This window comes from Anomaloglossus baeobatrachus, chromosome 10, assembly GCF_048569485.1.
Source record: "Anomaloglossus baeobatrachus isolate aAnoBae1 chromosome 10, aAnoBae1.hap1, whole genome shotgun sequence".
NCBI lineage: Eukaryota > Metazoa > Chordata > Amphibia > Anura > Aromobatidae > Anomaloglossus > Anomaloglossus baeobatrachus.
The window spans coordinates 139251877-139396055 of NC_134362.1; the positions used below are offsets into that span (position 1 = coordinate 139251877).

At 48.6% G+C, this 144179-nt stretch overlaps 1 protein-coding gene across 1 annotated transcript; it reads right to left on the minus strand.

Annotated features, from left to right (window-relative positions):
* Positions 1 to 4020: 4020 nt before the first annotated feature.
* LOC142254375 (phospholipase A2-like) lies at positions 4021 to 118466 on the minus strand. The gene is made up of 5 exons (XM_075325420.1): positions 118344 to 118466; positions 72307 to 72457; positions 19117 to 19276; positions 8570 to 8697; positions 4021 to 4212 (listed from the first exon to the last, which is right to left on the minus strand). Exons 1-5 carry the CDS (start codon positions 118464 to 118466, stop codon positions 4091 to 4093), a joined length of 684 nt encoding a protein of 227 aa, XP_075181535.1. The 3' UTR covers positions 4021 to 4090.
* Positions 118467 to 144179: the final 25713 nt, after the last annotated feature.

Sequence of the window (144179 nt, forward strand, 5' to 3'; positions counted from 1 at the left end):
GAAGGGGGGTAGTATGTACAAGGGGATTAGGAAGTTCGTGACGTCATCCACGGTGCGTGGTAATGTGCGGTGCGTGGTAATGTGAGGCACCACCGCTGCTGTTGGGGAGCCCGGTGACGATGGTGTAGCAGCAGGATGTTTAACCCCTCCGTGGGTAGGGGGTTTGTGTCCCGGGGCCCGTTGGATGGTTGGTGCTTGGGGTGCCGTTTGGGATACGAAAATGGTTTTTTAGTGTACTCACTCAGTCCAGGAATAACAACACCGACAGCTTGTAAACCAGAGTTCTGACCACCACTGCAGCTTGTAGGGAGCATGCTTGGGTCCGTGCCCTTGGGGTTGCTGCTAGCCTGTGGCCTTTTCCTTGGCACTTTTGTCTCTATTTGGACCCTCAAGTGTAAATCTCTTCGGGTCCCGCTCACCCGTATGGCTAATGGAGTGAGCTTGCTCTCAGGGTTCACGCGTAGGATTTCTTTGGACTGTATTAGGAAAGTCCTATCCCATCGGTGCGCTAGTACCCCAATTTTGGAGCGAGTTGGGGATGAATTCACCCCCGTCGGGTAAAGTACCGGAATGCGTGAATCCACTTTCCGGCCTAGGGTCCACGTAACCCGTTGTGCCCTGGCCCCTGCCCGGTGATAGCTCAAGGCTGCCGGCTGCCCTCCTCGTCAGTCCGTGCCCCTTAACACAATCCCCTTCGACCGGGGTTCCAGCTCCTACCAGGCCCAGACCAACGTCTGCCACCTAGTAGCTACAGGAGCCCTGCTCCAGGCCGGTGACCTCTCCGTCTCAGAGAGTCACCTCTGCCTCCTTCTCCTTCCTCTGCTGGCTCACTTCTCCTTTCTGCGCCACTGTCACCTTCTCCCTTTCCCCTACCAACCCCCCCAAATGGGCGGCCCTATTCCCTTCAGGCCCCCCAATGGTGTGTTCAGTGGGTACAGTGCAAAGTGTTCCTAGGATTTTGATTGGCTAAGCTGTTAGCAACACCAAAGGACCAGGACCCGTAACCAAGGAGGAGTGGATACTGTGCAGAAGGACAGATTGCACAATACCCTGTGAAGATCTGATAGGCCAAGCTGTCACACATGACTACAGAATTACTGTATATGGAAAGCAATGGTGCTCAAGAACCTGCAAAAGTCAATCGAATAACAAATGTTATGTGCTTGTTACCCCAGCACTTCGATGCTTGATCAAGTATCGAGCAGTGGTGAACACACTCGTTCAGGGGTGTAACTACCACGGTCGTAGGGGTCGCCGTTGCGACCGGGCCTGGCAAGTTAAGAGCCCATGGCCTGCTCGACAAATCAGCAGCCAGCTCATTTCTGTGAGAGAGGAGCTGCACTAATCTATCGCAGACCACGTGGCCGCTATATGACCCGCTGCCGCCGCTGACACCGGGCCCCCCTGCCCGGTGTCAGCGGCGGCACCAGGGCCCCTTTCCTCGTCATCGTGCACAGCAATGATATTGCATAGAGTGGCCGGCACCATTCCATGCATCATCATTCTCCCCCTGTGCTTGTGCGGTGACATCACTGCTGTGCGACTGCTGTGCTGAGGCATGCAGTGCGCAGGGCGGGAGGACGATGACCGGATAAGTGGGGGAACATGGACAGAGGTGAGGATAGATCAGCGGGGGAACGAGGAGAGGTGAGTACTTGTTGTTTTTTTTTTTTAATTTAAATTAGTGAGTACACAGTGGCCAGATGCCTGGGGGGGCTGCATTATACATGGAGGCCTGGGGAGGCTGGCTGCATTATTATACATAGCGGCCTGGGGAGGCCGGCTGCATTGCTATACATGGAGGCCAGCTGTATTATTATACATGGAGGCCTGGGGAGGCTGGCTGCATTATTATACATGGAGGCCTGGGGAGGCTGGCTGCACTATTATACATGGAGGCCTTGGGAGGCTGGCTGCATTATTATACATGGAGGCCTGGGAAGTTTGGCTGCATTATACATGGAATTCTATTTATACATAGAGGCCTGGGGGTGCTGCATTATACATGGAGGTCTAGGGGGCTGCATTATATATGGAGGTCTATTGGGCTACATAATAAATATGAAGAACACCTTATACATGGACTATAGGGGTGTATTATACATGGAGGTCTATGGGGCTGCATTATACATGGAGGTCTATAGGGCTGCATTATACATGGAGGTCTATGGGGATGCATTATACAACATGAAGGACACTTTATACATGGACTAGGGGTGCATTATACATGGAGGAGTATGGGGCTACATAATACAAAATGAAGGTTTATGCGGTTGCGTTAATACATATAGCACTATGGGGGCTACATTATAATATATGGAGGACTATGGAGCCTATCTTATACATGGACTATGGGGGTGCATTAGAAAACATGGAGGACTATGTGGTGCAGTATAATATAAGGAGTACTATGTGGTGAATTATAATACATGGAGAACTATAAGAAATTCATTATAATAATTGGAGGGTTATGAGGGCTACTTTATACATGGAGAACTATGGGGTGCATTATAATATATGGAGGACTATGGGGTGAATTATAATATATGGAGAACTATGGGGTGAATTATAATACATGGAGAATTATGGTAAATGCATTATAATACATGGAGGTCTATGGAAGTGCATTCTAATATATGAAGGGTTATGTGGGACCCTTTATACTATATGGAAGGCTATGTGGGGGCCATTATAGTATTTGGAGAACTATATACAAGGGGGACAAATATACAAGCAGGGAAAGGGAACGTTTTGTGCTGAGGGAAAAAGGCTCTTTCCCTCAGCACCCGGCTTTCCCATGCTCTGGTATACATCTTCTCTCAGCACACAGCTTTCCCATGCTCTGATATGGGAAAGCTGGGTGCTGAGGGAAAGATGTATAGCAGAGCATGGGGAAGCTGGGTGCCGAAGACAAGATGGATATCAGAACATAGGAAAGCTGGGTGCCAATAGAGGGATTTCAGATCATGGGAAACCTGGGTGCTGAGAGTAAAGAGGGCTTTGCACGCTACGATATCGTTAATGTTTGATCGTCGGGGTCACATTATTAGTGACGCACATCCGGCGTCATTAACAATATCGCAGCGTGTAACACTTACCAGCGACCTTAGGCGACCTCAAAAATGGTGAAAATCGTTCACCATGGAGAGGTTGTCCCAAACTCAAAAATCAGTAAGGGTTGTTTAGCGTTGTGATTCATCGCTCATGCGGCAGCACACATCGCTATGTGTGACACCGCATGAGCGAGGAACATCTCCTTACCTGCCGCCGGCCCAAATGTGGAAGGAAGAGGTGGGCGGGATGTTTACATCACGCTCAGCTCCGCCCCTCCGCTTTGATTGGCCGGCCGCTGTGTGACAGTGACGTTGCGGTGACGTCGCTGTGATGCCGAATGTCCCTCCCCCTTGAAGGAGGGATTGTTCGGCAGTCACAGCGACGCCGCTGACCAGGTAAGTATGTGTGACGCTGCGTAGCGATAATGTTCGCTGTGGCAGCGATCACAAACAATCGCATGCGCGACGGGGGTGGGTACTTACACGGTCGCTATCGCTACAAATTGCTAGCGATATCGCTACCGTGTAAAGCCCCCTTAAGAGTCAAGTGTCAGCGTCTTTATCCCGTAGCCCGAGTGTCAGTGTCAATATCCTGTACCCCTAGTGTCAGTGTATGTGGAGAGGGGTGGGGCCAAGGGCTGAACTTTGCACCTGGGCCCATCAAACTCTAGTTACGCCACTGCACTCGCTCATCACTAGTGGCTACCCGTCAGCACCACTCCCAGCTTCCTGATCACAATCGTGGGTGCAGGTCATCGTCAGTGAACACACTGACACACATGTCTAATTAGTCAAACTTGGGGTAAGGAAAAAAAATCCTATAATCAATTGCTGAGCTGCATCTTGTTGGATCAAATCAAAATTTTTCTTTTCAATGTGCAATAAATAAACTAAAGCATAATTCTTAATGCAGCAAACAAAGCATGACGGCGTGAAACAACATTTATCATTTATTAGAAATGAGGCAGTGGCACACAGATGGCTGCTATGACAAATGATAAATGCGGTACAGGCTTAGCACTTTATTTCATAGAAAGTTAGCGTATGCAGATCTCCTTATCCAGGTTCTTGTATGCTTCATTATAGGAGGCCTTAGAAAAGCAGAGAGCGGCGTTTCTGTCACATTCACATATGTGCATCTCACAAGGGTTATTATTACCTATACAGTATGGAAAAACACAACATCAAATTATTATTAACATGTATACATTACATAACTGCATCAATTATAAAGTCAATTATGCACCTGGACTTCACTAAATATATGAGAGAGAAGAATGATACTTCCATAGTTGACAACTGTACTGGTATTTTGCAAAACCTCTGGGCAGAAATAGATGGAGTTTATATAAATTCTGCCCAAAGTGGATGTTACAGTGTGAACTAAGACGTTACTGGTATGGATGTTGGCTCCTGCAGGGTCTGAGACATGGCTCATAAAGCCCGAAAAAGGTTGACTACTATTTACTTAACAATATTTGTAACTGGTAAAGACTGAAGATGGAGTCTCTTTTAAATACACATGCATTTTAATTGAAGAATTTTTATTGCTGCGATTCTTCTAGAAAGGTGGTTTTCACATAGGTCTTCATTAGGAGGATGGTGCAGTCAGATACTCTTCTTAACAAATTGCACGCATCTTAATGAATCATGAGTGTCTGAAGAAGGGCATGAGCTCTCCACAAATGTTACTCCATGAATTTGGTAGAGCTGGGCAAAACAGGCATGAAAACGCCAAATACATTTTTGTAACATTTCAAAGCTTTTAATACCAGTTTTTTTTTGCATAAAAGATTAAAATAGACTTAAAATAAATTATAAGGGCTGTAACATGACAGAGGGATTGCACCACAAAGCTGATGTAAGCCTGGATGTCCACTCTGGTACTTGTAGTGACATAAAGGCTTATTAGGGCATTCCAGGGACAGGTTTTATGGATAGATGGATTGCCAAATGTGCCTAGCTATCCACATACTTCCGCCCATAGGTGTGTCGCATATTGTTAAAATAGTGTCTGTTTGTTTGACACATGGTCAGTGTATGGAGGTTTTGTGATACCTCCAGAAGGAATCCCTGAGAAAGAGGGAATTCACTGTTCCTGATCAGGAATAGATTGTATGCTGGGTTTGTGCTCTTTTTGATACCAGAAAAGGGCTTATGTTATGTTGCTGGAGTGCAATTTTAACAAACTTATTGGACTTTTAAAGCAACAGTGTTCCTGTTTGCTATCTCTACTGTAGAAGCTAGCTAAAATGAGTTATTCCCCACATTGCTAACATATTGGAAACATAAAATATCCTCATGTATTTGAACAAATTATGTTTCACTGTTCTACTAAATATTGGATGAAATACAACTCTGATGGGGTTATATTATGCCTCTGTTATTCCTTAGGGACTGTGTACTTATATTACCATGCTCCATTAGATGTTTGATTATGCAGCATCATCTCTGGGGTAAAACGGCGCAGTCATTCTTAAGGCCGCTTTACACGCAACAACATCGCTAACAAGATGTCGTTGGGGTCACGGAATTCGTGACACACATCCGGCCTCGTTAGCGACGCCATTGCGTGTAAAACGCACGAACGACCGTTAACGATCAAAATTACTTACCTAATTGTTAATCGTTGACACGTCGTTCCTTTCCCGATTATCATTGCTGTTGCAGGACGCAGGTTGTTCGTCGTTCCTGCGGCAGCACACATCGCTATGTGTGACACCACAGGAACGAGGAACATAACCTTACCTGCGGCCCCCCTGCAATAACGAAGGAAGGAGATGGGCGGGATGTTCGGCCCGCTCATCTCCACCCCTCCGCTTCTATTGGGCGGCTGATTAGTGATGTCATTGTGACGCCGATCGAACCGCCACCTTAGAAAGGAGGCGGCTCGCCGGCCACAGCGACGTCGCTAGGCAGGTAATTATAGTGTGACGGGTGTTAGCGATTTTGTGCGCCACGAGCAGCGATTTGCCCATGACGCACAACCGACGATGGCGGGTACTCTCGCTAGCGATATCGCTGCGTGTAAAGTGCCCTTTAGAGTGAAAATGTCTTTGTAGTATGGAGATGCAGGGACTGAGTGTACAATGCTCTGCCTTGTGCGTTAGGTCTTAAGGACGCTTTACACGCAACGACATCGCTAGCGAGATGTCGTTGGGGTCACGGAATTCGTGATGCACATCCGACCTCGTTAGCGACATCGTGAGTGTGAAATGCACGAATGACCGTTAACGATCAAAATTACTTACCTAATCGTTGATTGTTGATGTGTCGTACCTTTCCATTTATCGTTGCTGTTGCAGGACGCAGGTTGTTCGTCATTCCTGCGGCAACACACATTGCTAAGTGTGACACCGCAGGAACGAGGAACATCACCTTACTTGCGGCCGCCCGCAATGAGGAAGGAAGGAGGTGGGCGGGATGTTTGTCCCGCTCATGTCCGCCCGTCCGCTTATATTGGGAGGCCGCTTAGTGACGCCGCTGTAACGTCGCACAAACCGCCCCCTTAGAAAGGAGGCGGTTCGCCGGCCACAGCAACGTTGCTAGGCAGGTATATATGTGTGATTTGCCCATGACGCACAACTGACGGGGGCAGGTACTCTCACTAGCGATATCGATAGCGATATCGCTGTGTGTAAAGTGCCCTTAAGTCTCTAGTAATACCACGTTTGGCCATAAACATTATTAGCTATCTTTGAGATAATTCATCAATATGTGATCAATAAATCTGCAAAACAAATGGGCTGCATATCTGCCAGATTAACCATGTACAAGGTTTAAAATTGTAACCAACCCGATTTTTGGCAGATTTTGCCTTTTTGTCACCAAAATCTGCATTAGTTAGTGTGGATTAGTTGTGCAAATGCTCCTGTAGCTTCAGACAGGATCACTATTCTACTTTGAGCTTAATCTCTCAGTGTTCATTATTACTTCTCTATGGCATAATTTCGCATTCTTCTGTATTGGGACCTCACTGCTTTATTCTTATTTTCTATCATATATGCTTTATACCTCAATGCAACAAAATTATAGATATTTTTCCTATGTTTTGGTGTATATGGTGACTTATTTTGTGTTCTGTTAATCTGATGTTATGCTATCATAGTGCTCATTATTCCTGTACTATAATATCACTGTGCCTATTATCTCTGTGTTATACCTTTAATGTACAAATATCCTCTTCAGAAAGGAAGCAGTCAGGAACTCTAGTGCCCCCTATGGAAGTAGCAATGCTAAGAGGCTTTTTACATATTTAAATTCCCAGATTGTTTGACTTATAAGTCTCCTTACACGAACTTTGTAATCTAAGAAAAACACTGATGGCACATCCTATCTTTCTAATGTGAACAGGTGCAAACTGAATATGACGCATAGTAACAAAAAGGAGACAGTTGCACTCTGTAGTGCTAAGATATGTGGAACAATGAATATGGTAATATAGACATTTATTACTGCTATGAAAAAACATGTAAAAATTGAGATACTTAGCACACCAAATTGGCCAGATTTTATGTGAGTCCAACAGCCAGCAACAAGGCGACCTCATTTTTGTTGGGTCCCTATCAAACAAATGCCTCTATTTCAGTTAAAAACCTACATTTTATGGGTGGAGGGGAACCTGCAAATGGAAAATTAAAATTACCTGAGGCTAAAGAGCAGCAGTGCTCAATAAGAATGCATAACCTTGTAATTGAAGAAAAAGACTGATGGCACTTCCTAACTTTCTAATGTGAACAGGTTCAAACTGAGCATGAAAATAGTAACAAAAAAGACAATTGCACCATGTAGTGCTAAGATATGTGGAACAATGAAAATGGGAATATAGACGTGCATTATTGCTATGAAAAAACAGTTGGTGGCTGTTGGGCTCACATAAAATCTGGCCAATTTTGTGTGCTAAGTATCTCAATTTTGACATGTTTGTTCATAGCAGTAATGCATGTCTATATTCCTGTATTCATTGTTATACATATCTTACACTGCAGTGTGCAACTGTCTCCTTTTGTTCTTTTTGGTTTTCATTTCAAGGAGAAACCTTATCCTTTAGATCATTTAACTTCAATATGGAAGCTAAATCACTTTTGTAACATTATCACTACTGTGACATTGTGTGATACTGTATCCATTATCTCCATACTGAGCATCACTGTGAATACTATCCTTGGCCTTGCAGTGTGATATTGTCGTTTATTACTCCTATAACTGTGGAATTCCTGTGGGCTTTATGCCCATGCATTAGGGAAAGAAAAACAATTGCACATTTTCTTTAGTGTTGAAGCTGGTCATGATGGGGTTATACATTTTTTCTAGCACCCAATGATTATTTGTTACGCCTTTATTTTCATTCTATTGTAAACAAATTATTAGCATCATCTAGGCTATAATATTGCATATTATTTTACCAGCAGAGACAGAACTACAAAAATATTGCTCCAATCTATCGATATTATGTCTAGAATAGATGCCTCCATAAGAATTGGAACTTTTTCGGCACTTGGGAGTATGATACTTACTTTTACAGGTCACGGTGTTATCAACACAGCTGTATGCATAAACCTCAGTGTAAGGGTTGTCAAATATGATATCACAGGTTTGAATTGACTTGTATTGTGAATAGCAGTCATCATGAATCTGACAGCATCTGTGTGAAAGAACAAGCACAAGTCAGCATCACTTGTCCACATATTCCTACATCACTAACTGGACCTCCTGTGTTCACCTTTGTGATATTATCGTTATAAGAACAGAAATATGAAAATAATAGAAGTGCTGGACAGTCTACATGCTGACAGTGACAAGAGCAGGGCCCATAGACCACTGGTGGACACAGACAGAAAAGGGCCCCTGTGCAAGAGGAATAAATGGACCCTTTTCAGCCCACAAGCTCATAAAATTGCAAAATTCCACCTGCTTTGCAGGTAGAAATGGGTCTCCTAACTTCTTGGGCCACTGTGTGGCCGCCAGGTTGCACCAATGGTATTTATGCCCCTGCAGCAGACACCATCTACTCATGAGGTCCTGCATTTTATCAAAGAAAATAGCACAACATGCTGCACTATTGTGTTCAGCATATGTGGCCAGATCTGTGACGACTCAATCAACAGTGAATCTAATGCAAATGGGATCAGAACCTAATCCAGCCCTTTTTTGCCACTACTACCTCTTGTGGTAGGGTATTCCACAGTCTTGCTGCTTTAACTTTAAAGACCCTTTCCTATTTAGCTTTCTTCTGCCCACAGTGGATCACCACAACACCATACCATGCACGCCTGATTTTGGTTTGCAATATATTCCTCCTGTTGGTAGCTGTTCAGACTCAGTTACCTCACCCCTTTCCACAGGCAATGCTAATTAAGCACCATTCTTGGATCTAGTCCGCCTTTATCAATGGTTGCTGGGAATGGACACTGGGAGGATCAGTTCTGATATAGTCCTGGTATGTGTAGGGCTTGCTCCACATGCTGGGACCTGGGCTGGTCTCTATCCACAAGTGCCTTTTTGCAACATAGAAGCGGTTATATACAGGTTACAGGTATGTGTGCTCTATTATGGTTCTGCTTTTAACTTTATCTAGGAGGCCGCATGGCACATGAAATACAGAATGTAGAGTAGGACCCCCCTATTGAGATTTGCCGTGACGTTGGCAGGGGTGGCTCAAAAAATTGATCAATTATTTGCTAAAAATCTCATTTTTTTATCATAGTACAGTTGGAATAAATTTGTGAATTTTCACTTTTTATTTGATGCATGCCAATTTCAGATCGTGCTGGTTCCCTTTTTTTCCACAGTGGATCTTGTATTCTAGAGGTAGCCTTACAAGTGATTTGTAGAAGTGTACCAATATATTATGATCACGGGATCTAATCTCTCTTTTTATACACCTTAAAATCTTGTTTGCTTTAGCAGCTGCTGCTTTACCTTGAGTGCTGCTGCTCAGCTCACTAGTAGAGATGAGCGAACCGGCCGTGGTTCAGCTCGAGTTCGGTTCGCCGGACGGAGGTCTCGTTCGAGTTCGGTTCGGCGAACCACTCGAACCGCATAGGAAACAATGGGAGGCAATCACAAAAACATAAAAACACCTAAAAAACACCCTCAAAGGTGTCCAAAAGGTGACACACAACTCACAACACAACACAAACACATGGGAAAGTGACAAGAACAAATTCTCATGCGAAAACAAAACAGTGTTACGAGGAAAAAGAGGAGGAGACAAAGATATGAGTATATGCAAGGGAACATCGATGCCATTACTGTGCAACTTGAGCCTTGCTCATTTTAGGCTTCCAATCTGGATAAATTGCCTGAGCTCTCAACCTACGCCTTGGGGATCTTGTCGTGTCCTGCAGCCAGCGTTCTCTCGGAACCTGTCTTCAGTGCTGCTGGGTCTCTGCTGACAGATAAGCACACGCGTCTGTCCACTGACAATGTGGACATGGCTCTCAGAGGACTTTTCTTCCCCTGGGTCATCCAGGGGAGGTGAAAGGCACGCGTATTTTTGAGAGTGCTTCATGCAAAGCATCTTTTTCTTTTTCAAAAGGGGGGTCAACTGATGACAGTCAAGTGGGGTGTGTGTGGCCCAATTAGTGGCAACAAGGGAGACTGTGGTTGGAGTCCCCTCGCAGTGTTTCTCAAAGAACCAAGATGAACAAGTCATGGCTTTCAGAGGACTTTTCTTCCCCTGGGTCATCCAGGGGAGGCGAAAGGCACGCGTATTTTTGAGAGTGCTTCATGCAAAGCATCTTTATCATTTTGAAGAGGGGGATCAACTGATGCCAGTCAAATGGGGTGTGTGTGGCCCAATTAGTGGCAACGAGGGAGACTGTGGTTGGAGTCCCCTTGCTGTGTTTCTCAAAGAACCAAGATGAACAAGTCATGGCTCTCAGAGGACTTTTCTTCCCCTGGGTCATCCAGGGGAGGCGAAAGGCACGCGTATTTTTGAGAGTGCGTCATGCAAAGCATCTTTTTCATTTTCAAAAGGGGGGTCAACTGATGACAGTCAAGTGGGGTGTGTGTGGCCCAATTAGTGGCAACAAGAGAGACTGTGGTTGGAGTCCCCTCACTGTTTTTTACATTATTTTTGAAGTGCATGACATGCCTATGAGGTTTAGTTTCAGCATCTCAAGCTTGTTGGCTACAGAAAAGCTGCCTTTACACCCTTTTGTCACCGAGGATTTTCGAGACCTTATGCCCATTGCAGTGCCCCAAGAGCCAATGGCCATTTGCCACTCCTTCTCCAAGAATGGGGTGCCCGCGCTAACACAGCAGGTCGCACAGAACATCACCGCTTCCTTGAGAAACTCTGTGTGTGACAGGGTGCATTTCACCACAGATACTTGGAACAGTAAGCATGGACAGGGGCGTTACATGTCGCTGACTGGGCACTGGGTAACTATGGTGATAGATGGAGAAGTGTCTGCTGTACAAGTTTTTCCGTCCCCACGAGTTGTGTGTTTCAATCCTTCCTCTGTATGTACAAGTTCCCCCACTGCTTCTGCCTCATCAACCTCATGTTGTTGCTGCACCTCAGCCCAAACCCTGTGTGATCAGGCCACCCTTCCTTGTAACTGCGCCCAAGGAATCCCACACACCTCCTTACTATGCTGGCAGCAGAGCTCAAGGCCATCAGGCGGTCAAATGTTTACTTTGAAATGTAGGGGAAATGTGAGACACCGCTGAGGAGTTGTGGACGGTTAGCTCTGTAGAGTGAGACCGAGTTTCATCAATGGTTGTCTCCACTCAACCAGCAGCCAGGGAATGCCAGGTGCGACAATGATGCTAAACAGTCTGCGGCCCTTCTTCAGGGCAATGTGACACACGTGCCTTGTATGGCTCACGTGTTGAATCCGAATCTCCAGAAATATTTAAAACACTATCCCGGCCTATATGTCCTTCTGTCGAGGGCACGGTGTAATGCCTGCCTGGATCGACAAGCTCAGACGGGCTGTAAAGGATAGGCTAGAGGGAACCCACTCACCAAGCTAGACCCCCAGAACCCTGAAACCCTTTAACCCCTATACAGTGATTTTGAATGACACAGGGCCCAAGTTGATCAATACCTGTGGAAGGCTGCAGTTCCAGAGAATAGTAGTCATGCAGGGTCAAAACATTAATTGAGGAAGAGGAACAAAATGGGAGGGACAGAACTTAATCAGAAAACAAGTAGAGGTGAAATGCAAATTGGCCAACGAGGTACCTAAACAGCAAGCAGGAAAAGTAGTCAGGTAACAAGCACACAAACTCATAAAACTAAACTGGGGGTAACAGTAACCAGAGGTTCATAGCTATGTCTGGCAGTGGTCTTCAGACAGCAGGGGCCTAAAAAAGGGTGTTGTGTCTTCCCATTGGTTGTAGCTGAATGATGGTACTTCATCTGTGAGATACCCACCACCTGCATTCAGCCATTGGTTCTGCATATGTCAAGGTAACGCAGCCCAGTGGGTGAGCATAACCTGCGTCCACCTGCGCCGCTGGCGTCAACTCCTCTCCCATCAACAGCACTATGCACGAAAGGAACACGTTGTCACCTTGAGACAGGAATACAAATTGACGTAGCGGACTCCGGTGGTGACTTAACAGCCGTGTGCGGCAATGATGCAAACATGACAGCGTGCCTTTGTCAGGGCAATGTGACACACGTGACTTGTATGGCTCACGTGTTTAATCTGATTCTCCAGCAATTTTTAAAACAACATCCCGGCCTACATGGCCTTGTACAGCGGGCACGCTCGCTATGTGCTCACTTCCATCGTTCACACCCAGTAGCTCAACAACTTTCATCGCTCCTGAAGTCTTAAGGTCTGGCGGTTAAACGTCTGAAATGCGATGTTCTGACACGCAGGAATTTGAATCTGCACATGTTGCAGCATCTGTGGCAGCACCACAGAGCCCTGCTGAAATACGTTATGATGTATACCCTGGGATAACTTGATCCAGAGGTGGTGCAGATCACGCTGCTGGAGTGGTGTCAGATCAAGGACATATGCACCTTTCTACACAGTTTACAAATGTTGACGCAGATGTTTAACACTGGCAATGACATTCTCAGCGTGACAATTTTGGTCATCTACATGATGGAGCACACTGTAAGCATTATTCGGAGTCAGGTGTTGGTCCAAGAGGAAGGGAGGAAGTACTGGAGAAGTCCTATGCGGAAGGCATAACAAGATCTACAAGGTCCAGACGGTCAGCGGCACCTTGGCGGCAGTCATGGTACGGTGGGGGAGAGGGATTATCAAGGGCGCATAGTATCAGCAAAACAGTTGAAGAAGGTGCAGGAGCCCAGGAAGAAATGGAGGACGAACTGGCGATGGGTATGGAAGACTCACCAGATTAGTGAGAGCTTGTTCACATTTCGGTTGTGCGAGGTTGTGGGGAGAGGGCAGAGGAAGGAGGCACGATTCTCACCTCTGCGCCACCAACACACCAAGGACTTGGTCCTCCTGGATGCTCAAGACACATGAGCGCCTTCTTGCTGCACTACCTACAACATGACCCTCGGATTGTACGAATTCCAAGTCATGCTGACTACTGGGTTGCCACACTGTTAGATCCCCGGTACAACACAAAATTTTGCGAAATAACTCCTGCCATAGAAAGGGACGCACGTATGCAGGAGTATCAGCAGAAGGTGGTACGCAATCTTACATCTGCTTTTCCACTAAACACCAGTGGTGCACAGAGTGAATCTCAACGCTTTTTCATCGATAGGAGGAAATGGTCTTACTTGTCTACATCTGAGGGAGCGAGGGCTGGCTGCTGTGCTGAGACGGCGTTGAGTACGGTGTCCCTGCAGAGTTGCATTTTTGGTCATATACAAACTGAGTTGAAAAAGGACAGATGCTGGTGGAAAGGGGAACAGGTGTGTTGGAAAGGGTAAAAAAGTTTGTGTCCGTGGGTTTGGTGGTTAAGCAACATTAACATTTGCTGAAGAAACAACATCTGGTATGGTGGGACTGGCAGATTTGGATAAGCTGGTATATACTATGTTACCGCTATAGAAAAAAATATTAAGAAGAAAAGAAAGAGAAAGGTAGAGATCACAATCGCCATTCGGTGTCCACCGTGCTCACAGATGGCAAAGGAGAGGTTGGCAACTGGAAGGTTAGGTGGAGGATATAGAGCAGGTTGACTCTGAAACAAATAGTAGCCTGAACCGAGTTAGACGCCACTCGGATCTGGAGACTGGGAGCCCTGTTAGCGTGACAGGGTCCACACGACCACCCAGCCCCGGAACTCCCTGTTAACAACACAGGGGCCATTGGTTACGCTGTCCGTGTGCGTAGGGGACACACCTGTGGACAGTAGGCGCATCAGCAGCAGCAGGCCCATTTATGCCACTGGGCTGAACTAGCAGGACTGGTAGGACAGGAGCTGTTCTTAAACGTTCTGCGTTACCAACTGTGGTGGCGGCCTGCATCGATGACCTATCCCTGCCTACCTCTGGCCTAAAGCCGCAATGGGTTCAACACATGGAGGTGTGCTCTTTCGGAGCATAATAGAAGACTGGGCACCTTCTTTTTGGCTCCAGCCCCTTTTATAACCTGGGTCCGCCCCAAACCAGGGTGGACCACAATGCACCTCCTGGAGACAAAAGCAGAGTGACACGTCATGAGTGGCATAACTAGCGTCCTATTGTGAACCGCCACGTGAATGATGACCTCATGGCTGCCACAACCAAAACACCTCAACGGTCATCGTCTGACCAACAACAAAGAGGTGACACGTCATAGGGGCAGACCTCTGCAAGCCTGTTGGGAGTGGCCTGGCAAATTGTCAGGACACCTGATGCCCTGTGGTCTATATGGGCCCCCCACATCAGGAGCAGGGCCAAAGAGTTCATTACCGGACCTAGCCTCTGATGCAGTAAGTGCCTGAGCATGCTCAGTAGCATGAAATACAGTTTCTGAAAAAAAGACTATCCGCTTCAGCATGCTGTCTAGGCACAACACAGGACTTAGACCCAGCACGGAGTGCAAGTACCTGTGCAAAGAGGCTTTTCTCAGTCAGTGTGAAGCCCCACAGGTGTTGTGTTATTGCATTACCTTCAGGGACTCCACGTGGAGGAAGAGTCTGGTCACACTTAGGTTGCTTCTTTATATGTATTTTCGTGACGCCACTCTCGTTATTGCGGTCAGTGTGGACCGCCACTGCAGTGTAAGGGGACACCTGGGGCTGATGTTGGGTGCAGTTAGTTTTAGTGGCCTCCCGAGAGTGAGTCAAGTCCCAGGGCCCTGTGTAAGTGTGTTGAGCCGCAGGTCGAAGAATGACTCAGGCACAGTCCAAACGAGCATGCGCTGTAGCCCAAAATTAAGACTTTGCCTCAGGAATGACACAGTCAGGCAGAGCATACTCAGTTGGCGAAACACTGGAGTTAGGCTGCGGCAGGGGTAAATCGGCACACAGGAAGGAGCAACCGCGGAAACACTTCGTTCAATTGTGAGGGGAGTCATTTTGGAGTTTGGTGAGGAGTACCGTAACGCCAGTGAGCAGCATCCTGTGCCACAGACCAACATTCTTCCGGTGCTGTCTATACTGTTAACCATGATAGGAGCGTAAAGTCTGTATTTATGGCAACTGGACATCACAGTACCCGGGTACGGTAGGCTGTGCCCAGACAGTAATGCGTGCACGCAACACTTTGTTTTATTATGAAAACACATATCTATTCTGGGTAGGACAACTATATAGACAATCACACTAGCTGCCTCTGCACTGTCAAATTGTCACGTACAGTTTAAATCATAGAGGGACAGCGACACATGTTTGCATTGAATGTTGCTTTTCAAGATTTACATGACTGTGTTGCAGAGCTGTGTGGTTTGCATTCACACTGTTATCATCTGCCTTATCTGTGAGGCTTCAGCAAACAAGAAGCTCTTGTGATGCGCCACTAGTAAGTTGTCTACGCGCACACACACACACACACACACACACACACACACAATTACTGCTGCTACGCAGAGGGCTTAGCAAGCAGTAGGCAACTGAATAGAGATTGTTCTATTATTTCAATTTAATGCATGGTTCTTATTGTTTGTTTTGGGAAAGTGAAACAATCATTTATGAACCCAACTGCAAACAGTGCTTTTCATGTTGCGTGGTTTTGCTGCATACTGTGGATCCCACCAAAGACAAGACTTAAAATGAAGCATAAGTCGCAAAGGGAATTTCACTGTGCTACAATGCGGCCTAGCGGGGCTGTGCAACCACCGCCTGCCCCATCACGTGCATCTGCATGCTCTTCATCCTCTGTGACTGTGGGGACAGCAGTCACACATGCTTTTTAGCACTGAACTTCCACCCCGTTATCCGTAAGCGGGAGTGTGATTGCCAGGTCGTCACTTGTTTTTTAACTGCAAACAGATGGTATTGTTGAGCTGTCAGACATCGAGAGAACCACCATTGGATGAAAGAAACATTATATCCACGCCTGCACCTTCATGAAAGATTGGCTGCACTGCCTGCAGTTAATTATTGCGTTCCACAAATGGAAAGGAGTGTAGAATGCACATGTATTGCACCTTGCTTGGCAGCAAAGGAACAATAACTTAGTATTCCAAACAATTTTATGATGGCAGAAAAAGAGTCAGCTCTTTGGGCAAATAAAATAGCATGGAAAAAGTGGGCAGGTGGGTACAGTGGCCGTGTTCTGTGGGTACCAGGACAGTAAAGGAAGCGTCACTTTCTATCCCTCCTAATGATGAAATGCAGCAAGGAATTCCCTGAGTTTGCTATAAAAATAGCGTAGCTAAATGAGCAGGAGGGTGTAATGCAGAGGTGCTAGAAATAGCTTGGCACCAGTGGGGCACAAATGGAGTACACAAAGTTCAAATGGAGAGGTAAATAGGAAGAAAACTTCAGCTCACCTGCTGCCCAGACTGTTCAGCCTAGCGGGTGCCTAGGATCCTTCGGTTTATCCAAACCGGTAACAGGCAACGTGGAGTGAAAAGAAAAGGGTGATCCGGCACAAAATCTCCTTTGGTAAAAACATCCAAAATTTATTGAAACATCATTAAAAATAGCGTGAAGACCAAGTATCCACTCAGATGGAAAGCATGGAGGTCATGATAACTTTACGCGTTTCGGACAGTTATAAAAGCAAAAAAAGTCCTTAATCATAAGTGTCCTATGATTAAGGACTTTTTTTGCTTTTATAACTGTCCGAAACGCGTAAAGTTATCATGGGGCAGGAGGGTACAGTGGCAGGGTTGTGGGTCTGTGTAGAGGAAAGGAAGCCTCACTTTATATCCCTCCTAATGGGGAAATGCAGCAAGGAAGTCCCTGACCTTAGCTACACAGACGCTGTTATCTTCTGTAGCTGTTAAAATCTGTTTCCACGGACCTGACTGTCACCTATGGCTCTGAGCCTGCTGTTTTTAGCCCTTATAAGGGCTAAAAGAAACTTCTATCCCTATTCTGTATAGCACTGTGTGTAGAGCGTACACAGCAGTATTGGAGACAGGAGCTGCACCTGCGGTGACTGACACCCAGACGCAGAAGGCAGATAATGGCGTCCAGACGGGCAGATGACCGTATTTAGAATGCAGGGATATGTGACATGGACATCCTATCACACATGCCGTTGCTTCTCTGGCTAAAAGTCCACTTAGCTGTGTGTGTGTCTGGGATTGGCTGACATGCTGGCCCGCGCCATTACACGCGCGCGCGCTTAGGGAAGGAAGACAAGGAAAAAAAAATGGCGATCGCCATTATCCCAGCAGCAGTGATCTGAATGCGCTGTTCCCGCACACTATACGCTGAAATTTCATAATAGTGTGAGTCACAGAGTGACTTACACTATTACAGCGGAAAGCCAGCTAGTAATTAGCTTGGCTTTTTGCTGCTAGAACTGTTCTCGAACGTAACTAGAACTATCGAGCTTTAGCAAAAAGCTCAAGTTCTAGTTCGATTTAGAACAGCCCCCAAAATCACTTGAACCGCGAACTGGAGAACCACGAACCACGAACCGCGCTCAACTCTACTCACTAGTATCTAGAATACCCAAGTCCTTCTCCTGTTCTATAGTCCTGAGTTTACTTCGATTTAATGCATATACAGCAATACAATTACTCCATCCTAGGTGCATTGCCTTACATTTATCAACATTAAATCGAATTTGCCAAGTATCTGCCCATTCTGACATCTTATCCAGATCATTTTGTAATATTGTACTATCAAGGTCCCCTTTTAATATCCTACATAGTTTGGTGTCATCAGCAAACATTTATACTTTACGATCCGTCCACAAGGTCATTAATAAAGAGATTAAAATAAAACTGGTCCTAGCACAGATCCCTGCGGCACCCCACTGCTGACTATAGCCCTTTTAGAGAATGTACAATTTACGATGACACTTTGTTTCCTATGTCTTAGCCTATGTCTCTATCTGCTTATAGTTTCCCCTAGTCCCTGCTTCTGGAGCTTCATTATAAGGCTGTTATGTAGTACACTATCAGTGTATTCACAAATTTGCTTTGATAACATTGTTTTTACATATAGCAATAACAGGGCATTTGAACAAGTACACAACTCAGGAAATCGAGAGCCCTAATTAGGAGAGCTGGTCTGGAAACTGCCAGTTCAAGGGGTCAGGGAATTGAGATTGTGTAGGAGTGATAAGAGCCCTGTGAAGAACTAAGAAGAAGGAGCAGCTAGCTGTAATAAAGAAGTCAATGAACTAGAGAAGCTGACTGGAATGTTAAGAGTTAACCCCTCTCCAGTAATGTAATTGCTGTGCACACTTGGCCAGGGTCCGGTGGCCGAGCTCCTTGGAAACAAGCTGTACACTAAATAAAATGAAAGCGCTCACAGCAGGAGAACGATAACTGATAGATAAGGCAAGTCAATTGCAAACTTGCCTATTTTCATGCTATCTATCTAATGCAATTTAATAACAGTAGAATACTGTTTTAAGACTTCCAATTCTCTAACATTCTACATAAGTCACCTGCAGCTATATATATTAGTGGTTCTGTTACAGATTTTGCATTGGGCCACATGAACGTATAGGTATGCAATTATGTTAAAAACCTTTCATTTAACATTTGTCCAAAGAACCTACTTGTCAAGCTCATCTACTGGTGTACCGGAGCCTCCAATTCCACAGTAGCATCCATAGAGATTGTATTCACCCAGTGGACGGCTATTAGGTATGATGCATTTTATTATTTTTCTAAACTGCAGGAGATTCCTAGACTGAGGTCGACATGAAACTAAAGTCACTGTAAAAAAAAAAGATATATACATATATATATATTGTTAGTGTGGCAACAACAACATGCATTCTGATATTGTAAACATCATAGAAACTATAGATTAGGGCACATTACATATTGACTTGCTGACAATTTAAAAATGGAATCCTAACACCCAAATCTGTATATGGATAAATATATACTATTTGTGATTGTGATTGTATATAGATGATTATATTGCTCATTATTTCTCCTATGACTATGAGTTATATAATGATTAATGAGAAATGGTAATTTGATCATCATTTATTTCATATTAGAAAATGATCCTGATATGTATGGCAGGGTCAGCTGCATTGGAAAAATCTTTTCTTTTCTCAGATTTCTCTACTTTTTGGGAGAATCTGGCAGCAAGAATTTCATTCTCCTGCTGATCATCGCACTACAATGAAAAATTCCCATTCTGTTCTGATAAATGAAGAAAAATGCACTGAACGTGTAACTCTTATTTTAGAAGACTTTGTCTGCTTTCCTCCTCCTCCCCTCTGCCCCTGCCCCTTCCATGGAACTTCATGAGCACCAACTGTCAGCTCCTAACTAATTGGAAATGCTCTATCCACTGAAGACAAAATTTACCTGTAAATAAAGAATATTGAGAATGATTCATCATTATATTACAAAGTATTTAAAGAAATTGTTCATGTAAATAAGATCAAAGATTAAAAAAAATTAACTTTTTTTTCTGTTCCACGATAACTTACCAGCTAGAAGCAGAGAAAGAAATACCCAGGGTCTCATGATAGCATATGAGCAATGAACAATGGGACACATCAATCTTATATCAGGTGATGAACTTGGCACAAGGCTATGGAATAATGTGCGTACTGTGTCCTTGACTATGGGTTTAGTTGGCAAACCTTGTCATAAACAGCTGGGGTAAACAGAAAAATCGTTAAATTTGTTCTGAATGAATCAACATTTATTGTGCACTCAGTCGCCACCTCGGTAGCTGAACCCTAAATATTCTGCATATTGTGCATAGAGATGAGCGAACCTCTCAAGGTTCGATTTGTTTCGTGTTTGCTCAGTTCCCCTATGTTCGTAGTTTGATGAACGTATCCAAACGCCATTGAATTCAACGGGAGGCAAAAACAAAAACATAGTCAACACCTTTAGGGGGGCCCAAAAGCTGCCAAAACAGCTCAAACCATTGTAAGGTGGAACAACACTGTTGTGGCATAGCCATTAGCTTTCTAGACTATTAACATAAAAAATGTTGAGGTTAATAAGTGACAGGTGTAGGCATGTTGCTCTAAGACCCCTGCCACTATATACAACACACAACTTGGAGACCCAACTTGGTGTCTCCACATTTCCAAAAATTAAGGGCAGATACCAGGACAGTGTCATCCATTGTCCCAGAGTACCCATAGTGTCTTCACGCAGCAGTCAGAGATGGGCCATGCACAAGCCAGGGTGCGGACCAGCATTCACAGCTTTCAAATTAAGTTAAAATGAAGAGGTAGATGGGTGAGTTACCGGTGTAGGCCTGCTGTGCTGGGAGCCTTCATACCTCATGCAACAGCTAAAAATGCTTTTCTGCTCAGCCACAATCAGGCGGAAGCAATATTAGCTTCATAGACTGTTAGTGATAGACACATTTAAACAGATCAGTTGTCAGATCAGGACTAGTGGTGACATTCAGAGACAGATATCATGGAACTACATTTCTCATATATTTCTGCTGAACACTTAAGGAGCCACACTTCTGGAGACAAGCACAGACCTTAGGAAATTAAACATGAGTGTGAAATACCGAGGTTTATTTTGGAATGGTGAATAGGTGTGGTGTTCTATTTGTATGTGGTGTAGGTGCTAATGTTGCTGTAAGCTCTAGTGAGTAGTGATGAGCGAGCATGCTTGTTACTACTCGGTACTCGCACGAGTATCACTGTACTCGGGCTACTCGGCGGGGACCGAGTAATCTCGCGATACTCGTGCTGTACTCGTGATCTTCATCCCTGCATGTTGGCGCTCTTTTGAGAGCCAGCCCTCATGCAGGGATTGGCTGGCAGACCACTGCAATGCCACAGCCCTGTTAGTTGTGGAATTGGAGTGATTGGCCGCCCCGCACAGCGTGACCGAGCCTTTATACCGGCGGGCGCGCTGTGCTCTGCTCACAGCCATCCAGACAGTCAGTGCAGGGAGAGGGTCGCTGCTTCAGGGAAAGGTTTGCGGCCCTGTATAGTTAGTTCCGGAGCAGGGCTGCAAACAGTGTGACCAGAAGTCCTTCTCAGGACTATTCTAGTTGTATACAGGCAGGCAGGGTATAGCCAGGTCGGAGTACAGTAGCAGAGTCCTTCTCAGGACTATTGTTGCTCTATACAGGCAGGGTATAGCCAGGTCGGAATACAGGCTAGTGACCAGAAGAGTCCTTGTCAGGACTATTGTAGCAGTATACAGGCAGGCAGGCAGGCAGGGTATATAGCCATTCCTAGTGGTGACCGTATACCAGCCTTCATCATATCTGGGGCTGGTGTACACAGTCTAAAACAGTCCAGATAGTGTCAGACTTCTCAGTAATTGTCGCTCCTAAAAACCTGTTAGGTTCTTATTGCGTCCGTGCTTGCATTTAAAAACCGCACGTCTGTGCCTGTCGGTGGCAGCGTACAGGTGCACTTGTGTGCGTTTTTCACAAACTATTATATAACGCACAAGTCTAGTGAATAATACACGTCAGTCAGCAGTGGCTGATAGTGTCAGACTTCTCAGTAATTGTCGCTCCTAAAAACCTGTTAGGTTCTTAGTGCGTCCGTGCTTGCATTTAAAAACCGCACGTGTGTGCCTGTCGGTGGCAGCGTACAGGTGCACTTGTGTGCGTTTTTTACAAACTATTATATAACGCACAAGTCTAGTGAATAATACACGTCAGTCAGCAGTGTCTGATAGTGTCAGACTTCTCAGTAATTGTCGCTCCTAAAAACCTGTTAGGTTCTTAGTGCGTCCGTGCTTGCATTTAAAAACCGCACGTGTGTGCCTGTCGGTGGCAGCGTACAGGTGAACTTGTGTGCGTTTTTACCAAACTATTATATAACGCACAAGTGTATAGTGTATAATACACGTCAGTCAGCAGTACCTGATAGTGTCAGACTTCTCATTAATTGTCGCTCCTAAAAACCTGTTAGGTTCTTATTGCGTCCATGCTTGCATTTAAAAACCGCACGTGTGTGCCTGTCGGTGGCAGCGTACAGGTGAACTTGTGTGCGTTTTTCACAAACTATTATATAACGCACAAGTGTAGTGTATAATACACGTCAGTCAGCAGTGTTTGATAGTGTCAGACTTCTCAGTAATTGTCGCTCCTAAAAACCTGTTAGGTTCTTAGTGCGTCTGTGCTTGCATTTAAAAACTGCACGTGTGTGCCTGTCGGTGGCAGCATACAGGTGCACTTGTGTGCGTTTTTCACAAACTATTATATAACGCACAAGTGTAGTGTATAATACACGTCAGTCAGCAGTGGCTGATAGTGTCAGACCTCTCATTAATTGTCGCTCCTAAAAACCTGTTAGGTTCTTATTGCGTCCGTGCTTGCATTTAAAAACCGCACGTGTGTGCCTGTCGGTGGCAGCGTACGGCTCCATATTGTCCCTGGATAGAGATGTGCATGAGGGCCTCAAAACATTGTTCTCATTGCAAAGGAGCGGGTCTCCTGTCGTTGTAATGCCCATTCTGAAAGAATGGGCGAAAAAATTTACCACTGGGGGTATACCTGAAACAACGGCCTAACTATTGTAACGGTCATCATGATGGCACATGAGGAGAAGGAGGAGCAGTCCAGCGATTAGCCAAAGTCCAGAAGTGTGTTAACATGGGTGAGTGGAGGTACATGGCAAAATCCCGTTACAAACTTTAAATTCCGCTGTCATTTGCTGGTGGTGTGGTGAAGTCTGGCCCAATCCAACCCTTGTTCATCTTGATCAGAGTCAGCCTGTCAGCATTTACAGTTGACAGGCAGGTGCGTTTATCTGTAATGATTCCACCTGCGGCACTAAAAACACGCTCTGACAAAACGCTAGCGGCAGGGCAGGCCAGGACTTCCAAGGCGTAGAGAGCCAATTCATGCCACGTGTCCAGCTTGGATACCCATTAATTGTAAGGCACAGAGGAATGTCGGAGTACAGTTGTTTGATCTGCAAGGTACTCCTTGAGCATCTGGGCAAACTTAGGATTTCTTGTGGCACTACCCCTCACCTCAGGGGCTGTGGTATGTGAGGGGCTGAGAAAACTGTCCCACATCTTAAAGACTGTTCCCCTACCTCTGGCGGATTGGACTTGTGCCCCTCTCGGCTGTACGCCTTGGTTGTTCACTGATTCCTGACCTATGCCGCTAGCGTTTTGTGAGGGGAATGCTTTGCCTACTTCCGTGACTATGGCCTTCTGGAACTGCTGCATTTTTCCTGACCTCTCCGCCTCGGGAATAAGAGACATAAAGTTCTCCTTTTAGCGTGGGTCTAACAGTGTTACCAACCAGTAATGATTGTCGGCCAAGATGTTCTTAACGCGAGGGTCACGAGACAGGCAGCTTACCATAAAGTCAGCCATGTGTGCCAGACTCTTAACAGCCATCACTTCAGTATCCTGACCAACACGATGACTGAACATGCTGTCCTCCTCCTCCTCCTCCTCCTCCTCCTCATCATCTACCCTGTCCTCTGGCCAGCCACGCTGAACCGAGGATATGACTGCATGTCATATCCTCAATTTGGCCAGAGAGTTGCTCCATGTCTTCATCCTCCTCCTCGTCATAGTCCTCCACTGCACGTTGTGATGAGACGAGGCTGCGCTGTGTGTTATCACCCACACCCACTACTGTTTCTTGCTCAAACTCATCGCGCTCCGCCTGCAATGCATCATGGTTGTTTTTTGAGCAGAGACCATTTTAGAAGGCAGATAAGCGGTATGGTGATGCTAATAATGTCGTCATCGCCGCTCACCATCTTGGTGGAGTCCTCAAAGTTTTGGCGGATGGTACATAGGTCGGACATCCATCTCCACTCCTCAGGTGTTATGTGTGGAGTTTGACCCATTTCCCGATGGCTTAGGTGATGCAGGTACTCAACAACTGCCCTCTTCTGCTCACATATCCTGACCAACATGTGCAGAGTTGAATTCCAACGCGTGGGGACATCACACACCAGTCTGTGAGCCGGAAGATGCAAACGGCGCTGAAAGCCGGCAAGGCCGGCTGAAGCAGTAGGTGACTTTCGAAAATGTGCAGACAGGCGGCGAACTTTTACCAGCAGATCAGACAGCTCTGGTTATGACTTTAGAAACCGCTGAACCACGAGGTTGAGCACATGGGCCACGCATGGAACATGTGTCAGCTGGCCTCGCCTCAAAGCCGCCACCAGGTTCCGGCCATTGTCACACACGACCTTTCCTGGCTTTAGGTTCAGAGGTGTGAGCCAGTGATCTGCCTGCTGTTTTAGAGCTCTCCACACCTCTTCTGCATTGTGGGGTTTGTCACCTATGCAGATTAGCTTCAGTACAGCCTGTTGCCGCTTCGCCGAGGCAGTGCTGCAGTGCTTCTGTGTCGCCCTGGACAAGCCAGGGGCCACAGAGCACAACACTTACACACCCCACACTCCCTGCAGGCATATCATAGTCAAAACACAAAATCCTTGTTGCCTTCCCCAGGGGCTGTTGTCCACACCAGGGGGTGGAGCCAGGCGGTTGGTCTCCACCCACCAAGGAGGAGGGAAAACACAGGCAGTGAGAGTTAAGCTAAGGAAGTGGAAGGAGGAAAGTAGTAGAGAGGAGAAAAGTGACAGCAAAGAGCCTGAAGTTGGTCCGGGTGTGTGGCCCGGACAGGACAGCAAGGTTGGCAGGATGTGGTGACCGTCTGCAGTGGAGGCCGATTGGAGTCTGCCGTAAGGACCGTGGACGGGTGGTGACCCGGCCGTACCGGACCGGTATGCAAAGAGAAGCCAGCACCATTGGCAGGGGCCTTTCGGATCCCGGCAAGGCTTGGTGTCGCCGTGAATTTGCCAAATCCATTAGTGAAGGGGACCTCAGGGTTTCCAAACAGCCAAGTCACGATAGAAGGCAACCGTCCAACCGTGAAGGGGAGACACCGCCACCGCCAAGGGCAACCGTCTCCCAGGGCCAGCGCCTGTGGGCAAAAGGGGCTCCTCCGGCCCATATCCAGGTCGGGGAGCGGGATACCGGTGGGAAACCATCACTACCAACACTGAACTTAGGTGCAGGGAGAGACAGTCATCACTAACCTGCAGGGAGGAACAACGGCAGCCGTCCGAGGGACCCGTCCATCCAGCCACTTGTTTTACCGTGAACTGTGTCATCATCATTGGGCTGAGTGAGTACCTCCGTGCCGTGTGGCACAGCGCTGTCCCTGCGACCCTGCACCTCATCAGGCCCCGCAACCCGCCTGTCATCCATCTCTACCCCATCACCGGGCCCCGTGACAACCAACCCCCCTACCCACGGAGGGGAGAAATAACAAGAAAGCTGCTCCCTGTCACAGGCTCCCGGGATCCCCGTCCAGAGCAGCGGTGGTGTCCACACAATCACCACAACCGTGGGTGGCGTCACGGACAATATCCCCAAAACCCAAACGACCCCTTTTCACTCTGGGCGATGAGCGATGAGCGCCGCTCGAGTCCCCGGGATCCGGCCATCGCTCGAGCCACCGAGCAGCAGCAGTCGTAGAGCAGCGGCAGCCGGACCCGAGCAGTGGGAGAGCGCAGCGTCCCCTCCTCCGCCCGCGACACTTCCAGCTTGGGACTGGTGTGGAGGGTAAAGTGGAAGAGGATGCGCAGGAGGAGGAGGAGGCTGAGGAGCATGACATTCCGGAGCTGTAGAGTGTGGGTGAAACCCTGACTGAGGTAGGGCCTGCAAAACTTGGTGTGTGAAGGACGTGTTCCGTCCCTCGCTCAGACTGGGTCCCAGCTTCCACAATATTAACCCAGTGTGACGTCAACGAGATGTAGCGGCCTTGCCCACATGCACTTGTCCACGTGTCTGTGGTTAGGTGGACTTTGGCTGAAACAGCGTTGTTCAGGGCACGTGTGATGTTTTGTGACACGTGGTTATGCAATGCGGGGACGGCACACCGGGAGAAATAGTGGCGGCTGGGGACCGAGTAACGTGGGACAGCTGCCATCATCAGGTCGCGGAATGCTTCTGTCTCAACCAGCCTAAAAGGCAACATTTCCAGCGCAAGCAGTCGCGAAATGTTAGAATTTAGAAGTGTGGCATGTGGGGCGTTGGTGTATTTGCGCCTGCGTTCAAAGGTTAGCTGAATGGATAACTGAACGCTGCGCTGGGACAAGGACGTGCTTGATGATGGTGTTATTTCTGCGTGGGCAACTGCAGGTGCAGGGCCGGAGGAGGCTTGTTCGCGGGCAGCATGGACAGGGGATTGGCTCGCATGCACAACAAGCGAAGACGTAGCAGTGACATCAGCAAGCACTGCTCCTCGACTCTGTTGTACATCCCACAAAGTCGGGTGCTTGGCTGACATGTGCCTAATCATGCTGGTGGTGGTCAGGCTGCTAGTTTTGGTACCCCTGCTGATGCTGGCACGGCAGGTGTTGCAAATGGCCTTTTTAGAATCATCTGGAGCCAACTTAAAAAACTGCCAGACTCGGGAAGACCTAACATTTGTACAGGCACCTTGTGTCGTGTTGTTCCGGGGAACAGTTGCCTGACGTCTGCCTGGGGCCACCTGCTTCTTACTGCCTGTTGGGATGCTATGCCTCCCTCCCCCTGTGCACTGCTGTCCTCGCTCTGCATATCCTCCTGCCAGGTTGGGTCAGTTACTGGATTATCCACCACGTTGTCTTCCTCTTCCGCACCCTGCTCCTCCTGACTTCCTGACAATTGTGTCTCATCATCGTCCACCCCTTGTTGAGACACGTTGCCAACTTCGTGAGAACGTGGCTGCTCAAATATTTGGGCATCTGTACATACAATCTCGTCATGGCCCACTTCAACAGGAGCTGGCGAGAGGCCAGAATGTGTGAATGGAAACGTGAAAGAACAGCTCTTCCGAGTGTCCAAGTGTGGGATCAGTAATGTCCGTGGACGTGTATTCGACCTGGTGGTAGGAAGGAGGATCAGGTTCTGAAATGTGCGGTGCAGTATCACGGCTACTGACACTTGACCTTGTGGAAGACAGAGTGTTTGTGGTGGTGCCAATCTGACTGGAAGCATTATCTGCTATCCAACTAACAACCTGTTGACACTGGTCTTGGTTCAAGAGCGGTGTACTGCTGCGGTCCCCAAGAATTTGGGACAGGACGTGCGAGCGACTAGATGTGGCCCTTTGTTGTGGCGAAATTAGAGCTTGCACACGACCTCGGTCTCTGCCTGCACCACCATCACGTCCACTTCCTTGTTCGTTGACAATGCCCTTGCGCATTTTGCAATGCTGTGCTGACGTGTATTCACTAGACTTGTGCGTTATATAATTGTGCTTCTTACTGCCTGTTGGGATGCTACGCCTCCCTCCCCCTGTGCACTGCTTTCCTCGCTCTGCATATCCTCCTGCCAGGTTGGGTCAGTTACTGGATCATCCACCACGTTGTCTTCCTCTTCCGCACCCTGCTCCTCCTGACTTCCTGACAATTGTGTCTCATCATCGTCCACCCCTTGTTGAGACACGTTGCCAACTTCGTGAGAACGTGGCTGCTCAAATATTTGGGCATCTGTACATACAATCTCGTCATGGCCCACTTCAACAGGAGCTGGCGAGAGGCCAGAATGTGTGAATGGAAACGTGAACGAACAGCTCTTCCGAGTGTCCAAGTGTGGGATCAGTAATGTCCGTGGACGTGTACTCGGCCTGGTGGTAGGAAGGAGGATCAGGTTCTGAAATGTGCGGTGCAGTATCACGGCTACTGACACTTGACCGTGTGGAAGACAGAGTGTTTGTGGTGGTGCCAATCTGACTGGAAGCATTATCCGCTATCCAACTAACAACCTGTTGACACTGGTCTTGGTTCAAGAGCGGTGTACTGCTGCGGTCCCCAAGAATTTGGGACAGGACGTGCGAGCGACTAGATGTGGCCCTTTGTTGTGGCGAAATTAGAGCTTGCACACGACCTCGGTCTCTGCCTGCACCACCATCACGTCTACTTCCTTGTTCGTTGACAACGCCCTTGCGCATTTTGCAATGCTGTGCTGATGTGTATTCACTAGACTTGTGCGTTATATCCAAGTTTTTGCAAAACGCACACAAGTGCAGCGGAAAGCTGCCACCAACAGGCACACACGTGCGGTTTTTAAATGCAAGCACGGAGGCACTAAGAACCTAACAGGTCTCTATCCAGGGACAACGTGGAGCCTCCCAATTTTTGGCTGCCCTGCCTAAGGGCTATACTACAATAGACCCACTTGGCGAGTGTCCAAGTGTGGGATCAGTAATGTCCGTGGACGTGTACTCGGCCTGGTGGTAGGAAGGAGGATCAGGTTCTGAAATGTGCGGTGCAGTATCACGGCTACTGACACTTGACCGTGTGGAAGACAGAGTGTTTGTGGTGGTGCCAATCTGACTGGAAGCATTATCTGCTATCCAACTAACAACCTGTTGACACTGGTCTTGGTTCAAGAGCGGTGTACTTCTGCGGTCCCCAAGAATTTGGGACAGGACGTGCGAGCGACTAGATGTGGCCCTTTGTTGTGGCGAAATTAGAGCTTGCACACGACCTCGGTCTCTGCCTGCACCACCATCACGTCCACTTCCTTGTTCGTTGACAATGCCCTTGCGCATTTTGCAATGCTGTGCTGACGTGTATTCACTAGACTTGTGCGTTATATAATTGTGCTTCTTACTGCCTGTTGGGATGCTACGCCTCCCTCCCCCTGTGCACTGCTGTCCTCGCTCTGCATATCCTCCTGCCAGGTTGGGTCAGTTACTGGATCATCCACCACGTTGTCTTCCTCTTCCGCACCCTGCTCCTCCTGACTTCCTGACAATTGTGTCTCATCATCGTCCACCCCTTGTTGAGACACGTTGCCAACTTCGTGAGAACGTGGCTGCTCAAATATTTGGGCATCTGTACATACAATCTCGTCATGGCCCACTTCAACAGGAGCTGGCGAGAGGCCAGAATGTGTGAATGGAAACGTGAACGAACAGCTCTTCCGAGTGTCCAAGTGTGGGATCAGTAATGTCCGTGGACGTGTACTCGGCCTGGTGGTAGGAAGGAGGATCAGGTTCTGAAATGTGCGGTGCAGTATCACGGCTACTGACACTTGACCGTGTGGAAGACAGAGTGTTTGTGGTGGTGCCAATCTGACTGGAAGCATTATCCGCTATCCAACTAACAACCTGTTGACACTGGTCTTGGTTCAAGAGCGGTGTACTGCTGCGGTCCCCAAGAATTTGGGACAGGACGTGCGAGCGACTAGATGTGGCCCTTTGTTGTGGCGAAATTAGAGCTTGCACACGACCTCGGTCTCTGCCTGCACCACCATCACGTCCACTTCCTTGTTCGTTGACAACGCCCTTGCGCATTTTGCAATGCTGTGCTGATGTGTATTCACTAGACTTGTGCGTTATATCCAAGTTTTTGCAAAACGCACACAAGTGCAGCGGAAAGCTGCCACCAACAGGCACACACGTGCGGTTTTTAAATGCAAGCACGGAGGCACTAAGAACCTAACAGGTCTCTATCCAGGGACAACGTGGAGCCTCCCAATTTTTGGCTGCCCTGCCTAAGGGCTATACTACAATAGACCCACTTCCTTACAATGGGCACTTCAGGTTTACAGGCCATCATGCACGTCTCTATCCAGGGACAACGTGGAGCCTCCCAATTTTTGGCTGCCCTGCCTAAGGGCTATACTACAATAGACCCACTTCCTTACAATGGGCACTTCAGGTTTACAGGCCCTCATGCACGTCTGTATGCAGGGACAACGTGGAGCCTCCCAATTTTTGGCTGCCCTGCCAAAGGGATATACTATAATACACCCACTTCCTGACAATGGACACTTAATGTTTTGAGGCCCTCATGCACGTCTCTATCCAGGGACAACGTGGAGCCTCCCAATTTTTGGCTGCCCTGCCAAAGGGCTATACTACAATAGACCCACTTCCTTACAATGGGCACTTCAGGTTTACAGGCCATCATGCACGTCTCTATCCAGGGACAACGTGGAGCCTCCCAATTTTTGGCTGCCCTGCCTAAGGGCTATACTACAATAGACCCACTTCCTTACAATGGGCACTTCAGGTTTACAGGCCATCATGCACGTCTGTATGCAGGGGCATTGGTGAACCTCACAATTTTGGACTGCCCTGGCAAAGGAAAATACTACAAAGACTCACTTCCTCAAAATGGCCACATTAGACTCAGAGGCCTTTATGTACGTCTCTTCTCAGGGACATCGGAGTGCCACACAATGTTTTACGTAAAATCTTTCATGTATTGATCTCAAAAAGTAACATACATTAGCTCTATCTCACTATTGGGTATGTGCCCTTAACATTTCCGCCATGAAAATTCATTTTGGTGTCATTTTGGAAGGTTTTCTGGTGAGTCCGTAAAAATGGCGTAAAACGCGGACAAAATTGTTCACAGCTGTGACTTTTGAGTCATAAATGCTTCAAGGGGTCTTCCCCATGCTGTTGCCATGTCATTTGAGCACTCTTCTGAGACTTGTGTGCCATTTTTAGGGTTTCTACATGCTGCCGGGGGTCATTTCACAAAAATACTCGGGTCTCCCATAGGATAACATTGGGCTCGGTGCTCGGGCCGAGTACACGAATATCTTGGGATGCTCGGCCCGAGCCTCGAGCACCCGAGCTTTTTAGTACTCGCTCATCACTACTAGTGAGCAAACACTGGCTCATGCTATCCAAAGACAATTGACATTTTTTTTTACTGTATGGGATACATGACTCCCTTTCTTTGGCAGCCACGCAGCTGTATGACTTGTAGATGAGGCCAGGAATGAGCATGTACTACAGTGGATGGCAAGTGCTGCATCAAGTGGCCTTTTCTCCTCTTCCTCCACCTCAACATAACACACAGTAAAATCCTTTGAGGTCGCACCCCAATTACCCTTTTTTCTCGCCATGTCAGAACTCTCCACCTGCTCAACTGACTGTGGGCAAGCACATATAGGTGAGTCTGGAGAGGTTTTCACACATTCTATTCCATGGACCTCAGAGGTCTGCTCCAAAGATTCATTGACTCAGGAGGAGGAAAACATCTACACCAATGGCTAAAATCTTTGTTAGTTTGAACCATCACCAAACATTAATCCCCGGTAGTGAAGGTGATCATGATGAGACTCGGATACCTGAGTCATACACGTACTATATGTCGTGGACGGGTGCCACCTCCACTGCGGCAACCGGGGCTGCTCGAGTGACGCCCGGATCCGGGATCGTGTCTGGGGCTTGAGTGGTGACCGGACCAAGGGCTCGTGCAACCGCCTGTCCTCGCAACAGTGAAAAGAGGGGGGTATTTACAGAGGAGATTGTCTATGACGCCACCCGTGGGTTGCGGTGATGGGATGGTGGCACCGCCGCTGCCTCTCGGGCCGGCATCCGGGACCAATGGCGTTGGGGCAGCAAGGTGGTATCCCCTCCATGGTTAGGGGTAGGTGTAGTCCCGGGGGCCCAGGTGTAAGTAGGGGAGCAGGGCTGCGGAGCCGTCGGCAGGTTGGACCAGATGACACCGGTGTACTCATAATTAGGAAGAATTCACACATGGTCCGTATTTTAAACCAAGGCCGAATGCCGGTTGCCTCTGGAGGGGTGTGCTGGTCCCGCACCTGGGTTGACAGTGTAGGGGCCCTTCCTCCTGCACTTGTGTCTTGCTGTGTGTTGATTAAACCCGCTTGGAACAGGAAAAATCCACTCCCCTGCAGCTTTGGACGCAAAGGGAGCCGTTGCCCGCAGATTCTGACCCTTGGGATCTCAGTGGGTTCTTGGCGGACACCCTATCTCCCGCATTTGGCTGCCGATCTGCTCTATCTGGGCTTCTCTCCTCGGAAACAAGGCCTGGTACCTTGTCCCGCTGGTCAATTAACAAGGGGCTTGAAGCTTGCCTCGTTCTAGGGTCCAGGTACCAAGCCTCTGCACGGCCTCCGGACCGGATTCCCCTTGTCGGTACCGGTGGGCTACAACCCTGCTTACTTCAGGTCTCACGCGACTGGATCTTCGTCGCCTGTGGCCCTACAATGTCGTCTACCACATAGTCGGTCCTCCCATGGTCCAAGGGCTCCAACCTTGACCGCACTGCACTTCAGGTCCTGTTACCAACTGCTGCTTCAACTCTCCACTCCACTCAAACTGTACTGAAAAACTGAACGGTTCCCATCCCCTGTCACCTCAAGACCCCTAGGTGGGCGTTCCCATCCGCCTGGTCCCGCCCACTGGTGTGTCCTGGCTGCCATAGGGGGGGCGACTAGGATTTGTGGCTGATGTTCCAATGTGTGGGATGTGTGGTGTTAATTCCCAAGGAGGAGGCGATTTCTGTACACTTGGTGGGGGGTACAGTCATCTGTGACTACCTGGTTTTGCCAGGGCGTCACATATACTGTGCTGTCAGGGTAGGAAGAGAAGGAGGTTGACCCACAGGGCGAGGAATAGGACAACAAAGAGAATGACGATGAGGTTTTAGAACAAACACCCCCCCACCTACAGCCCTCATTCACCAACTTTTTTAAGAAAAATTGTCCTCCGTAATCCATAGCGTTGTCCCACAATTAGAGATGAGCGAACCGGTCGCGGTTCAGCTCGAGTTCGGTTCGCCGAACGGAGGTTTCGTTCGAGTTTGGTTCGGCATATCTGATGTTGCTGGCGCTGGTTGAACTCGACTACTCTGGCCTTTATCCACGCCATGGTCCCGGTCTCGGGCACAGCGCCTGGTGCCATCCTGGGCGGGGCCTCTGATACATCTTCATTAAGGGGCCGCAATCTCGGCGGTTCCCACAGGGGTGATTCAGGACGGCCCCGCGCGTCTGAAGCCAGTCGGTCCGCCAGGGCGGATTGGCAGGGTGTCGCCTCCGGTTGGACGGGTAGCGGGCCTAGTGACGGGGCGGCAGCCACTAACAAGGGTAGCGGGGGAGGAGGCAGGGTGAGCGGGTGCAGGCCGGGCCCCCCAGGCGCAGTGGCCGATCCCTCGGGAATACAGGGGCGTGGGTCTCTTACCCGCTCCTCCGGATCCTCCTTCACCTCGCGTCTCCGCATAGCAGCCACCACATCCGCCATGTCGGTCTCCCACTCCTCCAGGAGGAGCTGCATGTGGGCTTGCAGACGGTTACTCAGCGGGGCGGTCTTGTCTCTCAGCCACGTCGCCGTGCCGGGTGCGGGGGCTTCATCGTTGGTAGTCGGACTGTGCATCTTGACAATGAGGTCTTCCAGGAACCCAGTATCGCTGCAGAGTCCTGGCGTCCCTGCTTCCACAGCCGCGGTTCACATGCGGCTAGACGCCATCCGTCCCCCTTAGTTTCTTTCCGGTACCTCTTCTACGGGGGCGGGGTTTCAGCTTCCACGCCTCTACTGCTCGAGGAGACGCTCGAGCGGGAATCTTTCGCGCCCAAGATGGCGGCTTCACAAATTTTTCGGCCGGACACCTCCGGCGGTCACAAGGCGCACCTCTACCAGACGGCAGAGCGGTAAGATCCTGTTCGTGATGCCAAGTTGTCACGGGCGGAGGAGGGGATGCTGCGCTCTCCCACTGCTCGGGTCCGGCTGCTGCTGCTCGGTGGTGGCTCGAGCGGTGGGCCGGATCCCGGGGACTCGAGCGGCGTTCCTCGCCCGTGAGTGGAAAGGGGTTTGGTTTTGGGGATTTATTGTCCGTGACGTCACCCATGGTTGTGGTGAGATTGGTGACACCACCGCTGCTCTGGACGGGGATCCCAGGAGCAATGACAGGGAGCAGCTTGGATGTTGGTTCTTCCCTCCGTGGGTAGGGGGGTTGGTTGTCCCGGTGATGGGGTAGGGATGGATGGCAGGCGGGTTACGGGGCCTGGCGAGTTGCAGGGTCGTGGGGGCAGCGCTGTGCCGCACGGCACGGTGGTACTCACTCAGCCAATGATGTACACAAAGTCTCCGTTAAAACAAACGGCTGGATGGACGGGTCCCACAGATGGCTGCGGTGTTTCTCCTCCCGGCAGATTGATAGTGACTGCCTTTCCCTGCACCTGTGTAGTGTAAACGGTTCCAATGGGTTCCCACCGGTAACCCGCTCCCCAGCTTGAAGGTTGCTGAAGGAACCCCTTTTGCCTGCAGGCTCTGGCCCTAGGAACTTTAGCCTTGGCAGTGACTGTGTTTCCCTCTAACGGTTGGACTGTTGCCTTCTCTCGGGACTTGGCTGCTGGGAAACCCAGGAGGTTCCCTTCGCTAACGGATTTGACAAATTGCACGGCGACTCTTAGCCTTGTCGGGGTCCGTAAGCCCCTGCCGGATGGTGCGGGCTTCTCTTTGCGTACCGGTCCGGTACCGCCGGGCCACCGCCCGTCCACGGTCCTTACGGCTAGCTCCAATAGGCCTCTCCTGCAGACGGTCACCACCGTCTGCCAACCTTGCTGTTCCGTCCGGGCCACACACCCGGACCACTTTCTGTCTGCTCCTCTACCACTTCACTCCTTCCACTTCAAACTCTAAAACTCAACTCCCTCCTTTTCCCGCCTCCAGGACTTTGAACTCCTCGGTGGGCGGGACCAACTGCCTGGCCCACCCCCTGGTGTGAACATCAGCCCCTGCAGGGAGGCAACAAGGATTTTGTTTGCCTTAGGTGTGCCTGACCGGGGTGTGGGATGTGTTGGTGTAGTTCCTGTGACGTCCTGGCTTGTCCAGGGCGCCACACATGCACACACACACACCTTCCCTGAAAAGGTGACAGCAGCCAAACTTAAAACCCTTGTCACCACCCTCAAGGTTGGATGTCCACACCAGGGGGGCGGAGCCAGGTGGTTGGCTCCGCCCACTGAGGAGTTCACAGGCCTGGAGGTGGGAAAGACACAAGTTCTAGTTCTAGTACACAAGTAGATGAGTCTTGACAGTGAAGGAGAGAGGTTGAGTTCAAGGGCAGACCTATGACCAGGCCTGCCAATAGTCTACTTAGGTGGCTGGGTCAGAGCCCAGTCACCTCTGGCAAGGAGGCAGATGGTGGTGGCTGCCTGCAGGAGCTGGGATTACAGCCGGTGGAACCGTAGGGACCAGGTTCGGGCGGTGGCCCGCCGGTACCGAACCGGGGAACAGATTGGAAACCGGAGCACCAGGAGGGGTACTCAGACCCAGTACGAAGCCCCGAACCGACAGGGCTGAGTCAAATCAACTGATTGAGGACTGGACTTAAGGACCTATCCCACACAAGACCCGTTAGAAGACAACAGCCCAACCATACAGGGTAAAGCCACCGCCAAGGCATAGAGACTAGTGATGAGCGAGTACCAAAAAGCTCGGTTGCTCGAGGCTTGGGCCGAGCATCCCAAGATACTCGAGTACTCGACCCGAGCACCGAGCACAATGTTATCCTATGGGAGACCCGAGTATTTTTATGAAATGACCCCCCGGCAGCATGTAGAAACCCTAAAAATGTCACAAAAGTCTCAGAAGAGTGCTCAAATGACATGGCAACAGCATGGGGAAGACCCGTTGAAGCATTTATCCCTCAAAAGTCACAGCTGTGAACAATTTTGTCGAAGTTTTACGCCATTTTTACGGACTCACCAGAAAACCTTCCAAAATGACACCAAAATGAATTTTCATGGCGGAAATGTTAAGGGCACGTACCCAATAGTGAGATAGAGCTGGTGTATGTTACTTTTTGAGATTACATGAAAGATTTTACGTGAAAACATTGTGTGGCACTCCGATGTCCTTGAGAAGAGACGTACATGAAGGCCTCTTGAGTCTATTGTGCCCATTTTGAGGAAGTGAGTCTTTGTAGTATTTTCCTTTGCCAGGGCAGTCACAATTGTGAGGTTCACCAATGACCCTGCATACAGACGTGCATGATGGCCTGTAAACCTGAAGTGCCCATTGTAAGGAAGTGGGTCTATTGTAGTATAGCCCTTTGGCAGGGCAGCCAAAAATTGGGAAGCTCCACATTGTCCCTGGATAGAGACGTGCATGATGGCCTGTAAACCTGAAGTGCCCATTGTAAGGAAGTGAGTATATTGTAGTATAGCCCTTTGGCAGGGCAGCCAAAAAATTGGGAAGCTCCACATTGTCCCTGGATAGGGACGTGCATGAGGGCCTGTAAGCCTGAAGTGCCCATTGTAAGGAAGTGGGTCTATTGTAGTATAGCCCTTTGGCAGGGCAGCCAAAAATTGGGAAGCTCCACATTGTCCCTGGATAGAGACGTGCATGAGGGCCTGTAAGCCTGAAGTGCCCATTGTAAGGAAGTGGGTCTATTGTAGTATAGCCCTTTGGCAGGGCAGCCAAAAATTGGGAAGCTCCACATTGTCACTGGATAGAGACGTGCATGAGAGCCTGTAAACCTGAAGTGCCCATTGTAAGGAAGTGGGTCTATTGTAGTATAGCCCTTTGGCAGGGAAGCCAAAAATTGGGAAGCTCCACATTGTCCCTGGATAGAGACGTGTATGATGGCCTGTAAACCTGAAATGTCCATTGTAAGGAAGTGGGTCTACTGTAGTATAGCCCTTTGGCAGGGCAGCCAAAAATTGGGAAGCTCCACATTGTCCCTGGATAGAGACGTGCATGAGGGCCTGTAAACCTGAAGTGCCCATTGTAAGGAAGTGGGTCTATTGTAGTATAGCCCTTTGGCAGGGCAGCCAAAAATTGGGAAGCTCCACATTGTCCCTGAACAGAGACGTGCATGATGGCCTGTAAACCTGAAGTGCCCATTGTAAGGAAGTGAGTCTATTGTAGTATAGCCCTTTGGCAGGGCAGCCAAAAATTGGGAAGCTCCACATTGTCCCTGGATAGAGACGTGTATGAGGGCCTGTAAACCTGAAGTGTCCATTGTAAGGAAGTGGGTCTATTGTAGTATAGCCCTTTGGCAGGGCAGCCAAAAATTGGGAAGCTCCACATTGTCCCTGGATAGAGACGTGCATGAGGGCCTGTAAACCTGAAGTGCCCATTGTAAGGAAGTGGGTCTATTGTAGTATAGCCCTTTGGCAGGGCAGCCAAAAATTGGGAAGCTCCACATTGTCCCTGGATAGAGACGTGCATGAGGGCCTGTAAACCTGAAGTGCCCATTGTAAGGAAGTGGGTCTATTGTAGTATAGCCCTTTGGCAGGGCAGCCAAAAATTGGGAAGCTCCACATTGTCCCTGGATAGAGACGTGCATGAGGGCCTGTAAACCTGAAGTGCCCATTGTAAAGAAGTGGGTCTATTGTAGTATAGCCCTTTGGCAGGGCAGCCAAAAATTGGGAAGCTCCACATTGTCACTGGATAGAGACGTGCATGAGGGCCTGTAAACCTGAAGTGCCCATTGTAAGGAAGTGGGTCTATTGTAGTATAGCCCTTTGGCAGGGCAGCCAAAAATTGGGAAGCTCCACATTGTCCCTGGATAGAGACGTGCATGAGGGCCTGTAAACCTGAAGTGCCCATTGTAAGGAAGTGGGTCTATTGTAGTATAGCCCTTTGGCAGGGCAGCCAAAAATTGGGAAGCTCCACATTGTCCCTGGACAGAGACGTGCATGATGGCCTGTAAACCTGAAGTGCCCATTGTAAGGAAGTGAGTCTATTGTAGTATAGCCCTTTGGCAGGGCAGCCAAAAATTGGGAAGCTCCACATTGTCCCTGGATAGAGACGTGCATGAGGGCCTGTAAACCTGAAGTGCCCATTGTAAGGAAGTGGGTCTATTGTAGTATAGCCCTTTGGCAGGGCAGCCAAAAATTGGGAAGCTCCACATTGTCCCTGAACAGAGACGTGCATGATGGCCTGTAAACCTGAAGTGCCCATTGTAAGGAAGTGAGTCTATTGTAGTATAGCCCTTTGGCAGGGCAGCCAAAAATTGGGAAGCTCCACATTGTCCCTGGATAGAGACGTGCATGAGGGCCTGTAAACCTGAAGTGCCCATTGTAAGGAAGTGGGTCTATTGTAGTATAGCCCTTTGGCAGGGCAGCCAAAAATTGGGAAGCTCCACATTGTCCCTGGATAGAGACGTGCATGAGGGCCTGTAAACCTGAAGTGCCCATTGTAAAGAAGTGGGTCTATTGTAGTATAGCCCTTTGGCAGGGCAGCCAAAAATTGGGAAGCTCCACATTGTCACTGGATAGAGACGTGCATGAGGGCCTGTAAACCTGAAGTGCCCATTGTAAGGAAGTGGGTCTATTGTAGTATAGCCCTTTGGCAGGGCAGCCAAAAATTGGGAAGCTCCACATTGTCCCTGGATAGAGACGTGCATGAGGGCCTGTAAACCTGAAGTGCCCATTGTAAGGAAGTGGGTCTATTGTAGTATAGCCCTTTGGCAGGGCAGCCAAAAATTGGGAAGCTCCACATTGTCCCTGGACAGAGACGTGCATGATGGCCTGTAAACCTGAAGTGCCCATTGTAAGGAAGTGAGTCTATTGTAGTATAGCCCTTTGGCAGGGCAGCCAAAAATTGGGAAGCTCCACATTGTCCCTGGATAGAGACGTGCATGAGGGCCTGTAAACCTGAAGTGCCCATTGTAAGGAAGTGGGTCTATTGTAGTATAGCCCTTTGGCAGGGCAGCCAAAAATTGGGAAGCTCCACATTGTCCCTGAACAGAGACGTGCATGATGGCCTGTAAACCTGAAGTGCCCATTGTAAGGAAGTGAGTCTATTGTAGTATAGCCCTTTGGCAGGGCAGCCAAAAATTGGGAAGCTCCACATTGTCCCTGGATAGAGACGTGCATGAGGGCCAGTAAAACTTAAGTGTCCATTGTAAGGAAGTGGGTCTATTGTAGTATAGCCCTTTGGCAGGGCAGCCAAAAATTGGGAAGCTCCACATTGTCCCTGGACAGAGACGTGCATGATGGCCTGTAAACCTGAAGTGCCCATTGTAAGGAAGTGAGTCTATTGTAGTATAGCCGTTTGGCAGGGCAGCCAAAAATTGGGAAGCTCCACATTGTCCCTGGATAGAGACGTGCATGAGGGCCTGTAAACCTGAAGTGCCCATTGTAAGGAAGTGGGTCTATTGTAGTATAGCCCTTTGGCAGGGCAGCCAAAAATTGGGAAGCTCCACATTGTCCCTGGATAGAGACGTGCATGAGGGCCTGTAAACCTGAAGTGCCCATTGTAAGGAAGTGGGTCTATTGTAGTATAGCCCTTTGGCAGGGCAGCCAAAAATTGGGAAGCTCCACATTGTCACTGGATAGAGACGTGCATGAGGGCCTGTAAACCTGAAGTGCCCATTGTAAGGAAGTGGGTCTATTGTAGTATAGCCCTTTGGCAGGGCAGCCAAAAATTGGGAAGCTCCACATTGTCCCTGGATAGAGACGTGCATGAGGGCCTGTAAACCTGAAGTGCCCATTGTAAGGAAGTGGGTCTATTGTAGTATAGCCCTTTGGCAGGGCAGCCAAAAATTGGGAAGCTCCACATTGTCCCTGGACAGAGACGTGCATGATGGCCTGTAAACCTGAAGTGCCCATTGTAAGGAAGTGAGTCTATTGTAGTATAGCCGTTTGGCAGGGCAGCCAAAAATTGGGAAGCTCCACATTGTCCCTGGATAGAGACGTGCATGAGGGCCTGTAAACCTGAAGTGCCCATTGTAAGGAAGTGGGTCTATTGTAGTATAGCCCTTTGGCAGGGCAGCCAAAAATTGGGAAGCTCCACATTGTCCCTGGATAGAGACGTGCATGAGGGCCTGTAAACCTGAAGTGCCCATTGTAAGGAAGTGGGTCTATTGTAGTATAGCCCTTTGGCAGGGCAGCCAAAAATTGGGAAGCTCCACATTGTCACTGGATAGAGACGTGCATGAGGGCCTGTAAACCTGAAGTGCCCATTGTAAGGAAGTGGGTCTATTGTAGTATAGCCCTTTGGCATGGCAGCCAAAAATTGGGAAGCTCCACATTGTCCCTGGATAGAGACGTGCATGAGGGCCTGTAAACCTGAAGTGCCCATTGTAAGGAAGTGGGTCTATTGTAGTATAGCCCTTTGGCAGGGCAGCCAAAAATTGGGAAGCTCCACATTGTCCCTGGACAGAGACATGCATGATGGCCTGTAAACCTGAAGTGCCCATTGTAAGGAAGTGAGTCTATTGTAGTATAGCCCTTTGGCAGGGCAGCCAAAAATTGGGAAGCTCCACATTGTCCCTGGATAGAGACGTGCATGAGGGCCTGTAAACCTGAAGTGCCCATTGTAAGGAAGTGGGTCTATTGTAGTATAGCCCTTTGGCAGGGCAGCCAAAAATTGGGAAGCTCCACATTGTCCCTGGATAGAGACGTGCATGAGGGCCTGTAAACCTGAAGTGCCCATTGTAAGGAAGTGGGTCTATTGTAGTATAGCCCTTTGGCAGGGCAGCCAAAAATTGGGAAGCTCCACATTGTCCCTGGACAGAGACGTGCATGATGGCCTGTAAACCTGAAGTGCCCATTGTAAGGAAGTGAGTCTATTGTAGTATAGCCCTTTGGCAGGGCAGCCAAAAATTGGGAAGCTCCACATTGTCCCTGGACAGAGACGTGCATGATGGCCTGTAAACCTGAAGTGCCCATTGTAAGGAAGTGAGTCTATTGTAGTATAGCCCTTTGGCAGGGCAGCCAAAAATTGGGAAGCTCCACATTGTCCCTGGATAGAGACGTGCATGAGGGCCTGTAAACCTGAAGTGCCCATTGTAAGGAAGTGGGTCTATTGTAGTATAGCCCTTTGGCAGGGCAGCCAAAAATTGGGAAGCTCCACATTGTCCCTGGATAGAGACGTGCATGAGGGGCTGTAAACCTGAAGTGCCCATTGTAAGGAAGTGGGTCTATTGTAGTATAGCCCTTTGGCAGGGCAGCCAAAAATTGGGAAGCTCCACATTGTCCCTGGATAGAGACGTGCATGAGGGGCTGTAAACCTAAAGTGCCCATTGTAAGTAAGTGGGTCTATTGTAGTATAGCCCTTTGGCAGGGCAGCCAAAAATTGGGAAGCTCCACATTGTCCCTAGATAGAGACGTGCATGAGGGCCTCAAATCATTGTTCCCATTGCAAAGGAGCAGGTCTCCTGTCGTTGTAATTCCCACTGCACGTTGTGATGAGACGAGGCTGGGCTGTGTGTTATCACCCACACCCACTACTGCTTCTTGCTCCAACTCATCGCGCTCCGCCTGCAATGCATCGTGTTTGTTTTTGAGCAGAGACCGTTTTAGAAGGCAGAGAAGTGGTATGGTGACGCTAATAATGGCGTCATCACCACTCACCATCTTAGTGCAGTCCTCAAAGTTTTGGAGGATGGTACATAGGTCGGACATCCATCTCCACTCCTCAGGTGTTATGTGTGGAGTTTGACCCATTTCCCGATGGCTTAGATGATGAAGGTACTCAACAACTGCCCTCTTCTGCTCACATATCCTGACCAACATTTGCAGAGTTGAATTCCAACGCGTGGGGACATCACACACCAGTCTGTGAGCCGGAAGATGCAAACGGCGCTGAAAGCCGGCAAGGCCGGCTGAAGCAGTAGGTGACTTTTGAAAATGTGCAGACAGGCGGCGAACTTTTACCAGCAGATCAGACAGCTCTGGGTATGACTTTAGAAACCGCTGAACCACGAGGTTGAGCACATGGGCCACGCATGGAACATGTGTCAGCTGGCCTCGCCTCAAAGCCGCCACCAGGTTCCGGCCATTGTCACACATGACCTTTCCTGGCTTTAGGTTCAGAGGTGTGAGCCAGTGATCTGCCTGCTGTTTCAGAGCTATCCACACCTCTTCTGCATTGTGGGGTTTGTCACCTATGCAGATTAGCTTCAGCACAGCCTGTTGCCGCTTCACCGAGGCAGTGCTGCAGTGCTTCCAGCTTGGAACTGGTGTGGAGGGTAAAGTGAGGATGCGCAGGAGGAGGAGGAGGCTGAGGAGCATGACATTCCGGAGCTGTAGAGTGTGGGTGAAACCCTGACTGAGGTAGGGCCTGCAAACCTTGGTGTGGGAAGGACGTGTTCCATCCCTGGCTCAGACTGGGTTCCAGCTTCCACAATATTAACCCAGTGTGCCATCAACAAGATGTAGCGGCCTTGCCCACAAGCACTTGTCCACGTGTCTGTGGTTAGGTGAACTTTGGCTGAAACAGCGTTGTTCAGGGCACGTGTGATGTTTTGTGACACGTGGTTATGCAATGTGGGGACGGCACACCGGGAGAAATAGTGGCGGCTGGGGACTGAGTAACGTGGGACAGCTGCCGCCATCAGGTCGCGGAATGCTTCTGTCTCCACCAGCCTAAAAGGCAACATTTCCAGCGCAAGCAGTCACGAAATGTTAGCATTTAGAACTGTGGCATGTGGGGCGTTGGCAGTGTATTTGCGCCTGCGTTCAAAGGTTTGCTGAATGGATAACTGAACGCTGTGCTGGGACAAGGACGTGCTTGATGATGGTGTTATTTCTGCGTGGGCAACTGCAGGTGCAGGGCCGGAGGAGGCTTGTTTGCGGGCAGCATGGACAGGGGATTGGCTCGCATGCACAACAAGCGAAGACGTAGCAGTGACATCAGCAAGCACTGCTCCTCGACTCTGTTGTACATCCCACAAAGTCGGGTGCTTGGCTGACATGTGCCTGATCATGCTGGTGGTGGTCAGGCTGCTAGTTTTGGTACCCCTGCTGATGCTGGCATGGCAGGTGTTGCAAATGGCCTTTTTAGAATCATCTGGTGCCAACTTAAAAAACTGCCAGACTCGGGAAGACCTAACATTTGTACAGGCACCTTGTGTCGTGTTGTTGTTCCAGGGAACGGTTGCCTGACTTCTACCTGGGGCCACCACCCTGCTTCTTACTGCCTGTTGGGATGCTATGCTTCCCTCCTGCTGTGCATATGCTGTCTGCATATCCTCCTGCCAGGTTGGGTCAGTTACTGGATCATCCACCACGTCGCCTTCCTCTTCCGCAACCTGCTCCTCCTCCTGACTTCCTGACAATTGTGTCTCATCATCGTCCACCCATTGTTGAGACACGTTGCCAACTTCGTGAGAACGTGGCTGCTCAAATATTTGGGCATCTGTACATACGAGCTCGTCATGACCCACTTCAACAGGAGCTGGCGAGAGGCCAGAATGTGCGAATGGAAACGTGAACAGCTCTTCTGAGTGTCCAAGTGTGGGATCAGTAATGTCCGTGGACGTGTACTCGGCCTGGTGGTAGGAAGGAGGATTAGGTTCTGAAATGTTTGGTGCAGTATCACGGCTACTGACACTTGACCGTGTGAAAGACAGAGTATTTGTGGTGGTGCCAATCTGACTGGAAGCATTATCCACTATACAACTAACAACCTGTTGACACTGGTCTTGGTTCAAGAGCGGTGTACTGCTGCGGTCCCCAAGAATTTCGGACAGGACGTACGAGCGAGTAGATGTGGCCCTTTGTTGTGGCGAAATTAGAGCTTGCACGCGACCTCGGCCTCTGCCTGCACCACCATCATATCCACTTCCTTTTTCGTTGCCAACGCCCTTGCGCATTTTGCAATGCTGTGCTGACGTGTATTCACTAGACTTGTGCGTTATATCCAAGTTTGTGAAAAACGCACACAAGTGCACCTGTACGCTGCCACCGACAGGCACACACGTGCAGTTTTTAAATGCAAGCACGGACGCACTAAGAACCTAACAGGTTTTTAGGAGCGACAATTACTGAGAAGTTTGACACTATCAGGACTGTTTTAGACTGTGTACACCAGCCCCAGATATGATGAAGGCTGGTATACGGTCACCACTAGGAATGGCTATATACCCTGCCTGCCTGCCTGCCTGCCTGTATACAGCTACAATAGTCCTGAGAAGGACTCTTCTGGTCACTAGCCTGTATTCCGACCTGGCTATACCCTGCCTGCCCTGCCTGTATACAGCAACAATAGTCCTGAGAAGGACTCTTCTCCTGTACTCCGACCTGGCTATACCCTGCCTGCCTGTATGCAACTACAATAGTCCTGAGAAGGACTTCTGGTCACACTGTTTGCAGCCCTGCTCCGGAAATAACTTTAAAGGGCCGCAAACCTTTCCCTGAATCAGCAGCACTCTCCCTGCACTGACTGTCTGGATGGCTGTGTGCAGAGCACAGCGCGCCCGCCGGTATAAAGGCTCGGTCACGCTGTGCGGGCCGGTCAATCACTGCAATTCCACAACTAATAGGGCTGTGGCATTGCAGTGGTCTGCCAGCCAATCCCTGCATGAGGGCTGGCTCTCAAAAGAGCGCCAACATGCAGGGATGAAGACCACGAGTACAGCACGAGTATCGCGAGATTACTCGGTACCCGCATCCCGAGTAGCCCGAGTTCAGTGATACTCGTGCGAGTACCGAGTAGTGACAAGCGTACTCGCTCATCACTAATAGAAACCCAAAGGGCCAGTGTCTGCGGGCAAACAGGGCTATTCCGACAACCAGCAACCCGGGAAGCGGACTACCGTTGCTTAGGCATAGGAGTCAAAGATTTATATAAAAAGGTGCAGAAGAAAGGCGAAAACCACCAACCCGTTAAGGGAGAAGCTGCAGCCGGCTGCGGGCCCCGTTCATCATCCCGTTTGGTTTACCAGCGACTCCAGTGTATTGTGTCATAGTGAGTACACCAGTGCCTTCGGGCCGCGCACTGCGCCACACCGCACCAGCATACGCCCGCACCCGCTCCCACGCCTCCGCACCTCCCTCGGGTCCCTGGGACCATCACTCCCCTACACACGGAGGGGTCGACACCAAGCTGCGCAACACCGTCCCCGGGAGGCCTAGTTAACGGCAGCGGTGGTGTCCATCTATTCAGCCTCCTGAAGATCCTTATATCATGGAAAGGGGAAACGCGTAGAGGCGATACAGAGCATGCTGCTAAAAGGGAAGTAACCATTCTTTTCTTCCCTGTTGGGTTATCTATACCCCTATTTTCTGCTCTATAAGAATCATCTGCATGATTGCCCTCAGGCATTGCATTACATGTATCAGCATCGGTTTATGCAGTGCAAATCTGTGCAATTATGATTGTGTAAAAGTTTATCCATGTGTGATTGCCATACCATACTATATCACACTGGCACAGGGGAGGAAAAACTGACAGATGGAACTGAATTTTCCATTATGTTAATGTGCTCCTCCATTTTGTTAATGTAGATTGTGTATTATGTACTATGTACTAATTTGTACTGGATCATGTACTATGGACTAATTTTTCTGCAGAAGCCTACCTATACTGGGGCTTAATATTTGATTTTTTTGTCCTGGTTTTCCTGATAGGAAGCTGTTATCTATCAGACAGTGTGATTACATGAGCACTTTGTACTTAATATATTCTAGTACTATTGTATGGCCATCCGTAGTGTAATTACTATTTTAATTCACTAACTATCCAGGGCAACTAGAGGGTGAGCCGACGTGGAACGGGGGCGCCCAAAACAGTTACGGCGTCATACCCTCCGTTGGTAGGTAGGAGCAAGGTCCCATAGGGTGCTATAGGGACCCCATATATTTAGCTCCTCCCCTTCATCATCTATGCCCTTTGTGTGTTCACTATTAATGGGTGTCTAAATTTTAAAATATATCAATAAAAGTTTAATTTTAATTGAAATTGAGGTTGTTTGTTTTTCGTATATTGAACTCAATTGGTCCTATTGTATATGGTTGTGTCCATCTATTCACCACAACCCATGGGTGGCGTCACGAACTTACACCCCTACCAAACCACCGCGGCCCCAACCGTGGAACCTTCCCCCACCAAAGTCCCTGACTGTAGCGCCAACCCCCTTGCAGAGCGACGTGACCTCTGGGTCTGTGAGGAGCTCGAGCCACCACCCACCATACAAGCACGGATCCGAGCGGCTCGGCGGTCGCAGCCGAGCCCGCGGGGCGGTACACATGGTTGATGCAGGAAGGAAATGGCTTTATATTGGAAGAGGTAGACGTTAACAGCAGTAGTCAAAAATCAACATTTTGGGGAATTTTAGTTTGGCTTGCTCTCATCTGGAGGGATTAAAAAACTGTGGAGAAATCCAGTCCTTGTTGAAATTAATGAGAGTAAGTCTGTCTGCATTTTCTGTGGAGAGGTGTGAGCGCCTTTCAGTGATGATTGCCCCAGCAGAACAGAAAACATGCCCTGACATCACACTAGCAGCTGGGCAGGTCAGCACCTCCAAGGCTTATAAGGAGAGGTTGGTCCAAGTGTTCATCTTGGACACCCAATAATTAAAGGGAATTGAAGCATCAGAAAGGACACAGGTATGGTCACTTAACTACCCATTGATCATGTTGTGCAACTTCTCCCTCCTTTGCATTGTTACAGGCACAGGTAGTGTGTCGCCCAGGGATAGGGGGTACTCAGAACCGGGCCAATGGGGTCGCTACTAGAGGTATCACGGTGGCGTGACCTGGTCTGTGATCCCAGGCTCCACAACAAAAAGGAATATGTAAAGGGAGATTGTCTGTGACGCCACTCGTGGGTTGCGGTGATGAGATGGTGGCACCGCCGCTGCCTCTGGGGACCGTGCCCGGGACTGATGGTGGGGGGGCAGCAAGGTGGGACCCCCTCCAAGGGTAGGGGAGTTGTAGTCTCGGGGCCCAATCGCCCAATTGGGAGTTGTAGTGGTGGCAGGGCAGCACACTTACAGTTCGGTTGTCTTGGTGTTGGATGAGGCTGCTTTCATGTGTAGGGTCAGGAAACACAGAGTCTGTTTTGTCAACCAACTTGCCAAATGGCCGGTCACCTTTGGCGGGTGTCTTCGGGTCCCACACCCAGATGTACAGCCAGGGCCCTTCTTTCCACACTCTCTGTCTGTCTCTTTCTTGTCTGGACTAGTCCGTTTGAACGGCCTCTGGATCGGGTCCCTCTCCCAGCACCGGCGGGCTACAACCCTGTCCTGTTCGCCTCAGTATCCCCGCGGCTGGATCTCCGTCGCCTGTGGCCCTCACAGCCACCTAGTCCGGTAGTCCAGGGCTCCAACCCCGGCTACCACCTTCTCCCGGGGAGCTCCAAGCTTCCCTTGTCAGCGCTTCACTGACTACTGCACAACTGAAACTAAAACTCTCTCCACTTCCTTAGTAGAGATGAGCGAACCGGTCGTGGTTCAGCTCGAGTTCGGTTCGTCGAACGGAGGTCCCGTTCGAGTTCGGTTCGTCGAACGTTCGACGAACCAAACTCGAATCTATAGGATATAATGGGAGGCAATCACAAACACATAAAAATGCATGATAAATGTACACAATCAGTTAATAAACATTGCCATAACACTTACCGGTCCCCGCGATCCCTCCTGCACTCTGTCTCCTGCCGCTATTCCATCCGATGATCGCTGAATCCTCCCGGTGACTAGCACTGCCAGCAGTGATGCAGGACCTATTGTGACGTCAAAATAGCCATGTGACCAGTCATGTGGCTATTATCTCATTGGCTACAGACTGGTCACATGACTATGACGCGTCATGTAGGACCTGCGAGTGAATCTCTCCAGTACACGGTGCACATTTGTGTGTTACCGTGTACTGGTGACATGCTCTAGCACACGGTCGACTCCCCGTTCCGTTAGGGACCGGCTGACACAGCCGGTCATTAACGGAGATCACCGTTGCCATAGCAACGCAGTTAGCGGTGACGTCAACGCTAACCGCGTCTCCGGGAGCACCGTTGCTATGGTAACGCGTCTGTCAGCGTTACCGCTGACAGCCAGCAGCACTGATCACTCATGGAGTGAAGGCTGCACGGGGAGCAGCAGCGTCTTCCCCCATGCAGCAGTGATGGAGCAGAGCTGCATTTGTTGAACGAGAAAGACAGAAGACCATGGATCGTGGAGGGCTGACAGGGGGTAATAAAGATGGAGTCTCTAATGTGTCTGTGTATTTATTTCTATTAAAGTATTTTTTCTCTGTGTGGTGTTTTTTTTTAACCCTTTATTGGAGATTCTTAATGGCCGGGTCAAACGTGCCTGACATTAAGAATCTCTGGCTTAATACTGGCTAGTAAAACAAAGCCAGTATTAACTCATGATTACCCAACAAGCCACCCGGCTCCAGGGCTGTTGGAAGAGTTGGATACAGCACCAGATGATGGCGCTTCTATGAGAGCGCCATTTTCTGGGGCGGCTGCAAACTGCAATTCACAGCAGAGGCGCCCAGAAACCTCGGGCTAACCTGTGCTGCGGATTCCAATCCCCAGCTGCCTAGTTGTAACTGGCTTGACACAAAAATGGGGCGAAGCCCACATCATTTGTTTTTTAATTATTTCATGAAATAAGTGAAATAATTAAAAAAAACGGGCTTCCCTATATTTTTGGTTCCCAGCCGGGTACAAATAGGCAACTGGGGGTTGGAGGCAGCCCGTGGCTGCCTGCTGTACCTGGCTAGCATACAAAAATATGGCGAAGCCCACGTCATTTTTTTGGTGGGCAAAAAACTTCTGGTATACAGTCCTGGATGGATATACCAAGTAGTCTACAGACAATTGTTAGCGCTTGACCCCAATAACCATTAAATCTGCAGCTAGGTTTGTAGGCAAAAAATCCCCTTTAATTTGCCTGGAATGAGAAATGAATTTTAATTGAGATTTTTTAAAATAAAAAATCCCCAATAAACCAGCGCTGATAAGAGGTTTTTTTATTAATATTTTATACTTTTTATTGCTATCCTTGTTTTAGACACAAATTTATTCAAAACAATTCACACAATAGAACAAGGAAAAAGAAAGAAGAATAAACCACATATGGTAGAAATAAAAATAAAAGTAAAAATAAAGAATAAGTAATTGATAGTGCAGCAAAGAGATACCAGGTGTCTGGTTGCAGTACCCCGGCCGGTAGTAGAACAATTATTAAATCTAGTATAGTATATTAAGTGATGCTTCAAGGCATATGATATTTAATGTCAATTGAAACTATCACTGCAATATGATTTGTCAGATACCTGGAGAGTTTTTTTCAATCCATAAGCAAAAAGTTTTTTAATAGAGGCTTAAATTATAAGCAGCAATTTCAGCGTTCCAAGTGCCTTTAAATGAATTTGAAGAAACTGCACTTCAGGATTGTAGTGAGGATGAGGTAACCCAGCTCATCAAGTGTTCCAATAGGAGTTTACCTCATCCTCACTACAATCCTGAAGTGCAGTTTCTTCAAATTCATTTAAAGGCACTTGGAACACTGAAATTGCTGCCTGAACTTGACTGCAGGTAAACTCCTATTGGAACACTTGATGAGCTGGGGCACCTCATCCTCACTACAATCCTGAAGCGCAGTTTCTTCAAATTCATTTAAAGGCACTTGGAACGCTGAAATTGCTGCCTGAACTTGACTATTTGTACCCGGCTGGGAACCAAAAATAAAGGGAAGCCTTTTTTTATTATTTCATGAATTTCATGAAATAATTAGAAAACAAATGACGTAGGCTTCGCCCCATTTTTGTGTCCAGCCAGGTACAACTAGGCAGCTGGGGATTGGAATCCGCAGCACAGGTTGGCCTGAGCTTTCTGGGTCCCACTGCTGCGAATTGCAGTCTGCAGCCGCTTCAGAAAATGGCACTTTTCATAGAAGCGCCATCTTCTGGCGCTGTATCCAACTCTTCCAGCACCTGCCTGCTATACCTGGCTAGCATACAAAAATATGACGAAGCTCACGTCCTTTTTTGTAGTTTTTTGGCAAAAAAAATAAAAAATGCTTCCCTGGATTTTACATTGCCAGTGAAGGTAACACCAAGCAGTGGGGGTTAGCAGCCAGTAGCTGCTTGGATTACCCTTAGCTAGCAATGCAAAAAATGCAGCGGGAGCCAATATATATTTTTTTTTAATTATTTTTTTAAATAACTAAAAACAAAATGGGCTTCCCTGTATTTTGATTGCTGGACATCACAGCGCTGTAAAAATAAATCTTTAAAAAAAATTACGTAGCGCTCCGCGGTATTTTTGATTCTCAGCACAGATAAAGCAGAGAGCTATGGGTTGCCACCCCCATCTGCCTGCCGTTACCTTGGTTGGCAATCAAAATACAGGGAAGCCCATTAATTTTTTCTATTTAAAAAATAGTTAAAAAAAATGACGTTGGGTCCCCCCATTTTTGATAGCCAGCTAGGGTAAAGCAGACGGCTGTAGCCTGAAAACCACAGCTGGCAGCTTTACCGTGGTTAGGGATCCAATGTGGAGGTCCCCCCAGGCTCTTTTTTTATAATTATTTTATAAATATTAATAATTACACAAAAAAGTAGGGTCCCCCCCAAATTGGATCACCAGCCAAGGTAAAGCGGACAGCTGTGGTCTGGTATTCTCAGGGTGGGAAGGTCCATAGTTATTGGGCCTTCACAGCCTAAAAATAGCTTGCCGCAGGCACCCCAGACGTGGCGCATCCACTAGATGCGCCAATCCTGGCGCTTCACCCCAGCTCATCCAGTGCCCTGGTGCAGTGGCAAACGGGGTAATAAATCGGGTTGATACTAGCTGTAAGGTCACCTGACATCAAGCCCAGCAGTTTGTGATGTCATGGCGTCTATTAGATACCCAACATCATAAACTGTCAGTACTAACAGAAAAAAAATCGACAAAATAAATTTATTTGAAAAAACAGTCCCCAAAACATTTCCTCTTTCACCAATTTATTGTAAGAAAAAAAATAAAAGGGTCCCACGACGACTCTGGACCGTCTAGAATATAGGGGGGGAGACACTCAGGGAACGTATCCCCCATTTTCTAGGAGTGCAGACCCTTCATGTGAGGAGTGGGGGTGCAATGAATCTGCACTCACTCTCCCCGGGTCCACAGCAGCAGAGTCCATGTCGTAATGGTTGCTACCAAAGCTGCAATGCCCTGCTCATGAGGTAAGAGCATGCCTAATCAGGAGAACTATTCTACATTTCCAAATATTGGTATTTGCTGATATTATTGCTATTCCACCTACTATATATTGGGGATAGGATCTTGGAGATGGAATACCCCTTTAAGTCCAGTTATCCAGCTGAATGAATACTTAACAACAGAGCTCGCTATTTAGATGTGTTTTCTTGTGGCGTATAACGGACTCTCATGTTTGGTAGTCGTTCAGCAGGGAAACTATAAAAGCAAATCTCTCCATTTGGAAATGTAGTATATAGCTCTCCTGATCAATTATGTTCCTTACCTCATGAGCAGGGCATTGCAGTAATAATAATAATTTATTCATTTATATAGCGTTATTAATTCCATAGCGCTGTATGTCTTTGGAGCGTGGGAGGAAACCGGAGTACCCGGAGGAAACCCACACAAACACGGGGAACGGGGAGAACATACAAAGTCCTTACAGATGGTGTCCTTGGTGAGAATTGAACCCAGGACCTCAGCGCTGCAAGAATGCAGTGCTAACCACTGAGCCACCGTGCCACCCATTTAGCTCACAGATGCATAACCACCACTCACTGTGTCTGAACACAGGAAGCTGAGCTGACAGCTGCTCTGTGCATGCGGCAGCGTCTATTGTGAAGGAGAGGGTCGTGGGGGGATCAATGCTGCACAGGTACCGTGGGACACCGGGGAACACCGGTGGGGTTATAGGGGGTGACCTGGCAGGGCCTGGGGAGGAGTTTTCTGTCGCATGTGTCATGGCACATGCGACAGAAATCAGAGGAGTAGGGTGAATGCGGCCGGCGCGCTGCTGTGCGCGCGGCCATCTTGGATTTCTGGGAGGGCATCAGGGGGGGCACTTTGGCGACACCGGGGGACCGGAGGGGACCGGGGAGGAGATTTATCATGTTTGTTCATGCCAGATGGGAGATAAATAATTTTTTACCGGCGCTGTCATTTACTGTAAAGTGATCATTAGTGTACGGTGTATACCTGTGATCACGTGAGCGGGGACCGGAAAAATCGTCCTGAATAATGATCTCCAGGGTCTCAGCTAGCCCTGAAACCCCGGAGATTTTCTGACGCTGGGGGGCGTTATTCACTTATTTCTGCCTGCTGTTTATAAACGGCAGATCAGAATAAGGCTACATTAACACGACCGATCCATTTTTGCGGTCTGCAAAAAACAGTCCGTTTTTTTTCACGGGTGCATCCGTGTGGCATCCGCTTTCGTTCCGTAGACGGTCCGTATGTCATATGTTTGTCATCCGTGTGCCTTCCGTTTTTTTTTGTGTACTGCAAAAAAACTGAAGGAGAGTAAATGCATAAATTTACCCAGGATCCATAGCTTCATCCTACATGAGGCGGTCACATGTTCACTCCAGTGCCATTTTCTACTGCTTTTCACAGCGTAGAGCGCTCTGGTGATTTTCTTGTGCTTGTGCACTTCATATCAGTCTTTTCTGTCATTATAATGGCAGAAAGACACATAATGTCCCACTCTCCTGCATTTTGTAATTTTGCACCCTTTGTTGCCTTTCATGTGGCACTAAGGGGTGCTTAGCTTTGTATTTAGCCAAAAAAATGAAAAAAAAAAATGACGTAGGGTTTCCCCTATTTTTGTAGCCAGCTAGGGTAAAGCAGACGGCTGCAGCCTGCAGACCACAGCTGGCAACCTCACCTTGGCTGGTAATCCAAAACTGAGGGCACCCCACGCTGTTATTTTAAATTAAATAAATAATTAAAAAAAATAAACACGTAGGGGTCCCTGTTATACCTCGTGGCTCTCCTGTGGCAAGGAATGAGACAGTCTCCTTGCCTGCCACGAGTGCTCCTGCTCCGCAGCGCCGAAGGTCTGCCAGACTGCGCAGAGTGCAGGAGAAACCTCCTCAGAGAGGCAGCACAAGGGTGACACCTAGTGGTACTCCTGTTGCAAGAAATGAGGCAGTCTCCCATTCCTTGCCTGCCACAGCTCCTCCTGCTCAGCAGCCTCGAAGGTCTGTGAGGTTGCGCAATGTGCAGAGATTTGCTGCTCAGGGAAGCAGTGAGACTCCCGTTATCTCTACACATTGTGAGACCGAGGATCCCGCCTCTATTTCCCAGAGGCAGGAGGGTGAGCATGTGCTATGCTTGGTGGATCCTGATTCGCCCACTGACGTCACACGGCTTGATGACAAGGCTGGTGACGTGGTGAATCCTGACTGGCCAGGCTGGGATGTCGTGGATCCTGATTGGGTCAAGTCCGTCATCTCCGCCTCGCGCCCGCCCTTGGCTGGAGCTACACCTCCTTAAAAGCTCCTCCTGCCATCATGGCAGCGCGCGACCGTCCTTCTAAGTTTGGAGTGGTGCTGCCACGCCACTGCTCAGGCATTATCTTCTTCTGTGGGCTTGGCCCTTGCTGCTTAGGCAGCACCTGGTTTGCAGGCCGTGTCCCTGCCTTGCTGCTCCGGCAGTAGCTCCTTCTACAGGCCGTGTTCCTGTCCCAGGTGAGCTCCTCGAGTCTCCACTGGACTCACCTGGTTATTGAAAGCACACGTGCGTGGGCACCTCTGTGCTACCCTCGTGCCATATTCTCGTGACTTCCACTGGCACACGTGCGTGGGCACCTCTGTGCTTCCCCATGCAACAGGTACACCGAGCCGTGTGATCCCTGCCATACAACCCACACGGGTTAGGGCAGACCGGTGTACATAGATCGTCTGTGACATTCCAGACGATCGCTAGCAGCAACCCGCTCACTCTTCACCCACCATAGCAGCGGTCCCTTACACCGCACAGTGGACCTTGACCGGCGGAAGCTGTCCATTCCCCATCTTGGCACGCTTCCCCGGGTCCCCCTCGTAACAGGTCCCCCCAAAATTGGATCACCAGCCAAGGTAAAGCAGACAGCTGGGGTCTGATATTCTCTGACTAGGGAGGTCCATGGTTATTGGACTCTCCCCAGCCTAAAAATAGCAGGCCGCAGCCGCCCCAGAAGTGGCGCATCCATTAGATGTGCCAATCCTGGTGCTTCGCCCCAGCTCATCCCGCCCTGGTGCGGTTGCAAACGGGGTAATATATGGGGTTAATACCAAATGTGTAATGTCACCTGGCATCAAGCCCTGGGTTTGGTGAGGTCAGGCGTCTATCTGATACCCGACATCACCAACCCAGTCAGTAATAAAAAAAAATAGACGACAAACACATTTTTATTTGAAAAAATACTCCCCAATACATTCCTTCTTTAACCAATTTATTAGAAAGAAAAACAAATCCAGGTCTGGTGTAATCCAAGGGGTTGCCATGACGATCCACACTGTCCCAGTCAATGAAGAGCAGGATGTTCCCCATTGGCTGGGAGAGCAGTGCAGTGACCTGAGCTAACATCAATGGGTCAGCCCAGGTCACTGCAGGGGATGACAAGTGCTGCTGTCAGCGAGGTACATTACCTGCGCTGATCTCCTGCACTGCTGACTGCACCTGTCACTGAGTTCAATGACCTTCACAGCCAAGTATCGCGAGAGGCCCGTGACGTCACCGCTAGTCAGTCTCGGGTCGGAAGCGAGAGAAGGTGATGTGACAAGCGGCGGCCATGGAGGACAGTGACAGCGCTGAGGTCGGGACTTCATCACCGCAGGTAAGCCGAGCGGGACCATGTGTGCAGAGTGCCAGGAGGACGTCAGTGTCGTGGACTGCATGGCTGGGGACGTGTGTGTGTGTGTGTATGTATGTGTACATGCTGCGTGCAGGAGGGGGCGGAGAGAGCTGAGTGGGGAAGTGTGGGCTTCCTGCACGTAACTAGGATAAACATCGGGTTACTAACCAAAGCGCTTTGCTTGGATACCCAATGTTTATCTTGGTTACCAGCTTCTGGCAGGCTGCCAGCGATGGCTCCTGCACACTGTAGCTGTAAAATGCCCTGCTTTTTGCTGCTAGAACCGTTCTCGAACGGATCTAGAACTATCGAGCTTTAGCAAAAAGCTCGCGTTCTAGTTCTATCTAGAACAGCCCCCAAAATCACTCGAGCTGTGAACTGGAGAACCATGAACCACGAACTGCGCTCAACTCTATTCCTTAGCTCCTCTCGCCCCCCTTCCTTTTCCTGGGGAAGAGGTGAGTAGGGCCTGATTGGCTGGTGTACATCTGTGTGGGGATTGTGTAGCTGCCAAGGAGGATTTTCCTCTTTTTGTGACTACCTGATTTTGCCAGGGCGTCACAATAGCCCTTTCTGATGTGCTGGTTTAATGAAAATGGCCCAGTTTGCACACATTTTCCTCCCACCTCTGTTTAAATGTGGCGCTCCTGACCTGGTCAGGCGCCACTGAGTATTGCACTCAGGCTGAGTGAGTACAAAATAGGTAATCCCAGAGGCTAACTAGGGTGTGGACACACAGACACGAAGTAACCAGGAACACACACAGCTAAAGGGGACCCCTGGGCAGACCCAGGGAGGGGGCATAGCCCTTGCATCTCAGCTAGTGGTGGGTGTGGGACTGGAGACAGGGAGTTGTGCAGAGGCAGCCAAAGGAGTAGGAGTGGAGGAGCCGCATCTGGAGGGCAGAGCAGAGGAGCAGGGCCCTGCCAGACACTGTACCAGTCAGTGGCTGCTGGCGGGGGAGAAAGGCTACCCAGTGGTGCCGCCAAAAAACCACCTAGGGCAGTAGCAAGAGGTGGCTGAGTAAGGGGACCACCGGTAGTCCAAGCCCGCACGCGGAAACAGGTCCCCAGAGCAGGGGCCCATTCATTTGGCCTGCCAAATCTGCTGGCGAGGGCACTTTATGCGCCTCACCAACCACACCGAGTCTGCAGCTACAGCAGCAACGAGGGGGCCCACTAAGTAGGAGTCACCTCAAAACAAGAAGGGCTAGGAAGGCGAGTCAGCAGTCACCCCTACATCAGCCGAAGGGATACTTGGTTCCACCTGGTTCATCATAGCATTGCCCGGGTTGACTCACAGCTACCATCTGAAAGTGAGTAAAAACCCTGAAAGACATTGCTGCTTGTATGTGAGTTCTTCTGCGACCTGTGGTACTACACACTTACACTGGGCCCTGGGTCCAGCCTCACTATTGGGAGGCTACAACAACTGACTGCATCTACCATCAGCCCCAGGCGCTCCCTAAACTGCAGTAGCGGTCACCCCCTGACCGCAATTACCAAGAGTGGCGTCACGATACCCATTGAAGTTAACCCGACTAACCTGTGGCCAGAAGATCACCAGCACGTGGAGTCCCTGAAGACCCTAAGGCGACCTGAAGGTAATGCGGGGCTCCACAGACCTGGCGTTCGTGTCTCTCCCATTAATCCTTGGTGTTGAAAAAAGTCAGTAACTCTGCCGCCAGTGTTGTTTGAGGGTGATGTTTTCAGTAACTTATCTACAACGACCCTCTTGAAGGATTCCATTGTGCAACCCTTTGGTTATTCCAAAAGGAGAGAAGGAAATTTCTCCTTGTACCATGGGTTCAGAAAGGTGGCCAACCAGTAAAGGTGTATAGGTTGTTGGATAAAATGTGTATCAAGCGAGGGTAGTGCTAATATGGCGCATCTTCTCAATTAGATACAGAAAGTCAGGATATGTTTTGAGATATTTTAGAACAACTAGGTTCAACACGTGAGTCATGCATGGCACGTGTACCAGCCTGCTGACCTTTAAATACACCACAAGGTTACGCCCATTATTGCTGACTGTTACGTCACCACCGGAGTCCGCTCCAGTGACTTCTACTCCGATCGCCAGGCGACGCCGTGTTCCTGCCATGGATGGTGCTGGTGATGGCAGAGGAGTCGATGCCTGCGGCACCGGTGGGCGCAGGCTCCGATCATCCACTGGGCTGGGTTATCTTGGGATGTGCAGTACCACTGGCTGACTATAGGTGGCGTGTGTCTTCCAGCTGAAGTTGCAATCATTCAGCTACAGCCAATGGGAAGACACCACACCCTTCTTAATTCCCCTCCTGTCTGCTGACCTCTGCTAGAGATAGTTCTGATTTCCTGGCTCCTGGTCTGCCCTATTCTGTTTAGTGATTCCTGTGTGCTGACTTCTGCGTGTTTTCTGACTACTATCCTGCCTACTGTTTTTGTACCTCGCTGCCCGATCTGGATTTGACGTCTGCTACGTTTGCTGATTACATTCTTGCCTGCCGATTCTGTCCCTGTTCTGCTATTCCTGGTTTGACCCTGCCTGACGACTACTGTCATCGGACTGCAGCCTTCCACAGTTAGTGATCTCCAGGGCCATGTGTAATTCCAAATCACTGTATAGGGCTTAAAGGGTTTCAGGATTCTGGAGGTCCTGTTTGGTGAGTGGCTTCCCTCTAGCCTGTCCATTACATCCCATCTGAGTCTGTGGATCCAGGCAGGCGAGAACGTAATCAGAAAACATAGCAGAGGTTTCCTTGGACTCCTGCTCACATTTAGGTATTGTATTACATTTTGATAGTGGTGGGGTCGTTTGGGCGACATGTTCATGTCCTACTTTGCTTTTTAATATTCTGAACTGCTCAGCCTTTACAGCAACATTTGATACTGAGCAGTTTACAATGTTTTTGCAAACATGGACAGCATGCCGCATGACTCCTTTTTAACTCTATTATTATCCTGCACATGCCTATATGTGAGGTGAGGTCACCACCTGCTGGCCTTCATCATTAAGTTCTATGTATCTTTGTGCTACAATTTTTAACCCGTTGTTTACTATTTCATAACATAAAATTTATATACCCTTTTGACTAAGTCGTTGTACAGGTTTTTCTTTGTTTTTCACATCCTTAATGCTGCAGACAGGGTCAGCTATCTGGATAACTGTTACTTGGTTGCTTCTGCTCTGTGCCAGTCATTGCACTGGCTGCCCATATATCACAGGCTCCAATTCAAATTGATTTTTCCTCACCCACAAAGCTCTCCAGAGTGCGACACCCCCCCACCATATCCAACCTCCTCTTTGTCTACCAGCCTACCCATTCTCTACACTCTGCAAATGACTTTCGACTAACATCCACAATTCCACTTTAATCTGAAACTCCCACTCCCGGAACCAACACTTCTCCCGAGCTGCACCAATCCACTGGAATGCTCTGCCCCAATAAACCAGAACAAACCACAACTTACTCAACTTCAGACGCTCCCTAAAAACACATCTTTTAGGGTGGCCTATCACACTCCTTAATTAAATTAAATTCACATAGTCTCTATAGTTTTCTCACAACATAACTCTCAATCAAACTCCCCCGCATCCAAAAGCATCTCAAAGATTGGCTGGTTCATGCAGCCTTTATGTATTCCCCATTTCTTTGAGATGGCTGGATTGTCATTGGAAATAAGCACCTTTACCTTGTCCACCCCACCTCATTGTAGATTGTAAGCTCTCATGCTCAGGGTTCTCTTTTTTGCTATAATCATTGTATATAACTGTTACTTGCTTGTATACAGTAGGACACAGAAGAGAGGAAGAGAGACCTTCAAAAATTCATGATTAACACACCAATATCATAATAAATCCAAGAAAATTCCATATCAAGATAATAAGGTGCAATTTAATTCATTATATGACAAAAAATGACAATGGATTTAAGGGATGTCATTTGGACACATAAAGTGCAGAAGTGCCTGTAAAATCACAACCAGGGAGGTGTGCCTGAAAGACCAGACCAGGGGTTTGGTAAAACATGGAAATACATAGGGACTGTTACAGTAACAGGTATACAAAGTTCTATGATACAACGATTATATACAACAATTACATTTCATCAGGTTGGCTAGGTGTATAACACTACCCACTGTTCAGCAATCATAGATCATAATAAAACATGATATGCAGAATATAATATTGTACTTATGTATAAGAAAGTACATGCAGAATAAAGTATTCACCCTATGCATGGAAAGGTGCTGTCACAGCCTAAATCATGACCGTGGCAACCAGGGATCAAAAAAACTCCCTTTGTATATTCAGGGCAGGACCAGCAGGCAAAGTAACCTACCACAATGACCCCTGGACCTGGTACAGACACACCACCCTGCACCTCGACGCGTTTCGCTGTCGCTTCGTCGGGAGGTGCAGGTGTGATGTGGGTGGCTGCTATATATCCGGAGAAGTGTCACTTACCGTCCCACATTGGCGCGCCACTGTAACAGTCCCTATGTATTTCCATGTTTTACCAAACCCCTGGTCTGGTCTTTCAGGCACACCTCCCTGGTTGTGATTTTACAGGCACTTCTGCACTTTATGTGTCCAAATGACATCCCTTAAATCCATTGTCATTTTTTGTCATATAATGAATTAAATTGCACCTTATTATCTTGATATGGAATTTTCTTGGATTTATTATGATATTGGTGTGTTAATCATGAATTTTTGAAGGTCTCTCTTCCTCTCTTCTGTGTCCTTTTTTGGTGACCATTCATATATATAGGTTTCTAATAGTATGGACCTTATTATTCATATCCTTTTTCTTGTATACAGTAGGAACCTCTGAATTGTAAAGTGCTGCAGAATATGTTGGCACTATAGAAGTAAAGAATATTATTAATATCATTATTATTACTGGGGTGCTTGGCTGTCATGTGGTTTTGCATACTGTTTGTGCTCAGATTGCCTTTGCCTTGGCCTCTACTCAACTTGGTATGACAGATGCTAAAAGTTTTCTCTGAAGAACTTTCAGAAACAAAAACTTCCAGAAAGTGTCTGAATGGGGGTTCTCTTTGAAAAAGTTGACCCAATTCTCTGGGCAAACCATTACCCCTTGATGCCTGTGATGGTGCTACATATCCATCTTTCTCTGTGTTGCTTTGCTGGCTATGCATGCCAATAGTCCAGGTTGGATCAGTGGACTCTTCATCAACCACCTCGTCTTTCGTCTCATACTCTTGCTCAGTTGAGATTGTAGGCTGACCTGATGACAACTGTGTCTCATTATCATCATCAACCTTCACTTTTGGAGACAGTAAATCAGGTTCCTCAAATTTCCTTTCTTCTGGCAGTAGGTTCTCAAATACTTGCACATCAATGCACGCCAAAGAGATCTTGTCTACCATCCAAGACAGAATCTGCTCTTGCTCTTCTGGCTTCCACACACGTTTATGTTCCAGACCAGGATATTTGGCAAGAGACATATTGGATGCATCAAGCTTCTTCTGATCTGACACAGACTCCGTGCCTTGTTGCCCACCACTGACAACACCACACTCACGTCAACGTTCCTGTCCCTCAAAAACTGACATTTTTGTCATTTTGGGTTTTGGTGACATATTTACAGATGTTGATGGCCCAAGCCAAGCAAATTTTGACCCCAAAAATAATAGGGAAAAAGTACCAGTGAGTCCTTTGTACCAGGCAGCCCAAAATGCTAGTAGTACTGCTTCGTATTTGGCAAGCCCACTAACACCGTATTAATGTGGCTGATGTGGACGGCACAATCCAGGCTGTTACCCCTTACAATGGTCGCATTGTAAATTGCTATGTAATATGTATTTCACTATCTTAGTCACAATGAGGAAGGGACCGCCCAAATGTATAAGCAAGAGCAGTCCCTCCCAAACGTATGTTACTGGGCCACCTCTGGGTGCTCACCAAACTCAGGTTTCCTGCTACCTGCAGGCCCTCTAAAAACTTTAATTGAGAGTCGCAGAATGATATGGTGGAGGAGGAGAGTAAAGGCCACCGCCACAATGGGCACATTGTAAACTGCTATGGAATATGTATTCCACTATCTGAGTCTCAATGAGGGAGGGACCGCACAAATGTATAAGTAAGATCAGTCCCCCCCAAACGTATGCTACTGCGCCACCTCTGGGTGCTCGCCAAACTCACGTTTCCTGACACCTGCAGGCCCTCTGAAAACTTTAATTGAGAGCCGCAGAATGATATGGTGGAGGAGGAGAGTAAAGGCCACCGCCAAAATGGGCACATTGTAAACTGCTATGGAATATGTATTCCACTATCTGAGTCTCAATGAGGGAGGGACCGCACAAATGTATAAGTAAGAGCAGTCCCCCCCCAAACGTATGCTACTGCGCCACCTCTGGGTGCTCGCCAAACTCACGTTTCCTGACACCTGCAGGCCCTCTGAAAACTTGAATTGAGGGCCACAGAATGACATGGAGGAGGAGGGTAAAGCCCAATGCCACAATGTAAACTGTTATGGAATATGTATTCCACTATCTCAATGAGGAAGGGACCGCCCAAATGTAGAAGTAACAGCAGTCCCTCCAAAATGTATGTTACAGGACCACTTGAGGCCCCTCATGTCAAAGATCAACATATGTCACATGTCCAGGACCTGCTCCGGTGACATCTACTCTGGTCACCAGGCGCCGCTCTACTATCACGTCTCTACCAGGGCCTGCTCCAGTGACATCTGCCCCGGTCACCAGGTGCTGCTCTGCTCACACTGCAGGCTGTGCTGGTGATGGGGAGAAGTCAGTTCCAGCGGCTCTGGTGGGCAGAGTCACCGCACATTCACCAAGCTTGGTCTGGCTGGAACTTGCAGTACTGCTGACTGACTGTAGGAGTGTGTGCCTTCCAGCTAGTATCAGCTCCTACTTCAGCCTATAGGAAGGCACCACACCCTTTTTATATCCTTCAGTGTCCCTGGTTCCTTGCCAGATATAGTCTTGTGTTGTTTTGAGCCACATCTTTCCTGGTACTGTGCACCTTGCTTTATGTCTCATATAAGCTTGGCTTTGTTTATTGACATCCCTCTTGCCTGCTGTTTTGTACCTCACCTGACATCTCGGTTTGACCTCGGCCTGTCGACTATCCCCATCTCTGGACTGCAGCCTACCATAGACAGTGAACCCCTGGACCCTGCAGTAATTCCAGATCCCTGTATAGCGATTAAAGGGTTTTGGTGTACCTCGGTGTTACAACATACCAACAAGCTTGTTCTAGCTGGCCTTGTAAAGTGCTGGGGAATAGCTAACTGGAACCTATATATGACAGAGAGACCTACAAAATGTATAAGTCAGGGCCCTCCCAATTGTAAACTTTAAAAAAAAAAGCCAAACACCACTTGTGAACAAATGCTAAAAGGGATTTTTTTTCTCCTATTTATTTAGCCTTATATACAAGTGATTATGCAGGAAAAACTGTTTCTTAGGCCCATTTCACACGTCAGTGAAAAACAGTGACGTTTTTCACTGGCGTGTAAAACACGCACATGTCCCTGCGTGTGCTGTGATTCACGGCACACGTGGGTTGTCTAAGTGCAATCCGGGCTCCATTCTCCGTGGCCCGTGATTGCACTTAGAAATCAACTCACCTGTGCCCGCTCCCGCTCTCCGTGGTGCTGAATCCTCCCGCGATGCAGCATCCGGCCGGCGGTGACCCCTTCAGCAGCTGCTTCCGGGTCGGCTGTGTCGCGCATCATTAATATGTGCGACAGTAATCAGCCGGCTTAGAAGCAGCAGGGAGGACAGGCTGCAGAGAGCGTGGCTGAAGCCGGATGAGTTAAAATGTTTATTATTTTAAATGCACGTTTTTTTCTGGCACGTGTTTCACGGACCACACCACTGCGTGGTCCGTGGAACATCAGTGATGCCAGAAAAAAATGGACATGTCTCCGTGCAGCAATCACGCACACGCGGGTACACCGTACGGAGACACGTGCAGTGAAAAATCACTGACGTGTGAGCAGACCCATTCATTATAATGGGTCTGCGTATGTCAGTGATTCTGGTACGTTTAAAAAAAAGCACAAAAGTACCAGAATCACTGACGTGTGAAAGGGGCCTTAACCTTTTTGGCCTGTAAAATGCAAGTTAAGTTAGGATTGGAAGGTGTTCTTGTGCATCTGTAAAAGTGGCGTAATACTATGACATCCTCATTCCCAGACACCATATGTGAGTCAGAAATGCCTGCAGGCATATTCTCCAGGCTTTACATATTCAGTTTCATCACTTTCCCATCCATTTCAGCCTTTTCCTTATGCTAGACCTCTTTGTTGGTCCCGCAGAAAATTACTCGCATTTCCCATTAACTTGCATTGTACTCGCTATTCAGAGCTAATGCACGATTCTTACAAAGTATTTGTTACAAGTGTAGCGATTACGAATATTACGGTACTCGCTCATTTCTAGTCATATGACACCGGGGAGGGAAAATGGATAATTAAGCACAATTTGGCCATTTTCATTTAGGTGCGTACTCACTTTTGTTGCCAGCGGTTTTGACATTAATGGCTGTGTTGAATTATTTATAGGGCACACCAAATTTACAATGTTATACAAGCTGTACAGTGACTACTTTACACTGTATCATGTATTAAAGTATTATATCTTCCGTGATGTCCCATGAAAGAGTATAATACATTTTTTACAAAAATATGAGGGCTGTACTCACTTTTGTGATAATATTACAAGTAAATAACATAGGGCACTTAGTTGTCACTACTTTTATTGAAAAAAAGTGTAAAAGTTATCCTACAAGATGAAACTTAATCGAGATCTTCCTATTTCTAATATTAAACCTCTCTACGTGTCAACAGACCTCAGTGTAGATGGGGGCACACAGGCCCAAATGTTCTGACACCTGCCCCTGAAAAGCTATATGTACTAAATGCCAGATCAAAAAAGGGGAGCCACAGCCCTGTTTGTACAAAATACAAAAAAACTACAACAAAACCAAAGAAATAAACTGGACTTTACGTTTATTTAAGTGTAAAGTGTAGGTGCATGTTAAATAGAGAGGAACGATCCTGCCAAGGATCGGATGGGTTTGGGATCACTGAAACTGCCTGCCTGAGATTGTCAATTGTATGGCTGAAGAAGGAGCCTTTGTGCTCTGAAAGCTTGCTAATATAATTTTTCTGGTTAGTCTATAAAGGTATCACTCCTAAAATACTTTTGTCATTCTTGGGACATAGTATTTCAATTAATATATGTTTTAAAGAACTGAAAATGCTCATTTGTGGAATTTGCAGCATTAGGAGGTCACATTCACTGAAATAAAAAGCTATTTAAATCCAAAACATCCTAACAGGCCAAGTTACATGTTAACATAGGAACCCTTCTTTGATATCACCTTCACAATTCTTGCATCCATTGAACTTGTGACTTTTTTGGAGAGTTTCTGCTTGAATTTCTTTACATGATGTCAGAATAGCCTCCCAGATCTGCTGTTTTGATGTGAACTGTCTCCCACCCTCATAGAGCTTTTGCTTGATGATACGCCAAAGGTTCTCTATAGGGTTGAGATCAGGTGAAGATGGTGGCCACACCATGAGTTTATCTCCTTTTATGCACATAGCAACTAATGACACAGAGGTATTATTTGCAGCATGAGATGGTGCATTGTCATGCATGAAAAGTATTTTGCTTCTGAAGGCACGTTTCTGCTTTTTGTACCATGGAAGAAAGTTGTCAGTCAGAAACTCTATATACTTTGCAGAAGTCATTTTCACACCTTCAGGAACCTTAAAGGGACCTACCAGATGTAACACCATGATTCCGGCCCAAAACATGACTCCTCCACCTCCTTGCTGACGTCGCAGCCTTGTTGGGACATGGTGGCCATCCACCAACCATCCACTACTCCATCCATCTGGACCATCCAGGGTTGCTCTACACTCATCAGTAAACAAGACTGTTTGAAAATTAGTCTTCATGTATGTCTGGGCCCACTGCAATCGTTTCTGCTTGTGAGAACTGGTTAGGGGTGGCCGAATAGTAGGTGTATGCACCACAGCAAGCCTTTGAAGGATCCTACACCTTGAGGTTCGAGGGACTCCAGAGGCAGCAGCAGCTTCAAATATCTGTTTGTTGGTTTGTAATGGCTTTTTAGCAGCTGCTCTCTTAATCCCATGAACTTGCATGGCAGAAACCTTCCTCATTCTGTCTTTATCAGCACAAACACATATGTGCTCAGAATCAGCCACAAATCTCTTCACATTACAATGATCACGCTTACATTTTCGTGAAATATCTAATGTTTTCATCCCTTGTTCAAGGCATTGCACTATTTGATGCAGCAGAGAGATCCTTTTTCTTTCCCATGTTAGTTGAAAACCTGTGGCCTGCTTAATATTGTGGAACATCCTGTTTTCGTTTTATTGGGCTCACCTGGCAAACTAATCATCACATGTATCTGAGATTGATTTCAGTGTTCCAAAGAACCCTGAGGCACAATACCATCAATGAGTTTCATTGAAAAAAAAAAATAATTAATTAATCGTTATTGTGACGCCCTGGCCTATCAGGTTGTAACAGGGTATTGTGCAATCTTCCCTTCTGTGCAATATCTACCTCCTCTAACAATTGGTGTTGCAAAAAACAGCTAATCAAAATCCTAGGAACACTCTGCACCATACCCACCAGACACACCAGTGGACGGACTGAGTGGAATAGGGTCGCCCACTTAGGGGGTTGGTTAGGGGAGGTTAAGAGTGTAAGGAGTCAGTCAGAGAAAGGGAGAGTGTAGTGTTGAAGGTGAAAGTAAGAGGAGGTCAGGAGCTGGGCTCCTTGGGATTACTAGGTACCAGACGTTGGTCTGGGCCTGGTAGGAGCTAGACCCCCGGTCGCAGGGGATCGTGACAAGGGGCACAGCATTGTCATGGAGGACAGCCGGCGGACTCATACCATCACCGGGCTGGGACCAGGGCACAACGGAGTACGTGGACCCTAGGTTAGGGAGTGGCTTCAGGCAACCTGACAATTCACCCGACGAGAACGGAGCCTTCAAGATCCGCTCTGCAGCCACTCCAAAATCTGGGTACTAGCGAAACGACAGAGATAGGACTTTCCACAAATACAGTCCGAGAAATCCCAAGCGTGAACCCTGAGAGCAAGCTCCCTCAGTTAGCCATACTGGGGAGCAGGACCCGACTAGTTTTAGGCTACAGGGACCAACCAGAAAGAAAAAAGGTGCCACGGGAAAAGGTCACAGATCAACAGGCAACACCAACGGAAACAGGACCCAAACGTGCTCCCCCTCAGCGGCAGCGGTGTCCAGAATTTTGGTTTACTAAAGTTGTTGGTGTCAGCGCTATTGGACTGAGTGAGCATGCAAGTGACCCTTACCTCCCCAACGGCACATCCCTGTCACCATCACCGAGTCCCGGGGCATCCCTGTTACGGGGAGCTGTCTGATAATAACCGAAAGGAGTATCAGACAGTCAGGGTCCACCGTGCAAAGACTTTGCTGCAGACTATGGCAGAGTGCAATACCTCTGTTAACTCACAGAAGGATATAATAAGAAAGTAAAGCAATTCCTCCCTTACTTGGAGGGTGTGTGGAATGATCTCTGTTAATAATCACAGAGACAAAGGCAATGTGTGCGAAATGGCACCTACATAGGTCCGCTCTTCTAGTGGTGCAAAAGAGACGAACAGCAGCGTAAGCCGCACAAAGCTCCTACCTGCGTTCGCTCCACTAGTGTGCGAGGACACGAACCACTAGATATGGCACCTGCCTAGGTCCGCTCTTCTAGTGGTGCAAAAGAGACGAACAGCAGCGTAAGCCGCACAAAGCTCCTACCTCTGTTCGCTCCCCTAGTGTGCGAGGATACGAACAACTGCCAGACGCAGTATAAGGAACGTTACCCTAGCGGCAACGTCCACCTACGAGTACAATCACAAGGCCCAGCCAGACCATGTGCCTCAGGCACCTGCCTATGTCCGCTCCCCTAAGAGGTAAGGATACGGACAGCAGCCGAAGCTGTAAGGTATAAGAACGCTACCCTGCCGGTAGCGCTCACCTAGCATAGACAGAGGAATGCCTAGAGGAACGCGCACAGAGCGTCTACTCATATGCATGAACCAAGAGGACTGAGCACCATGCGGCGTGTGTCAGGGTCTTATATAGACTCTGTGCCTCATCCAAGATGGAGGACACCAGAGCCAATCCGCTTCCAGAACGACAGGAGTGACGTCATGCTGGCCTATCACCGAGCAAGACGTCACAAGCACATGACCAGCGACCAATCGGCATAGAAGGTGTCAGAGACATGTGACCTCGTGTCAGCGATGATGTCACCCGCACATGTGCAATGGCTCCAAGATTGGACTTAGTCTCCGGCGCTCGCACATGTGCAGTAGCAAGAAATCTGGACTTAGTCTCCAGCGCTCGCACATGTGCAGTAGCAAGAAATCTGGACTTAGTCTCCAGCGCTCGCACATGTGCAGTAGCAAGAAATCTGGACATAGTCTCCAGTGCTCGCAGCAACCGTAACAATCCCCCCCTACCCGTGGAGAGGTTAAACACCTGGCTGCCCACTCCATCGCCACCGGGTACTCCCTGCCACAGTGGTGGTACTCCACCTTACCACACACCACAGGTGGCGTTACGAACTGTAAATACATCATCACCTGTAAATACCCTCCTTCATTCGAGTGGCCGCGAGACCCCCGGGTCCGGACGCCCCTCGAGCCACTGCGGATCCGGATCCGAGCAGCTCGGCTGCTGACACGGGGGCGGCACACTATGACACTTAAATCCAATTTCTAACATGGTGTAATGTTAATCCTGAGGCTATTTAACAGTGAAAACCTGTGATAAAAACTAAATGAGAAAACACTGTGATGCCAGTAAATAAATAAATAAACAAATAGTAATAGTACATATAAATAACATAGGGTACTTAGTTGACACTATTTTGATAAAATAAACTGCGTAAAAGTCATCCAACCGCGACAAGTTATTCCTGTTGCTCAGTGTAAACATATTCAGCAATCAATTGATAAACAACAATTCACTCATATGTTATAAATTGAATCTTTTATGCTACCATACAAGTTATGTATAAAAAGGCATTTGCTTGAAACAAAAAATGTATTGAGGCGAATGGCATATGAACGATCACATCAACAATCATGTCAGGAACCTCTGATCTGACCAATCAGATTTCTTTGATCATACAGACACACTAGAAAAAGGTAGAATAAAGATGGCAAACAATAATTGGCTTCTAAATTATTGTATTTGTTATGCTGAGGATACAGCTATGTTTTACAAAAAGGGCAGTGACACAGAGCACTGCTGATACTAGAAGTTGCATAAAGAGAAGTTTTATTGTATACTAGCTGTAGTACCCGGGCGTTGCTCGGGATAGTAACTGTTTCTGACTGTTTGTCTCTGTCTGTCTGTCTCTGTCTGTCGCCATCTGTCTGTCTGTCTCTGTGAGTCTGTCTCTGTGATTCTGTCTCTGTGTGTTTGTCTCTGTCTCTGTCTGTTTCTGTTTGTCTCTGTCTGTGTCTGTATGTGTCTGTCTCTGTCTGTCTCTTTACCTGTCTGTCTGTCTCTTTCTGTGTCTGTCTCTGTGTGTCTGTCTCTGTCTGTCTCTTTCCCTGTCTGTCTCTTTCCCCGTCTGTCTCTTTCCCAGTCTGTCTCTTTCCCCGTCTATCTCTTTGCCTATCTGTCTCTTTCCCCGTCTGTTTCGTTCCAGGTCTGTCTCGTTTCAGGTCTGTCTTGTTCCAGGTCTGTCTCGGTCCCCATCTGTCTCTTTCCCTGTCTGTCTCTGTCTGTCTCTTTCCCTGTCTGTCTGCCTCTGTCTCTTTGACTATCTGTCTCTCTCTCTCTGTCTCTTTCCGTCTGCCTCTTACTCTGTCTGTGCCTATGTCTGTCTGTCTCCATCCATCTCTCCACTGACCTCTTATTACCTCACACATTAGCTTCTTATATTAACAACTAGAAGGTGTCCCAATTCTAACGCATCGGGTATTCTAGAATTTACGTATTGTGTAGTTAATGTATTATTTTTGTTATATATATAGATGTTGTTGTGTGTAATTGCCAAGTGCTTGTGTAGGGTGCTGTAAATGTTCTGGGTGTTGTCTGGGGGGGTGAGAGTGGTGTTGTTTGTGTGTTGCATTGTGTGTTGCATTGTTTGTGGAGCGCTGTGTGTCTGTAGCATTGTGTGTGTGTGGTGCTGTGTGTGTTGCGCGGTTTGTGTGTGTGTGGGGTGCGTGTGTGTGTTTTGGGGGGAGGTATGTTTTGTGCAATGTGTGTGTTACACGGTATGTGCATATATTTGTGTGTGCCACGGTGTTTGTGTGTTGTGTGTGTGGGTGTCTGTGTAAGGTGTAAGCCAACCTGCTGAATGACTTTTTTTCTACGGTTTTTATACAAGAAAATGCCATGGCAGATGACATGACCAGTGATACCATAAATTCACCCTTGAGTATTACCTGCTTAACCCAGCAGGAAGTACGCCGCCGCCTCGAAATCACTAAGGTTGACAAATCTCCGGGCCCGGATGGCATACACCCCAGAGTACTACAGGAATTGAGTTCTGTTATAGATAGACCATTATTTTAATCTTCTCAGATTCCTTAATAACAGGGTCGGTACCGCAGGACTGGCGCATAGCAAATGTGGTGCCAATATTCAAAAAGGGGACAAAAACTGAGCCGGGAAATTATAGGCCGGTAAGTTTAACCTCTACGGTTGGTAAAATCCTTGAGGGTTTCTTGAGAGATGCTATACTGGAGTATCTCAAGAAAAATAACCTTATGACAGAGTATCAACATGGGTTTATGAGGGATCGATCCTGTCAAACTAATTTGATCAGCTTCTATGAAGAGGTAAGTTCAAGCCTGGACCAGGGAAATGCAGTGGATGTTGTGTATATGGACTTTTCAAAAGCTTTTGATACGGTGCCACACAAAAGGTTGGTACATAAAATGAGAATAATGGGGATAGGGGAAAATATGTGTAACTGGGTTAAAAACTGGCTCAGTGATAGGAAACAAAGGGTGGTTATTAATGGTACGTACTCGGACTGGGTCTCAGTTCATAGTGGGGTACCACAGGGGTCAGTATTGGGCCCGCTTCTTTTCAACATATTTATAAATGACCTTGTTGGGGGCATGCGGAGTAGAATTTCAATATTTGCAGATGATACTAAACTCTGCAGGGTAATCAATACAGAGGAGGATAATTTTATATTACAGGGAGATTTATGTAAGTTGGAGGATTGGGCTGAGAAGTGGCAATTGAAGTTTAATGTAGATAAATGTAAGGTCATGCACTTGGGTAGAGAAAATAACATTTATGATTATGTACTTAATTGTAGAACACTGGGTAAAACAGACACAGAAAAAGACTTGGGTGTATGGGTGGATGGTAAACTTCACTTTAGTGGCCAGTGTCAGGCAGCTGCTGCCAGGGCTAATAAAATAATGGGATGTATTAAAAGAGGTATAAGTGTTCATGAAAAAAATATAGTTCTACCTCTGTACAAGTCACTAGTGCGACCGCACTTAGAATACTGTGTACAATTCTGGTCACCAATATATAAGAAGGACATAGCTGAACTGGAGAGGGTGCAGAGAAGAGCGACCAAGATTATTAGAGGAATGGGTGGGCTGCAATACCAAGACAGGTTATCAAACTTGGGGTTATTTAGTTTGGAAAAGCGAAGGCTTAGGGGGGATCTAATCACAATGTATAAATATATGAGGGGACAGTACAGAGACCTTTCCAAAGATCTTTTTACACCTAGGCCTGCGACTGGAACACGGGGGCATCCGCTACGTCTTGAGGAAAGAAGGTTTAATCATAATCACAGACGAGGATTCTTTACTGTACGAGCAGTGAGACTATGGAACTCTCTGCCGCATGATGTTGTAATGAGTGATTCACTACTAACATTTAAGCAGAGCCTGGACGCCTTTCTTGAAAAATGTAATATTACCAGTTATGTATATTAGATTTTATGACAGGGTATTGATCCAGGGAACTATCCTGATTGCCGGATGTGGACGAAGGAAGGAAATTTTTTCCCCATTGGAACTTGTTTGCCACATTGGGTTTTTTTTTTTTTTGCCTTAATCTGGATCAACATGTTAGGCTACGGGTTGAACTAGATGGACTTAGAGTCTCCCTTCAACCTTAAAAACTATGATACTATGATACTATGATACTATGAAGGTGGTGCTCCATCCCCCATGCTGCGCACCCCCCATTGTGCTCCATCCTCCATGCTGTGCACCCCCATTGTGCTCCATCCCCCATGCTGCGCACCCCTCATCGTGTTTCATCCCCCCATTCTGGGCACCCCCCATCGTGGTCCACCCCCCATGCTGCACCCCCATCGTGCTCCATCCCCCATGCTGCACTCCCCATCGTGCGCCATCCCCCATGCTGCGAACCCCTCAGAGAGGAGTATAATAGGAGGATTATAATAGGAGGAGTATAATGGGAGGAGTAGTCCTGGGAAAAGAGGAGTATAATGGGAGGAGTTGTCCTGGGGGGAGGTGTAAAGGTGCCCAATGTGTGGGGGGTCGTGGCCTAGGAGGCATTGTGCACGGGGGCGTGGCCTAGTGGGCATTGCATACGGGGGCATGGCCTAGCGGGCATTGCGTGTGGGGGCGTGGCCTAGCGGGCATTGCATGAGGGGGGCATGGCCTAGCAGGCATCGCGTGCGGGGCGTGACCTAGCGGGCATCGCGTGCGGGGGGCGGGCCTGGCCAAACGGTTAATCCATGCGGGGGGCGGGGCCAGGCCGAGCCGAGTGGCCAATCTGTGTGGAGGGGCGGGGCCAGGCCGAGCCCAGCGGCCAATCTGACAGTTGTCACTGTAACGACACAATGTCGCTGTAACGACACAACTTTGGAGCAAGACAGACAGACAGACAGAATAAGGCAATTATATATATAGATTTATTTTGCTCCTATAACAACCAATCATAGCTGCTATTAATAACCTATAGCTCACAGCTCCATTGATTTTCATGGAGGCAGGTTTTTTGGAAAGTAACTGTGAAGCGCAGGGTTAAATTATTCCGTCAAAACATAGTCTCTGACGTTCCCTGAGTCACATGGGGCGTCTGTGCAAAATTTTGTGATTGTAAATGCGACGGTGCAGATTCCTTTAGTGGACACACACACACACATACACACATACACTCACATACACTCAGCTTTATATATTAGATAGGGATGACTGCATGTTTTGCATTCAATAGGTGATAATACACTTAAGGAATTGACACTATAGTGTGGACTCAAAGGTAGTTTTGCTTTAAGAGTTTTTACTGATATATAAATCCTTGTAAATAATGGAGCAGCTGGTCCTCTCCCAGGCAGGGCGATAAGATAAAGCAGGAAACCACAAAAGCAAACAAGAAATAAGCTAGCCTTCCATAATGGCTAACTACTTGTGATTTCCAGAAATATGTCACTGACTCTTTTTTTTAAATTGGTAACATTGTAATTGTCAAATTGGTTCAGTAATGAAAACAGTTGAACTTAACTAAGTTTGAGGTAATAAATAGATATGAGCAAACCTGTTCGGTAGAGGTTCAGTAATTTCAAATTTGTTATGAGCCTTAGCTTATTTGTTTGGGCTCGGTAATCCCGAGCACTTTCTCCAAAAGTCAGTAATGTTCGTTTTTGTTCGGATTCTGCCCCTGAACACTGGCTGTGTTTCCAAAAATGCTTTTTTTATTAGCATTGTCTGCTTTTCTATAGGCTTGTGGTGCTGTCTGATGAGGGAATGTGTAAAATCAGTGGGGGAGGTGGGGACTTTGGACCGGGAGAAGGCTTTTGTTGTGTGGCGTCATTTTTTTCCCTTGTGGATGTTGCTGCAGCCAATGACAGTGCAGCAAACATCCACAAGGTTCAGACAGGATGGCTTCTGTGATTGGCTGCCTAAGCCACATGTCCGTGTGCATATAAAATGCGGAGCTGCAGCCGGGGCTGCTAGACAGTGAGCTTAGTTAGGGGTTTAACGCTAGGTAGTTGAGATAGATAGGAGAGCGATAGTTTAGAATAGGGATGTGCAGTGTAGGGAAAGGTATGTGTGTGTGCCGCAAATTGGCACATTTCTTCATCGATATAGGGATTGGTACTTGTAGTGCCAGCTAAAGAGTTGCAAGTGAAGCATATCAATAGGTACTGCTACGTATTACTGCCTGCTCAAAAGTATGTGAACACATTTACAGGTATTGCTAGTTAGCAATGACTGGCCTAAAATGTTGATAGGGAAATATGTAAAAAGTATTTCTTGGCAATTTTAATTGCCTGGTCAACATTCTGCAAACACAGTTATAGGTATTGTTACTTGTTAGTGCCTGGCCTGAAACATATTCTAGGGAAGTATCTAAATAGAGATATACCTTGACGAGGTTTTGGGGCTCAGTTACATTGATCAATACGATTGCTAAATATCTCCTTTTTCCTAATATTCATGGCAGGTATGCAATTCATTATTCACATGTTCAAGTTAGCAAGTAGCATTTTTCATTGTATTTTCCAATATTTTTCCATATGCTTGAGGCATTATACCATTATCTAACTTTGATGCCTGCTGAAAATTTGCTGTTGAACAAGCTAAAAAGATCTGCTTCAAATATTCCCAGGTTCAAGAGGAGGAAAGCATCTGCACTGATGCCCAAAATCTTTGTGAGTTGGATCCTGGCCTGGAAAAAGTATGGTCCCAGCAGGATCCCAACCCTCCTCAACTGACATAACCCCCAGGGGAGAAGTGATGATGATGATGATGAGACTCAGATACCCGAGGTACACGCATACTGTTCTGTGATGTCGGGTCAGGAAGAGGAGGAGGTGGACAACATAGAGCATGACAATGAGGTTGGAGACACTTATTCTGAACCCACAGGCTCACAGCTGAGTAGCTCAGCAGATTACGAGGAGGAAGCCGAGGATGTTACAGTGCCAATTTCCACATGTAGTGATGCAACCATGAGAAACACTGCATCCTCAACCACAACTCTGGCTGTAGCTAACAGCGGTTGGAGGTCTGCAGTTCACAGGAAGGGTTGTCTAGTCTGGGCCTTTTTTGAAATCGCAAAAGACGCAGGCACATGCACAACAAACATGCATTACTATGTGAATCTTACTGTGTTAAAATGCTGACTAATGGACCTACCCAACCACCGGCCAACAAATCAACATCGTCTGCTGTTTCTTCCTCCTCCTGTGTCACCTGCTACACTGGGGATGAGTGAGGGTCTATCAGGTTTTACAGAAGTGACCATGCCTGGTGTTTTTGATCCATGTTGTAGCAATATGTATGTGCTGTATGTCCCCTAGGGGCCTCTAGAGGTCTCTCTTCTTGTATGTGTTCACAAGCAAGTGGGAACTCGCTGGTACTGCAGACAGAGTGCAGGCAGCAGAGAGAGATGTTATGGCTGACAATACCACCTAATAAAGAGCCTGAAGATCTGCACTGAGTGTGATTACTGAGAGACACAACAACAGAACATGGTGGCAGCTGGGCACAGAACCTTCATGTGACACCTGCAAATCCTCAGAGATTGTGTGTGAGACTGGGACTGTACAGAACATCATAGCAACTGTGAGTACAGATTTCCTGTCATTATCATACCTCCCAACTTTTAAAGAAGGAAAAGAGGGACAAAGTTTGCGGCGCGCGGCAAATTTTTAGGCCACGCCCCTAACCACACCCATTTCACAGTCACGCCCATATCCACTCCCCATCCACACCCATTCAGCACGGACACGCAGGCAGCCGGCGGGCCTCCAGCACGGACACGCAGGCAGCCGGCGGGCCTCCAGCACGGACACGCAGGCAGCCGGCGGGCCTCCAGCACGGACACGCAGGCAGCCGGCGGGCCTCCAGCACGGACACGCAGGCAGCCGGCGGGCCTCCAGCACGGACACGCAGGCAGCCGGCGGGCCTCCAGCACGGACACGCAGGCAGCCGGCGGGCCTCCAGCACGGACACGCAGGCAGCCGGCGGGCCTCCAGCACGGACACGCAGGCAGCCGGCGGGCCTCCAGCACGGACACGCAGGCAGCCGGCGGGCCTCCAGCACGGACACGCAGGCAGCCGGCGGGCCTCCAGCACGGACACGCAGGCAGCCGGCGGGCCTCCAGCACGGACACGCAGGCAGCCGGCGGGCCTCCAGCACGGACACGCAGGCAGCCGGCGGGCCTCCAGCACGGACACGCAGGCAGCCGGCGGGCCTCCAGCACGGACACGCAGGCAGCCGGCGGGCCTCCAGCACGGACACGCAGGCAGCCGGCGGGCCTCCAGCACGGACACGCAGGCAGCCGGCGGGCCTCCAGCACGGACACGCAGGCAGCCGGCGGGCCTCCAGCACGGACACGCAGGCAGCCGGCGGGCCTCCAGCACGGACACGCAGGCAGCCGGCGGGCCTCCAGCACGGACACGCAGGCAGCCGGCGGGCCTCCAGCACGGACACGCAGGCAGCCGGCGGGCCTCCAGCACGGACACGCAGGCAGCCGGCGGGCCTCCAGCACGGACACGCAGGCAGCCGGCGGGCCTCCAGCACGGACACGCAGGCAGCCGGCGGGCCTCCAGCACGGACACGCAGGCAGCCGGCGGGCCTCCAGCACGGACACGCAGGCAGCCGGCGGGCCTCCAGCACGGACACGCAGGCAGCCGGCGGGCCTCCAGCACGGACACGCAGGCAGCCACAGTGAGGCGGCCGGTCGCCTTCACAGACAGGCGGCCGGCCGCCTTCACAGACAGGCGGCGGGCCGCCCGCACAGAGAGGCGGCCAGCCGCCCGCAGAGAGAGGCGGCCGGCCACCCGCACAATGAGGCGGCGGGCCGCCCGCACAGACAGGCGACGGGGGGCGCCCGCACAGACAGGCGGCAGGGGGGCGCCCGCACAGACAGGCGGCAGGGGGGCGCCCGCACAGACAGGCGGCAGGGGGGCGCCCGCACAGACAGGCGGCAGGGGGGCGCCCGCACAGACAGGCGGCAGGGGGGCGCCCGCACAGACAGGCGGCGGGGGGCGCCCGCACAGACAGGCGGCAGGGGGGCGCCCGCACAGACAGGCGGCAGGGGGGCGCCCGCACAGACAGGCGGCAGGGGGGCGCCCGCACAGACAGGCGGCAGGGGGGCGCCCGCACAGACAGGCGGCAGGGGGGCGCCCGCACAGACAGGCGGCGGGGGGCGCCCGCACAGACAGGCGGCGGGGGGCGCCCGCACAGACAGGTGGCGGGCCGACCGCACAGACAGGCGGCCGGCCGACCGCACAGACAGGCTCCAGCCGGGGGTGAGGGGGGAGGGAGGGAAATCAGCACTGGGGAGATTAGTTTACTGTACCAGCAGCACAGGCAGCGCTCCTCTCTATGCCACGTCTACTAGGATGGTAGGAGGGAAAAGCAGGGAGGCGGAGAGAGAGTGGGTGGGCGGAGCCCGGGAGCCGGCCGTCCCGCCCGTGGCAACGGGACAAACAACGTAAAGCGTGAAAGTCCCGCTGTATCCGGGACGGTTGGGAGGTATGCAGCATGTTAGAATGTGTACATAAGATCCCGCTGGTGGTGGCCGCAGCTTATAGGCCCCAAATCTGGTGACAGGTTCCCTTTAAAGTGAACCTGTCAGGTGCAATATGCACTCAGAGCCATGAGCAGATCTGGGTACATATTGCTAATCCCTGCCTAACCGTCCCTGTATACACTAGCATAGATAAAGAGATCAAGAACAAATATTTTTAAAGATCTTATATCTTATGCTAATGAGCGCGGGGACTAGTCACAAGGGCGTTACTTCACTTGGCTAGTCGGCTCGCATAGCATGTTAGCATGTTATTACGCCCCTGTGTGAGTACTAACACGCTATGTGAGCCGACCTGCCAAGTGAAGTAACGCCCTTGGGACTAGTCCCCGCGCTAATTAGCATAAGATATAAGCTCTTTAAAAATACTTTTTCTATAGATGCCTTTATCTATGCTAGTGTATACAGGGACAGTTAGGGAGGGATTAGCAATATACACCCAGAACTGCTCCTGGCTCTGAGTGCAGATTGCACCTGATAGGTTCCCTTTAAAGGGAAACTGTCACCAGAAATTTAGCAAAAAAAATAAAAGATTCCCCTCTGCAGCTCCTGGGATGAATTCTGGAAAGGTTCCTGTTGCTATTGTGCCCCCTTTGAGACCTAAAATAATACTTTATGAAGTCTTACCTTTTTGTATGCAAATCTGTTTTTATGGTCACGGGGGCGGGCTGCCTGGCGTCCGTTATTCCCCCTCCTGCCGTTGTACGCCGTCCCCCATTGCTCATTTCCATACATGAGGACGCCTTCCTCATGTAACTGTCCTCCTGAAGTTTTGTGCATGCCCAGTGCCACTCTCGCGGGAGTAAGCACTGTGCAAAGTGTGAACGCTTTTGAGGTGATTGCGCAGGCGCGAGATTATGGGCGGCGCTGTGATTGTCATCAGCAGCGTTATCCAAGTACCCACCCATAATCTTGTACCCACGCTTCTCACTCTGCCTCCACCGTTATGCGCAAGCACTGGCCATATGAACCATGTTACCTATTACCGTGGGCGCGAGATTATGGGCGGCGCTGTGATTGTCATCAGCAAAGTCATCCAAGTACCCGCCCATAATCTCGTGCCCGCGCTTCTCACTCTGCCTCCACCGTTATGTGCAAGCACTGGCCATATGAACCACGTTACCTATTACCATGGGCGCGAGATTATGGGCGGCGCTGTGATTGTCATCAGCAGCGTCATCCAAGTACCCGCCCATAATCTCGTGCCCGCGCTTCTCACTCTGCCTCCACCGTTATGTGCAAGCACTGGCCATATGAACCACGTTACCTATTACCATGGGCGCGAGATTATGGGCGGCGCTGTGATTGTCATCAGCAAAGTCATCCAAGTACCCGCCCATAATCTCGTGCAAGCAGTAATAGGTAACATGGTTCATATGGCCAGCACTTGCGCATAACGGTGGAGTCAGAGGGAAAAGTGCGGGCACGAGATTATGGGCGGGTACTTGGTTAACGCTGCTGATGACAATCACAGCGCCGCCCATAATCTCGTGCCTGCGCAATCACCTGAAAAAGCGTTCACATGCGCAAAACTTCGGGAGGACAGTTACATGAGGAAGGCGTCCTTGTGTATGTAAATGAGCAATGGGGGACTGCGTAAAGCGGCAGGAGGGGGAATAACGGACGCCAGACAGCCCGCCCCCGTGACCATAAAAACACATTTGCATACAAAAAGGTAAGACTTCATAAAGTATTTTTGTAGGTCTCAAAGGGGGCACAATAACAACAGGAACCCTTCTAAAAGCAGCCCAGGAGCTGCAGAGGGGAATCTTTTATTTTTATTGTGAAATTTCTGCTGACATGTTCCCTTTAACTGGTAGGGGAGCCAGGATAAAGCAGAGCTGAAGCTGTTGGGAAGCTAGGACCCAGCAGCTCTGCTCCACAGGCAGGAGACCACTGATCGGTAATAGAAGCCTGCAGATGTCACTCTGCATAGGTTATTGTCACTGCTATCTGCAGGAGAGAGAAGTGCTGATTGCACGGTCTCCTCAGCTTCCTGACTCCCCGCGTGTCTGCAGCAGTGAGAAGCCGCACACGGGGAATCAGAGAACAGCTGCAGACAAACGCAGGCTCCGGGACTGGGGGGGGTCGGCTCTGGTGCAGGGGGGGGGGGCTCTGCTGCAGGGGGGGGTCGCTCTGCTGCAGGGGGGTCGCTCTGCTGCAGGGGGTGATTCATACCTCAGCAGCAGTCACAGGAGTAGGTGCGCGCTCGGCTCTGTAATGAATAGTAGAAGGGAGAAACAGCGAGGCAGGGCTACAGTGGGTGGGTGGAGCCGGGACAATCAGCCTCACGGGCGGGACCCGGGATCAAAGGCTCAGAAGAGGGACTGTCCCGCTGTATCCGGGACGGTTGGGAGGTATGCATTATACAAGATGGAGACTGGTCTGAAGCCCCCTCAGAAACTGGATGTCTCATCATGTAATCTATCCCAGACATGGAGACACTGGAAAGACGAGTTTACTCTGTATATGGATCTGACAGTGGCCCCCAGTGATGACAAACGTAAAGTAAAGCTGTTTTATTACTTAATTGGGGAAAAAGGCAGAAAACTAGCCCAAACCTTACTGCCAGACACAGACCACCTCGTCCTAGCAGATATTGTGGAGGCATTTGATAAGCACTGTGACCCCAAGAGAAATGAGACTGTGGAGAGATACAAGTTTTTCACAAGACAGCAGGTGGATGGTGAAAATGTGGATAGATATGTGACAGAGCTGAGGACATTGGCTGCAACATGTGGCTTTGGGGAAATCAGAGACAGCCTCATAAGAGACAGAATTGTATGTGGCATTATGGACACTCGCCTCAGAGAAAGGTTACTCAGAGACGAAGAGCTGACCTTAGAGAGATGCATGAAAATCTGCAGGGCTGCAGAGCTGACAAAGCGCAGCCTGAAGATGATGGCAGGCACCAGTGATAATAATGATGATGATGAGGTACATGCAGTATCTATGAGAGGAAAGACAAGACCAAGCTCCCCTATAAGCATGATCCACTGCAAATATTGTGGTAAGAGACATGAGAGAGACAAGACCAAGTGTGCAGCATATGGTGAAACCTGCAGGTTATGTGGCAAGAAGAATCATTTCTCAGCTGTCTGCAGGCTGGGAACAAGCAAACAGCATAAGGCTATGTGCGCACGTTGCGTACAGTCACTGTAGAAATTTCTGCAGCGATCTGAAGAGCACATGTGCGCTTTAAATCGCTGCAGAAATGTCCATAGTGAAAAAAAAAAAAAAAGATTCCATGCGCTCTGCCTGTAGCTCCTGCCATAGACAGAGCAGGAGCTGCCGGCAAAGCGCACAGAAGAAGTGACATGTCACTTCTTAGAACGCAGCGCTTCGGCAGTAGTAGCGCATGCGCTGCGCTCTAAAATGCCATGTGCGCACAGCCCCTGCACAATCTCCATAGACTGTGCAGGGGACGCAGGACGCATGCAGTTACGCTGCGCTACAAAGCGCAGCGTAACTGCATGTATTTACGCAAGTGCGCACATAGCCTAAACAGGTCCACACTGTGACACCAGACACTGACAGTGCAGAGGACATTACATGGCTACAGCTGCAACCTGCAACAGAGAATGTCAATGTAATCAGGCAGCCAGTAGTCAAGGATGCCAAGCAGCTCTATGCACCCTTCCTGTTGGATGAGAAGCCCATTAGATTTCAGCTGGATTGTGGAGCAAGCTGCAATGTAATTCCAAGTGCTCTGCTGAACAAACAGGTTTCCATTGAGCCAACGGACAAGGTACTGGTGATGTACAACAAAAGTGTTCTGAAACCTATGGGGACATGTAAGCTCAAAATACGGAACCCATGTAACAGGAAGAGTTACAGAGCTGAATTTACCGTGCTGCATGGTGGGAACCATGTACCAATACTGGGAGTAAAAGCAGTGCAGGCAATGGACTTAATAAAAGTACAGTCGCAGAACATTATGTCTGTTGAGGTTTCCCAGGATATACCAAATCCCAAACTAAATGCAGAGCGCAATTTGGACTTTCAAAAAATAAAAATGGAGTATGCTGATTTATTTGAAGGTGATGGGTGCTTTGAAGGTAAATACAGGCTAGAAATTGATAAAACCGTGCAGCCTTCCAGATTACCTACAAGAAGGGTGCCTGTAGCTTTAATGCAACCACTGAAAGTAGAGCTACAAGATTTACAGAAAAGGCATGATGGAACCAGTCCAGAAGAGTACAGATTGGATCAGCAGTTTGGTCATAGTGCAGAAACCATCAGGCAAGTTAAGAATATGCATTGATCCGAAGCCACTCAACACGGCGCTGAAAAGAAATCATTACCCGATGTCAACATTGGATGATGTTCTCCCAGATCTATCAAAGGCTAAAATATTTTCTGTATGTGATGTCAAAAATGGATTCTGGCATGTGGAACTGACTGAAGAATCAAGTTTATTGACAACATTTTCTTCACCATTTGGACGCTATAAATGGCTGAGACTGCCCATGGGACTAAAACCTGCTCCGGAGATGTTCCAGCAGAAATTGATGCAGGCTTTGGAAGGACTTCTTGGAGTAAAAACAATAGCAGATGATATCCTTATAGTGGGAGAAGGTGAAGATATGGAATCTGCAATCAAGGATCATGATCAGAAGATGATACAATTTTTGGACCGATGTAAAGCAAAACAAATAAAGCTGAACGTGGACAAATTCAAACTGAAAATGACAGAAGTTGCATATATTGGACATCTTCTGACCTCAAATGGTGTTAAAGTGGATCCAGAAAAGGTGAGAGCAATTCAAGATTTGCCAACCCCAACTGATGTGTGTGGAGTACAACAATTTCTGGGCATGGTAAATTATCTCTCCAAGTTTTGCAAGCATCTGTCAGATATGTGTGCGCCACTGAGACAGCTAACCCACAAAGATGTGCTCTGGGAATGGACAGAAAACCAGGAAACTGCTTTCCGGTCAGTAAAGAAGGCTATTGCAGATGCAGCAACCCTGAAGTATTTCGACCCAGATCGAGAAGTGGTGGTACAATGTGATGCTTCAGAAAAAGGGCTTGAAGCTACACTAATGCAGAACAAACAGCCAATCACGTTTGCAAGCAGAGCCCTAACAGCAACAGAGCAGGGATATGCTCAGATTGAGAAGGAGTTACTGGCTGTGGTATTTGGGATGGAGAAGTTTCACCAGTACACCTATGGTTGACGAGTAACAGTGCAATCTGATCACAAGCCATTGGAGAGCATTACAAAGAAACCACTACTAAATGCCCCAAAGAGACTACAGCGCATGCTGTTACGACTTCAGAAATACGATTTTGACATCTGTTACTGTCCAGGAAGAGACTTACTGATTGCAGATACTCTAAGCAGAGCATACCTACCTGTCACAAATGATGAGGAGAATGAAATTGAAACCATCAATATGTGTGACTATCTGGCGGTGTCAAAAGACAAGTTTAAGCAAATACAGACTTGTACAGAGAAGGATAAAATACTCCAGATCTTAAAGACTGTCATCTTGCAGGGCTGGCCAAAATACAAGCAGCATGCATCTAGGGAAGTTTCTCCATTCTTCCACATAAGAGATGAACTGTCAGTGCAGCAAGGAATAATCTTTAAAGGAGACAGAGCTGTTATACCAGAAGCACTCAGGAGAGACATACTGGAAACACTGCACTCTTCGCACTTAGGCAGGGAAGGATGTCTACGGCGAGCAAGAGAATCTATTTATTGGCCAGGAATGAATGACCACATTAAAAACTATATAGCACAATGTGAAATATGTGCATCCTGCTGTGATAAGCAACAAAAGGAGACATTGCAACCTCATGAAATTCCACAGAGGCCTTGGTCAAAAATTGGAACAGATGTGTTCACATGGAATGACAAAGAATACCTGATTACAGTGGACTATTTATCTAACTTTTGGGAGATTGATTTGTTACAGGACACAAGGGTGAGAACAGTGATTAAAAAACTCAAGGCCCATTTTGCCAGGTATGGCATTCCGGATATCGTGTTCTCTGACAATGCTGCTCAGTTTACTTCAGAAGAGTTTAAAACTTTCAGCAAGAGATGGGAATTTGAACACCAGACGTCTTCTCCAAGATATCCACAGAGTAATGGCAAAGCAGAGTCCGCAGTAAAAACGGCCAAAAGACTCCTTAAAAAAGCAAAACAGGCAGGTACTGATTTATATCTGTCTATACTGGATCATAGAAACACACCCACCCAAGGCATAGACAGCAGTCCGGCACAGAGGCTCATTAGTAGACGTACAAAGACACTCATACCAACCGCTAGTCATCTGTTAAAGCCAAAGTTGGTGGGAAACATCAAAGCTCAACTAAAGAAAAATCAAGAGAGGCAAGCTTTCTATTACAATAAATCTGCAAAGGATCTGCCACATCTCCAGAGGAATGACAACTTATGGCTGCAGCCAAGCAGCAAATACGACAAACACTGGCAAAAGGCAAAGGTTGTCCAGAAACTAGGACCTCGATCCTACGAAATTTTAATAGAAGACGGAAGAAGCCTAAGGAGAAATAGGAGATATTTGAGGAAAACACAAGAACAAGATGATTCATGGCCTTTTGAACAATATCCTGATACCCAAGATAACGAGGCAGCAAGTCCAAGCCAAGTACCAACAGTGACTGCTGACCATCAGGGTGAGACTGTTAACCAGAGACAGGCAATATCAGAAGGCACATTACCAGAATCAGAACAACTACCAAAGGTGGACATTGACTCTTCTTATGTTACTAGGGCGGGCAGAATGATCAGAAAGCCTGCACACCTCAAGGATTATATCTAACTGTATATATTGTAATTCTCTTTTACTTAGATTAATTATTGTGTTTATTAAGTTTGATTGTTATTCTTGTTTAAAGAGAAAGGATGTAGCAATATGTATATGCTGTATGTCCCCTAGGGGCCTCTAGGGGTCTCTCTTCTTGTATGTGTTCACAAGCAAGTGGGAACTCACTGGTACTGCAGATAGAGTGCAGGCAGCAGAGAGAGATGTTATGGCTGACAATACCACCTAATAAATAGCCTGAAGATCTCCACTGAGTGTGATTACTGAGAGACACAGCAAACAGAACACATGTAAGACACCAAGAACACCACATGTTTCTCAATCCAGCATTCCATCTCCCACTACACCTCTCTCCCAGTTCACTGTTCGGCCATATACACCTTACTCCACCTCTCTCAGCACAGCAGCCAGCCCTCAGTCCCGCAGTTTTGGTCATATAAAAGATCATTTCCTCCCACACATGACAAAGCAAAGTGGTTGAACTTCACAATATCAAAACTGTTGGCTAAGGAAATGCTGCCTTTCCACCTAGTAGATACAGAGGGTTTCGGAAACCTGATGGCCATTGCAGTCCCCCAGGACCAGTTGCCCAGTCACCATTACTTCTCTAATAAAGCTTTGCCTGTGGTACACCATCATGTCGCAGCCAAGATTATCTTTTCCTTGAAAAACTCTGTGTCTCCCAGGGTGAATTTCACCATGAACAACTGGATGAGCAAGCATTCACAGGGGCATTACATCTCACTGACTGAGCACTGGGTTATTCTGGTGGCTGCAGGGACAGGTAGGTAAGGGGCTGCTTCCCAAGTCTTGAAATCCCCAAGGCTTGCGAGACAAACCTCTGGATCTATCGCTTCCTCTTCTGCTTACTCCACCTCCTCTAGCACCTCCACCTGCACCCCGAGTCTCTCCCTTAATGTAACATGTGTTCCAAGAGTGCAGCAAGAATCCCCCCCACCTCCATACTGTCAAGACTCAACACAATAAGACAGTGCTGACATTAATCTGCTTCAGAGAACGCAGTCACACAGCTGCAGAGTTGTGGACCGCCTTCTTGGTCGAGTTTCATCAGTGGCTGTCTCCACTGAACCTAGAGCCAGGGAAGGCTGTGTGCGACAATGGTGCAAACCTGTTAGCAGCCCTACTCCTGGGTGAAATTGCACATGTGCCGGGCATGGCTCATGTCCTGAACCTGGTTGTACAGAAATTTCTTGCCCGCTATCCCTGGCTGGATGCGCTGCTGCAGAAGGCACGGACATTTGTCCTTACTGCCGATGTTCGCATCCCGCATCTAATCAATTTGCAACGCTACAAAGGACTTTCGGCCTACCAGTTAACCAATTGATATGCGATGTGCAAACATGGTGGAATTCCACTCTGCACATGTTGCAGTGACTGTGGCATCAGCAGCAAGCCCTGGTTTCGAAATGGCTACTAAGATGTTTCGTACTATCCGCATTACTTTTTCCGGTCATCCATATTTTCAAGCACACTTTGAATAGTCTGCGGGAGGGGGTGGTGTTCCCAGAGGAAGAGGAGGAAGCAGAAGATAATGAGGAAGAGATAGCAATATCTATAAGGTCTGGAGTGTCGTTGCACAGGCGGGAGGCATGGGAGAGCGGAGTTCAGCAATCAAGGTGCGGTCATGGTACCAGACAAACTGTTAGTGAAGGTACAGGAGCTGAGGAATGAATGGAGAAGGATGAGGAGTAAGAGGTAATGAGTGCGCAACAGTTGTCCGTGGTTGGTGGGAGGGGATGGAGGTAGCAAACCCAAGCCTAACCCGGCACCAACCCAACATGGACTTGGACCGCATGGAAGCGTTTGACACATGAGCGCCTTCTTGCTTTTTTTATTTACAACATGATGTCCATATCGTTAGTATTAGAAATAGTACTGACTATTGGGTTGCCACTCTATTAGATACATGGTACAAGAATCAATTTATCAAGATGGAAAGGGACGCGTGGATGCTGGATTATCGAAAGAAGCTTGCAGACCATCTTAACAGTAGTTTTCCACAAGACAGCAGTGAGGCACACAGCGTGCATCACAGTTCTAGAATTCAATCAATGGGCACATTGCGTCATTAACGCAGAAATAATAGCAGCAGTAGTTCAAGTGCCAGAAGCAATTTCTGTGATTTGTGGCACACATTTTTTACACCCTTGCATGCACCAGCAGAACAGAGTAGAAATCTGATGCGTAGTGATTGACTGGAGAGATTGTGCAGGAGTATCCAGAGCTCAACATCAATGCCATAAGGGGGGATTGGACTCTTTTGCATTTTGGTCTTCAAAAATGGAAGAGTGGTCTTAGCTCACCAGTCACACCTTGGAAGGTTTGGCCTGCCCAGCAGCCAGCGTTCTCTCAGAACGTGTCTTCAGTGCTGCTGGAAGTGTATTGACAAAAAAGTGCATTCGGCTGTCCCCTGAAAGTGTACACCACCTAATGTTCATAAAGATGAACAAAATGTGCATGTCCAGGGATTATGCCACCCCAGTCCCAGACTGTGCAGAATATACAATGGTATACTGCCAGGCTTCTATGAGCAAGAAGCCTACGCCTGTCTGTCATGTATCTCATGATTTTTAAAAACTAAATGCCAGGCTACATCCAGTTTGTTGCATGGACCATACCTCTCTGCTGCTTTAAAGGGAAGGTATTGTGGTTTTTTATTTTTGTATTAAAAATAGTGATTATGAAATCAAGTATTTCTAATACAAAATGAAAATCGCAGCTTATTTAGTTTTTATGTAATTCTTATTTTACTGGAGGCACTGGGGGCTGCCATGCTGGATTTGCCGTGTGTGTAACGACAGTAACTCCTTCCTTTATGGCAGCCCCTGTGCATAGACTCTGATAGTCGGGCTCCAACCCCATGAAGTACGTTACAGTGGGCGTCTGCTGTGACCTGGACGCGCCCTCTGGGCTGTCCAGGACACAGCAGAGGGAGGAGACCAGCGCCATTATTGTGGAGCTCACAGCGTATGCTGTTTGCTCCACTTTACCCCTGTCACCTGCCGGGATGTGTGAGTATGGGCCGCCTCCCCTCCCCTCGTTACTATCTCCGATGGCATCCCATCCCTCCGTTCTCCCCAGCCCCTGCTCTGCCCCAGCTACTGCCGCCGCCCCTCCCCCCGCCGTTACCGTCTCTAATGACACCCCCCTCCCTCCGTTCTCCCAAGTCCCCGCTCTGCCCGCTGCCGCAGCTCCCCTGGCTCTGCCCTCCACCGCTGCTGTGTGTGTGTCACAAGGTCCCCATCAGGGGTGATTGTGAGTGTGTGTCGGCGCGCTTGTGATGCTGTGCAGTGAGCTTCCAGGACCTGCGAGAGGATCACATGGGAAGCATGTGATATCTCCGGATGTTGTGAGTGTGTGTGCGCGCGATTGTACAGGCATGTGTGATATCGTGAGTGTGTGTGAGTGTATGCGATTGGATGTGTGAGTGTATGCGATCGGATGTGTGAGTGTATGCAATCGGATGTGTGAGTGTATGCGATCGGATGTGTGAAATGTCAGCCGGACGCAGGGGAGGATGGCATGCAGCACAGCTGCCTGGAGCGCCCACCGGAGGTAACAGGGAGGATGATGTGAAAGGTTTGTGTGTGTGTGTGTGTGTGTGGCACAAGGTCCCCATCAGGGGTGATTGTCTGTGTGTGTGTGTATATGGCACAAGGTCCCCATCAGGGGTGATTGTGTGTGTGTGTGTGTGTGTGTGTGTGTGTGGCACAAGGTCCCCATCAGGGGTGATTGTGTGTGTGTGTGTGGCACAAGGTCCCCATCAGAGGTGATTTTGTGTGTGTGTGTGTGTGTAGCATAAGGTACCCATCAGGGGTGATTGTGTGTGTGTGTGTGTGGCACAAGGTCCCTATCAGGGGTGATTGTGTGTGTATGTGTGTGTGTGTGTGTGTGTGTGTGTGTAGCATAAGGTCCCCATCAGGGGTGAGTGTGTGTGTGTGTGTGTGTATGGCACAAGGTCCCCATCAGAGGTGATTGTGTGTGTGTGTGTGTGTGTGTGTATGGCACAAGGTCCCCATCAGGGGTGATTGTGTGTGTGTGTGTGTGTGTGTGTAGCACAAGGTCCCCATCAGGGGTGATTGTGTGTGTGGCACAAGGTCCCCATCAGGGGTGATTGTGTGTGTGTGTGTGTGTGGCACAAGGTCCCAAAAGGGGTGATTGTGTGTGTGTGTGTGTGTGTGTGGCACAAGGTCCCCATCAGGGGTGATTGTGTGTGTGTGTGTGTGTGTGTGTGTGTGTGGCACAAGGTCCCCATCAGGGGTGATTGTGTGTGTGTGTGTGTGTGTGTGTGTGTGTGGCACAAGGTCCCCATCAGGAATGATTGTGTGTGTGTGTGTGTGTGTGTGTGTGTGTGTGTGGCACAAGGTCCCCATCAGGGGTGATTGTGTGTGTGTGTGTGTGGCACAAGGTCCCCATCAGGGGTGATTGTGTGTGTGTGTGTGTGTGTGTGTGGCACAAGGTCCCCATCAGGGGTGATTGTGTGTGTGGCACAAGGTCCCCATCAGGGGTGATTGTGTGTGCGTGTGTGGCACAAGGTCCCCATCAGGGGTGACTGTGTGTGTGTGTGTGTGTGTGCACACGCGCGCCACTGCATGTGAGTACCTGTGTGTGTACCAGTGATACTGTCTGCAGGGTTGTGTATCTAATACTATCCTGTGTGATACTGTCTGCTGAGCCGTGTATCAAATCCTCTCCTGTGTGATACTGTCTGCTAAGCTGTGTATCTAATCCTGTCGTGTGATACTGTCTGCTGAGCTGTGTATCTAATCCTATCCTGTGTGATACTGTCTGCTGAGCTGTGTATCTAATCCTATCCTGTGTGATACTGTCTGCAGAGCCATGTATCTAATCCTATCCTGTGTGATACTGTCTGCTGAGCCGTGTATCTAATCCTGTCCTGTGTGATACTGTCTCCTATGCTGTGTATCTAATCCTATCCTGTATGATGTCTGCAAAGCTGTGTATCTAATCCTCTGCTGTGTGATACTGTCTGCAGGGCTGTGTATCTAATCCTCTCCTTTGTGATACTGTCTGCAGGGCTGTGTATCTAATCCTCTTCTGTGTGATACTGTCTGCAGGGCTGTGTATCTAATCCTCTCCTGTGTGATACTGTCTGCTGAGCTGTGTATCTAATCCTATCGTGTAATACTGTCTGCTGAGCCGTGTATCTAATCCTATCCTGTGTGATACTGTCTGCAGGGATGTGTATCTAATCCTATCCTGTGTGATGTCTGCAAAGCTGTGTATCTAATCCTCTGCTGTGTGATATGGTCTGCACGGCTGTGTATCTAATCCTATCCTGTATCATACTGTCTGCTGAGCTGTGTATCTAATCCTGTCCTGTGTGATACTGTCTGCTGAGCCGTGTATCTAATCCTGTCCTGTGGGATACTGTCTGCTGAGCTGTGTATCTAATCCTATCCTGTGTGATACTGTCTGCTGAGCCATGCATCTAATCCTATCCTGTGTGATACTGTCTGCTGAGCCGTGTATCTAATCCTATCCTGTGTGATACTGTCTGCTGAGCTGTGTATCTAATTCTCTCATGTGATACTGTCTGCTGAGCTGTGTATCTAATCCTCTCCTGTGTGATACTGTCTGTTGAGCTGTGTATCTAATCCTATACTGTGTGATACTGTCTGCTGAGCTGTGTATCTAATCTATCCTGTGTGATACTGTATGCTGAGCTGTGTATCTAATCCTATCCTGTGTGATACTGTCTGCTGAGCTGTATATCTAATCCTATCCTGTGTGATACTGTCTGCAGAGCCGTGTATCTACTCCTATCCTGTGTGATACTGTCTGCTGAGCTGTGTATCTAATCCTATCCTCTGTGATACTGTCTGCTGAGCTGTGTATCTAATCCTATCCTGTGTGATACTGTCTGCACAGCTGTGTATCTAATCCTATCCTGTGTGATACTGTCTGCTGAGCTGTGTATCTAATCCTATCCTGTGTGATACTGTCTGCTGAGCTGTGTATCTAATCCTATCCTGTGTGATACTGTCTGCTGAGCTGTGTATCTAATCCTATCCTGTGTGATACTGTCTGCTAAGCTGTGTATCTAATCCTATCCTGTGTGATTCTGTCTGCTGAGCTGTCTATCTAATCCTATCCTGTGTGATACTGTCTGCAGAGCCGTGTATCTAATCCTATCCTGTGTGATACTGTCTGCAGAGCCGTGTATCTAATCCTGTCTTGTGTGATACTGTCTCCTGAGCTGTGTATGTAATCCTATCCTGTGTGATACTGTCTGCAGGGCTGTGTATCTAATCCTATCCTGTGATACTGTCTGCTGAGCTGTGTATCTAATCCTCTCCTGTGTGATACTGTCTGCACAGCTGTGTATCTAATCCTATCCTGTGTGATACTGTCTGCTGAGCTGTGTTTCTAATCCTATCCTGTGTGATACTGTCTGCTGAGCTGTGTTTCTAATCCTATCCTGTGTGATTCTTTCTGCTGAGCTGCGTATCTAATCCTATCCTGTGTGATACTGTCTGCACAGCTGTGTATCTAATCCTATCCTGTGTGATACTGTCTGCTGAGCTGTGCATCTAATCCTATCCTGTGTGATACTGTCTGCTGAGCCGTGTATCTAATCCTGTCCTGGGTGATACTGTCTGCTGAGCTGTGTATCTAATCCTATCCTGTGTGATACTCCTGCTGTCCTTGGTGACACTTTAGACATTTCTGGTCGCCAGGAAAATGGCTGTGCATTGTGTCCTTACATGTCATTCTCTGTTATCTGTTGTAAACACTCAGATTAGGAGGGGAGAGGCGTTCCACCACACACAGGAGAGCAGACTCCGCCCACTTTACGGCAGGCTGTAATCTGAGCTTTTTATACAGTGGAAATTCAGTACGATTTCAGAAGCTGCTCCCCCTAGTGTTTAACAGTGGAAAATATCAAACTTTTTAATTTTCTTTTTATATTTTGCACAATTAAAAAAAAAATAATAATATTTAAACAAAACATTTAAACATTATTACTTTACATTTTTTCAGTTATTATTTTTTTTTTTTTTGACGATACCTTCCCTTTAAGACCCTATGGGAAGGGTGGCAATTGATGTTACTGTACTCCTGTCTGCTTGAAAGGTATTTAAATGTCAAGATTCCAAGAGAGGTCTCCAAGTTGTGTTTTGCGGTTAGTGCGTTATCTTGCTGTGTCTGGTGAAGGTAGAAATGCTGGTTTCTGTGTTGGTCCCACGTTGCCATGTTGCTTTGCTGCGCTATTTGTAGTGTGTGCCAATTTTTGCCATTTTTCCTGTTGCCTGACCTTAATTGTTTGAAATGTGGAGACTTCAAGTAGAGTCTCCAAGTTGGCTTTGGCCTCTAGTGCAAGTCTTCGGGGAGAAAGAGGCCTATGCCTGTCTGTCATGCATCTCTAGACTTTTCACTTTTAAATGCCAAGCCACATCCTGTAGGTTGCATGGTCCATACCTTCCTGCTCTTTTAATGCCTTATGGAGAGGGGGGGATTGGGGCAACTGTACTGCTGGCTGCCTGAAAGAATTTTGAATGTTGAGACTCCAAAATAGGTCTCAAAGTTGTGTCTTGAGTAGTGTGAGGCTTCTGAGAGGAACAGAAACACCAATAGTTAGAGAAAAATACCCATATCACATCACAGAATAATAAATGTTTCAATAGTCTTGTATAGAGATCATAATACATGTGAGGGTATATTGGACCAATAGGACCATTCGGATTCAATATAAATCACCAAAAAAAAGGAACCGAACAAGGAGTCATAAATACAAATTTTTATTAATGTCTATTAAAATATTAAACATTACATGTATGTTTTAAAAGGCACACTGTGACTGAAAAAGGGGGCGTCACAAAAATTCCATATAATATCCCATAATATAATATCATACAGTGGTGTAGATGAACTTGCAGGAGATATTGTAATCATATAATAATGTAAATACAAGTATGTTATATAGATCAAACCACATTTACACATATATATGCATAAGTATGTAGGCAGAGAGCACTAAAAACTGCAGCTAATGACAAGCTGCAGCAGCACAAACACCTATCTCCGTACGAGCCAGTGCAGTTCACCCAGACCACAGCAAAGACTACAATTATGCAGGAGGCAGTAATGAATGGAGGAAAAACCTTCAAGGTGTCAGAGTAAACACCGGGGTACACATAATAGTGAATTATTTATTTTAGTGCTCTATGCCTACATACTTATGCATATACTAGAAGGTGGCCCGATTCTACGCATCGGGTATTCTAGAATTTACGTATTGTGTAGTTCATGTATGATTTTTGTTATATATATATATATATATATATATATATATATATATATATATATATATATATGAGAGAGATGTTGTTGTCTGTAGTTACCAAGTGTTTGTGTAGGCGCTGTACATGTTCTGGGTGTTGTCTGGGTGTGACGGGGGTGAGAGCGGTGTTGTATGTGTGTTGCGTGTGTTGTGTTGTTTGTGGAGCGCTGTGTGTCTGTAGCGTTGTGTGTGTGTTGCGCGGTTTGTGTGTGTGTGGTGTGTTTTGGGGGGAGGTATGTTTTGTGCAATGTGTGTGTTGTGCGGTATGTGCGTATATTTGTGTGTGCCGCGGTGTTTGTGTGTTGGGTGTTGTGTGTGTGCAGCGTTGTCTGTGTGTGTGGGTGTCTGTGTAGGGCAGTTGTTTGTGGTTCCCAGTGTGTGTGTGTGTGTGTGTGTGGTGTGTTGTGCAGTGCGCGCGCGTGTGTGTGTGTGTGTGTGTGTGTGTGCATCAGCCTCTCTTCTCTCAGCCTACCTCTCCCAGCCTCCCTCTCCCAGCCTCCCCAGCATCAGCCTCCGCCAGCATCAGCCTCTCTCCTTCCAGCCTCCTCCAGCATCAGCCTCCCTCTCCCAGCCTTCCCCAGGATCAGCCTCTCTCCTCCCAGCCTTCGTCCTCCCAGCCTTCCCCAGCATCAGCTTTCCCCTCCCAGCCTCCCTCAGCATCAGCCTTCCCCAGCATCAGCCTCTCTCCTCCCAGCCTCAGCCTCTCTCCTTCCAGCCTCCCCCAGCATCAGCCTCTCTCCTTCCAGCTTCCCTCAGCATCAGCCTCCCCTTCCCAGCCTTCCCCAGGATCAGCCTCTCTCCTCCCAGCCTCCTTCCTCCCAGCCTCCCCCTCCCAGCCTCCCTCAGCATCAGCCTTCCGCTCCCAGTTTCCCCCAGCATCAGCCTCCCCATGCATCAGCCTCCACCAGCATCAGCCTCTCTCCTTCCAGCCTCCCCCAGCATCAGCCTCCCCTTCCCAGCCTTCCCCAGGATCAGCCTCTCTCCTCCCAGCCTCCTTCCTCCCAGCCTCCCTCAGCATCAGCCTTCCGCTCCCAGTCTCCCCCAGCATCAGCCTCCCCAAGCATCAGCCTCCACCAGCATCAGCCTCTCTCCTTCCAGCCTCCCCCAGCATCAGCCTCTCTCCTTCCAGCCTCCCTCAGCATCAGCCTCCCGTTCCCAGCCTTCCCCAGGATCAGCCTCTCTCCTCCCAGCCTCCTTCCTCCCAGCCTCCCTCAGCATCAGCCTTCCCCTCCCAGTCTCCCCCAGCATCAGCCTCCCCAAGCATTAGCCTCTCTCCTTCCAGCCTCCCCCAGCATCAGCCTCCCCAAGTATCAGCCTCCACCAGCATCAGCCTCCCTCGTCCCAGCCTCCCCCTCCCAGCCTCCCCCAGCATCAGCCTCTCTCCTCCCAGCCTTCCCCATGATCAGCCTCTCTGCTCCCAGCCTCCTCCAGCACGCCGTGCTCCTCTGCCGACACTCACACACCCGATCGCATCCACTCACACACACCCGATCGCATCCACTCACACACACCCGATCGCATCCACTCACACACACCCGATCGCATACACTCACACACACCCGATCGCATACACTCACACACACACCCGATCGCATACACTCACACACACAGACACTGACGATATCGCACATACGCGCTTATACTCACAACATCCGGGGATATCACATGCTTCTGGCCATGTGATCCTCCCGCAGGTCCTGGAAGCTCACAACAGCACAGTCCCGCCGCCGAGAAGCAAGCGATATCCCAGGATGTTGTGAGTATGTGGATGCGATGTGATGTGTGAGGTGTGTGTGATCTGATTTGTGTGTGTGTGTATGTGTGTGTGTGTGTATGTGTGTGTGTGTGTATGTGTGTGTGCTGTTATGTGTGTGCTGTTATGTGTGTGCTGTTATGTGTCTGTATTTTCCGCCGTTGCAGGATCTTGATGTGTGGATGCGATGTGATGTGTGTGAGAGTGAGTGTGAGCCGGTGTACACTGGTAACTATGATACACATCGGGTAACTAAGGGACCTTAGTTACCCGATGTGTATAATGGTTACCAGCTTTCACGGCCTCCGTCAAGATGCCAGCATCGCAAGGTTATGTGTGGCGCTGCTGGGATCGTGACGGAGCCGGTGTAGAAGCAAGCGATATCCCAGCATGTTGTGAGTGTGTGGATGTGATGTGTGAGAGTGAGTGTGAGAGTGAGTGTGAGAGTGAGTGTGATCTGATGTGTGTGTGTACTCACCTGGGAGTCGCGGCTCCGTGTCAGTTGGGGCAGAGCGAGCGTGCATTGCGTGAGGGGGGCGGGGCCTGCAGAGAGCCGGGGCGAGAGGCCAATCCGTGTGGGGGGGCGGGGCCATGGCGAGCCCAGCGGCCAATCAGCTTTGTGTCACCGTAAGGACACAATTTCGGAGCATGACAGACAGACAGATAGACAGACAGATAGACAGACAGATAGACAGACAGACAGACAGACAGACAGACAGAATAAGGCAATTATATATATAGATATGTGTAAATGTGGTTTGATCTATATAACATACTTGTATTTACATTATTATATGATTACAATATCTCCTGCAAGTTCATCTACACCACTGTATGATATTATATTATGGGATATTATATGGAATTTTTGTGACGCCCCCTTTTTCAGTCACAGTGTGCCTTTTAAAACATACATGTAATGTTTAATATTTTAATAGACATTAATAAAAATTTGTATTTATGACTCCTTGTTCGGTTCCTTTTTTTTTGTTTTTTTCTGAGAGGAAAAGGCCTACACCTGCCACTCAGGCATGTCTTCATTTTTTCAATTAAAATGCCAGGTCCCAGCATGTGTGTTGCATGGACCGTACCTCCCTGCTCTTTTAATGCCCTATGGAGAGGGGGGCATTTGATGCTACTGTACTGCTGTCTGCCTGAAAGGATTTGGAATGTTGAGACGCCATAATGGGTTTCAAATTATGTCTTGTGGGTAGTGCCAGGCTTCTGAGAGGAACAGGCCTACACCTACCACTCAGGCATGTCTTCATATTTAAAACTAAAATGCCAGGCCACAGCCTGTGTGTTGCATGGACTGTACCTCCCAGGTCTTTTACTGCCCTATGAGGAGGGGTGCAATCAGTGGCGTAGCAACTGCTTTTGCCGCCTGGAGTGGTCGTCAAATTTGCCGCCCCCCTCTGTTGGCCGTCGATAATCCAGAAACCTTCAAAAATCCGCAAAGTCATCAAAATATTTATTTTTCATGGAACTACAATCAAAGATCTAATTGTAGACTGCTGCTATTAGTCCAAGACTTTCACCTTTTTACACACATATGTAGGCCTATTATACACACAAACAGCTCTGCTGCATACATACAGACACACATAGCTCTGCTGCATACATACAGACACACACACAGCTCTACTGCATACATACAGACACACACAGCTTTGCTGCATACATACAGACACACACAGCTCTGCTACATACATACAGACAGACACGCACACAGTTCTGCTGCATACATACACACACACAGCTCTACTGCATACATACAGACACACACACCCACAGCTCTGCTACATACATACATACAGACACACACAGCTCTGCTGCATACAAACAGACAGCTTTGCTGGATACATATAGACAGACACAGAGCTCTACTGCATTCATACAGACAGACACACACAACTCTGCTGATTACATACAGACAGACAGCTCTGCTGGATACATACGGACACACGCAGCACTGCTACATACATACAGACAGACACATACACAGCTCTGCTACATACATACAGACAGACACATACACAGCTCTGCTACATACATACATACAGACACACACAGCTCGGCTGCATACAAACAGACAGCTCTGCTGGATACATATAGACAGACACAGAGCTCTACTGCATTCATACAGACATACACACACAACTCTGCTGCTTACATACAGACAGACAGCTCTGCTGGATACATACGGACACACACAGCACTGCTACATACATACAGACAGACACATACACAGCTCTGCTACATACATACATACAAACACACACAGCTCTGCTGTATACATACAGACAGACAACTCTGCTGGATACATATAGACAGACACACAGCTCTACTGCATACATATAGACAGACACACACAACTCTGCTGCATACATACAGACAGCTCTGCTGATACATACAGACAGCTCTGCTGGATACATACAGACAGACACACACACAACTTTACTGCATACAGACAGACACACAACTCTGCTGCATACATACATACAGACACACACACAGCTCTGCTACATACATACAGACACACACAGCTCTGCTTCATACTTACAGACAGACAGATCTGCTGGATACATATAGACAGACACACACAGCTCTACTGCATACATACAGACAGACACACACAACTCTGCTGCATACATACATACAGACACACACAGCTCTGCTGCATACATACAGACAGACAGACACACACAACTCTGCTGCATACAGACACACACAGCTCTGCTACATACATACAGACACACACACAGATCTGCTGCATACATACAGACAGACAGCTCTGCTACATACATACAGACAGACACACACAACTCTGCTGCATACATACAGACAGACACACACAACTATGCTGCATACATAGACAGACACAACTTTGCTGCATACATACAGACACACACACAACTCTGCTGCATACATACAGACAGACACACATAACTCTGCTGCATACAGACAGACACAAACAACTCTGCTGCATACATACAGACAGACACACAGATCTGCTGCATACATACAGACAGACAGCTCTGCTGGATACATATAAAAAGACACACAGCTCTACTACATACATACAGACAGACACACACAACTCTGCTGCATACATACAGACAGACACACACAACTATGCTGCATACATAGACAGACACACCTCTGCTGCATACATACAGACACACACACAACTCTGCTGCATACATACAGACACACACAACTCTGCTGCATACATATAGACATGCACGCGGCTCTTGGGGGCCCACACACACAACTCCGGGGGGCTCACACACGCGGCTCCGGGGGGGTGAAGCCCATACAGCTCACTGGGGCCCATAAACTGGGTGGCTGGAAGGGAACATACAGGTCGAGTGGGGGGAGGGGTGTAGCACATACCGCTCGGTCACGGAGGAGAGGGGGCCCACACAGCGCCTGAGGGAAGCGCTGTGCTGGGGGTCACTGGCTGGCACTGCGCCTCCTTCATCTGTGGGACTGAGCAGTACGCCGCTTGGTAGCTCCGCCCACAGATGAAGCTCAATCCAGGAGGACGCAGCGAATGCTGCGGTCTGCGCGCCTTAAAGGGACGGCAGGCACAGTTTCCTGCCGAGGATTGTGGTCCCCGGAACTCAGCCCAGGGGCACCAGAACTGAAGGCGAGTGGCCAAAATGCTGCCCCTCTGACACACACCACCTGGGGCAGACAGCCCCTTCCGCCCACCCTTTGCTACGCTACTGGGTGCAATCATTGCTACTGAATTGCTGTCTGCTTGAAAGAATTTTGAATGTCGAGACTACTAGATATTCTCAATGTTGTCATTTGTCTGTAATGTAAGTAGTATGGAAGCACCAGCCCTACACCTGTCTCTTATCCACTTCTTGACAGTGTATGGCCCAATTTCTCCATTCCTTCCATATTCCTTTCCATACCCCTCCTCCCCTTTTACTTATCTATATAAATAAACACACCACACCTTCTTTTGGATATATTTGTCCACAGCGGCCATTTTATTAACATAAATAACAATAACCAATTAAATAACTGACAATTCGGGGGAGGTCCTTGAAGCTACCAGATCTGGCACATACCACCACATTGCAAGGTATCTCTATTTTACCCTCAGCCGTGAAGTAGTGTTACTGCTCTTAAAGGGAACCAATCACCAGGATTTTCATATATAACCTAAAGCCAGTGCTATACTGGCACTATCATGCTGATTCTATACATACCTTTAGTGGTCAGCTCAGATGTATAGGTTTTGAAATCCAAGAAAGTAAAGTTTATAAAATAATTAGCTTCTTAAGTGACAGCAGCTGAGGATCAGATAATAGGTAGGGAGTATGCATAGTTATCCCATCCCTGTTATAGAATTAGTATAAGTGTGATGCTCTGACACTGCAGGTAGTCACACATAGGCCCCCGCATAACACCTTCACTCACCTAGGTTACACACAGCCAACCAGAAACCTTAGTTACCTCTACAGGGAAGGACAGGCACACCAGTGGGCGGGACCAGATGGAAGGAAATGCCCACCTAGGGGTCTGGAGAGCCCGGGGCAGGAAAAACAGTTAGTTAAAGAGTGGCGTAGTTGAAGAGAGTTTGGAGTGGAGAGGAGTAGGAGGAAGTTGAAGCTGACAGGTGTCAGGGTCGGAGCCTGGACACATTGGCTAGGTGGCAGACGGTGGGCCCATGTCTAGCAGGAGACGGGAAGATGGCTCGGCAGATCCGAGGTGGACAGGGGCAGGGTTGGAGCCCGCCGGTACCGACACCGGAGACCCGACCGGAAACCGTGCACACAGGGGGTGTTCGGACCCTGAAGCCAGGACCGGCACCAATGGCCTAGCTAATCAACCGGTTGAGGGCAGGATTATAGGTTCTGTTACAACCTAAGTCCCAAAAAGAGACAACCACCCACAGAGAGGGATAGGGCATCCGTCAGAGCCTGTAGATCCCACGGGTCAGCGTCAGCGGGCACGGGTCCCAACAGTATTTCCGGGAGCGGACTCCCGCGTTTCAGACCGGGAAGTCCACAACACTAAAAAACAGTGCAGAGGGACCCGGGTGGGGGACCAGAGTACACTCGGCCGCGGCGGCCGGCCACCATCACCTTGGTTAACTATTGGACTTGTCTGACTTCTTTAATCGTGAGTAAGGTGAGACTCCCTGGTCTGACCAGGCACACCGGTCCCTGCCATCACTGTCCCCTGCACCAAGTCACCGGGTCCCGGGGCAACCATCCCTACCCACGAAGGGGTTAACAACAAGCTGCCATCCCATCGCCCCGGGTGTCCCACAACAGCAGTGGTGGTGCCACATCTCACCACACACCGTGGGTGGCGTCACAGACACTTTACTACCATCCCCGTACAAATATGTCCCCTTTCATTCGGAGTGTCCGAGCGACCCCCGGGTCCGGTAAAACCCCTTGAGCCACACCGCGGATCCAGACCCGAGCAGCGCTGGCTGATGGTACGGGGGTGGCACATAAGTATTATGCAATCAATTTAATTTTGACTTGCAGGACCTGTGGTGAGGTCATACCCATGTGACCAAAAGGGGCGGGCCTCAGCCAACAGAAAAATGCTTCCTGGTATCAGCTTTGTTGGCAAAGGATGACCCAACTTTTGTTATCTGCAAACTTGGTAAAAAATGACTAAGTAGAGTCAGAAATTCCAATAATATGACAATTACATGCATGAACCGGGACATGCACATCCAACATACATTATTCTGGGAATCTCACTGCGCTAAATCGTGGCTTAGCAGCCTTCCACAATCACTGGCCACAACATCAAGCTCATCTGATGCTTCTTCCTTCTCTGTTAACAGGGCAAGTGTAATCACACAGGTCTCTGGCCGCTGAGCCTTCACTTGTTTTCCCGCTACAGTTGGGGTGAATGACAGCCCATCCGCTGTTATGGAAGTGCACCTGCCTGGTGTTTTTGAACAATCTCAGACACTGAGCACACCATATCTTCCTCAATCCATCATAAAATCTCCATCTACACCTCCCTCAATGTTCACCAGTTTGTCCTGTACACCCTTCTCAGACCTCTCTCAGCACAGCAAACAGCCCTCCATCCCTCCATCCCGCAGTTGTGGCCACGTAAAAGATTATTTCCTTCTACTCATGCCAAAGCTAAGAGCTTGAAAGTTACCATATGATATATAAGCTGCTGGCCACGGAAATGTTGCCTTTCCACTTTGTGGATACAGATGTTTTCTGAAAGCTGATGGCCATGGCAGTTCCCCAGTACCAGTTATCCAGTCACCATTACTTCTCTAATAAAGCTGACTGGGCACTGGATGACTCTGGTGATAGTGGGGGCAAGTGGGCAAGGGGCTGCTCCACAAGTCTTGAAATCCCCGAGGCTTGCGCGACAAACCTCTGTATCTACCACGTCTGCCACTGCTTCTGCCTTCTCCACCTCCTCTAGGGCCTCCACCTGTGTCCTTAACCTCTCCCTTAATATAACACGCATTCCAACAGTGCAGAGAGAATCCCCCATACTTCTGTACTGTACATTCAGTGCTCACCGCATACAGGCATTGTTGAATATGCATTGGAGAACGCAGTCACACAGTTGAAGAGTTGTCGACAACTATCCTGGCCAAATTTCAGCACTGTCTGTCTTCACCGAACTTGGAGCCGGGAAAGGCCATGTGCAATAATGGTGCAAAGCTGGTGGTGACCCTGCACCGGGGCAAGCTCACACACGTGCCTTCTATGGCTAATGTTCTCATCCTGCTTGAACAGCAATTTATAGGCCATTATCCTGGCTGGGATGTGTTGTTGCAGAAGGCACGGTCGTCGTGTGCTCACTTCAACTGTTTGCACACGATGGATAATCAACTTGCATCTCGACTTGCAATATGCTATGATGCCTATCCCGCTATGAGAGGCAAATCACACTTGTGGAGTGGGCATAAATGAAGCAACTCTGCACCTTTCTTCAGAGTTTCGAAATGGCTACTAAGATGTTTCGCACTTGTGATGCTGTCATCAGCATTACTATTCCAGTCATTTACATGCTGGAGCATACTTTGAATAGTCTGTGGGAGGAGGAGGAAGCAAAGGAGGATGAGGAAGGGATAACAATATCTCTAAGGTCCGGAGTGTCTTCACACAGGCGGCTGGCATGGGAGGGCAGAGTTCAGCAATTAAGGTGGGCTCATAGTACCAGACAAACTGTTAGTGAAGGTGCAGGTGCTGAAGAACAAATGGAGAAGGATGAGGAGTAAGAAGTAATGGGTGCGCTACAGTTGCCCGTGGTTGGTGGGAGGGGACGGACAAAGCAACCATGAGTGTTACCCCGCCACCAACATACGATGGACTTGGACCTCACGGAAGCATGTAACACATGAGCGCCTTCTTTATGCTTTATCTGCAACATGATTCCTGAATTGTTAAGATTCAAAGTAGTGCTGACTACTGGGTTTCCACTCTGTTAGATCCATGGTACAAGAGTAAAGTTTGCCAGATGCTTCTCCCCTGGAAAGGGACAGCGCATGCTGGAGTATCGAAACCAACCTGTACACAATTTTATTAGTGGTTTTGTGACGCCCTGGACTAGCCAGCTACTCACAGGTAGTCCCTTGCACAAACACCTGCCCCTGAAAAGGTACCAGCAGCCAACCTAAAAATCCTGAGTCACCCCTCTCAGGTTCTGACGTTCACACCCGGGGGGTGGAGCCAGGCGGTTGGCCATGCCCACCGAGAAGTTTGGATGGCCTGAGGCGGGAAAACACAGCAGATCTGTTTTGGAGGTGAAAGGGAGAGGAAAGGAGAGGAGTAGGGAGAGAGTTAGGAGGAGAAGACGTCTGTCAGGGATCTGGGTCGGAGCCCGGATACCCTGTGGCCAGGAGGCAGACGGTGGTGGCCGCCTGCAGGAACTGGGATTACAGCCGGTGGAACCATAGGGGACCGGGACTGGGTAGTGGCCCGCCGGTACCGAACCGGGGAACCGATTGGAAACCGGAGCACCAGGAGGGGTACACAGACCCAGTACGAGGCCCAGAAGCCACTGGACTGAGTCGAATTCACTGATTGGGGTCTGGACTTTAGGTCCTTTCCCACCCAAGACCCGTTTGAAGACAACAGCTCAACCAAAGGGATAGAAAGCCACCGCCAAGGCATCGAGATCCCACAGGCCAGCGTCTGCGGGCAAAAGGGCTCTTCCGGTGCACACAAAGCTGGGGAGTGGACTACCGTTGCTCAGGCATAGGAATCATCATTTCTACCAAAAGTGAGGTGCAGGAGAAAGGCGGAAACCCGCAACCTAAAAAAGGGGAGAAGCGCAGCCGGCTGCGGGCACCGTCCACCATCTTGTTTGGTTTACCAGAGACTCCAGTGTGTCTATAATAGTGAGTACAACAGTGCCCTCAAGCCACGCACCGCACCGACACGCCAGCACGCGTCATCCCCCCTTCTCAGCACTAGAGATGAGCAAACCAGTCGCAGTTCGGCTCGAGTCGGTTCGCCGAACCGAGGCCGCGTTCGAGTTCGGTTCGGCGAACTGTTCGATGAACCGCTCGAACTTCATAGGAAACAATTGGAGGCAATCACAAACACATAAAAACACCTAGAAAACACCCTCAAAGGTGTCCAAAAGGTGACAAACAACTCAAAAGACAACACAAACACATGGGAAAGTGACAAGAACAAATTCTCATGCGAAAACAAAACAGCTTGACGAGGAAAAAGAGGATGAGACACAGATATAGGCATGGCATGCCCTTCTAAAATCATGTAAAACACCGCAAGGGGACTCCAAGCGAAGTCTCTCTTTTTTCCAAAAATTGGACCACACGGACACCCCTTCAGTGGCAGCACTTGTGCCCCAGTTGTACACTTCACAGGTAGATTTGCATCAAGCACATTCAAAAATACACCATCATTAACCGTCCCCAGGATGACACCGGGGTAGGTAGCAAAGTCTTTCCTGAACCATGACTTGTTCATCTTGGCTCATTTTTAGAAACACTGCAAGCAAGGGGGACTCCCTTTTTCCAAAAATTGGGCCACACAGACACCCCTTCAGTGGCAGCACTTGTGCCCCAGTTGTATACTTAACAGGTAGATTTGCATCAAGCACATTCAAAAATACGTCATCCTTAACTGTCCCCAGGATGACACCGGGGTAGGTAGCAAAGTCTTTGCTGAACCATGACTTGTTCATCTTGGCTCGTTTTAGAAACACTGCAAGCAAAGGTTACTCCAAACGGAGTCTCCCTTTTTTCCAAAAATTGGGCCACACAGACACCCCTTCAGTGGCAGCACTTGCAGAAGGCCATCTAGGCCGGGATAGTGTGTTAAAAATTGCTGGACAACAAGGTTCAACACGTGAGCCATACAAGGCACGTGTGTCACCTTGCCCAGGCGAAGGGCCGCACCCAGGTTTACAGCATTGTCGCACACGGCCTTACCTGGCTACAGGTTGAGTGGAGACAACCATTTACCAAACTCGGTCTCCAGAGCTGCCCACAACTCAGCCGCTGTGTGACTCTTATTTCCAAGACATGTCAAGCAAAAGACCGCCTGATGCCGTGGCACTCTGCTGCCAGCATAGTAATGAGGGATGCGTGATTCCTTCTGCGCAGTTACAACGCTGGTGGCCTGACCAGGCAGGCTTGGGGCGGAGGTGGAGGACCCAGACGAGGTGGAGGAGGCAGAAGCAGTGGAGGAACTTGGACAGACAGTGGATTGACGCCCAAGTCGTGGGGACGGCAAGACTTGTGCAGCAGACCCTTCACCATCTATCACCAGAGTTACCCAGTGCCCAGTCAGCGACATGTAACGCCCCTGTCCATGCTTACTGGTCCAAGTATCAGTGGTGAAATACACCCGTTCACACACAGAGTTTCTCAAGGAAGTGGTGATGTTGTGTGCGACATGCTGGTGTAGCACAGGCACACCTTTCTTAGAGAAGTAGTGGCAACTGGGCATCTGATACTGGGGCACTGCGACGGACATAAGGTCTCGAAAATCCTGTATGTCCACCAGGCGGAAAGGCAGCATTTCGGTAGCCAAGAGCTTACAGAGGGATAAAGTCAACCTCTTTGCTTTGTCATGGGTCGGAGGAAATGGCCTTTTATTTGTCCACATCTGAGGGACAGAGATCTGGCTGCTGTGTGTAGACGGTGGTGAGTAGGGTGTCCCTGGAAAAATGCAGGTTTGTGAGGAAAGTGCAGGCTGAGACATGATGTTGCCTTCATCCAACGTTGGTGCTATCGATGTCTGAAAGAGCTGTACACCCGCACTTGTTTCCCTTTCCAAACCAACTGACGACCTGCCAAGCAAACTGCATGTTGTGGTCAAAGAGGTGGAAGGTCTGCCTGGAAGAACAGATGTGCAGCTGTCCCCACAGTCATAGAAGATGAAGAGCGCACGGATGCACTGGAAGGGGCAGGCGGTGGTTGGCCCGCTACGCTAAGCTGCATTGCAGCTCGGTGAGCTTCCCACTGGGACTTATGATAGTTATTCATGTGACGATTCATGGAAGAAGTTGTCAAACTGCTGAGGTTTTTGCCTCTACTTACAGATTCCCGACAAATTTTACAGATCACATGATTTGGGCGATCCTTTGCAAGGTCAAAAAAGGACCAGGCTAGGCAAGGCTTAGAGAACATGCGACCTGCTGAGCCACCCTGACTGGTGCTCAGAGGCAGAGTGGTGGCTGAGGATGCAGTTGTAGATGTGCTACCAGTACTCCTCCTCTGTCCAGGAAGGCGCAAGGTAACTTCGTCATCAGTTGCATCCTCCTCCACCGCCTCTGTTGACCGTCTCGAGTGCCTGACTGTGGGTTGACAGTAGGTGGGATCTAGAACTTCATCATCAAGCATTGTGTTTGCACTCCCCTTGCCCTCAGACCTAGCCTCTTCCTGCCCTGACCGAATATTTAAGTTGTCATCCCAATCTGGTATCTGCTTCTCATCATCATCAGTATGTTCCTCATTGTCTCCACCAACAGGTGTTACAGTTTGTGAATAAGGGTCTACATTATGCTCAGAAACTTGCTTATCAGGGCCTGAATCTGAGTCACAAAGCTTCTGGGCATCACTGCAGACCATTTCCTGGTCTGTACTCACTGTAGCTTGGGAGCAGACTTCTGATTCCCAGCCTATAGTGAGACTGAACAGCTCTGCAGACTCAGCCATCTCATTTACACCATACTCTGCAGGGCGGGTGGAGACTTGAGAGCTGGGAGAAAGCAAGTGCGATTGGGATGACAACTCAGAGGACTGTTGTTTTTTGGATTTTGAAGTTGAGGTGGAGGAGAGGCCACTTGTTGTAGCACTTGAGATCCATTCAAGCATGTGCTTTTTTTGTGCATCATCTACCTTTGTTCCAGATGTTTTGTTCCGTAAAAAAGGGAGCACATTAGATTGTCCACGGAAAGTAGTAGACATCTTACTTTTGCTGGAAGATGGCCTATCTTCAGCAGATGTTAATGTAGCTTTGCCACCTTCCCCACGGACACAAACTTTTTTCCTGTTCCCCTTTCCACCAGTATCTGTCCTTTTGCCACTCATTTTGTTAGCGACAAGATTGGCCACGTAAAATGTGGTAGCAAAAATTGAGAGGTGGTGTAGATTGCAGAGGTGGTCTAGCTTTATTGGCAGCTGAAGAAACAACACTGACTATCCCTGACAATGCAGCTATGGCCCTACAACTGGTAGCACTCTTTGGTATTAAAATGGCTTTGCAAAAATGTGCAGGAGGGTACAATGCAGAGGTGGTGGGACTTGCTTGGCACAAGTGGCACACTAATGGAGTACAGCAGCCACTCTTTGGATGGCACTAACTGGCAGCACTGTTTGCTATTAAAATGGCTTTGCAAAAATGTGCAGGAGGGTACAATGCAGAGGTGGTGGGACTTGCATGGCACAAGTGGCACACTAATGGAGGACAGCAGCCACTCTTTGGATGGCACTAACTGACAGCACTGTTTGCTATTAAATGGATTTGCAAAAAAGGACAGGAGGGTACAATGCAGAGGTGGTGGGACTTGCTTGGCACCAGTGGCACACTAATGGAGTACAGCAGCCACTCTTTGGATGGCACTAACTGGCAGCACTGTTTGCTATTAAAATGGATTTGCAAAAAAGGGCAGGAGGGTACAATGCAGAGGTGGTGGGACTTGCTTGGCACAAGTGGCACACTAATGGAGTACAGCAGCCACTCTTTGGATGGCACTAACTGGCAGCACTGTTTGCTATTAAAATGGCTTTGCAACAAAGGGCGGGAGGGTACAGTGGCCGGGTTGTGGGTCAGTGTAGAGGAAAGGAAGCCTCACTTTCTATCCCTCCTAAGGATAAAATGCAGCAAGGAATTCCCTGAGCTTAGGTTTATAGACGCTATCTAAAGCTGTATACAGCGTTTCCACGGACCTGCCTGACAGCTATGGCTTTGAGCCCCAGGAAATGAGCCCTGAAAATGGCTGAAATAATCTTCTGTGTCACTAATCCGTACAGCGTACACAGCAGGAGTGGCGACAGGAGCTGCGTCAGCGGTGACTGTCACCCAGACGCAGAAGGCAGATAATCGAGCCGTGAAGGAAAATGGCCGTATTTATAATGCAAGGACATGTGACATTCACAGCCTAGGACACATGCCCTTGCTTGTCTGGCAAAAAGTCCACTTAGCCGTGTGTGTGTCTGGGATTGGCTGACATGCTGGCCCGCCACACTGCACGCGTGCTGAGAAAAAAAAAAAAATGGCGATCGGCATTCTCTCAGCACCACAGATCTAAACCCCGTCTCCCCTGCACACTATACGCTGAAATTTGATAATAGTGTGAATCACAGAGTGACTCACACTATTACAGTGAAAAGCCAGCTAGTAATTAGCTAGGCTTTTTGCTGATCAAACCATTCTTGAACGTAACTCGAGCTGCCGAACGTTAAGCAAAAAGCATGAGTTCTAGTTCGATCTAGAACACCCCCCAAAATCACTCGAACATGAAATTGGCGAACCTCGAACCTCGAACCGCGCTCGATTCTACTCAGCACCCTCGGGCCCCTGGGACCATCACCCCCTACCCACGGAGGGGTCAATACCAAGCTGCGCAACACCGTCCCCGGGAGCCTAGTCTACGGCAGAGGTGGTGTCCATCCATTCACCACAATCCGTGGGTGGCGTTACAAACTTAACCCCCGAAAAACAACCGCGGCCTCGGCCGTGGACCACTCCACCGAACACCACCCCTCATGTAGCGCCAGCATTCTCTTCAGAGTGACGTGACCCCCGGGGTCCGGGAGGAGCTCTAGCCACCCACTGACGAGCACGGATCCAAGCGGCTCAGCAGCCAGCCGAGCCCCGGGGCGGTACAGTTTTCTCCAAGACAGCAATGAGGTACACAGTGTGCATTCCTGTTCTAGACTTCCAACCCCGAGAACATTGACTTGTCATCGCAGAAATATTAGCACAGTAGTTTAAGTGGCAGAAGCAAACCAACTTGTACACAAGTATCGAAACCAACTTGTACACAATTTTATGAGTGGCTTTCTCCAAGACAGCAATGAGGTACACAGTGTGCATCCCTGTTCTAGACTTCCAACCCCGGGAACATTGACTTGTCATCGCAGAAATATTAGCAGCAGCAGTTCAAGTGGCAGAAGCAATTTCTGTGAGTTGTGACACACATTTTTTAGACCATCCTTTGCACCATCAGAGCAGAGTACAAGTCTGACACATAGTGAATGACAAGAGAGTATCTAGAGCTCAAGATCGAAACCATGAGGGGGGGTGGACCCTTTTGCATTTTTGTTTTCAAAATTGGAAGAGTGGCCTGAGCTCGCCAGTGACGCCTTGGAGGTTTTGTCATGCCCAGCAGCCAACGTTCTCTCAGAATGTGTCTTCAGCATTGCTGGTGGTGTCCTGACAGATAAGCGTATCTGGCTGTCCCCTGAAAGTGTAGACTGCCTAAGCTTCATCAAGGTGAACATGTCATGGATCTCCAATGACTTTTTTACCTCCATCATAGACTGTGAAGACTAGGCGTTGATATAGTTTTCATTGTGCTGCATAGATCTCACGGTATTGCAGTCCATGACACCCATGGCTTCTGTGGCTGCTATTGCTGCTGATCTTACTAACAAGTGCTTTTGTGACACTGTAGGGGAGTGCAGCGCCTAATGAAGATGTTGCTTTCTGTGACATTTTACACTATATGCTGCTTACTGTATGTGTTGCTTTACAGCTTTAAGGGATGGCTCATAAGCAGGGGATAATGGTTTGGTCCAGACTTTCCCCTCTGCTGCCTGAGCTAACTTGGACTGATCGAGCTCTGGGATGGAAGAAACAGGAAATGACTAGGGTAAATTTCCCAGTTTGTGCTGAGAGAAGACAGATACAGGAAAGACAGAATCCAGTCTGCAAGAACTGTAATTAGGCTATGTGCGCATGTTGCGTAATTACATGCAGTTACGCTGCGCTTTGTAGCACAGCGTAACTGCATGCGTCCTGCGTCCCCTGCATAATCTATGGAGATTGTGCTGGAGCCGTGCGCACGTGGCGTTTTAGAGCGCAGCGCTTCGGCTGCTGCCAGAAGCGCGCGTTCTAAGAAGTGACATGTCACTTCTTCCGTGCGCTTTGCCGGCAGCCCCTGCTCTGTCTATGACAGGAGCTGCAGGCAGAGCGCATGGAATCGTTTTTTGTTTTTTTTCACTACGGACATTTTCTGCAGCGATTTGAAGTGCACGTGTGCTCTTCAGATCGCTGCAGAAAATTCTGCAGTGACTGTACGCAACGTGCGCACATAGCCTTAAGCGGGCTTTACACACTGTGATATCGGTCCCGATATCGCTAGTGTGGGTACCCGCCCCCATCTGTTGCGCGACACAGGCAAATCGCTGCCCGTGCCGCACAACATCGCCCAGACCCGTCACACATGCTTACCTGCCCGGGGACATTGCTGTGACCGGCGAACCGCCTCCTTTCTAAGGGGGCGGTCCGTGCGGCGTCACAGCAACGTCACTGAGCGGCCGCCCAATAGCAGCGGAGGGGCGGAGCTGAGCGGGACGTAACATCCCGCCCACCTCCTTCCTTCCGAATAGCGGCCAGAAGACAGGTAAGGAGAGCTTCCTCGTTCCTGCGGTGTCACACGGAGCGATATGTGCTGCCGCAGGAACGAGGAACAACCTCGTTTCTGCTGCAGTAACGATTTTTGAGAATGGACCCCCATGTCACCGATGAGCGATTTTGCACGTTTTTGCAACGATGCAAAATCGCTCATCGGTGTCACACGCAACGGCATCGCTAATGCGGCCGGATGTGCGTCACCAATTCCGTGACCCCAACGAGTTCACATTAGCGATGTCGTAGCGTGTAAAGCCCCCTTTAGAGTCTCTGTTCTTACACTTGTTTCCCTATTTTCCTTATCAGCAGCTGCACGGCAGGGTATATCTGCCTCTCTGTTCAATAAACACCCTTCTCTGGTTTACCCGTTAAGTCTGTCTTATTCCATGACTTGCTCGGCAAAGCGAGGGCCCTCGGTGCATCCCTTAAACATAACAATCAAATGGAGTTTCCACCACTGTTATGTTTATAATCTGTTTATATGTATGAAGCACCTAAAATCCCTCCTATTCCTCTTCCTTTTGCTTCCTGCTGAGTCACGACCAGCTCTGTCTGGTGCATGACTCAATGCCAAATCTGTCGTCCAGCCCAAAATTGCTATTTCGGCAGCTAAATAATGGCCAATCTGTTGCGTAGCTCAAAATGGCTATTTCAGCATCTAAATAGTGTCAAATCTGTTGTCTAGCTCCAAATTGCTCTTTCAGCATCTAAACAGTGTCGAATCTGTTGTCAAGCTCAAAAATGCTATTGCAGCATTTAAATAGTGATTGTTAATTTAGTAATAGGTGACTGACAGGTGTGGGAGTAGGGTTGTGAAACAGCTGGTTAAAATAGGGAAAGTGTACATTCAGGTTCCTGAAAGCTCTACTGAAGAAACAGCGGCTTGTCCTAACCAAAGACAATAGACAACTGTTACTGAACGGGCTACTCCACTCCCTTTTTTTGTCAGATGAAGGCCAGAAAGAGCATGTGATACAGTGGATGGCAAGTACTGCATTAATTGTCCTCTCCTCCTCTTCCTCCACCTCAACATCACACACAGTATAGTCCTCAGAGGTGGCACCTCAGTTACCCTTGTTTCCTACCGCATCACAACTCTCCAACCACCCAGGTGACAGTGGGGAAGTCTGCAAAGCTTTTCACACATTCTATTCTGTGGTGATTTTTATTATACGTTTCGGAGAATAAATTTCCTTCTTCAGATAAAAAGTACATCTGCAATAAAGATCACCACATCATACAGTGTCTCATCCTGCAGCACAAATTTAAACTCCTTCCTCTTCTCTTCTACCTTGGTACAAGCTGTGTTGTTTTGTTTTATTTTTGTCCTAGTTTATGAAGTCTTAATAAGCTAGTAGAAGATTTAGGCTATGTTCACACATTGCCTCTTTTTTTCTGAGTGCATTTTGACTGCATCTTTTTACGGTGGTCTCAGAAAATGAAGGTGTGGCCCAAAAAACGTATTACGTTTTAACGCATTTTTGCCACGTTTTTACTGCATTTTTTAAAGAAGAAACAAAATATGATAGGATAGGATAATTAATAGATAGCTAAAATAGAAAGAAAATAGATAATAGATGATAGATAATAGGTAGATAGTTTATAGATAACAGATAATAGATAGATAATATAAAGAACATATACAATAGATAGAAAGAAATAACAAAAAAGCTTGATAAAATAATAGATAGCATGGCCAGCTGTTTTTTTTTTATTTTTTTCGTTAAAAAAATGACGAGGGGTCCCCCCCCCATTTTTCATATCCAGCACAAGAACAGCAGCAGCTGCAGGCTGCAACCCTCAGCTGCGTGCTGTACCTTGACTGGTTATGAAAAATAGAGGGGATCCCACTTTTTTTAATTTTATTTATTAAAAAAAAAAATGATGTGGGTTCCCCCCGATTTTTTTTTAAATCAGCCAAGGTACAGCAGACAACAGAGGCTGATATTATTAGGGTGGGAAGGGCCATCATTATTTGGCTCTTTCCAGCCTAATAGCAGCCTACAGCCACCCCACAAATGGTGCATCCATAGGAAGCACCAATTCTGGTGCTGGGCCAGGCTCTTCCTGTTGCCCTGGTGCGGTCGCAATCGGGGTAATAGGAAGTTCATAACATACCACAGCTGCTACTATGCCCTAGCTTAGGGATGGCAGGCATCTATGAGACAGCCCCACATCAATAATCTGTAAGTGAAATGAAATAAACACAAATACTGAAATAATGCTTTATTTGGAATAAAAGACAAAAAAGCACCCTCTTCCGCCACTTTATTAACCCCAACACAACTGTCCAGGTCTGACTTAATCCACATGAGTTCCCACAATGCTTCCAGGATTTCTACATATCTGAAGCTCACTCACAGCGAGCGCCATAGAACAAGACTGCCTGCTGTGAGCTCCAGCAGCAACTGAAGTGAGTCACGCAATAAGCGGTGACATTACTCAAGTTACCCGCAGCCACAGCTGGAGTTCTCCACCTGTGACAGCAAATCACCTGAGTGACTGAAGTGTGATCAGCGGGACGTAACTCAGGTGATTTGCTGTCACAGGTGGAGGCCGTGGCCATGCTGTGGCTGTGTCTAACCTGCGTAATGTCACGGCTTATTGCGGGCCTCACTTCAGTTGCAGCCTGAACTTCACAGCAGGCAGTTCTATTCTATGGTGCGCTCTGGGAGGTTCAAATATGTAGCAGTGCTGGAAGCATCGTGTGATCTTGTGTGGATTATGTCGGACCTGGAGGGTTGTGTTGGGGTTAATAAACTGGTGAAAGATGGTGCTTTTTTGTTTTTTATTCTAAATAAAACATTCATTTGTTTTTTTTGTTTATTTTATTTAACTTACAGATAAGTGATGAGGGGTTGTCTCATAGATGCCTGCCATCCCAAAGCTAGGGCTTAGTAGCAGCTGTGGGTTGCTATTAACTCCTTATTACCCTGATTTCCACCGCATAAGGGCAATCGGGATGAGCCGGGTAAAGTCCTGGGACTGTCGCTTCTAATGGATGCGGCAATACCGGGCGGCTGCTGGCTGATATTTTTAGGCTGGGAAGTTCCCTATAATGTGGGTCTCCCCATCCTGAGAATACCAGCCCTCAGCTGTGAGGCTTTATCTTGGCTGGGTATCAAAATTGGGTGACCGCACGTCATTTTTTAAAATTATTTATTTATTTTACTGTACGATATAGACCCGCCTACCGACGGCTGTGATTGGTTGCAGTTAGACAGCTGTCACTCGGCATGAGGGTGCATGTGACTGCAACTAATCACAGCCACCAGTGTGTGGAGGAAGCAGTGCATATTCAATGAAGGTAATGAGCGGCCTGGGAAGGGAATGACCGGCCATGGGAGCAGTGTTACAGCTGAGCTGGTGATTTGGTAAGTATGAAGCGCTTGCTCCTACCCCTTTGCACCAGATTCTGGTCCACATTGACTTTATGCGAACCGGCATCCAGCCAGATACTGGAGATCAATCCCCCACCGACCTCAAGTCAGCGGGGGATTGATTTGTCAGTCCTCCGGGACGCAGGGACAAGACGCAAAAAGAATTGACATGCTGCATCTTGGCTGCATCTTCAAAAACGCAGCCAAGATGCAGCCAAAAAAAGATGCACTGTGCAGACAGCAAAATAGACTTCTCATAGACTTTGCTGGGATATGGAAACACATGCATTAAAGTGCATCTTTGTGATGTCAAAAATGCACCAAAAATGCAGTAAAAGGTTCAGCGTGTGAACAAAATGAAAATTATTCCTGTGTCTACCTCGTTAAGTAGCCAAGTGATCCGATCCACCAGAGTGTGAACTAAGCCTACGGGGTGTAGGAGGTGGATTTTCTCTTTAGTTAAATTTGCCTTATATACAAGTCATTATACAGGAAAGATGAATGTTACCTAACATGTTTTCCTGTAAAATCCATTTTATCTTCGATTTGGTATGTGACGCCCTGGACCCCAGGGGTCACAGGTAATAATATCTACCACATTTCACACACACCCCCAACCCTGTGAGGTCACACACATGTCACCCGAAAGGGAAACCTGATGCCTTCCTCAGGGCCAGTAGGGCACACCAGGTGGGCAGAGTCAGGCGGAAAGACACGCCCACCGAGGAGACTACTGCCCTGAGACAGGAAATGCAGTGAGAGAAGTTTTAGACAGGGAGCTGACAGGAGGTGTAGAGGAGCAGAGCTGTCAGGGACCCGGGTTTGAGCCTGGGATCCCCGTTACGTCAGGCATGCAGGCAGTGGTGGCCGCCTGCAGGAGTACCGGTACAGCAACAGGCGGAACCGTAGGGACCGGGCCAGGGTTGGAGCCCGCCGGCCCTGAACCAGTGAGTTAACAGTGTACTGGAGCACCAGAAACCGGGTACTCAGACCCCGTCCTAGCTTAGAAGCCACTGAGTTTAGGCAAATTCACTGATTGCTGGCTGGACCTCACGGGTTCATCCACACCCAAAGTCCCGAAAGAAGGCAAAAGCCCACCGACACCGGGTGAGAGCCACCGCCAAGGGCCAAACACCCAACGGGCTAGCGCCTGCAGGCAACTGAGGGCTCCTCCGGCAGCTCAACGCCGGAGGAGCTAACTACCACTGCTCAGGCAGGGGAGCCGCAACACAACATCCAGAGGTGCACGGGAAAAGGGGCCACCATCAACCCCACAGGGGACATCAGCAGCCGGCCGCGGGAACCGACCATATCCGAACTTTGGTTTACCAGTGACTCTGAGTGTGAATTAATCGTGAGTACATCAGTGCCATCACGACACTACACCACAGCATGGCACCCTGCACCCCGACAACAACACCGTCGCCAGTTCCCCCACCGGGCCCCGGGACACACCGCCCCTACCCACGGCGGGGCTAACATCTCGGCTGCGGCCGCTACACCGATCCCGGACGAGCCCGCCATCACTTCAGCCACAGCGGTGCTTCCCGTCACCGCGACCCGTGGATGGCGTCACGACCCGTAGGACGACAACGCGGCCTTCCCCGGCTGCGCGCCTCGTCCCACACCACAACCACCCTACTGCCTCCCCCCCTTAACAGAGCGACGTGGCCCCCGGTCTGGAGGCGCTCGTGCCACCGACAACCCGAGCCGGACCTCGAGCGGCTCGACCCGAGCAGCGGAGAAGCGGCCGGGCCCCTCTCAGGGTGGTACACATCAACTCTTCTGGCGTCATGAACAGGATTCGGACAGTCCACTTACCTGTGGAAGTGCGCCTTAGAAGTATTTGTCCGCGGCATCCTGTCGAAAAAGTTGAAGATCCTCCATCTTGGTGCGAAAGTTTCCCGCTCGAGTCGTCTTCCCCAAGCAGTGAAGGCTCGAAAGTGAAGCCCCGCCCTCGAAGGAGAAGTGCAAAGAGAAAACCAAGGGGGAGGCGGGCGAGAAGGCGGCCTGATGTAACCGAGAAGATAAAAAGGCAGGGACTCCAGGACCCTGCATCCATCCCGTTCCTGGATCCAGACTGTGCAGCATGGCGACTCCCGTCCAGCGTCCCGAGACCCTGGAGCCCGCGCCAAGAACAGCGGCATGGGTGAAGGCCCGGACGGGGGAGATGTGTCGTCGCCTCCAGCACCAGGTAAGCTTCCTGGTGGAGCATTGGGCGGCGGAGATGGGGGAGATAGTGGCCGTCGTGCAGGCCCGTGAAAGGATGACGGTGTTGGCGGGGTGGGAAGGCGACCCACGTCCCTGTGCCCTTGAGGGGTCAGCCATCGTGGCTGAGGGGCTCGGTCTGCTGCTGCCCACCATACCGCCTCCTCCATTGCCCGCAGCGGTTGTCGCTGCTCCTCCACCCGTATCCCCACCCCCGACATCGGTGGCGGAGTCCATCCCGGGCACTCCTGGGAAGCTGCTTGGGGAGGCTGGCCTGGACCTTTTATGGAACCCAGCAGCGCTGTGCCCGTTGCCGGAGGGGACCCGTTGCCGGCCAGTACCCGCCCATGAAGCAAGGCCGGATGCCCCAGAAGTGACCGCACCCCAGAGTGCCCAGGCTCCATCTACCCACCTGGCCAAGAAGGCCCAGAGGGCCAGGCAAACCGCTCCAGGGTCGCGGGCCTTGGCTTAGGCTCCGCGGGGAGGCAGCTGCAAGGCAGCAGAGCCGGCCACGACACGGTGGTGTTTTCCTTGGAGAGTGCCAATCGTGGTTGGCACCGGGGAGCGCCGGCTGGGCCAGACCCCCACCACAGTAGACCCTGGGCGTGCAGGAGCCCCATACTGGGAGCGGCAGTCTAGCCAGCTGAGCCAGGAGATAGAGGCCAGGGAAAAGAGAAGAGAGGAGGTGCTTGCCCGTTACTATCGAGGGGAAGGAGCACCTGAGGAGTGCTGGATATTGGGTGCGGGGCCCTACCTACCAGGGCCAGGTCCGGCGATTCAACAAAGACAAGGGCTGGGGATTCTTATACGACCCCGAACTGGATGGAGAAGTCTTCTTTTCCTGGCGGGACGTGAATGCCCATCTTCCGTTCGGGCATCCAGACTGTGACTTCCTGTCCGGCGATCTGGCGCACTACACCCGGCACCAAGGGGAGAGGGGCTGGTTTGCCCTGGATGTCCGGAGCGGCAGACGGCCCCCACCTCCACCGTACAGCCCTGATGTGGAGGTGGAAGAAAAGTTCCCCGTTGCAGAATAAAGCTATTGCTATTAAAAAGGACCCGTCCCCATTGGGACTTGTGTTTGAAACCCCGTTAACAACCCTGTTGCGTGAGTGACTGCTCATGGACAAGGCCGTGGACTTGCCGGCCACCCAAAAACTTTTGGGCTTGTAAATATTGTCCCATTCTGCCCCTTTTTACATGCCTTCCCGTTCCATTAGCCCCAGAGAGGCAGATTGGAGGTAGGACCCGCAGCAGAGCAGGCTGGGGTCCGGTCACCACCGGGACCGGTGACCATCCTCCGGGGAGCCCTTGAGCAACTGCCGGGTGCGCCGCACCGTACCCATTCCCGCCTGGGTGATCTGGCCATGTTCCTGTTTCCGGACTGGGAAAAAGGGGTGCTGCCCATTTCTTAGGGGCAGCATCAAGGCTAGGTTGTTTGGGTGGGGAAGGTGGAAGGACATGAACCCATTCCGTTTAATAAAGTTATGCAACGTTAAAGCAAAATGCCTCCTGTTATGGGAAGACCTGCAGAAACCATATATTGTACAAATGTTATTATAATTGTAATGTTTCCGTTTTCTCCGTTTTACAGTTGAAAGAAAAATAAAAATAAACCGGAGTTGGTCGGGCAACCCGTGGACAGTCTGCATTAAACCAAGGGGGTATGTGACGCCCTGGACCCCACACACACACACCCAACCCTGTGAGGTCACACACATGTCACCCGAAAGGGAGACCTGATGCCTTCCTCAGGGCCAGTAGGGCACACCAGGTGGGCAGAGTCAGGCGGAAAGACACGCCCACCGAGGAGACTACTGCCCTGAGGCAGGAAATACAAGCAGTGAGAGAAGTTTTAGACAGGGAGCTGACAGGAGGTGTAGAGGAGCAGAGCTGTCAGGGACCCGGGTTGGAGCCTGGGATCCCCGTTACGTCAGGCAGGCAGGCGGTGGTGGCCGCCTGCAGGAGTACCGGTACAGCAACAGGCGGAACCATAAGGACCGGGCCAGGGTTGGAGCCCGCCGGCCCTGAACCGGGGAGTCAACCGTGTACCGGAGCACCAGAAACCGGGTACTCAAACCTCGTCCTAGCTTAGAAGCCACTAAGTTTAGGCAAATTGACTGATTGCTGGCTGGACCTCACGGGTTCATCCACACCCAAAGTCCCGAAAGAAGGCAAAAGCCCACCGATACCGGGTGAGAGCCACCGCCAAGGGCCAAACACCCGACGGGCCAGTGCCTGCGGGCAACTGAGGGCTCCTCCGGCAGCTCAATGCCGGGGAGCTAACTACCACTACTCAGGCAGGGGAGCCGAAACACAACAACCAGAGGTGCACGGGAAAGGGGCCACCATCAACCCCACAGGGGAGATCAGCAGCCAGCAGCGGGAACCGACCATACCCGAACTTTGGTTTACCAGTGACTCTGAGGGTGAATTAATCGTGAGTACACCAGTGCCATCCGGGCACGACACTGCACCACAGCACGGCACCCTGCACCCCGACAACAACACCGTTGCCAGTTCCCCCACCGGGCCCCGAGACACACCGCCCTTACCCACGGAGGGGCTAACATCTTGGCTGCGGCCGCAACACCGATCCCGGACGAGCCCGCCATCACTTCAGCCGCAGCGGTGGTGCATCCGGTCCCCGCGACCCGTGGGTGGCGTCACGAGCCGTAGGACGACAACGCGGCCCTCCCCGGCTGCGTGCCTCGTCCCACACCACCACCACCCTACTGCCTCTCCCCTCTTAACAGAGCGACATGGCCCCCGGTCCGGAGGCGCTCGTGCCACCGACAACCCGAGTCCGGACCTCGAGCGGCTCGGCTCGAGCAGCGGAGAAGCGGCCGGGCCCCTCTCAGGGCAGTACAGGTATGTTTTATAGTCAGTCCATAAAAGTGTCCTAATACTCTGGTAGCATTGTTCCCAGCAGCAACTTGGAAGTTGAAGAAGCATTCAAACATCTTCCCCGTACTGTTCCCATTTCATTTGAGTACTTCTTCCATCCATTTTAGCGATTTTCCAGCCAGATCTGCCAGACAAATGCTCTAGATTTTCTCGCATCCATTGACTTGTATTGATGAGTCGTGTCTGATAGACGCATAAAAATTGCAGCATGCTGCGATTTTCTTATCAGTCCGATTTTAGGAAAAACTCATAGCTCTGCTCTGCCTCATTGACTATCATTGGCCCGATTACAAAGCAATTTTTTTCTCACATTGCACTCCCCTGTTTAATTCACCAGTTGAGAGTATCCTTAGTGCGCTCACCCATCACTAGAAATAATCGATTGTTTTGTAAATATTTAAAAAATTTAAATCTGAAAATTCTGATGTACATTTCTGTGCCGCCCCTGCAGCGAATCGAACCGCTCGGATCCGGGGGTGATGATTGCTCGTGGCTCGAGGGTCTCCAGACCCGGGGGCTTAGGGGCCACACTCAAATGTAAAAGGGGGTATTTACAGGGGAATTGATATAGTTCATGACACCACCCATGGTGTACGGTAATTGGGAGTACCGCCACTGCCGTTAGAAGTAGCCGGGGTGATGGAGTGGGGCAGCTAGATGACGTTACCCTCCATGGGTAGGGGTAGGCCCCGGGACTCTGGATGGTGATACAGGGGTTGCAGTGCAGAGGTCAGTTGGGTACTCACTCAGCAATGAAGCAGATGGTGACAAAAGGATAAACCAATTCTCTGACTGCCGTTGCCTCTTGAGGAGAGCTCGTCTGGGTCAGTAACAGTCCTGAGTAACCTGGTAGCCAATACCGTTTTGCGCCAACCCCCACCAGGGACCTCCTGGTGCTGTCTACCAGCACCGCACCGTCCAAGGCCCTGATGGTCTTTTCCCTATAACAAAGGGTGGAGAAAGGTTCAACAAGGAGGGCGCAGTCTATTTGTAACTTAACTTTTCTGTCACCTTCCATCAGGGACCAGTCAGCTGATCCCCGACAGCCTACTCCATTTGGAACACTGGAGAACGTTCAACAAAGGTGACAGTCCACACAAAACTTTTATAAACTTGCAGGTTCCGGTCCCTTTAACGTCGGGTACCTCCTGGACACACTCTAGCAAAATGCCCTGGTAAATCACAGCGATGGCATATGTGCACCACCACATCAATGGTATTGCTGGGATCTCTTCATCCGATGTGGACTCTTCTTCCACCTCCATTATGTCTAATTCTTGCACTGCCCGTGATGAAAGGGACATCCGATAGCCGTTTCCTCAAAAGCGTGGCACCCAGACAGCCTCTGGAGTGCTGGAACCTGAATCTCCTTCCTCCATTTCTGAGTCTATGATCACCGGGACAATCAGATCAGGAGTTGTGACCTGATCATCTTCAACGGGAGTCGAGGAATCCGCTGTCGGTGTTGCGGGCAGCATCTCGGGGTCAGCTGTGGTCGGGGCGAAGGCGACAGGGCGATGTCGGTGGCAGACCGAACTCCGCGGCCGCATTGGCCGAGTCAACCGGAGCTGGGTTTCTGCTTACCTGCTCCACATGCATTGCTTCTCTCTCTTGGGTCTGCACCACCGCGGCCACCCTCCGCATCTCGATCCAGGCAGTTGTACCGGGCGCAGCATCCTCGGCTGAGCAGTTGCGCTTCTCCGACATCTTGCCTCTGCGGTGCCCAGGAATGTTATAGCAGAGTCCTGGTGTCCCTGCTTCATTTCTACTGTTACATGCTGTCACACCCCCTCAGTTTTCACCAGCAACTCACTGACGCGCTGGGGCCCTCTGGGAACTTCCGGTTCCATGCATACTCTCAGGACGAAGGGCGGGGCTTCGGCTTAATGCACTTTTGGTCTGGAAAATGGCGTTTGGCGTCAAAGATGGCGGAAAATGGCGGGAACGGGACTCAGCCACCGAAGCTTCTGTTTTCTAAGGCACACGTCACCCAGGTTAGTGGTCCCAGTTCGTATCCTGTTCGTGATGCCAGAAATTTGAGGTGTGCCGCTCCTGCAGCGGATTGAACCGCTCGGATCCGGGGGTGATGACTGCTCGTGGCTCGAGGGTCTCCGGACGCGGGGGCTTAGGGGCCATACTCAAATGTAAAAGGGGTATGTACAGGGAAATTGATATAGTTCGTGACGCCACCTGTGGTGTACGGTAATTGGGAGTACCGCCGCTGCCATTGGGAATACCCGGGGTGAAGGAGTGGAGCAGCTAGATGATGTTACCCTCCACGGGTAGGAGTAGGCCCCTGGACTCTGGATGGTGATACGGGGGTTGCAGTGCAGGGGTCAGTTGGGTACTCACTCAGCAATGAAGCAGACGCTGACAATAGGGTAAACCAAGTCTCTAACTGCCGTTGCCTCTTGAGGGGAGCTTGTCTGGGTCCCATCCCCTGCAGCACTGCCTGGTGGGCCGTAACCTGCCTCCTGGCACAAAAGTTTAGATTGTCCGTTATTTCCCGGTAGCTTGGAGCTGTCCGGGCCCCAATCCCCACTATGGCTAAGTAAAGGAGCCTTCTCTCATGAGCTTACGCTTGGGATTTCAGTGGGCCGCTTGCTAGGAAAAATCTATCCCCCTCGCTATGCTAGTGCCCCTGATCTCTGAGCTTGGTGGGAACAGTCCATAAAGGCCCTGTCCTCCGCAGGTTAATTGCCAGGTTGCCTGAAGCTTCTCCCCGACCAAGGGTCCGTGTACCCCGACGTGCCTTCGGTCCCGGACCGGTGATAGGACCAGGCTGCTGACCGTCCTCCTTGACGGGTTCCAGGCACCTAACCTCAATCCCCTGCGACCGGGGGTCCGACTCCTCTAGGTTCAGACCACCGTCTGCGACCTAGTCTGCTTCTCCCCTGGGAGCTCAAACTCCCAGCTTCCTCAGAGCTCCTCTCAGATCGAGGGCTACCACTCAACTCTACTTGACACCTCCCACCTCCCTGTCTGACCCCTTGGATGCTAGGTAAGCGGTCCTATTCCTGGTTAAGCAGCCCTCTGGTGTGCCTGACAGCTGTGGTGCAAAGTGTATCTAGGATTTCTGAATGCTGGTGGAGGCAGTACTGAAGGATCGAGGCCCAGAACCATGGGGGGTTGAATACTGCATGGAGAGGAGAGTTTGTGCAGTACCCTGTGACGACCTGAATAGTCCAGGGGTGTCACATTTGTATTTATCCCCTGTCAATATTTTGTAGGACCACCTTTTGCTACAATTACTGCTGCAATTTTTGGGGGTTATGTCTTTTCAGCTTTGTACATCTAGAACCTGATTTTTTTTTTATTCTTTCTTTAAAAATAGCTCTAGCTCAGTGAGATTGGATGGAGAGCGTCTGTGAACAGCAATTTTCAAGTCTTCTCAATGGGATTCTCAGTGAGTTTTTTAAGCTATTCCATTGTAGCTCTGACAGTAAGTTTTAATATTTATCTCTAAATGAATGTTATTGGGATTTAAATTAAGTATTTGAAACACATGCGTGTGCCATATGTCAAAGGATAAATACTTTAAATTTTGTGATAAATAATGGAAAAGAGATCACTGTAATCCCTGTATAATATAATTTGCTTTGTTCTAGAATTACAATAGTATAAAGCTAGGGCCCCACTTTGCATTTTTCTACTTGCAGTTCTAAACACACGTTTTGGGCTTAATTGAGTTGACCAAAGTTGCCTTTGTCAGAAATTTAGCGCTGAAAACGCATGCGTATTTACCGCGTTTTAGATGCGTTTTCAGCACTTTTTACATGCTTTTTCACCTGCGTTTTGACAGATGCGTTTTGAACATCAAGACACTGCTAAATAAAGTTTATACAGTCAAACAGAATGAAAAAAGAGAAAAACAAGGATCAAATCCTGAGAAAAATAATGAAAATAGATATATTTCATAAAATTATAGCGGTAATATACATTTTATCGCTAAAATAGCAATAAAAGCATATTTTCCTTAAATTTAATTGTCGGATTATGTGTGTGTGTGTAAAGGGACATATGAAATCATTATGTTGATGTCCAAAAAGCATGCATTTTGGTAGTCCTAAACGCATGTCTTCTGCACTGAAAAAGCAGGTAAAACGCTGGAATTTGAAGGAATCTTGGTTTTTGCCATTTCTCATTAGCAAAACGCACCCAAAATGGCAAAAACAACTGACATGCTGCTTCTTTGAACGCATGGTTTTTGCCACAAAATATGCAAATTAAACGCAGCGTTTTGAAACAAAATGTGGTCAGAATTTCACATTTTACATAGGATAACATGGAAAAACAAAACGCAAGCCATTTGGCCATGAAACGTTGCAGCTCAAAACATTGCAGAAACGCAGGTTAAAAACGCAAAGTGGGGCCCTAGCCTAAAGGCTACTTTACACGCTGCGATATCGGTCCCGATATCGCTAGCGTGGGTACCCGCCCCCATCTGTTGTGCGACACGGGCAAATCGCTGCCCGTGCCGCATAACATCGCGCAGACCCGTCACACATACTTACCTGCCCGGTGACGTCGCTGTGACCGGCGAACCGCCTCCTTTCTAAGGGGGCGGTCTGTGCGGCGTCACAGCGACGTCACTGAGCGGCCGCCCAATAGAAACAGAGGGGCGGAGATGAGTGTCCGGAACATCCCGCCCACCTCCTTCCTTCCTCATAGCGGCCGGGAGGCAGGTAAGGAGAGGTTCCTCGTTCCTGCGGCGTCACACATAGCGATGTGTGCTGCCGCAGGAGCGACGAACTACATCGCTACTGCTGCAGTAACGATAATCAAAAATGGACCCCCATGTCACCGATGAGCGATTTTGCACGTTTTTGCAACGATGCAAAATTGCTCATCGGTGTCACACGCAGCAACATCGCTAATGCGGCCGGATGTGCGTCACAAATTCAGTGACCCCAACGACTCCGCATTAGCGATGTCACAGCATGTAAAGCCCCCTTAAGTGCAAATGTGGGTACTATTGCTTGTTATTGGGAAGATTTCCCAAAATGTCATCAGTGCTGTTCATGTCCTCATGTATCTTTCAACTGTTTATTTCCAATATTTCTAAGAATTCGGAATTTAATGAGCATTTTTATATTGCAAAATAACATGTAATTTGCAATATAAAATTATCCTAAATTGGACAGCAATACCTCGTATTTAGTCTTGGATAACAGATCTATTTGAGCACCTTGTTTTTGAAGTGACTTTTTGTATAGAATGGGAGTCATGTTTGTAGGTTCTATACTATAACTCAGTTTGTCTCCGATTTCATTCAGACGTTTATTACAGTTCTGTTACAGAAAGAATATATCTTACGCATTATACATCACATTGTATATTGGAGAGAGTACAATACCACACAGCAGCACAAAGCATGGCCTTGAGTTTAGCTCTGTACCTTTTTACCTCAAGGCTTTAAGTATGAATAGAAATCACATCACAGTAAGGATCCTTCTCTGGGCTGGATTTGAAAATGTCATAGTTTATTGTTCCCTAAGAAACACGATGGAGACATGAACATAGCCTTAATAATATGGACTTGATAGGATCTTAGAATTAGCAGTGTGTATGATCATTAAGAAATCTGTAGCAGTATTTTAACCCCAAACTATTTATATGCACCTGTAGCTCTTTCAAAGACAAATGCAGTAATATCTTTACATGGCCAGTGTAGCACCCTAGGGGGTCTGGAGAAAATACTCGTCACCGGGCCGGTGAGGATCAGGGGATGTCATGGGTGGTCCTGCCCAGTTTCGTGACCCGGAGGTGTACAATAAAGGGAAGGGGTCGTGATGGATGATGGTGGAGGTTGATTTCGTGATGCCACCTGCGGTATGCGGCCAGGGAATTAGCCGCCGCTGCTGTCGCTTTCCTCCGGGGAAGATGGTAGTAGCAGCCGAGGTGTTTCAGCTCCCCACAAGTGGAGCAGGCTCCAGGGAGGATGATGAGGGGAGTAGTAATGGCGAGCGCCGAGGCGCAGGGCGGTGGTGCCAGGAATGACAGGCGGACACAGTCTCTGTGGGTTCCAGGTATTTTACTCACAGTTATGCCGCTCGCCTGGGAAGTACTGGTCAGCCGCTGTGATGGGCCCCGTCAAACCCGCATCATTTAGAGGTCATAGACGGTGCAATGGATGGTGGGCCTTTCCTCCTTGCGCTTGGTGTTGGATCCCTGTGGCCTGAAGCTCTTGGGGACCCCTGATTCTTAAAGAGTGTGTACTCCCTGCCTGTATGGAGGAGCCGCGGGTCTGTTGTGGGGCCTGCCTTGGATCACAATCCCGGATCCTATCTGGCACTGTGCTCTGGGAAATGTGGGGGCCATAGGGACGTGCAATCCCCCAAGCCTGCAGATTTTGGTGGGCAACTTGGAATATATCCACCCTAGTAGTCTGCAGCCTGTACAGCGCCGGTCCCAAGGGAGCAATCAAGCTCTCCCCTCGACGACCGTATTAACTCCTGCGTCCCACCAGAGCCACTGGTAAAACCCGTCTGCTCTCTTGCTTTCCTGCTGGAGAACTCTCTAACTGTTGTGTTGGCTCCCAACTTCCCCAGGTGGTTATTCCTCCCGTCCCAGGTCCTGCCACTAGTGGATTGGGGATCCAAGATGTGGTGGTATCCTAAGGACCCAGCCATGTTGGTGACTCCTTTTGACCCTAACCTAGCCCATTCCACAGTAAAGGAGGGCAACCTGGTTGTGTGTGTATGAGTTGTGAAAGTGGAACCAGCACCGACACCTGAGTTAAGCACTGCACCTTCAGTCAGGTGCAATACCCTGTGGCGACTGAAGCCTCAGGGGTGCTACACCCATCTGGTCTTGTTACGGAGAAATCGGCATTTAACTTGATATGTAAACGAGGCCCAAGTGCTTTCAGTACATGGAAACTTTTCCCAAGCCTCTGTCACTCCAACTCTATTCCTTATTCCTCTCACTCCAACTCTATTCTTTACTTTCTCAATAACTCTCTTAACCTGCTAGCCCTCACTGAAACCTGGATTCAGGATTCCGACACTACTTCTCCTGCTGCCATCTCTCATGGTGGTATACACTTTTCCCATTCACCAAGACCTGGAAACAGACATGGTGGTGGAGTCGGTTTACTCCTGTCCCCACAATGCACCTTCCAGGTCATCCCCCCAGCTCCATCACTCTCATTCCCATCCTTTGAGGTCCACACCATTAGGCTCTTCCATCCCCTCTCCCTCAGAGTAGCTGTCATATACCGTCCCCCAGGCTCACCCACCCAGTATCTTGACCATTTTTCAGCCTGGCTACCGCACTTCATGTCCTCAGAATTACCAACCCTTATCCTAGGAGACTTTAACATCCCCATGAACAGCCCCTCCTCCCCATCTGCATCCCAGCTTCTATCTCTCAGCACCTCCCTTGGCCTTTCACAGCTCTCATCCTCTGAGAAACATAAAGATGGTAACACCCTTGACCTGGTCTTTATCGGCCTCTGCTCAATCTCTCACTTTGACAACTCACCTCTTCCCCTCTCTGACCACAACATCCTCTCCTTCAAACTCACAAACCCTCGCTTACCCCAGCACACTCCCACCTATCACACATTGAGAAACCTACAGGCCATTGACTCTCAGACACTTACAGAATCTCTACACTTATCACTGTCCCCTATCTCCTCACTTTCCTGTCCTGATCTGGCTGTAAAGCACTACAATGACATACTCAGAAGTACCCTAGACCAAGTAGCACCCCTCACATTCAGAAAGACCAAACACAGAGTAAAACAGCCCTGGCTCACATCCCAAACTCTATTTCTCCAGCGATGCTCCAGGAGTGCCGAACGCCTATGGAGGAAAACCAGAAAACTTCATCCACTACAAGTTCATGTTAGGGACCTACAACTCTTCCCTTCACCTCGCCAAACAGACCTACTTTACCACCCTTATTTCCTCACTATCCAACAATCCAAAAAAGCTCTTTAACACCTTTCACTCCCTCCTAAATCCCAAAGTACAGACCCTCATCACAGACCTTCATGCTGATGACCTGGCCTCATATTTCACAGAGAAAATAGAAAACATCCGCCAAGAGATCAGCTCCCAGCCACCAAGCATTGTGAATCCCATCCCTCCCCATATCCCATCCAGCTCACTTTCCACATTTGACCCAGTCACAGAGGAGGAAGCCTCCAGGCTCCTAACCTCTTCTCGTCCTACCACTTGCCCTACTGATCCCTCCCCCTCACCTCTACTCTAGTCCCTCTCTCCGGTTGTCACCACTCACCTAACTAAAATCTGCAATCACTCTCTCTCTTCTGGTATCTTCCCTTCCTCCCTCAAACACTTTATCATTACTCCATTATTAAAGAAACCCTCCCTTGATCCATCCTGCACAAGCAACTACAGACCAGTCTCCAATCTCCCCTTCATCTCCAAACTTTTGGAGCGCCTGGTCTACTCTCGCCTCACCCGCTACCTTTCCACCCACTCTCTTCTAGATCCTTTACAGTCTGGCTTCCGTCCTTTACACTCAACAGAAACTGCCCTTGTCAAAGTGACCAATGACCTTTTGACAGCAAAACGTAATGGTGACCACTCTCTGCTTATCCTTCTTGACCTCTCGGCCGCCTTCGAAACTGTTGACCACCATCTCCTTCTCTCTATGCTCCATTCTATAAGCCTAAAGGACACTGTTCTTTCCTGGTTCTCTTCCTATCTTTCTGGCCGTTCATTCAGTGTATCATTTGCTGGCTCCACATCTTCTCTTCCTCTCACTGTTGGGGTCCCTCAAGGTGCAGTCCTTGGCCCTCTTCTTTTCTCCCTCTACACTGCCCCAATTGGAATAACCATCAGCAGATTTGGCTTTCAGTACCATCTTTGTGCTGATGACACACAGCTATACACCTCATCCCCTGAGCTCACCCCCACAGTACGACAGAACACAAGTAACTGCCTGACTGCAGTTTGCAACATCATGTCTGCTCTCTATCTGACATTAAGGAATAACGTTTGGAACTCCATTCTATGTCTGAACTGGGTGCAAAAAACCTAAAAAACATCACTATGGGGAGATAAGGTATGCACACCAGTGACTATGGAAGGGGAATACATGCAATAGCAGAAACTGCCGTGTGAATACTGACATGAAAAATTCAATAGCTATGTGTAAGAATGAAATGTGAAAAATGGAACCTGCATTACTGCCATGAATATATGAATAAAGAGAAATTTAGCTACTGAATTGATCAATGCAGTAGAGCCCCAACACTACGCCAAAGTATTTCTCTACGTTGGGGTCCCTAGCTTGTGTGTGTCCTCTCATGCAGTTAAAAAACTTACCGTGTATGGGAAGCTGAGACCCAGGCTATATATACGATGTGGATTGGCAATAGGTGTGTATGGGGAGGGTTCACAAACGAAAAACTACTAACATTAAGGAATAACGTTTGGAACTCCATTCTATGTCTGAACTGGGTGCAAAAAACCTAAAAAACATCACTATGGGGAGATAAGGTATGCACACCAGTGACTATGGAAGGGGAATACATGCAATAGCAGAAACTGCCGTGTGAATACTGACATGAAAAATTCAATAGCTATGTGTAAGAATGAAATGTGAAAAATGGAACCTGCATTACTGCCATGAATATATGAATAAAGAGAAATTTAGCTACTGAATTGATCAATGCAATAGAGCCCCAACACTACGCCAAAGTATTTCTCTACGTTGGGGTCCCTAGCTTGTGTGTGTCCTCTCATGCAGTTAAAAAACTTACCGTGTATGGGAAGCTGAGACCCAGGCTATATATACGATGTGGATTGGCAATAGGTGTGTATGGGGAGGGTTCACAAACGAAAAACTACTAACATTAAGGAATAACGTTTGGAACTCCATTCTATGTCTGAACTGGGTGCAAAAAACCTAAAAAACATCACTATGGGGAGATAAGGTATGCACACCAGTGACTATGGAAGGGGAATACATGCAATAGCAGAAACTGCCGTGTGAATACTGACATGAAAAATTCAATAGCTATGTGTAAGAATGAAATGTGAAAAATGGAACCTGCATTACTGCCATGAATATATGAATAAAGAGAAATTTAGCTACTGAATTGATCAATGCAATAGAGCCCCAACACTACGCCAAAGTATTTCTCTACGTTGGGGTCCCTAGCTTGTGTGTGTCCTCTCATGCAGTTAAAAAACTTACCGTGTATGGGAAGCTGAGACCCAGGCTATATATACGATGTGGATTGGCAATAGGTGTGTATGGGGAGGGTTCACAAACGAAAAACTACTAACATTAAGGAATAACGTTTGGAACTCCATTCTATGTCTGAACTGGGTGCAAAAAACCTAAAAAACATCACTATGGGGAGATAAGGTATGCACACCAGTGACTATGGAAGGGGAATACATGCAATAGCAGAAACTGCCGTGTGAATACTGACATGAAAAATTCAATAGCTATGTGTAAGAATGAAATGTGAAAAATGGAACCTGCATTACTGCCATGAATATATGAATAAAGAGAAATTTAGCTACTGAATTGATCAATGCAATAGAGCCCCAACACTACGCCAAAGTATTTCTCTACATTGGGGTCCCTAGCTTGTGTGTGTCCTCTCATGCAGTTAAAAAACTTACCGTGTATGGGAAGCTGAGACCCAGGCTATATATACGATGTGGATTGGCAATAGGTGTGTATGGGGAGGGTTCACAAACGAAAAACTACTAACATTAAGGAATAACGTTTGGAACTCCATTCTATGTCTGAACTGGGTGCAAAAAACCTAAAAAACATCACTATGGGGAGATAAGGTATGCACACCAGTGACTATGGAAGGGGAATACATGCAATAGCAGAAACTGCCGTGTGAATACTGACATGAAAAATTCAATAGCTATGTGTAAGAATGAAATGTGAAAAATGGAACCTGCATTACTGCCATGAATATATGAATAAAGAGAAATTTAGCTACTGAATTGATCAATGCAATAGAGCCCCAACACTACGCCAAAGTATTTCTCTACGTTGGGGTCCCTAGCTTGTGTGTGTCCTCTCATGCAGTTAAAAAACTTACCGTGTATGGGAAGCTGAGACCCAGGCTATATATACGATGTGGATTGGCAATAGGTGTGTATGGGGAAGGTTCACAAACGAAAAACTACTAACATTAAGGAATAACGTTTGGAACTCCATTCTATGTCTGAACTGGGTGCAAAAAACCTAAAAAACATCACTATGGGGAGATAAGGTATGCACACCAGTGACTATGGAAGGGGAATACATGCAATAGCAGAAACTGCCGTGTGAATACTGACATGAAAAATTCAATAGCTATGTGTAAGAATGAAATGTGAAAAATGGAACCTGCATTACTGCCATGAATATATGAATAAAGAGAAATTTAGCTACTGAATTGATCAATGCAATAGAGCCCCAACACTACGCCAAAGTATTTCTCTACGTTGGGGTCCCTAGCTTGTGTGTGTCCTCTCATGCAGTTAAAAAACTTACCGTGTATGGGAAGCTGAGACCCAGGCTATATATACGATGTGGATTGGCAATAGGTGTGTATGGGGAGGGTTCACAAACGAAAAACTACTAACATTAAGGAATAACGTTTGGAACTCCATTCTATGTCTGAACTGGGTGCAAAAAACCTAAAAAACATCACTATGGGGAGATAAGGTATGCACACCAGTGACTATGGAAGGGGAATACATGCAATAGCAGAAACTGCCGTGTGAATACTGACATGAAAAATTCAATAGCTATGTGTAAGAATGAAATGTGAAAAATGGAACCTGCATTACTGCCATGAATATATGAATAAAGAGAAATTTAGCTACTGAATTGATCCCCATACACACCTATTGCCAATCCACATCGTATATATAGCCTGGGTTTTAGCTTCCCATACACGGTAAGTTTTTTAACTGCATGAGAGGACACACACAAGCTAGGGACCCCAACGTAGAGAAATACTTTGGCGTAGTGTTGGGGCTCTATTGCATTGATCAATTCAGTAGCTAAATTTCTCTTTATTCATATATTCATGGCAGTAATGCAGGTTCCATTTTTCACATTTCATTCTTACACATAGCTATTGAATTTTTCATGTCAGTATTCACACGGCAGTTTCTGCTATTGCATGTATTCCCCTTCCATAGTCACTGGTGTGCATACCTTATCTCCCCATAGTGATGTTTTTTAGGTTTTTTGCACCCAGTTCAGACATAGAATGGAGTTCCAAACGTTATTCCTTAATGTTAGTAGTTTTTCGTTTGTGAACCCTCCCCATACACACCTATTGCCAATCCACATCGTATATATAGCCTGGGTCTCAGCTTCCCATACACGGTAAGTTTTTTAACTGCATGAGAGGACACACACAAGCTAGGGACCCCAACGTAGAGAAATACTTTGGCGTAGTGTTGGGGCTCTATTGCATTGATCAATTCAGTAGCTAAATTTCTCTTTATTCATATATTCATGGCAGTAATGCAGGTTCCATTTTTCACATTTCATTCTTACACATAGCTATTGAATTTTTCATGTCAGTATTCACACAGCAGTTTCTGCTATTGCATGTATTCCCCTTCCATAGTCACTGGTGTGCATACCTTATCTCCCCATAGTGATGTTTTTTAGGTTTTTTGCACCCAGTTCAGACATAGAATGGAGTTCCAAACGTTATTCCTTAATGTTAGTAGTTTTTCGTTTGTGAACCCTCCCCATACACACCTATTGCCAATCCACATCGTATATATAGCCTGGGTCTCAGCTTCCCATACACGGTAAGTTTTTTAACTGCATGAGAGGACACACACAAGCTAGGGACCCCAACGTAGAGAAATACTTTGGCGTAGTGTTGGGGCTCTATTGCATTGATCAATTCAGTAGCTAAATTTCTCTTTATTCATATATTCATGGCAGTAATGCAGGTTCCATTTTTCACATTTCATTCTTACACATAGCTATTGAATTTTTCATGTCAGTATTCACACGGCAGTTTCTGCTATTGCATGTATTACCTTTCCATAGTCACTGGTGTGCATACCTTATCTCCCCATAGTGATGTTTTTTAGGTTTTTTGCACCCAGTTCAGACATAGAATGGAGTTCCAAACGTTATTCCTTAATGTTAGTAGTTTTTCGTTTGTGAACCCTCCCCATACACACCTATTGCCAATCCACATCGTATATATAGCCTGGGTCTCAGCTTCCCATACACGGTAAGTTTTTTAACTGCATGAGAGGACACACACAAGCTAGGGACCCCAACGTAGAGAAATACTTTGGCGTAGTGTTGGGGCTCTATTGCATTGATCAATTCAGTAGCTAAATTTCTCTTTATTCATATATTCATGGCAGTAATGCAGGTTCCATTTTTCACATTTCATTCTTACACATAGCTATTGAATTTTTCATGTCAGTATTCACACGGCAGTTTCTGCTATTGCATGTATTCCCCTTCCATAGTCACTGGTGTGCATACCTTATCTCCCCATAGTGATGTTTTTTAGGTTTTTTGCACCCAGTTCAGACATAGAATGGAGTTCCAAACGTTATTCCTTAATGTTAGTAGTTTTTCGTTTGTGAACCCTCCCCATACACACCTATTGCCAATCCACATCGTATATATAGCCTGGGTCTCAGCTTCCCATACACGGTAAGTTTTTTAACTGCATGAGAGGACACACACAAGCTAGGGACCCCAACGTAGAGAAATACTTTGGCGTAGTGTTGGGGCTCTATTGCATTGATCAATTCAGTAGCTAAATTTCTCTTTATTCATATATTCATGGCAGTAATGCAGGTTCCATTTTTCACATTTCATTCTTACACATAGCTATTGAATTTTTCATGTCAGTATTCACACGGCAGTTTCTGCTATTGCATGTATTCCCCTTCCATAGTCACTGGTGTGCATACCTTATCTCCCCATAGTGATGTTTTTTAGGTTTTTTGCACCCAGTTCAGACATAGAATGGAGTTCCAAACGTTATTCCTTAATGTTAGTAGTTTTTCGTTTGTGAACCCTCCCCATACACACCTATTGCCAATCCACATCGTATATATAGCCTGGGTCTCAGCTTCCCATACACGGTAAGTTTTTTAACTGCATGAGAGGACACACACAAGCTAGGGACCCCAACGTAGAGAAATACTTTGGCGTAGTGTTGGGGCTCTATTGCATTGATCAATTCAGTAGCTAAATTTCTCTTTATTCATATATTCATGGCAGTAATGCAGGTTCCATTTTTCACATTTCATTCTTACACATAGCTATTGAATTTTTCATGTCAGTATTCACACTGCAGTTTCTGCTATTGCATGTATTCCCCTTCCATAGTCACTGGTGTGCATACCTTATCTCCCCATAGTGATGTTTTTTAGGTTTTTTGCACCCAGTTCAGACATAGAATGGAGTTCCAAACGTTATTCCTTAATGTTAGTAGTTTTTCGTTTGTGAACCCTCCCCATACACACCTATTGCCAATCCACATCGTATATATAGCCTGGGTCTCAGCTTCCCATACACGGTAAGTTTTTTAACTGCATGAGAGGACACACACAAGCTAGGGACCCCAACGTAGAGAAATACTTTGGCGTAGTGTTGGGGCTCTATTGCATTGATCAATTCAGTAGCTAAATTTCTCTTTATTCATATATTCATGGCAGTAATGCAGGTTCCATTTTTCACATTTCATTCTTACACATAGCTATTGAATTTTTCATGTCAGTATTCACACGGCAGTTTCTGCTATTGCATGTATTCCCCTTCCATAGTCACTGGTGTGCATACCTTATCTCCCCATAGTGATGTTTTTTAGGTTTTTTGCACCCAGTTCAGACATAGAATGGAGTTCCAAACGTTATTCCTTAATGTTAGTAGTTTTTCGTTTGTGAACCCTCCCCATACACACCTATTGCCAATCCACATCGTATATATAGCCTGGGTCTCAGCTTCCCATACACGGTAAGTTTTTTAACTGCACGGGAGGACACACACAAGCTAGGGACCCCAACGTAGAGAAATACTTTGGCGTAGTGTTGGGGCTCTATTGCATTGATCAATTCAGTAGCTAAATTTCTCTTTATTCATATATTCATGGCAGTAATGCAGGTTCCATTTTTCACATTTCATTCTTACACATAGCTATTGAATTTTTCATGTCAGTATTCACACAGCAGTTTCTGCTATTCCATGTATTCCCCTTCCATAGTCACTGGTGTGCATACCTTATCTCCCCATAGTGATGTTTTTTAGGTTTTTTGCACCCAGTTCAGACATAGAATGGAGTTCCAAACGTTATTCCTTAATGTTAGTAGTTTTTCGTTTGTGAACCCTCCCCATACACACCTATTGCCAATCCACATCGTATATATAGCCTGGGTCTCAGCTTCCCATACACGGTAAGTTTTTTAACTGCATGAGAGGACACACACAAGCTAGGGACCCCAACGTAGAGAAATACTTTGGCGTAGTGTTGGGGCTCTATTGCATTGATCAATTCAGTAGCTAAATTTCTCTTTATTCATATATTCATGGCAGTAATGCAGGTTCCATTTTTCACATTTCATTCTTACACATAGCTATTGAATTTTTCATGTCAGTATTCACACGGCAGTTTCTGCTATTGCATGTATTCCCCTTCCATAGTCACTGGTGTGCATACCTTACCTCCCCATAGTGCTCTCTATCTGAAACTTAACCTTTCAAAAACTGAACTTCTTTTTCCTCCGTCTTCCAACCTTCCTAAACCTGACATGTCCCTCTCTGTGTGTGGCACAACGATAAGTCCTAGGCAGCAGGCCCGCTGTCTGGGTGTTATACTTGACACTGATCTCTCCTTCACCTCCCACATACAATCTCTTGCCTGCTCCTGCCGCTTGCACCTCAAGAACATCTCTAGAATCCGCCCCTTTCTCACAATGGAAATGACAAAAACCTCACTGTGGCCCTGATCCACTCTCGCCTTGACTACCGTAACTCTCTATTAATTGGTCTCCCCCTAATTAGACTCTCTCCTCTACAGTCCATCCTTAATGCAGCAGCCAGGGTCACCTATCTGGCCAATCGCTACTCGGATGCCTCTGCTCTGTGCCAGTGATTGCACTGGCTGCCCATATATCATAGGATCCAATTCAAATTGCTTGTTCTCACCCACAAAGCACTCCACAGTGTGGCACCCCCCTACATCTCCACCCTCCTCTCTGTCTATCACCCTACCCGTTCTCTATGCTCTGCAAATGACTTTCGACTAACATTCACACTAATTCGAACCTCTCACTCCCTGATCCAAGACTTCTCCCGAGCTGCACCAACCCTCTGGAACGCTCTACCCCAAGAAGTTAAGACAAATCACAACTTACTTAGCTTCAGACGCACCCTAAAAATGCATCTTTTTAGGGCGGCCTATGACACTCCCTAATCAGATTCAATTCACATAGTCCCTCTACAACGTCTCACAACATAACTCCACGTCAAACTCCATGGCACCCAAATGCATCTCGAGGTTCTGGCCAACTGGTGCAGGAAACCATTATCTATCCCCCATTTCCTTGAGATGGCTGGATTATCATTGTAAATAAGAACTTATACCTTGCTCTCCCCCCATATTTCATTCTAGATTGTAAGCTCTCACGAGCAGGGTTGTGTTTTTTTTCCCCTCTAAATATTGTATTTTCTATAGCTGTTACTTGTTTGTATATGATCCTCCTGAATTGTAAAGCATTGCGGAATATGTTGGCGCCATAGAAATATAGATTATTATTATTATTATAATTATTATTATCCAGTGTCACCTCCTCCTGCTTGTCTCTCTGCTGTATGGCTTTAGGTCAAGGAGCCAATAATAATAATAATAATAATAATAATAATATAATATTTATTCATTTATATAGCGCTGTTAATTCCACAGAACTTTACATACAATGGCAACACTGTCCCCATTGGGGCTCACAATTAGGTTCCCTATGAGTGTATTTTTTGGAGTGTGGGAGGAAACCGGAGTACCTGGAGGAAACCCACGCAAACACAGGGAGAACATACAAACTCCTTGCAGATCTTGTCCTTGGTGGGAAGATGCAGGAAGATGCTGCTTAGGGTAGGGACAAAGTACTTCAGCCTTTTTTCCATATTGGTTCTAATGTAGATTTGTGAATAACAGAGGAATAGACTGTCAATGTAAAGATATTATTGGACTTGTGTTTGAAAGAGCTACATTGGGGGTTTTGCGGGTGAAATCTTGCTGACTGATTCCCTTTAAAGGAAAACTGTCAGGTACTTTCTGCCTCCAGAACTATCAGCAGTTCTGTGTACCTCTCTAAATTGTCTGCCTAACAGTAATGCCGGCGTCACATGGTACGATCTATCGTGCAATCACATGAGCGATCGTACCCGCCCCCGTCGTTTGTGTGTCACGGGCAATTAGTTGCCCGTGACGCACAAAGTCGTGAAACCCCCGTCACACGCACTTAACTGCTGAGCAACGTCGCTGTGGGCGGCGAACATCCTCTTCCTGAAGGGGGAGGGATGTTCGGCGTCACAGCGACGTCACACAGCGGCCAGCCAATAGAAGCGGAGAGGCAGAGATGAGCGGGGCGTAACATCCCGCCCACCTTCTTCCTTATGCATTGCCGGCGGGACGCAGGTAAGCTGTGTTCATCGTTCCCGGGGTGTCACATGGAGTGACGTGTGCTGCCTCGGGAATGATGAACAACCGACACGCAGAAGGAGGACCGACATTTTGAAAATGAACGACATGTCAACAAGCAACGATAAGGTGATTATTTTTGCTCGTTCACAGTCGTTCGGAGATGTCACACGATACGACATGTCAAACGATGCCGGATGTGCGTCACTAACGACGTGACCCCGACGGCATATCGCCCAATATATCGTACCATGTGACGCCAGCATAACTTTATTAGATGGCACACATAAACAGATCTTTAGAAAAAGTATTTTCAAAGTCCATTTATGAGATGCATATGATCCCCTTGACTAGTCGATAGGACTTTAGTTCCCAAGACTAGTCAACCCATCTAGCATATTATCACACCTATGTGGGCATGATAGCATGCTTACAAGAGCTGGCGCCATCACCAGAGCTATACAATGATAAAGGAATTGTGCCGCCCCCGTGCCAGCAGCCGGCTGGTGCTGCTCAGGTCCGGGCCTTCTGGGGTGGTGGTTCGAGGGTCTCCGGACCCAGGGGTCTCGCGGACATGCCGAATAAATGGGGGGACGTAGATGTACGGGCTAGGCCGTAGTAAGTTTGGGACACCACCGCTGCTGTTATGGGGCATCCGGGGAAGATGTTGTGCAGCAAGTTGTTAACCCCTCCGTGGGCAGGGATGGTGGGCACGGGACCCGGTGGCTCGGTGCAGGGGATAGCGACTGCAGGGAGTGTTGGTGTACTCACTGTTAATAAACCACACAAGTCTCTGGTAAACCAAGGTGATGGTGGCCGGTGCCGTGGCCGGTTGCATTCGGGTCCCCCACCCGGCTGGTGGTCTCTATCCTTTTCCTCTGCAATGTTTGTGTAAGGTGGACTTTCCTAGTGTGAAACTCAGGAGTCTGCTCCGGCTGGATGTGGCCTAAGGAGCCGTGCCCGCAGACGCTGGCCCGTGGGATCTATGGCCCCTGGCGGTGACCTCTTATCCCTATCGGTGGACTGTTGTCTTCTATAAGGGACTTTGGGTGGGACAGGACCTCTAGTCCTGGCCTCAATCGGTGAATTAACCAGTCCGCTTGGTTCCAGGTTCTGGATTTAGGGTCCGAGTACCCCCCTTTGTGCTATGGTTTCTGGGTCGGTTCCCCGTGTCGGTACCGGCGGGCTACAACCCTGTCCCGGTCCACCTCGGTTCTGCTGAGCCATCTTCCCGTCTCTTGCTGACGGAGACCACCGTCTGCCTCCTAGCCAGTGGCACCAGGGCTCCAGCCTAAGGGGTCTTCTGACCTGGGCGCCATTCCAGTTGCAGCCGGGTGGACTGCCAGAGCCGACTTCCTTCCTGTGGCAGGTGGGTCACCGACAGCTGCTACACGGGGAGTCACTACCGGAGCCCAGGGGTCCACCGCTCCTGCGACCGGAGCGGGAACTGCAGCTTCCTCGCCGACCATTTCACTCACGGGCACCGCTGCTCCAGTGGTGGGCGCTGCACCACTGTCCAGATTTGGTACCGACATCTTCCCGCTGCTCCCCCTTGGTCTTTTGCCGGCACTTCTCTCTGCGGCCTGCTAGTTTCATTTTTCGACTTCCGGCTCGCTTTCCGGCTGCGTTCACAGGGGGCAGGGCTTCGGCTTTCACGCCCTTTTCTCGGGGAAGAAGACGCTGGGCTGTAGTTTTCGCACCCAAAATGTTGGCAAAATGGCGCCTTCTGAAAATTTTTCAACGGATCACCGCTGACTGTCCAATAGAAGGCGAACTTCCACAAGGTAAGTGGATGGGTAAGTATCCTGTTCGTGACGCCAAGTTTCGGCGTGTGCGGCCCCCGTGCCAGCAATCGGCTGGCGCTGCTCGAGTCCGGGCCTTCTGGGGTGGTGGCTCGAGGGTCTCCGGATCCGGGGGTCTCGCGGACACGCCGGATAAATGGGGGGACGTAGATGTACGGGCTAGGCCGTAGTAAGTTCGTGATGCCACCCTCGGTGTGTGGTGAGGTGGGACACCACCGTTGCTGGTATGTGGCACCCAGGGGAGATGTTGTGCAGCAAGTTGTTAACCCCTCCGTGGGCAGGGATGGTGGCCCCGGGACCCGGTGGCTCGGTGCAGGGGACAGCGACCGCAGGGAGTGTTGGTGTGCTCACTGTTAATAAACCACACAAGTCTCTGGTAAACCAAGGTAATGGTGGCTGGTGCCGTGGCCGGTTGCATTCGGGTCCCCCACCCGGCTGGTGGTCTCTATCCTTTTCCACTGCACTGTTTGTGTAAGGTGGACTTTTCTAGTGAGAAACTCAGGAGTCCACTCCCGGCTGGATGTGGCCTAAGGAGCTGTGCCCGCAGACGCTGGCCTGTGGGATCTATGGGCCCTGGCAGTGACCTCTTATCCCTATCGGTGGGCTGTTGTCTTCTATGAGGGAGTTTGGGTGGGACAGGACCTCTAGTCCTGGCCTCAATCGGTGAATTAACCAGTCCGCTTGGTTCCAGGTTCTGGCTTCAGGGTCTGAGTACCTCCCTTTGTGCTACGGTTTCCGGGTCGGTTCCTTGTTCCGGTACCGGCGGGCTACAACTCTGTCCCGGTCCACTTCGGTTCTGCCGATCCGTCTTCTTGTCTCCTGCTGATGGAGACCACCATCTGTTTCCTAGCCAGTGGCACCAGGACTCCAACCCTGGTACCGTTCAACTTGAACTTTCCTGCTGGAGCTACACTTAGCTCCAGCCCACACTCCTCTCCAAACTGAACCAAAAACTAATCTGCTTGTTTTCCCGCCCCGGGCTGTCTAGACCCCTGGGTGAGCGTGTCCCAACCGACTGGTCACGCCCACTGGTGTGTCTACCTTTCCCTAAGGGGGGGTGACTAGGGTTCTTTCCCTAAGGGGGGGTGACTAGGGGTTTCTGGTTGGCTGTATGTTTCCTAGTGAGGGAACGGTGTAATGCGGGGGCCTAACTGTGACTACCTGGTTTTGCCAGGGCCTCACAGAACAGCCTGGACTGCTTCCCCGAAGGGGCTCAAGGGAGGCAGCATGACTGAGGAGAGATGCTAGGTTGTTGTGAATGTCATCCGAGTGGGTGCTGGTGTGAAGCTCCTTCTGGTGGTCAGAAATGGTAATGAAGCTGAGTCTGATTCTGTGACTCAAGCAGGTGTTGGAATTAATTAGAAATCCAGGAAGTTCTATTGCAGATCAGCCTGGCGTATTTAGGAGAGCAGTTTCTGCTTGGCTGTTGCCGGTGATAAATGTTTTCTTCTGCCTCTGAAGATGGCTTGGAGTTCGTCCTTCAGTTTCCTCAATTTATCCTGCACCAGAATTCACTCCAAATACGTCTGCAGGTTTTCTTTGCTTAATTGATGGTTTTGCACCTACGGGTGTTTGTGTTATTTTCTCCATTTTGTTCTGTGCTTGTTTTCTTGTATGTGAGGATCTGGCTCTCTGCTATTTTGGGAGGGCAGTTCCTTCAGCAAGAACGGGAGTTTCTCCCTGTTCTGATTTGGATTATTTGCATTTTAGAATATTATTTGTTCTGTGATTTTGTTTCTTCCCATTATATCTCCAGTTCTGTTCAAAGTGTCTAGCACAAGAGTACCTGATATATTGGGGGAAGACCATGTGGCCTTAGGGCCTTTTTTCTATCAGGAGTTTGGTATTTTTTGCAGGGTTTTTTACTGGCCACAATCAGTTATCTTTCCTGTCCTGTTGTATCTAGTAAGTCAGGCCTCACCTTTGCTAATCTATATTTTCTATCTGTGTATTGTGTATTCTTACGTCACCGTCATTACAAATTAGGGACTGCTCCTAGGCAAGTTAGGATTGCTCATTTCTATCTATGCGGTTTAGCAAGTTTCTTCGGCAGTGACGAGGTGTCTGGGTGTGTTAGGAACATCCCACTGCTACTTGTAGTGTTGTCCGACAGGTAGGAGATTGCGGTCAGCTTAGTTTCCATATACTCTTGTGGTTTTTGTTTTTTTCTGATTAATGGGATTTTTTGTGATAGTCCACGGTTACCAGATCATAACACTAGGCCTTAAGGTCACTTTACACGCAACAACATTGCTAACGAGATGTCGTTGGCGTCACGGAATTCGTGACGCACATCAAGACTCATTAGTGACGTCGTTGCATGTGATACGTACGAGTGACCACTATGGATGCAAAATACTCACCTAATCGTTGATCGTTGACATGTCGTTCCCGTCCCAAATATCGTTGCTGATTTTGGATGCAGGTTGTTCGTCGTTCCTGCGGCAGGACACATCGCTATTTGTGACACCGCGTGAACGAGGAACAACATCGTACCTGCGGCCACCGGCAATGAGGAAGGAAGGAGGTGGGCAGGATGTTTCGGCCGCTCATCTCCGCCCCTCTGCTTCTATTGGGCGGCCGCTTAGTGACACCGAACGAACCTCCCCCTTAAATGAGAGATTGTTCGGCGTCCACAGCGACGTCGGTGAACAGGTAAGCGCGTGTGACGCTGCCGTAGCGATATTGTTCGCTACGGCAGCGATCACCATGTGACGTGCCACCGATGTGGGCGGGTGCTATCGCTCGCGACATCGCTAGCGATGTTACAGCGTGTAAAGCACGCTTTTGTCTCAGTAAGGGGTTAATTTGGGATGTTACTTTTGTGCGGGAAAATTGTAGGGTGGAGCTGTAGGGTCAGTTGGAATTTGGGCCACCTTCATTGGTTCAGGGGTGGCATTTGGGGGATAGTATATATAGGTAAGGTCCTCAGGGGGGTTTGTCACTTTTAATAAACCCAAAATTAGAAGAATTGACCATAGATAAATAATACATATCCTACCGGGATATACCAACTGATAGTGTTTACAAAATATCCCAATAAAAACTATAGATTCATTAAAAGAGGTTCTTTTTATTGATGGCAAGTTAAAAAACATATAAACACAAACCATATTAAAAGATAAGATAAATCAAGAAGGCTAGGGGAGAAGCAATACATCATGAATGTTGGAGCATATATCATAACAAATCATTGCATATTGGATTTGTAAATCTTGGCAAAAACAATTGCAGATACCAGTACTGAGTCCTCATAATAACAAAGGTAAATACCAGTATTGTATACGAAGACTCATAGAGGCATAATAGTAACAGTACAGCTTATAATATCCTCATAATGATAAAATACCAACTATAGCCATATATATAGATGCCCCACTCATATTGCTAAATTACCAGACCTGCTGCCATGTTAATGGTGTAATACCGCTCCCCCGCCAGCCACTCCAACGTGCGATTCACACCGCTTCCTCAGGGAGCGATGGACGGCCGAGATGACAGAGCTGACTGCAGTCGTTCAGGCTCGCGAAGTGGAGGCGACCTCGGAGGAGTGGGTAAGCGACCCACGCCCCTATAGCGGGCTTTACACGCTACGATATCGTTAATGAATTATCGTGGGGGTCACGGTGTTTGTGATGCACATCCTGTGTCATTAACGATATCGCAGTGTGTGACACTTATCAGCGACCTTAACCAATCGCAAAAGCGTTCAAAATCGTTTGCCGAGGAGAGGTCGTCCTGAAACAAAAAATCGTTTTCTGCTTATTAGCGATGTTGTTCCTCGTTCCTGCGGCACCACACATCGCTATGTGTGACACCGCAGGAGCGACGAACATCTCCTTACCTGCCTCCACCGGCAATGCGGAAGGAAGGAGGTGGGCGGGATGTTACGTCCCGCTCATCTCTGCCCCTCCACTTCTATTGGACACCTGCCGTGTGACGTCGCTGTGACGCCGCACAAACCGCCACCTTAGAAAGGAGGCGGTTTGCCGGCCAGAGCGACGTCGCAGGGCAGGTAAGTGCGTGTGATGGGGTTAAGCGAGGTTGTGCACCACGGGTACAATTGCTTGCGATCTCGCTAGCGAGATTGCAGCGTGTAAAGCCCGCTTATGTCCCACCGAGACCGGCCCACCAAGCCGAGGGGCCTGGTCTGCCCCCGTCCACCATGCCGCCTCCCTTGCTGCCCGTACCTGTAGCCAACACCCCGCTCAGTGCGCTGCCACAAGCCACGGCAGTGGTACCTGTCACATCTGCCTGTGAGGACCCTCAAGTGGAATCCTCAGGCTGTGAGCATGCCACCGCCCCGGCACCCGCACCAGCTCCAAGCCAGACTGAGGCCTGGAAGACATCCCTTCTGGTCCCGAGCCAGGCCGCAACCCCGATAACATCACTCCCGGCCCCGGAGAAGGCAGCGCACTCAATGACATCGGCCCCGGCAGTCCGCCCGGCCGCAGCAGAGGCAGCGTCCGACCGGAAGCCAGCAGCAGCTGAGAAGCCGACCGCTCCCCAGTTCCCGGTCCCAGCTGAGGCGCAGCCGGGATGCACCTGCAGGGCAGCAGAGCGGGCAATTACACAGCGGAGCCCTCCACTGCTAATGATGCCGGTTGTGGCCGTCACGGAGGGTGTCTGGCTGGGCTCGGCCCCCGCGCAGGTGGAAGCGGAGTACGAGGCTGATGCCCCGTATTGGGAGCGGCAGCAGTGCCAGCTGAAGAAGGAGATCGCAGCCTGGGAGAAGAGAAAGTTGCTGTCCCGGACATACACAGAAAAAGATCACCTCCGGAACGCCACCTACCGGGTGCGGGGCCCAACATATCAAGGGCAGGTCCGGCACTTCTATGCCCAGAGAGGATGGGGCTTCATATATGAGGCGGGCCTGGAGGCCGAGATCTTTGTATCCTGGAGGGATGTGGCCTCTGCCTATTGGCCACCCGGACCGAGACCTGGAACCCGGAGAAATGGTCTTGTACACCCAGCACTGCGGAGAGAGGGGTCGGTTCGCTCTCGACGTGAGGAAGTGGGTGAAGATGGGTGCCCAGCTGCACACCCGCCCCTCTCCGCCATCTTCACCTGATTGAAAAAGTTAAGGTAGCGGAACCCCGGCTACCCCAGTTATACAAGTCCCCGTTGGGACCGTTCCCAGTTTGAAAAACGTTTAAAAAATGGACCACGGCTTTGGACTGGAAAGCCAACCCAAAAACTATTGGGCCTTGTAAATAGTCCCTGACCATCCTTCTCGCTGCAGTCTCTGGAGAGGCTGATTGGAGGAAGGGCCTGTGGTAGAGTAGGCCAAGGCCCAGTCACCTTTATTGTTATCAATTAAAATATTATAAAGAACCCAAACAAGTGATACCACAAGGTATATCAGCACAAAATTCAAATTGGATGTACACAAGATAGAATCTTATTTAAACTTTCTTCTCAATACTCTCAATATACTTCATGTGCATACAAATAGGTTTAAAGTGACATCGTGCAAAACCGCTTATCTCCCATAATTGCACTTTTGCCCAGAGACTATCACTCTTGTAAAGTGGCTATGTGCAAATAAATAGACGATTGACCATGTGACAGGATCCATGTGGACACTGATATACAGTTAGAGAGAAATAAATACGGTTTAAGTGATGGTTGTGCTCAAAGTGCAAAAAAAAATAGTGCAATCAAAAGTAGCAGAGGGATGTCTGCTCACCGTCTATCCCACCGCATACCAAAGAGAATGATGTTACCTTACAGTTTTTAGGGGGGGGGCGACTTTCAAACAACACACAATACCCCAGGTAACACCAATATTACTCAACGTCCTCCTTCCCAACGCGTTTCCTCAGTAGCGATTCATCAGGGGAGTTGGAGGCTATACTGGCAGAGGCATGTTGAGCTGATGATTAAAGATCAAGTGGCAGCTTGGAAGGTGTGAGACTTATATAGACTATTATACCACCCACCTCATTAATTAGTCCACACCAGTTAATAAAGCTAAGTGCAGGATCACTAGTTCGTGTATCGGTGTGACGCCCATGTTACGTGTCACACACAATGGGCGGGACTTATTCAAACACAATGTTTACTTCTGCATTACGTGCGAGTGGGGGCGTTACAGTCGTACATGTGACTTACCACGTAATGACGTGTGACACAGCGGAGTCTGTAATGCTGAGCGTATAGCAGTGTGACACGCAAGGGGCGTTGAATTCACATTACGTGCGGGTGGGGGCGTCACAACCGGTCATGTGACTTACCATGTGATGACGCGTCATCATCACATGACCCCATGTACCTCTCACCACATCACAGCAGAGTCTATACCGCTGGGCGTTGCCAGCATTCGTGTGGCCGGTCACGTGGTAATATACCAAAGCCACGTGACCCCACACTCCATTCTGTCATTGCTCACAATGTTGTTTTGCTAGGCAACAAAGGATTAGGTTCGTGAATCAACAAACCTATGACAATCTAATATGCAGTAAGCTACACAATAAAGGGGAGGTTATTAAGTCTCACATCCTAATCGGGGATTAACTGAAATGACGGAATTCACCGTTTAACCAGCTGTTCCAGTGAGGAAACAGGATATTTTTGGTATTTTTTGCAGAATCCAACAAGGGTTGATGCTCCAGAGGAGAGCTGAATGCAAGGGACCGTATTCCTGAGGATAAATATAGGATAGGGACTAAATGGTTTGTCAATCATAAGGGCAATGAGTTCGGGATCTGATGGTCTCATGGGGGAGGAGGGAGAGATTGGAGGTAATGGGGGGGTGATTTTGGGTGCCTAAATATCCCTCTCTCCACACTAAAGGCTTACTCTTCCTAGCCGCGGAGGTTGGCACCCTACCGTCACGTCATGGCGCCCCCACTCACCGTCGTCTCTCCCTAGGAGATCTGTTGTGAATGTCAGTTATGCTTTGGCTGTTGGGAGGCTCCCTCTTGTGGCCAGGAATGGTTTGGACATTGACCAGGTGTGTTGAGCAATGGGCGTTTCCATTGCTAACTCTCTGCTTATTTAAATCCTGGTCTGATAGCAGGCTATGTCGGATGTCAGTTGTTCTTTGTTCACCAGCCTGCTTCATTCTGCTCCACACCCCATCTACCTCAGATAAGTGCTTGCTCTTTATTTGTTGGTTGGTTCTTTTACTCTTATCTGAGTTTGTCATTTGCTGTGGTTGTTTTCAGTCTTGTGCATGCAGGGATCTTCCCTTTCAGCTTGCTTAGCTGGGAAACTCACTGCAGTTATGTGTGGAGTATAGCTCCTTTATGTCCATGTGTTTTGGCTTTTTGAATTTGTAATGATTCTTGTTTTCTGTTCATTGGTATGACAAGAGCGCCTGGTATAGGTCGGAGTGCAGATCGTGCGATCTGAGGGCCTTTTTGTACTATCAGGAATTTGGAATTTTGCAGGGTTTTTCTCTGGCCACCATCAGCCCCTTTCCTGTCCTTTCCTATTTTAGTCAGTGGGGGCCTCACCTTTTGCTAATTCTATCATCTATCTGTGTATTGTGTTTTCCTATATCACCGCAGTCTTTGAATGTGGGGGGCTTGCTATTCTTTGTCTATTTTATGAGGCAGCGAGTTATTGATCTTTCCTTCCTTTAGGATAGCTAGTTCTCCGGCTGGGTACGCGGTGCACAGGATGTTAGTTCAACCCTCGGCTACTTCTATTGTTGATGGTTAGTAAGGGGATGGTGGCCATTTAGTTGCCAATGCTCTTGTCACCTTTTACCAATGATTTGTGGTGGTCTTTCATGGTTCCGGATCATAATAGAGATCCCTATATTGCCCTATAAAAGTAAGGGTTTCATTCAGACCCAGAGTTTTGAGGGTATAAATCCAATAGGCCTCCCTCTGCAGGAGGCGCTTATCCCAGTTGACACCTCTAACGGGTGGTGTAATGGACTCAATACCCATAAATGTAAGGCCCTTTGTGTTTCCTCCATCTGCAGAATTGACATGTTTCGAGAAGAGGGTGTCCCTTTTATTTATGATGTCA

Bases quoted from the DNA above. Each gene is read 5' to 3' on its own strand.
- LOC142254375 (XM_075325420.1), bottom strand. From the start codon at position 118,466: ATGTCGGAGAAGCGCAACTGCTCAGCCGAGGATGCTGCGCCCGGTACA. The intron at 72,458-118,343 runs GTAAGCAGAAAC...TAATAAAAAAAG, and splicing joins AAGCAATGCATGTGGAGCAG to CATTTTTGGAAACACAGCCA. The intron at 19,277-72,306 runs GTTTGCTCATAT...TTTTTTTTACAG, and splicing joins ACTGAACCTCTACCGAACAG to TGACTTTAGTTTCATGTCGA.